The 140,964-nt window shown below is 35.8% G+C and overlaps 16 protein-coding genes, 1 non-coding gene and 1 pseudogene across 23 annotated transcripts in view; 10 read left to right on the top strand and 8 right to left on the bottom strand.

Moving 5' to 3' along the window:
- LOC121266502 (ankyrin repeat-containing protein At5g02620-like) overlaps positions 1-2,242 on the bottom strand; it is a 4,605-nt gene extending 2,363 nt beyond the window's left edge. The window contains exons 1-2 of the mRNA XM_041170349.1: positions 1,174-2,242; positions 43-452 (exon numbers count right to left, since the gene is read on the bottom strand). Of these exons, the coding sequence (XP_041026283.1) occupies positions 43-452; positions 1,174-1,693 (930 nt within the window). The 5' untranslated portion in view covers positions 1,694-2,242. The remainder of the gene's footprint in view (positions 1-42; positions 453-1,173) is intronic.
- A 3,136-nt stretch (positions 2,243-5,378) lies between these two features.
- On the bottom strand, positions 5,379-6,933 carry LOC121235749 (annotated as a pseudogene).
- Positions 6,934-10,642: 3,709 nt separating this feature from the next.
- Positions 10,643-12,360, bottom strand: LOC121247366 (polygalacturonase-like). The gene is made up of 4 exons (XM_041145731.1): positions 11,974-12,360; positions 11,513-11,802; positions 11,052-11,280; positions 10,643-10,867 (listed from the first exon to the last, which is right to left on the bottom strand). The coding sequence occupies exons 1-4, from the start codon at positions 12,358-12,360 to the stop codon at positions 10,643-10,645; spliced, it is 1,131 nt and encodes a 376-aa protein (XP_041001665.1).
- Positions 12,361-29,031: 16,671 nt separating this feature from the next.
- Positions 29,032-31,169, top strand: LOC121241052 (polygalacturonase-like). Its single transcript, XM_041138659.1, has 4 exons — positions 29,032-29,625; positions 29,877-30,166; positions 30,375-30,603; positions 30,944-31,169. The coding sequence occupies exons 1-4, from the start codon at positions 29,170-29,172 to the stop codon at positions 31,160-31,162; spliced, it is 1,194 nt and encodes a 397-aa protein (XP_040994593.1). The 5' UTR covers positions 29,032-29,169; the 3' UTR covers positions 31,163-31,169.
- A 719-nt stretch (positions 31,170-31,888) lies between these two features.
- On the top strand, positions 31,889-35,145 carry LOC121241062 (2-alkenal reductase (NADP(+)-dependent)-like). Its single transcript, XM_041138665.1, has 6 exons — positions 31,889-32,021; positions 32,058-32,326; positions 32,556-32,733; positions 33,324-33,490; positions 34,077-34,159; positions 34,571-35,145. Exons 2-6 carry the CDS (start codon positions 32,078-32,080, stop codon positions 34,950-34,952), a joined length of 1,059 nt encoding a protein of 352 aa, XP_040994599.1. The 5' UTR covers positions 31,889-32,021; positions 32,058-32,077; the 3' UTR covers positions 34,953-35,145.
- Positions 35,146-43,737: 8,592 nt separating this feature from the next.
- Positions 43,738-47,069, top strand: LOC121267687 (2-alkenal reductase (NADP(+)-dependent)-like). Its single transcript, XM_041171686.1, has 5 exons — positions 43,738-44,072; positions 44,583-44,760; positions 44,991-45,157; positions 45,775-45,857; positions 46,650-47,069. Exons 1-5 carry the CDS (start codon positions 43,833-43,835, stop codon positions 47,026-47,028), a joined length of 1,047 nt encoding a protein of 348 aa, XP_041027620.1. The 5' UTR covers positions 43,738-43,832; the 3' UTR covers positions 47,029-47,069.
- Positions 47,070-49,377: 2,308 nt separating this feature from the next.
- On the top strand, positions 49,378-52,017 carry LOC121267705 (2-alkenal reductase (NADP(+)-dependent)-like). The gene is made up of 5 exons (XM_041171719.1): positions 49,378-49,730; positions 49,963-50,161; positions 50,369-50,535; positions 51,263-51,345; positions 51,527-52,017. Exons 1-5 carry the CDS (start codon positions 49,668-49,670, stop codon positions 51,906-51,908), a joined length of 894 nt encoding a protein of 297 aa, XP_041027653.1. The 5' UTR covers positions 49,378-49,667; the 3' UTR covers positions 51,909-52,017.
- Positions 52,018-61,339: 9,322 nt separating this feature from the next.
- On the top strand, positions 61,340-66,521 carry LOC121267673 (2-alkenal reductase (NADP(+)-dependent)-like). Its single transcript, XM_041171664.1, has 5 exons — positions 61,340-61,758; positions 61,905-62,088; positions 62,358-62,524; positions 65,543-65,625; positions 65,865-66,521. Exons 1-5 carry the CDS (start codon positions 61,522-61,524, stop codon positions 66,241-66,243), a joined length of 1,050 nt encoding a protein of 349 aa, XP_041027598.1. The 5' UTR covers positions 61,340-61,521; the 3' UTR covers positions 66,244-66,521.
- A 706-nt stretch (positions 66,522-67,227) lies between these two features.
- LOC121267693 (chitinase-like protein 1) lies at positions 67,228-69,685 on the top strand. 2 transcript variants are annotated; one of them, XM_041171704.1, is made up of 4 exons: positions 67,228-67,890; positions 68,438-68,597; positions 68,977-69,414; positions 69,546-69,685. In XM_041171704.1, the coding sequence occupies exons 1-3, from the start codon at positions 67,509-67,511 to the stop codon at positions 69,392-69,394; spliced, it is 960 nt and encodes a 319-aa protein (XP_041027638.1). In that variant the 5' UTR covers positions 67,228-67,508; the 3' UTR covers positions 69,395-69,414; positions 69,546-69,685. The 2 variants fall into 2 exon arrangements, with proteins under 2 accessions (XP_041027638.1, XP_041027629.1); XM_041171695.1 differs by having other exon boundaries at positions 68,977-69,685.
- Positions 69,686-73,317: 3,632 nt separating this feature from the next.
- On the top strand, positions 73,318-77,241 carry LOC121267681 (2-alkenal reductase (NADP(+)-dependent)-like). The gene is made up of 5 exons (XM_041171674.1): positions 73,318-73,574; positions 74,150-74,327; positions 75,220-75,386; positions 76,023-76,105; positions 76,492-77,241. Exons 1-5 carry the CDS (start codon positions 73,332-73,334, stop codon positions 76,868-76,870), a joined length of 1,050 nt encoding a protein of 349 aa, XP_041027608.1. The 5' UTR covers positions 73,318-73,331; the 3' UTR covers positions 76,871-77,241.
- Positions 77,242-78,175: 934 nt separating this feature from the next.
- LOC121267663 (acetolactate synthase small subunit 2, chloroplastic) lies at positions 78,176-86,186 on the bottom strand. Of its 2 annotated transcripts, XM_041171644.1 has the most exons (12): positions 85,854-86,186; positions 84,784-84,997; positions 84,104-84,187; positions 83,825-83,893; positions 83,030-83,113; positions 82,705-82,851; positions 82,391-82,477; positions 81,175-81,279; positions 80,921-81,043; positions 80,119-80,271; positions 78,957-79,022; positions 78,176-78,646 (listed from the first exon to the last, which is right to left on the bottom strand). In XM_041171644.1, exons 1-12 carry the CDS (start codon positions 86,093-86,095, stop codon positions 78,563-78,565), a joined length of 1,458 nt encoding a protein of 485 aa, XP_041027578.1. In that variant the 5' UTR covers positions 86,096-86,186; the 3' UTR covers positions 78,176-78,562. The 2 variants fall into 2 exon arrangements, with proteins under 2 accessions (XP_041027578.1, XP_041027588.1); XM_041171654.1 differs by lacking the exon at positions 84,104-84,187 and having other exon boundaries at positions 85,854-86,148.
- Positions 86,187-92,837: 6,651 nt separating this feature from the next.
- LOC121266728 (integrin-linked protein kinase 1-like) lies at positions 92,838-101,200 on the top strand. 3 transcript variants are annotated; one of them, XM_041170548.1, is made up of 12 exons: positions 92,838-93,617; positions 94,296-94,370; positions 94,446-94,550; positions 95,578-95,663; positions 97,295-97,415; positions 97,715-97,794; positions 98,045-98,107; positions 98,220-98,335; positions 98,838-98,923; positions 99,170-99,294; positions 99,899-100,030; positions 100,340-100,562. In XM_041170548.1, the coding sequence occupies exons 1-12, from the start codon at positions 93,189-93,191 to the stop codon at positions 100,341-100,343; spliced, it is 1,422 nt and encodes a 473-aa protein (XP_041026482.1). In that variant the 5' UTR covers positions 92,838-93,188; the 3' UTR covers positions 100,344-100,562. The 3 variants fall into 3 exon arrangements, with proteins under 3 accessions (XP_041026482.1, XP_041026475.1, XP_041026468.1); XM_041170541.1 differs by having other exon boundaries at positions 100,334-100,562; XM_041170534.1 differs by lacking the exon at positions 100,340-100,562 and adding an exon at positions 100,867-101,200 and having other exon boundaries at positions 92,839-93,617.
- A 5,186-nt stretch (positions 101,201-106,386) lies between these two features.
- On the top strand, positions 106,387-117,512 carry LOC121254146 (mitochondrial proton/calcium exchanger protein). Of its 2 annotated transcripts, XM_041154193.1 has the most exons (16): positions 106,387-106,707; positions 107,988-108,649; positions 108,745-109,057; positions 109,958-110,104; positions 110,188-110,276; positions 110,409-110,516; positions 111,338-111,464; positions 111,897-111,961; positions 112,047-112,221; positions 112,656-112,850; positions 112,965-113,012; positions 113,619-113,765; positions 113,881-113,963; positions 115,005-115,120; positions 117,117-117,200; positions 117,297-117,512. In XM_041154193.1, the coding sequence occupies exons 2-15, from the start codon at positions 108,057-108,059 to the stop codon at positions 117,197-117,199; spliced, it is 2,289 nt and encodes a 762-aa protein (XP_041010127.1). In that variant the 5' UTR covers positions 106,387-106,707; positions 107,988-108,056; the 3' UTR covers position 117,200; positions 117,297-117,512. The 2 variants fall into 2 exon arrangements, with proteins under 2 accessions (XP_041010127.1, XP_041010062.1); XM_041154128.1 differs by having other exon boundaries at positions 106,387-107,471; positions 117,117-117,512.
- LOC121243542 lies at positions 107,420-107,552 on the top strand. Its single transcript, XR_005936175.1, has one exon. It is a non-coding gene; the product is annotated as a small nucleolar RNA snoR111 (small nucleolar RNA).
- A 251-nt stretch (positions 117,513-117,763) lies between the features above and the next one.
- Positions 117,764-119,836, bottom strand: LOC121254282 (mogroside IE synthase-like). Its single transcript, XM_041154300.1, has 2 exons — positions 118,796-119,836; positions 117,764-118,615 (listed from the first exon to the last, which is right to left on the bottom strand). Exons 1-2 carry the CDS (start codon positions 119,423-119,425, stop codon positions 117,893-117,895), a joined length of 1,353 nt encoding a protein of 450 aa, XP_041010234.1. The 5' UTR covers positions 119,426-119,836; the 3' UTR covers positions 117,764-117,892.
- Positions 119,837-122,167: 2,331 nt separating this feature from the next.
- Positions 122,168-123,337, bottom strand: LOC121254487. The gene is made up of 2 exons (XM_041154582.1): positions 123,198-123,337; positions 122,168-123,105 (listed from the first exon to the last, which is right to left on the bottom strand). The coding sequence occupies exons 1-2, from the start codon at positions 123,258-123,260 to the stop codon at positions 122,536-122,538; spliced, it is 633 nt and encodes a 210-aa protein (XP_041010516.1). The 5' UTR covers positions 123,261-123,337; the 3' UTR covers positions 122,168-122,535.
- LOC121254359 (mogroside IE synthase-like) lies at positions 123,176-126,787 on the bottom strand. Of its 2 annotated transcripts, none has more exons than XM_041154476.1 (2): positions 126,094-126,786; positions 123,176-123,501 (listed from the first exon to the last, which is right to left on the bottom strand). In XM_041154476.1, the coding sequence occupies exons 1-2, from the start codon at positions 126,739-126,741 to the stop codon at positions 123,466-123,468; spliced, it is 684 nt and encodes a 227-aa protein (XP_041010410.1). In that variant the 5' UTR covers positions 126,742-126,786; the 3' UTR covers positions 123,176-123,465. The 2 variants fall into 2 exon arrangements, with proteins under 2 accessions (XP_041010410.1, XP_041010330.1); XM_041154396.1 differs by lacking the exon at positions 123,176-123,501 and adding an exon at positions 123,917-124,475 and having other exon boundaries at positions 126,094-126,787.
- Positions 126,788-128,495: 1,708 nt separating this feature from the next.
- On the bottom strand, positions 128,496-131,114 carry LOC121255027 (UDP-glycosyltransferase 74F2-like). The gene is made up of 2 exons (XM_041155327.1): positions 130,338-131,114; positions 128,496-129,444 (listed from the first exon to the last, which is right to left on the bottom strand). Exons 1-2 carry the CDS (start codon positions 130,989-130,991, stop codon positions 128,680-128,682), a joined length of 1,419 nt encoding a protein of 472 aa, XP_041011261.1. The 5' UTR covers positions 130,992-131,114; the 3' UTR covers positions 128,496-128,679.
- Between the last annotated feature and the right edge of the window lie 9,850 nt (positions 131,115-140,964).

Below are 140,964 nucleotides of genomic sequence, written 5' to 3'. Positions count from 1 at the left end.
TATCAAAGAGAAACGACAAAAACAAAAAGAAATAGGAATCACCTGAATACGGCCCTTACTTATGGCAATATGCAATGCTGTGTTTCCCTTATTATCCTCCAGACTCAAAACTGATGAATCAGGTTTTATCAATTCCAGCACAATCTCTTTGTTTTGCCCTTTCACAGCCATGTGCAATGCAGTTTGGCCTTTTTTATCAGTCCTAAAACCAGTGCTTGGGTCTTTGTTTAGCAGGGACTTCACAACCTCCAAGTGTCCCATCCTTGCTGCCGAATGAAGAACAGTCTTGCCGTTGTTCCTGGCAATCTTAATGAGGTTGGAGTCTGTTTCCAAAAGAAGGTTGACTACATCAATGTGCCCCTGAATAGCAGCTGTGTGTAAGGCAGTTGAATTGGAGAGATCTGTAGTCATGGCCAAGTTGGGGAACACATGCAAAAGTTCCTTCAACACCTCTGAAAATTTTATTTTTTTCTCTTGGTCAGAATAAAGAGAGAAGAAAATCTTCAAAGAAGTAATAACATAACACGTATTTCTCTAAATCAATTCATCTATTTATCTAGTTAATTGCCAATACTATGGGGTCTTATTGGCAGCTGAAGTAATAAATAAGGAAAGACGGTAAGCAGCACGCAAACTTGCACGTGCATACCCACCCCATAGAAGTAGTACAATTTCATGCATTCCATGAAATCTTCTACACATGGAGGGAAAACAGAAAACAAGTAAATTTCTGACGTCATATGCACTGAACTCAGAAAATAGCAATTGCAGTCAATCGAAGTTCTACGAGAAACAAAAGTCACTACTTTTTAAAGGGCATCTATATGCCATTATGCAAATAATGAAAACTGAGGAATGAAGAGGGAAATACAAAGACTCTTCACGTTGGTTGAAAATGGAAGTTCTCATACTTTTGGATCGGGCTATGAAGAATTTGAATAACATTGTTATACTAAAATAAGAAGTGCTGACCTTTCCAAGAAAATAGCGCGAAAAGGAAGCCAACTTATTGAACGCATGAATGTAGAATTAGACAACAGTGTGCATGATTGAAACCTATTTTCTTTAAACGATTAAGTTATTATGCAACGGCCAGACTTCTATCTAACTCAACAGAGTTGTAATCGCAAGATTACTTAGAACATTATGCATAAAAAAAGATAATTGGATTACCAAGATGGCCCTGCTTCGTGGCAACATGGAATGGATCATAGCCGTTCCTTGCAGCAATAGATGCAGTTTGCAGGTCCAAATGTTTCAACATCTCGCCAGCAACCAAAGCATGCCCATTCTCTGCCGCAACATAAAGGGCAGTTTCCCCCTCTTGGTTCTGCTTCGCCAACAATTCCTTTGCCTCATTACCATCACAAGTCTGAAGGATCTCTCTCACTCTACTTAAATTCCCTGCCCGAGCCGCCAAATGGAAGGGCAAGTCGCCCCTTTTTCCCGGTGAGTCCTTGCCTTTCTTCCTCTCACCACCTATGAAACTCAACTGCTTCTCCATCACTATCCGAAAGCTTTTCTGTTTCTCCATAAATCCTCGAAAACTCTTCTGCTTCTCCATAACCCCTCGAAAACTCAGCTGTTTTTCCATTGCCCCACGAGGATGAGCCTTCTTTTCATCTACCTCGCGAAAACTCTGTTGTTTCTCCATCGTAGCACCCTTAAAGCTACTCTGCCTCTCCATGATCATACACAAAAGTTCCCTGAACTTTACGGTAAATCTCAAAAAAAATACAATGCCTTGTATTCTGCAACCTATTTCTCCATGATCAGACGAAAATCTCACAGAAATCTCACTATGTCTTAACACAAGTTTAGCAGATACATCACGAAAGATACTTTTTTATACTTGGGATCCCCATTTTCTCAGAAAAATTATTGCTATCCAAACTGAAAGTCACCCGTGTTAGAAATCAAAACCTCTTATTTTTTTTCTTCACAAGCCGAAATCAAGGAAACATTAAGCGGAAACTAGATTGTAGCTCCACTGGTCACAATAACTATACCTTGATTTTGTTTGAGCTCTACGGCAAGAGTTTTGATTCGGAAAATGAAAACCAGTTGACACTTCCAACGAATCTGAGAACACAGGAACCGATTTCCACAAAGTGACAACAAATCCAGCAGATCAAGAGCTCAAAACCTGAGGTTTTTTTGAGAACCGTGAGTTGGCGAATGGTTGGTTCCTGTTCTTAGATACCTCACCAACTTACAATTTATAATTCATCAAAAAAAACTTCCGACTTTCTATACTAATTTCTAAGACAGCATACGCACGCTCGGCACCATCGTCTCTTTAATATCTGAAAAGAGAGAAGAAAAACGACGTTTTGAAAAAGAAAAATTATATTCGCAATCTTTCCGGATTATAAATATAATATTTTAGGATGAATTTAAAATCTACTAAACTTTTTATTTATTTATATACGAGTTTACAGAGAGAAAAAATTTACTCATTTATGATGTAATATTAAATAATAATTTTATAAATAAAATATAATAAATAATTTCTAATCATTTAATATCACATCATAAAAATAAAAAATAAAAATAGATGATTCGTAAGTTACTTTAAATTAGTTAGATCTGATTCAAAAATTACTCTGACTTCGATCAAAGGTGTTTGGAATTCTAAATTAATAAATTTTAACTCTTTTAAATCCGGACTATGATTGGATATACTTTTAATTAAAAATATAAAAATATCATAATTACAAAAAAATTATATAAAAATACAAATACAAACTCACTCAATATGATACGTTATATTTTAAAGTTATTTTTATTAGAAATAGATTTAATGAATTACACGAAAATAAATTAATATGTAGATTTATTTTTATGTAATCTTTTTGTATCTGTAACACTTCTATTAAAAAAATCTCTACTGAACATATCATGTTTAAAAAAAAAAAATTGAAAATAAAATATAAGTACAAGATATATTTAAAACCAACCACTAATAACCTACATACATTCCTTAGAAAGTAGAACTAATTAAAATTATAGACTAAGAATACAGAAAACTGAATATTTATTAGAAAATTTGAAATTAGAAAAAACTAATACATAATGAAATTTGATGGGGAAAAAAGACTCGAAAATAAAGGGCAGGGCAAGTGCTGGGGCTACAACCCAAAGCAAAACCAACTAATAAACTCAAAATTTATACCATACGAAATCATTAATTAGTTGTCTTAAAAATTTAAGTGGATAGAAAAAGATAAATTTTTATTATTTATTTTATATCTTAACACTTTCTCACGTGTGAATCAGACTCTCATTTCAATCGAAGCATAGTTTTAAATTTCAAAATATTATATTATATATCATTATCGTCAATTTGGTGACATGTCGTCGTACTTCACGAGATCATCGATGTTGCTGGAGGACCCAATTAACCGCACCCAATAACGTTGAAATGATCAATGGTGTTTGTATTTTTGTGGGCAGAAATACAATCTATTAAATAAATAAATATCTCAGGAGGCCATGATCAAAATCATTGACTATACTTTAGTTTTACTGACTCTTAACACTTTCCTTTTGGCTTTGAGTGATATTAATTATAGAAATTAATATAAACAGTACTGTTAGAGCAGCACTTCACACGTTTATCTTATGATCATCTGCAATCAGCTCTAAGTTGACATATACCTAAAGTTTGTTCGGGGACAGTGACCCATGATCATGCATCTATAGTATTTGAACAGGACAGCATTCTTTTTTTTTTCTTTCTTTATTTATTTGGTTTGGTTTTTTAAATCTAGTAAATTGGAAAGTACTGCATCCTTTATTGACCAGCCGGCTGCAATTTAGGCTTCGTTTGAGTACGAAGAGTATCTCAAGTACTTTCATTACTATTATTTATTTTATTATTACTTTTTACCTACTTTTTTTACTATTCATTACTTTTTACCTACTATTCATTATTCTATTATTACTTTTTTATTACTATTCACAAACATTCTCAACACTTCTCAAGTATTCTCACTACCCAAATATAGCCTTAATGCTTTGAAGTCTGAATATATATAGCCTGATTATTATTATTACGTACTACTATGCCAATTTCATCGCTACATCAATCTAATATTCTATATGATTAATTCCCACATAATATCTACATATAATATATTAGTTGTTATTTTGGACTGGTTTTAATTGGTAATTAATATTCTTTTATACAACCATCTGATTAACCACTCCAACTCCTCGAATTTTCGATATTCTTAAATAATGATATATTCTTTTGAAAATTCTAGCACCACACTTTTATTAAACTTGACTTATTTATCTCGTTAGGATTAACTAATTATACAAAGTAATTAACATTAATTAATTAGTTCCACGGGCCAAGAGTCCACAAAAACATGTGGGAAGTAAGAAAAAGAAATTTGACTAAATGGGACACTACACCTTCTTTCCACGAGTAATCGTCAAAGGAAACTGTTATGGTCCATGCATGCATCGGGCATTTGTAGTCAAATGTTGGACAGAAATCAACCAAAAGCAGTAGGGGTCCAGTCCCATTACAATGATCATTTGGCTCGCTGGCATGATATAGATCGATCGAGTGGCGGCTCCAAACAACTCAACTCTCATTTTGCTCTTACGGTCAACTTCTAATTCTTTGGATAGATTTTTAGGGTAAGAAGTCGATCGAGGTGAATTCATCACAGATTCTTAAACATATACGAGACATTTGAGAAGATCGATCATTTAGAAGCTAGCTAGCTAAATGCATGGAAAAACGCAATGAGTAAGAATTTCCCTATGGCAATACTCTCTTTAAAAAAAATAAAGATAAGTTTAGGACCCACGTGACAAAATTATTTTTTTAATGGTAGATCTCATTTTTTTTCATAATAAATGCGTATGGCTTACACATAATTTTAAGACTGTATATAGTATTACTCTTTTTAATAATATTGTACGAAACAAAATAATCATGCAACCCAAACTGATCTTGGGGAATTAAAAGTACAAGATTTTGTTGACAATATATATATATATATATATATATATATATATATATAGTACCAAATGTGAACTCAAGCTAGAGCAAATCAACTACATTAACGTACAAGAACCTCTACTTAGGTAGGATGCATGCATGCATACATCACAACATGATCATATACCTTAATTATATATATATATATATATATATAAATATATATATATATATATTATATTATATGTATAAATGCATGACTGGGATTGAATTCTCCCCAACACTCAACAATGGAAGATGATCTAATTAATGCGTGCCTCCATGCGGTGTGCGTCCCCATTACTGTTAATTCAGTGCTAAACCTTAAAAAATAATTGAGGAAAATAATAATGATCTTTATATATATATATATATATAGCTATATGCAGCTCTGAGGCATGAGTACTCCGCTGCTGGTTCCACCAATGTTCTTACACGAAGATGTTGCTGCCATTTTCATGTAAGTAAGCTTGATGTCTTGCAATCTGATCCCACTGCATGGAGTGCTTGGGCTGCAGTCGAAGGTCACGGCCTCTTCTGTAGCTGATGTTCCTTGTATATTTCTGTACGTCACTTTACTAATCTTCACTCCAGAACTCTATTAACATGATATTTTTTTTTTTAAGAAAAAAAAGAGCATAAAATTAAGCCTCAATAATAATAAAAAAATAAAAGTTATTTTTTAAAAATAAAATGATTTTATTTATTGTTTTACAAATTAATCCTTGTTATAATTTGTTAATACGTACCTGGCGAGGACAATTTTGGTTGTTGGGGCAATAGTTCTGATCAATGATGATGGGGCTCTCAACATTCCTCATCACGATGTTTTGGAAGAGAATGTTCCGAACAAACCCCTTGCTGGGCCTGGCCCATGACTTTATCCGTACTCCATTATCTGATCCAGTGAATACTGCGTTCGTTAGCGTCACGTTTTCGACACCAGCTTCGTTGAATTCCTTGCCCAAGCTACCGATGCTGTCATGTATATATGTATACATATTTATTTAGGCACGATTAATTAAATTAACATGCATCATGACCACTTTTGCAAGATTATATATGTATATACCTTACGCCATGCCCAGGGCCGCACTTGATGTCTCTCATCAACAAGTTCTTGGTGCCAGGACCGATTGAGATGCAATCATCTCCGGTTTGCATGGTGCTTCCGGTGATCGTGACGCCGGTCGAGGTCTGCACATGAATTCCATCGGTGTTTGGGCTCTGGTCGGGAGCAATGAGCTTCACATTTCGGACTGCCACGTTGTTGCAGCTGTTGATTACAAGGTGGCTAAGCTGACTGTTGATCGATGTTAAGCCACTGATCACTACGTTGTCTGCCCAATTGAACGTTATCGACTGCATGCATTAACACACAAGTTATGTCTCGATCGCCTTAAACAAATTAAGAAAAAAGGGAAAGTCCACTAGTTGGATTATTAATTTGGTTTCAAAACTTCAAATCATGGCTATTTATAAATAACGTACTCTAGCACCAACTGGACAATTCTTTCCAGATCTCCTGCAAGCCAGAAGCCAGCACCCTTTGCGTCAAGCTTGCCGCCAAAAACAGAGATCCTGTTCACCTCGATGAACAAAATCCAGTAGCCTGAATTCCCAAGCGCACGATAGTCCAACGGTGCCACAAGGGTTCCATCAATCTGAACCGTGATTCTGTTCTTGCATGGGCCTCTAAAAACAGTGGCTTTTAGCAAGAACCTCCCCTTTGGGATGTATATCGTGGATGCTGTGGCCGAGTTACATGCCGATTCCCATGCCTTGAGGAATGCTTTTGTTGCTTCAGTTTTTCCATCAGGCTTTGCACCAAAGCGAACCACATTATAGTTGGCTGCATTTGAAACTTGGATACAGATAAAGGATATCATGAAGAAGAGGCATAGAAAGGAAGATACAGTAGTAAGCTTAGCCATTTTTCTTGCTTAGACTGCAGAGTGAGAGAGGCCGGAGAGAGAGGAGGTTGGATGAGACAGAATTGGCAGTTATGGGTAGTATTTATAGTGCATGCATGAAGTTGTTTGCTGCTCCTGTCTATGACATATATACAATGTTCGATATATGTTGCTCCTTTTCGTCAACTGTCGTTAAAATATTGGCTTTGAAAATAAAGGCAAAAGAAAAAACTTCTTGGCACGTTATCCAGTACATGAAGGTAAAGATATGTACGGCTACATGCATGTGATAAGGTTTGAATGCAGAACAAGCTGTATGAACTAAGACATGTGATGAGTACTTAATAATTCATGTCAAGGTTTACTATATACCAATTAAGCTGCTATCAATTATTTGCAAATCATGAGTCCGATTGAATATATATAGTCGCCATGCATATAGATCGTGCTGTCATTAGCTTATAATATTTCTTTAAAAATTTTATGTGTAGTCACTTTTGCGTATTCTACTAATGTGATAATTGGTTACGTCACTTTTTTTAATATAAAATAACTTATTTGGCCAATCATATAAGTAGAGTACGCAAAAACTGCACAAAAATGATTGTATGTAGCATAAGTACTCATTGCTGACATGATACAATTATAAGAGATAATCAATTAAGAAATGAACTTTATTTATTGATTCGGAGAATTAATCATAATATGTACTATATATTGCTTGTTAATATCTATATACATATATATATATATATATATATATCTGTGTGTAATTAAAAGCTAAAAGTCAGCTTTGGAGAATTTAAAGATGTAAATGTACGCAAACAAGCTAGCATGCATAATTCAGTGTATGTAACCTAGTTAACCATTAAATATATAATAAAATAATGATCAAGCTTGAGCTTCTCTCAAAGACCGGCATGGTGCAAGTTCTTGCGGCCGCTTTTGGCTGGAAGACGCGCGCGCGATCTATCTTTGATGATGTGGCTTACGTAGTGGATGAGATATACAACACTAACTTAATTGCAAGTGTCACGCTTTCAGATTCCTCCTTTTTAGCCACGTCCCACGTGGAGAAAATGCGGTGGACTAACTGGCAGGCAAGAAGGTCGCCGAAATTCGTGGTCAACTGGCGTTTGTTTGAATCCACTGTGGAATCAAGCTGGGCCCACAATTGCCTAACTAATGCAACCACGGCTGATGTGGCCGGATATTAGTGGTCCCAAATATGTCGTGGGGAGAAGGCAGTTATATGCTTAAACACCAAGTTAACAACTGAACACATAAACTCACATGCAAGCTAAGAAAAAAAGTATAATCGAATTATATATACAAATAAGAAAAAAACTGCAAAGTCATGGGAGATCAATACTCCAGAGACCACTGATCAGTACTCCTGACGATATAAACACGTTAAAATTATAATTAATAATTATAGAGTAATGTTACTTACAAGTTTAAAGTGTATAAATCTTATACATATCAGACCTTTGTAAAAAAGTAGGTTGTTGAAGTTGTGTTTCACAACCCAAGTAACTCCGCGATAAGTCGATCCGTTCCTGCAAATATGGAAAAATGATGGCTCGGGGTGGTGATATTATATACCTAATAGGGGTGGTCTCCTGGCAAGCCGATAGTGGTAATGTCGCTTCATACTTAGGCTGTGCCTTCTTCCAACGTTCTACCAACCAACAGGTCATCCATGTATAGTTGTGACAACTGCTGACAGTCCAGGGTTCACGCCGTGGCATGTCCGTCTCCAACCTTCATTAAATGCAGCGTGGTCTCAGCCTAGCGCACTTATCTTCCAGGTTTGTCCAGCAGCTAGTGTCCAGGGACCAAGGTTGTCCCTGACCCTGTGTGTGTAGATTGTCGGCCAATAGAGATGTCAGACCTTCTGAATCATGGGTCCACGTCCCTAGCGTGCTACTTTGGCGCTTCTTTCTAGACTTCTTGGGCCAAACTCGTTCTTCTTGGCACGACCCATCTTATTCTTTCATACCGATTTTCTTTTACCGAGATACCCTTAGACCCATCGGAGTTTCATGGTCCTGGCCCGTATGGTTTGGCCCGACACTGGGAACGACCTCCCTCACATAGGTCTTACTAAAATTAAAAAGTAGATATATATATAGATATATATATATATTTTTTACACTTTTTCATGGTTAGATCCATTTTTTTACAAAGGAATTGTGAGAAACTTATATATTTAAAACTTGTGCAAGTCATTACTCTAATAATAATGACATTAAGTTATATATTGAATAGGCATCTGATTATATAATCTTTAAAGAGCATATTAATTAATTATAAATTAAACCACTTGTTTTTTTTTTTTTTTTAAAGAAATACAGTTTCATAATTGGACTGAGATTTTCATACGATCTTACTGATCTCCTCCTATATATAATGTTAATGTGATATTATTCACATATGATCACGGAAGTACATGATATTCACCTTGATCACTAGAATTTACTCTTTTTAAAGAAATAATAATAATCAGACAATTGATTAGTATCGACACGTCCATATATATAATAGAGTGAGGATGTAGGGATACAAGTGTGTGTATATATATATATATATATATATATATATATATATAAATATATATATATATATAAATATATATATAAGGCTCATGGGTAATATCGCATTGATTGATTTACATTGAGAAAATCAATTACATGAAATTATGATCATTTTAGGGTTCATGGGGAAGTAATTTGCATGTGTGTGTGTGTGTGAGAGAGAGAGAGGGAGAGATTTTCAAATTTGGAATATCGGAAGAGATTAATATTATCTATCATTTTCAAACGACCCAAAAAGGCGGCTGGGCGGATCCGAAACTGGCTCCGGTGCCCAAAAAATTATTATTATTTTTTAATTAGAGTTTTATGATGCCTTTTTTAATTTATAAGGTATATTCCCTAAAAAATAAAATTTACAGTTTTTATTCACAAATATTATTTTTATAAACTTATCCCCCAAAATTAATTAAGCAGTCTGATTATAGTACCCTTGGTCCTAATTAATAAACGCATATCACCAAATCAGACATTACAGGAAAAACGAACTTTTGTGACGGATTATTTGTAATGAGAATGATTATGTACGATGAAACAGACACATTTTAGCAGGAAATAATCATTTTTGCAAGAAATAATTGGTCACAAATAATCAATTTTCTGATAGTGAGACCCAAAATCCTCAACGATTAGATGGATGTTATATAATTAATTTTATAGGGCCGAAGGAAAAGTGCAGGATGCTACCATGGAAAAGTGTGAAAATTTTACTTTTTTTTATAGATTGAGATTCCACATTTTTACAAAATGCTTGTACAAAATTTGTACATTTTAGACTTGTATATAGCATTACTCAATAAAAATAGTCAAATGGCCGCCGAGATCTCTATCCAATACTAGGGATCATCAGCTTAATTGCATCAAGCTAGCTTGGATATCTAATATTTGGCATCTATTCTTGGATCGAATATCATCATGTAGTTCTTATAAATAACTTAAATTTACACTTATTGGTCATGTGTTACATTAAATCACCAAATCCTCCATGACTTGTACGTAATTAAACCTATTTAGCTAGGAACCAACAGTACTTGATCTTTTAAGTAAAAAATAGCGAGAAAATGATATCCAAACAAAGCCATTAATTTACAGTTTTTAATTGTAAACATAAACAAGATCATCAACTATATCATGATTCATAAACAACTTCTTGGTATGACTACTCCATTACTGATCCCGCCGGCATTGGTGCAAGAAGATGCTGTTGCTGTGCTATTTTTATTATAAGAAAGCTTTATGTCTTGCAATCTGATCCCCTTGCATGGATTGCTTGAACTGCATATAAAATTAATGGCTATTTGCGAGGCCGATGTTCCTTTAATGTTTTTGTATGTCACTTGATTTATCTTCACGCCAGAACTCTAGTGAGGGGAAGGAAGAGAATGATATATATTAATACAACAAAAAAAGAAAATGCATGCAATTTCAAGATTCTGAATTAAATTTAATTTGGAGGTGAACAAATTACGTACTCAGCTGCTATATATAAACTAAAAACTGACATGCCATGCATACATTTATCTAAGTTTTATGCCTGGCGGGTACCTGCTTTGGGCAACCTTTGGCGCTAGGGCAGTATTTCTGATCAATGATTATAGGATTATCGACATTCTTCATGATAATGTTACGAAAAGCGATGTTTTTCACATATCCATTGCTAGGCCTGGCCCATGATTTTATACGTACTCCATTTTGAGTTCTTGAGAAAACCGAGCTCGTTACTGTCACATTCTCTACACCATCTTCGTTTGCATATGCACCCAAACTACCAATGCTGCATCCACGAGGTAAACATGATCCATATGAGAAATAATACCATCATTTTGGCCTTTTTTTTTTTTTTTTTAACATTTTCAAAGGTTCGCACAATTATTTCACAGGCTAGCTAGCTAGCTTGTATAAGGATGCTGAAACTAGGTAGCTGCTGATCATCCTGTCAGCGTACTTATTTCGTTCTCATGTATATGTTAATTACTTGCCTATAAATTTCAATGCACGTACAATACCTTATTCCATGTCCAGGGCCGCAGGCAACACGCTCAATCCACAAGTTTTTAGAGCCCTGGCCGATGGAGATGCAATCATCTCCGGTCATTATTGTGCTCGAACTAATCGTGACCCCAGTTGAGGATTGCACGTGTATGCCGTCGGTGTTGGGGCTCGAGCTGGGGGCTCTAATATTCAAGTTTCGAAGAACAACATAGTTACAATGATAAAGAGAAACATGGATTCTCTGGCTGTTGATTGATGTCAAGCCGCTCACCACGACGTTGCTAGACCACAGGAACGATATTGACTGAAATGCAAACACCATTAAGATATATAGTGATCATTAAGGGTCAGCATTCATATTAAACACTTTGTAACAGGTTGGCAATATATTTGATTAATTCATATTCTTTATAGTACTGCTGGAATTAGCAGTACTTATACTTCGTATTCAAGCAAATAAGCGGCCATAACATACCCTGGATCCAACTGGGCAACTTCTTCCAGCTCTCCGGCAAGCCCAATAGCCAGCTCCCTTTGCATCAAGAATGCCACCAAAGACCGAAACCCTAGTGACCTTAATGAACAAAATCCAATATTGGGAATTCCAGCTCCAATAATCCGACGGGGCAACAAGGGTTCCAGCAAGCTTAACCACGATTCTACTCTTACATGGGCCAGTAAAAACTACTGGTTTTAGCAAGAAAGTACCCAAAGGAACGTAAATCGTGGCCGGTCTAATCGAGTTGCATGCTAACCGCCATGCCTTAAGAAATGCTTGCGCCGAGTCAGTTTTCCCATCTGCTCTAGCACCAGAACTGACCACGTTGTAATATGCTGCATGCGATGAACGACTGAAGGCCATGCAGACGAGGAAGAGAATCCAAGAAAATATCGTGAGATTATAATTAGCCATCTTATGATCTCAGTAATTAGGCAGATCAGAGGACGTTGATGAAAGAAGATGTGAGGTTCTGGCTATAATTTATACTAGTATTGGGTCGATTTTTGAACCGACAAACTGCATGTTCGATCAATCATTAGTTTAGTACGTACAAATCAAGTCAATTAAATGTTACTCAATACACGGAGTCCGGTACCGCTCAAGTTATAGGGGTATGTACGGTGGCATTGCGTTGTATTATATATATATATATATATATATGTATGTATGTCGTTTGTTTTTTCTTAGAAATGGTTTAGAATAATGGCATGATGATATGCACAAGCATTAATCGTCTAAGGTATTCTTTGTGGAGCAGTAGTATTAGTAATCCTGTCATTCCAATGAAGGCATGCATGCCACATCAGTCATGCATACACATGCATCATCGATATTCATGTTATCCAAATTTTCATCAGATGTATAGTGATCTATATATATATATATAGAATGTATGAGGCAGTAGTACCAGTTTATGTGCATGCATGCAATCTTATATATAAATAGGCATATATATTAGGTGCGTTTTGGACAATAAGATAAGATGAGATGAGATGAGATGAGATGAGATGAGATGATTTTAGATGAAAGTTAAAAAATTATTAAAAAATTATTTTTTAATATTATTATTATTTTTAAAATTTAAAAAAGTTAAATTATTTATTATATTTTATATAAAAATTTAAAAAAATTATAATAATAATATAAGATAAAATAAAACACTTTTATTGTCAGAACGTTAATGTTCAACGCAATTCATGACCATTTATAACCGTTTTCAGTTTTTTATTCTTTAATTTGGTACAGTTTGAGTTGGCACTTTTTAATTGGAAGTCTAACTAACGTACGTGCATAAGTGAATCGCAGAGAAATTTCCCCCCATCGGGCAGTACGTACACTTTGTTAGAGCATGGCTCAAATTTATCTTTAAAATTTAATCAATATTATATTTTTTTATATTTATTTATTTTATTTAAATTCAATCTCTATATTAGATTAATCTGTTTAGCTAACATACTATTCACCTATTAATTTAGAAAATCACTATAATAAAAATTTAAAATTTTATAAAAATGTCTAATCTAATATAGTATTTTTTAGCACATATTGATTAAAATTTAATTATCATTAAATTATGATCAAACTAACGAAGATACTCTTGCTCCCAATATCATGACGTCTTTAGAATGGGAATGGTCGGAAAGGACAGCATGTAAATACTTGCTGTACGTTGACAGAGGGATCGATCAATATTGTTGCGAGCCAGGGGTGGGTGACAGTGGGGCGGAATATCTATTGAGTGTACGTAACAGTCGAAGTGGAGTCATGCATGTGAAACGCATGCAGTGCGCGCAGTATTGGCGGAGAACCGGGCGGGAATATAGCGGTTGAGATCAGGCAATCGCTGGGAACATTATAAACAACCTGCGTTAATTAATTTGTTTTTATGTCCTATATATACAGTAAAAGGCTAGTCAATATTGTACGTATTCAGTGACTGATGGCCTCAGTGCATGGCTTTTGTTTTTTGTTTTTTTTTTTTTTTTTTTCTAAGCCATGGCTTTTGTTAATTTGTATGCATATTTTCACTGTTAATTTACTTGGATCTATAACCCTCGCAATATAAGAATTGTTATAAAATAAAAAAGTAATTGTAAAATATATTCAAATATGTAGGTTATAAAATAGAATTTAATATATATCCGAATATAAAATTCTTTCTAATCAAAACATTGCAGAGTCGGTCCACTTTCCATAGCTTTTGTAAAACTTTATAATGGAAAACAGAGGACTGCATGAAAACTTGTATATATTCTCATTGCTTTCGTATCTTAAAAGGGTTGTACAAAGGGTCTATTTATACACTTCATTTACCCAAGCATAGCTATAACAAACTTAACCAACTTAACTGTATAGCTGTAACAGATTTAACTAATTCAACTGATTATTTACAATTTTAAGATAAAACTTTCTGTTTGGCTTCTAGAGATTGTAATTCTAATTTTTCTATGTGATTTTCTATATTCCAACACCCCCCTCAAGATGAGAATGTATATTAATCATTCCCATCTTGCGAATAAGGTGATGAAAATTGAGAGATCCGAGAGGCTTAGTTAATATATCTGCTATTTGGAATCTGGAAGGAATATGAATGATTTTTATAAGACCTTCCTGCAGCTTTTCTCGAACTAAATGGCAGTCCAATTGGATATGCTTTGTCCTCTCGTGGTGTACTGGGTTTGATGCAATCTCAGAGGCAGGTTTACTATCCGTGTATAGAAGTGCAGCTTGAGTATGTTCAATGGTTAAATCAGATAACAGGTAATTTAACCATTGAAGTTCACAAGTAGTTGATGCTAATGCTCGATATTCAGACTCTGCAGAGGACCTACTGATTGTGGGTTGTTTCTTTGATTTCCAAGAGATGAGAGAATCTCCTAGAAATATTGCAAAACCAGTGACACTCCTTCTAGTATCAATGCAGCCGCCCCAATCACTGTTTGAGTAAGCCTTTAGATGTAGTGGAGACTTGGCAGATAAGAAAATCCCTTGGCCTGGTGTTGCCTTGATGTATCTAAGAACTCTCTCTGCTGCCTTGAGATGTGAGGTGCTAGGATTGGCCATAAATTGACTCAATGCCTGTACTGAATAAGCAAGATCAGGTCTAGTAATTGTTAGATACAACAATCGACCCACTAGTCTTCTATAAGATGCTGGATCAGATAGAGGGTTTGATGAGTCATTTGCAGTTAATTTCAAGGTTGATTCCATAGGGAAAGCAGCTGGTTTGCATCCAGAAAAACCACTATCATGTAGAATGTCAAGGGCATACTTTCTTTGACATAGAGCAATACCTTTGGCTGACCTAGCTACCTCAATCCCCAAAAAGTACTTCAATTCACCCAAGTCTTTTATTGTAAAAGATTTATGCAAAAAATCCTTCACAGCAGATATAAGTTCTAAGTTGGTGGAAGCAACAATGACATCATCTACATATATCAATAGAGCAATGAAACTATTTTCAGTTTTCTTGATAAAAAGAGATGAATCTGACTTTCCTTGAGTAAAACCAAATTGTAGTAGTGAAGTGGACAGTTTTGAAAACCACTGCCTTGAGGCCTGCTTTAGGCCATATAAACTCTTTTTGAGTTTGCATACTCGAGGGTCATTAGGGGTAGAAAAACCAGGTGGTAGCTGCATATATACCTCTTCATTTAAATCTCCATGCAAAAAAGCATTATTTACATCAAGTTGATGTAAATACCAATTGTTTGATGCGGCTACAGCTAGTAATATTCTCACTGTTGTCATTCTAGCAACAGGTGAAAAAGTATCAAAGAAGTCAAGTCCCTCTTGTTGAGTGTAGCCCTTGGCTACCAATCTAGCTTTGTGTCTGTCCAATGTGCCATCAGCTTTAAATTTTATGCAATAAACCCATTTGCAACCTATTGCCTTTTTGTTAGGAGGCAAAATTGCAAGTTCCCAAGTTTTATTAGTTTCAAGAGCTTTAATTTCATCTGCCATGGCTTGTTGCCATTGAGGTTGTGAGATGGCTTGTTTAAAAGTTCTTGGTTCAGATATAGAAGAGACAGCATGAGCAAAAGCTTTGTGATTGTTGGAAAGTTTAGAATCAGAAATGAAAGAAAGAATTGAATAAGGTTTACCTGAAGAAGGATAGCAAGGAGGTTCATGGACAGCTGAAGAACTTTTAATCAAATTACCACAATAATAATTCTGCAAGTATTGAGGAGAATGCCTAGTTCTTTCAGATCTTCTCAGATTTGTAATATTATGAGATGGTAATGAAACAGAATTTTCTGGAGAAGGTGAAGCAGAATTTTCTGTAGAAGGTGAAAGAGAATTTTCTGTGGTAGGACAATCATATATTTGAGGAGAATTTGGAAAAACAAATGGGATATGGATAGAGTTAGGAATAGATGGAAAAATAGATTCATGAAATGTGACATTTCTAGATATGAAGGTTTTGAGAGTAAGTATATCAAGCACTTTGTACCCTTTTACATTTGGTGGATAACCAAGAAAGATGCATTTTGAAGCTTTAGGTGAAAACTTCCCTCGATTATTTTTTAGTGTGCTTGCAAAACACAAACATCCAAATACTTTGAGATATTTGTAAGTTGGTTGTTTATGGAATAAGAGGTAATATGGTGACTGATTGTTTAAGATTGAAGAAGGGGTACGATTAATGAGATGGGTAGCTGTCAAAACACAATCTGTCCAGTAAGATAGAGGTAAATTGCTTTGAAATAGAAGGGCTCTAGCAACATTTAGTAGGTGTTGATGTTTTCTTTCAACCCTACCATTTTGCTGTGGAGATTCAACACATGATAATTGATGTATTATTCCATGCTCTTGATAGAAAAGAGGCATGTTAAACTCCTGACCATTATCTGTTCGAAGAGTTTGAATATTTGTGTTGAATTGAGTTTAAGCATATTTGATAAAACTGGTAAGTATAGACCTTGTATCGGATTTTGCTTTCATGAGATATAGCCATGTAAAACGACTATGGTCATCTATGATTGTAAGAAAATAGCTATATCCAGAATAAGAGACTGTAGAAAAGGGACTCCAGATGTCAACATGAACTAACTGAAAATTTTTATTTGATTGACTGTTTGATACAGGATATGGAAGCTTCTTTTGTTTAGCTAAGGGACATATTTCACATACATGATTTTGTGAAACTTTTACAGAAGGGTCAAGATTACTAATTATTTGTAATCTTGTAGATGGAATATGCCCTAATCTAAGATGCCATATATGAGGATTGTTATTACATGAATGAACTAAGGCAGTAAAAGAAGGATCAATCGAATCAGGCATTTTTCTTTTGTTTAAGGCAGGAAAAGATAAGTGGTATAAACCAGATTTGACTTCAGCAAGCCCAATCATCCTCCATTTGCTCAAGTCCTGCAAAATGCATTTGGATTGAATGAAGAACAATCCAATAGAATTATCTTTAGTCAATCTTGAAGCAGAAATCAGATTGATATTGAAAGAAGGAACAAACAGTGCATTTTGGAGGATTATATCAGGAGAAAGTTTAACATTTCCAGAAAAAATGATGGGAACAGATTGTCCATTTGGTAAATGGACTTTAGAAGGTTTGCTAAGTAAGTTTTTGGAATCAAATAGATGAGGAGAACATATCATATGATCTGTTGCTCCTGTGTCAAGAATCCAAGTATAGGAATTCTTTGAAAAGGAAACAATATTAGCTGAAGAATAAGATATACCTGAAGTGGAGACAACATTAGCTGTGGAATCAGTGTTAATATTGGAATTGGATAGACTATTTGCTAGGGTAAGCAGATTTTTGATTTGCTCTTGAGAAAATATCATATTGGGAATACTTGAATATTGTTCTAATGAAGATGCATTGTTTGCAATGGGTTGTGCATATGATGAATTTCCAGATTGCATATTGAGTGATCTTTTCCCTTTAGGACCTTTCCATCCAGGAGGATATCCAATGAGTTGAAAACATTTGTCTGCAAGATGGCCAGAATAGCCACAATGAGAACAAACCAAATCTGTTTTCCCTTTTTGCTTCGTGTATCTAGCACCAGCAGATGATTGTCTTTGAGGTTGAGCAGCAATCATGGCATGAGAATCCAAGGAAATTCCAATGCTGTTAGACAGAGACCTTTGACTTTCTTCTTGTAGTAACAAAGAAAATACTTTACTCATTGATGGTAGGGGGGATTGAAGGAGTAATTGACTTCTGATGGCTGAGTATGAATCATGTAATCCAACCAAGAATTTTATCACATAATCAGACTGTTGTCGATCTGTGAGATTCTTGAGAATACTGCAGGTGCACCTATCAAGATTTCCACATTTACAACTCGGAATAGGTCTATAGCTGATATATTCATCCCACAAGATTTTAAAATCACTGAAATATTCAGTAACAGTTTTAGAACCTTGAGAAATGGAACTGAGGGATTTTTCAAGAGAGAAAACTCTCGGACCATCACTTCTAAGATATCTTGTCTTTAGTTCCTCCCAAATGTCCAAAGCAGTTGTAAAGTAAAGAAGACTGCCACGGATTTCTTTGGAAATTGAGTTCATTAACCATGAGAGCACTAGATTATTTGCTCTTAGCCAAGCAATTCGAAGTCTAGAATCAGTATCAATTCTAGGTTGAAGTAAAGTTCCATCAATAAAGCAGATTTTATTCTTGACAGTGAGTGCAATTGAAATCGATCGACTCCACGCAATATAGTTCTCACCTGTAAAGATTTCAGATACAAGAAGTGCTCCTGGATTGTCAGAAGGATGAAGATAGTATTGGCTCGAGGAATCATCACAAGGATTCGGCATAGGAGGATTAGCCATAGAAGCTCTCTCAGAAGGAGTTTCAGAGTTTTCCATAAAAGCAAGAAACAGAAAAAAAATATCAAGAAGCAAGAAGAATGGAAGATTTCAGCGGAAGACTTTTCTTTATATCTCTGATACCATGTAAAACTTTATAATGGAAAACAGAGGACTGCATGAAAACTTGTATATATTCCCATTGCTTTCGTATCTTAAAAGGGCTGTACAAAGGGTCTATTTATACACTTTATTTACCCAAGCATAGCTATAACAAACTTAACCAACTTAACTGTATAGCTGTAACAGATTTAACTAACTCAACTGATTATTTACAATTTTAAGATAAAACTTTCTGTTTGGCTTCTAGAGATTGTAATTCTAATTTTTCTATGTGATTTTCTATATTCCAACAGCTTTTGTCCTCCACCATCTCCTGCTTGGCTTGAGTTTACTGAAACATACACATCCATCTAATACAAAAACCTTACACAACTCACAAAAGATGGGCATTAAAGCCAGCAAACCTACCAACCAAATCAAGAAGTAAAACAAAACCATCAATCAAATACTTGCGTATTTACTGCTTTCAATTACTCAAATTTAACTATTTTTTTCACTGGGATGTGCGAGGGGTGCACCTTTCAGGTTGCCTAACAATTTATTCAACTACAATGGAGATCATAAAGTCTTAATTAAAATAATAAATTTATTAATAATGGGGTACTTAAAAAAAGTGCCAAACAATTTATTCCAGGTGTCATCTTCTCAATGATGACAATGATCACCTTGAAATATATTCTACCCATCTCTCAAATCGGAAGCGTCAAGAGAAACGAATAAAACTATGAACTATTAACTTGAAATGGATAGTTAAAAGAACTTTCTAAAGTCCGAAGTCTGTAATCCCACACTCAATTCACGAAAAACCCAACTTAGCTCGAGATCCCAAAAAATAAATATTTAAACATGATCTTTATGTCACTAAATTCCTAAAAAGACATGTCACTAACTGATTATATTGTAGAAAATAATTTAAAAAATTTTGAGTTTTTTATATAGAACTAATAATAATATTATTTAAATATTCTTAATATATCTTATTTTCAAATTATAACTTAGTGAATAGTTATATTTTATATAAATCTATTAAAATAAGTAACAAAATGCTTAAATCAAATCCTTTGCAATTTACTACAGTAATCCAAACTAAAACAAATTCAAGTGAAATCAAACTCAAATCTCGTAAGCAATCACTTTTTGTCTTGATTTTGAATTCAAGAGCAATAAATAACAAGGTCTTCAAAAGAATAAAGTATTCATTTTTGAAAAAAACAAATAAAGGATTGGAACGTAATTTAGCCGTAAAGAAGTAAAAGCAAGTCAGATTTGCTTTTATGCTTTACATACGGTTGCTTTTATGCTTTTTAATTTTATATCACGAAGAAAATGGATGCTTATAGCTGCATATCTCACCGAGAAGTAAAAAAAAATTTACTTGGGCGAAAAGCCATGCGACAGACTCACTGTGAGGAAGGAGAGAATGCAATGAAATTGGTGGCTGGACTAAGGCTACCATGGCAAAGGCTTCTGTGTAGCATAAAATAATTTATGATTCATTAGGCTCAAGAATAGTTGAGAAAAGAGAGAGGAATCTACGTGTGGGCGGGCATGAATTTATCACAAACTCATCACAAATGATAGTCTCATCGCAATTCTTCCCTCATTGCAGTGATCAAAGGCTCACGCCACTGCCAAACCTCACCACCACAGGGAAGCCCCACAACCAAGCTAGATTCTACGTCGCAACCCCCACCACAGTGACCATAGTCTCATGCACGACGAAAACCACCCATGACCCAACACTGCCAAGTCTCTCATGCATGACGGAAACCGCAAAGCCTGATCAGCCACCGTGCAACGACAACATACTCCACAAAGCTGCCCATGCCACCATGCCAGCCACTACAAAACTTTGGAAGGGACGCTCTGTTTTGCACCACTGAAAATAAAAAAATTTTCTCCCCACCAAGAGCCACGTCGCCAGCCCCACCTCGACGTCACCACTTGCATAGGCAGCGCCACCAGGCACCCCATGCCACCCCTAAGCCGTTGCTTCTCTCACTCTCTGCCATGAATGACAATTCACTCTCCCTTCTTTTCTTCCCGTGCACTGCCACCACTCCCAGTCGTGCCGCCGTCGATAGTCACCTAGACTATCGCCGCATGTAACGATCTCTCAGTAAGGAACTTTCCTCTCTATGGCACGAGTTTAGTCTGGAAGTGTGCTTGGGAATGGTTTCTCTGATTCATGTTTCTCTACATGGGAGTGCTTGGCCATTTTTTTTTAACTATCTTGACGAACTTTGCAAATAAACTATAGAGCACGTTGACAATTACGTCGTTTGACCCTTTGTAAATATGCTAAATCATTGCACCTCTTGACTCTTTGTAAATAAACGGAATTATGCCGAACTGTAGTCCTAAAAATTAGATTCTTCTAAGTGGTGCTCTTATTTTTTTTACACCGATTGACGTCTAAGCGGTGCTTTAAATCTTTTCCATTGATTGACGTTTGGTTCTTCGAAGTCTGTCGTCGTGGGGTGGCTTGGTTGTGGGGGAAAGGTTACTCTGTTTCAAAGGTGCAAAACATAATGCTTGGCCATTTGTTTTTAACTACCTCAACGAACTTTGCAAATAAACTATAGAGCATGTTGACAATTGCATCGCTTGACCCTTTGTAAATATGCTGAATCATTGCACATCTTGACTCTTTGCAAATAAACAGTTTGTAACTTTGCTAGTTCATTGCACCGCTTGAACCTTTACAAATAGACGATTTGCTGGTTTGTAAGATGTGTTGATAATTTATGGATTGTTAAGCCGATTTTTGCTGACTGAATGACATTTCAAGTTGAAACTTGATTTTTATATAATTAAATAGATATATATATATATATATACACATGTGCACACACACACTTTGAATTGTGGTGATCAAATATATCTATACATGAATTAGCTGCACATGAACATCATTTCATATATAAAATTATTTGTTTTTAATGAAAAACATATTAAGTAAGATTTTCGAGAAACAATTACTGCTATTCTTTATGGATCCTAGAATATTAGCATAATCTAAAATACTGTTAAGTTACTTTATACAAAAATTACTTCAACTAGTACTGTTGGGATTAACTGATTATCAAAGGTTAAGTTAAAGTGAAATAGCATAAGAAAACAAAAGAAAATTCGACAATCACATATAAAACACCAATATTTAAGTAGTTCGGCTCAATATGAGCATACGTTCATTGGCGGGGTTGATCTTAATGAATTTACTATCAACAAAAGTGGAGTATAAGATATCAATCATATAATCCCAAATCCCAAAGCTCCAAATACACCTAATGATCTCTCAAGATTCTTTACAAAAGGATTCTCTCTCTCTCTCTCTCTCTATATATATATATTTATGTGTGTGTGTGTATCATATGGCTACTTAGGAGTGTAAATTGGTCCCCGCGGGGGGGGGGGGGGGGGGGGGGGGGTATGAGGGTGGTAATGGACTAAAATTTTTGGTCCATCATTTTCTCCAGACTGGATCTGACTGAACATCCCTAGGGATCGAACCAAACTGGTAGTTAATAGTCTGATCTAGTCCGTTTGGTCAGCTCCAATTATTTATTTATTTAAAATAAATTATTAAAAAAATTATTAAAAATATTAAATTAAAATTAAGTGAATTATTAATGTAGATTATGTAACTAACTCAATAAAAAATTATTTTATATAGTCAATGATAATAAATCAGATGAAAATTACATGCTTAACTTATATAATTAGTTAATTGATATTATACATTATTTGGTTGATAGAATATTAATTTGTTAATAACATATTTAAAGTTTTATATTTTTAATGGCGATAGGTTAGATGAAAATTACATAATTAATTATATAATTATTATATAAATAATATATATATTTTAAATTCAGTCGGTCCGATCTTGTTCGAGGTGGAAAACTCCTGGACCGGGATCGGACCGAAAAGTCTTGGTCCTCTCTTTCAGGGATCGAGACTGACCGGTTTGGTCCAGGGTCGATCTAGTCTGAACCGAACCAACTAGTTCGGTCAGTTTCTCTTGTTCGGACTGACCAACTTTCACCCCTACAGCTATTTCAAAGTTAATAATACATGAAGAATAATATGTATTTATAGTCCACGGCACGAGAAGCCCTAAACACGTACATTCACTCGAGCGGCGTGTAGATCGGTGCTTGAATGAACATTAGGGATGGTGTTGGGCTCAAGCTGAGTGTCGAGTAACTGATGAGCAAACTCTCGGATTGAAGCTTCGCTCAAGTGGTGGAGATACTGTCTGAGCGAACAATCTAGAGAGGCACTTATTCAACATGATTCAAACCACCTCTTAACAAATATATGTCTAAATTCTAAAATATTCCACGTAACGAATGTATTAAGGATAATATAATTTAGAATGAATAACGAAATTTTTCATCATATATATGCGCTTACATGAAATAAGCTAGATTGCAAACACAAGCTTATTTTGGAAATTTAACCCTTTATATATATATATGTATATATATTATATATATACACACACTATTTAGCATCACAGCCAGCCAAAAAGGGTGAAGATCCAAGGTTACGTAGGAATGCATGTATAGCATGCATGGATGGCAGTTAAACCCCACAATTAGTTAGCATGCATTGGCGGCGGGGGTTCATCTATCTGGTCAAAAACCTGTCTAGAAGCCCAAAGATTTTGCCGCCTAGTTTACAAGCCAGCAAAAATAATAAAAAAATAAAATAAAAATAAAAGTAAGCCTAGAAGTCTTGACCAAGCCCAGCTTGGCTGGGTACAGTAATGGTTCTCCTAATTTATAACATGTCTATTCCAGGCCTGGGTGAAGCCCAACCATTATAGGAGCTTAACCAAACCCCGGCTAAGCGAACATAGACAAGTATGGCCCCGTCGTTGGTTAATTGCCTTTCCAGTTTATAAAAGTTTCGAGAGAAGATTCCGATATGTATTCATGAGCCTTAAAATTATATTATTTTATGTACAAGAAAATTGATTAGAAAGTCAAATAATGAAATCCCGGCCATGCAGCGGTCAATTGCCCCAACTTACCCTAATATTTCAATATTAATCAATTAATTAATAGATTCATGACGAAGAAAATAATACGCATGACCACATGCATGTGGTGAAAGGGTTGGTCCGCAATTAAAGGAAAGCCCTCATCACTACTGTTACTGCTTAATTTTTAATTACTTGGAAATATTACTAGCAAGCTAGGGTCCTATTATATATATATATATATATATATATATATATAGTTTAATCTAATTAGTGTGAAAATTGACTGCAGATCATATTAAAATCAGGTTCATCATGATGATCAGGGTCCTAATTGGCTTGACCCCAAAGTCATCATGTTCTTTCGGCGGTACATAAAATTTCATGCATATGGACCTAACTAATTAACCCGTACTCTCTCTCTCTCTCTCTCTCTATATATATATATATTATATGCTTTAATTGTAGATAAGTTAACTAGCATATATAATGCAGGTCGCTACTCATGTACGTATACGTTTGCTTACAAATTAATCCATTAATCCAATTAGTGATTTATATATGTCCGTTTAGACCTTTAATTAACTGGACATGCATGGATTATATGCTGATGATATATATTATATATGTACCTATGGCTAATTAATTTTTGATACGTACGTAAGTGCCTTACGACAATGAGATTTAAAAAATTAGAATTGAAATTTAAAAAAGTTGAATTGTTTATTATATTTTATATGAATATTTAAAAAAAAATATTAATGAGATGAAATGAGATAAAAATTTTATGTTTTATCACCAAACCAGTCCGAAATTTGAATTTTTTGTCTTGACGTTTGAAAAAAAAAAAAAAAAAAAGCATTTTTTTGGTAGAACATGATGTACAGTTCATTATCAGAAAATATTTGAATTTTGAAGATCGTGCATGTGGCAATCGATGATGTGGGTGAATGTCAACGCACGTCATGTGCATGCATGGCTAACTGATCCACAAATTAATTAATTAATATTGCATGCAACAGGGAAACCTGAAAAAGGCCCAAAACAGTGAGAATTATGGCAGCTTGTTTAATTTGCTGTGGTACTGATCGATCAATTATATATTGAACGATGCGAGACATAATGAGTTAATAAGAAAAAATATATATTCTTTATAAAAGGCCATCCTTGTCTGTTCATTGGGCAAGCCTACAATGCAAGTACAACAGCCAGGAGTTTTGGGTTCATTGTAAATCATGTGTGTCGCGGAAGTGCATGCTGCAGTTTTGTCATTTGGTTGCTCATCATGAACGTGCATGCATGTGATGGATCAAGGCAAAGATATAAAAATAAATAATAAAATTTATTTCTTTTTATTAATTTAAATTTTTAAGATAAGTAATGATTTCACAAGCAACAATAATATATTTAATGCAAAAGCACCACATGAGTTAAAAATAAAAACATAAAAATAAAAATCATTCTCTTATATTCACTCATCTTCAAGGATTTCAATTATATATATATATGCAATCATTGAATAAAGAGTTTTTTAATATATATATATATATATATATATATATATAAATATATATGTACACACACGTACACACACCAAGTTTTTTGGTCAACCTGATCCAAAGTACGTAGCATCTAGTACTGCAGATCAATACCTTATCCAAGAGGCTTCAGGCACCGTGCATGCATATATATATATATATATATATATATATATATATATATATATATATAGATCGTTGAAATAATAAAAAATATGGTTAATAGTTTAATGCAATAATATGATCTCTTGATCATGATCAACATCGTCGTTGAGGGCATCATGCAGGCAGGGTTCTCTCCACAATATGATCATCAATCACACATGGGATTCATGCATGTAGATGAATAATTAGTAGTTTATGACATGATCATTAACATACTAATTATTATTTTTTTTCGTTTTATTTCAATCTAAGCAATTAGTGGTTGACGAAAATACTCATAATTGAGCGTGCATTCGCAGCTAGCTAGCGTGCCACGATTATATATCCCGGCATTATTGATCCATATATATATATATATATAATAGATAGCATGTATATATAGGTGGAATAATAAGTCATGTACGTACATGCATTAAAATATTTATCAAACTTTGCAAGTTAATCATGATCTAATGCATGCACTATGGCTGGAAAAAAGGCTATACGCACATAACATTATATAATAGTACTGGAAGCCTTAAAATAACCTGATCTTGTTCACACAGAGCTAGCTATCTTAATTTTAGAATACATTTATTTTCAATAATCATCTTAATTTAATCATGTTGATTAGTACATACTTCCTGCTCAATTACGTACTATAATAATAAAGAAAAATAAAATTTACCAATATATATATATGTACGTACGGATCGTTTCTTTAATTTTCCTCCATCATGAAGTGGCAATAATTTCCACACAACTAGAAGCTGCTTGTGTTATCCCGTCATCAATGGCAATGAAATAGCTAGGGGCCGGGCATTTTGAGGAGCGTTAATTCACGACTCTGCATCATGTCATGCCTAGCTTATAAGTTCACATGGCATGGCTATATATGAAATTAGGCTATGATCATAAAGAATGTGTTATTCATGACTACGTACGTACATGATGACGCACTTTTGACCATTCAGTCATGACTATATATATATATATATATATATATATATATATATATATATTTCTCCGGTTCACATGCCTGCCTGCCCGCCCTTTATAATTCTCTGATTGCTTAACATTCTAGTTATGCCACCTGGCCGGAAGCCAAAAAAGTCCCCCTAAATCTGCCCGCAAGTCATGGAATTAGAAAGCATGCATGACCAGAAAATTCAGGGGCGCGGGTATATTCAATCCCGTATCCATGGTACTGCTAGAGTAGTACTGCCATCAAATTATAATTAATTAACAATAAGAAATGAAAAGAATAATGACCATCTGAACTTAATTACTATTTAGTTGATCATGGTCTTTTAGACGTGGTATGATCAGTACCATGTGATGCCATGCACGCGGTCTATTAAAAAAATTAAAAACATAAACATAAAAAGGATAAAGGGTAGAGTTGTCTTACTCTTTTCTAATATATATTTTTTTTACGACTTTATTTGTTTTTAATAAACTACTGTCTAAAGTACGGTAAGTTTTATATTACCCAATAATAACAGTACTGATCTATAACTTATTAGACTAAAAACAAGGGGCCGGTTGGCTTGTGTTTTTCTTTGATCTGTATATTCCAAAACATGGCCGGGGTTGTACGTACGTACGTACGTACTTCTAAAACTTAATTATATTGGACATATATATATATATATATATCATGATGAGTACTTCAGGTATTAGAAAATTAATGGATGGTTAAAGTATTAAACCATAACCGCATAACGATATTAATTGCAAACTAGCTAATTATTAAATGATGATCAGGCGGGCAGGCCAGGCTGCAAAGATCATCATCTGGTAATTAATTAATTTAATTTCTTGGTGGCCACGATTTTGGGGCATTAGAAAGGGGGCCGCCGATTTCTTCTCCGTCTTCTCTTCCACATGTCACGTTCATGCCCACGTTGCTGCATGCAAAATGTTCCTTTCTGATCTAAAACTAGCTACTACTTGTACCCTTTCGAGGCCTTCCAATTACAATAACAAGATTTTTCCTAACAAGATTGGGATTTGTTCTAATTAATTCCTATACACACACACACATATATATTGTTTTCTGTGCTTTTCGTTCTGTTTTTCGTTTTTTTTTTTTTTTTTTGGTTTGCGATTTTAACATTCTATTCGCTCATGAATATCAATAAATGTAAATAACTAAAATACCAAGAATAATTACATAGTTATTCAACCTCATCGCCGTCATATAATATCAATTATATGAAAAATACTCGAGGTTTTTCAGGGGAATTAACAAAAAACAGCTCAATGAAAACACGGAAGAGAACCGAAAAAACAAAAAAGAACATGGATATGGGGATAATTTGGAGAGTGATATATAAGAAATATTGGAGGAGGTGTTGATCATCGTGTGCTTAAAGCAAAGAGAGGTGCAGAACACAGCACCCGAAAACAAGAATTGAGAAGGGTGCATGGCTTGGGGGATGTTTTTTGGTAGCTATGTCACGTTGACGGTCATGCACTGCTTTCAATATTCCCTTATTGCCTAATTTAATGTAACAAACCTTTTGAATTCTCACATCTCAAGCAACCTCCACGTTACACGTACGACGTACGTACATGCAGTCTGCAGTACTCCTTAATAATTTCCAACTCTTTGAGCTCCATCAGGGCATGAGAATTCACTGAAAAGCCTAGCTAGCTAGCCAAATGTCCGCTTTTGTCTGTCGGTTTTCTTCATTCAGCTCCCTCGATCGCCAGAAATTGAGTCTTCCCCAAACCACTCTCACTTTTAAGAACATTAACCCATACGATTATAAAAAGAACACATGCATGCAGCCAATTGTGAAGACTTTCATTTCCGTTTTGTTTGATGATTAATTTGCTTCAAACTGCAGTTATAAAGTTGCGTTTGGGTAATGAGTTATTTTTAAGTATTCTGTGAATAATAATAAAAAAATAATAATAGAATATTAAATAATAATGAATAATAATAAAAAGTAGATAAAAATAATAATAAAATAATAACTAGTAATGGGGTATCAGTATCCAAACTAGGCCTAAGACAGTGCTAGATTCTTGCACAATTCAAAGAATAGAGTAAAACAACATAAACTAGAGTTGAAACATGGGGGCTATGTGGCACAACATATACCAATCATAGACAATATGTATAAATAAAGGCATATTTTAGAAGAAAGGTTTGTCCATTTTTTACTCGTTGGATGCTCCGGCCCTGGCCTATTAAACAATTGCAGCATTCAAAATCCATAAATGCAAGCTATATACGTTCCCACGTAATCATGCGTATTTTGGAAAAGAAGGGATTACAAAAAAGTTTTAACGTAAACAGTTTAGTTATATTTTTCCAAAGTTCGGCGCAGCTTTGCGTGTACCGCGGCTTTGATGATCGATGTTGTACATGAAAAATAACATGCATTTCAAATCCTATAAATACATCTCAAACCGTTCAACTCCCCCATCACCACATCCCTCAACTCCTAATCCAACTCCCTAAACCACTATCTTTCTCTCTCTCTCTCTCGCTGTCTTTCTTTCTAGCTCTCTCACACAGACAGACACAAACATTCAAACACCTGGACATATTTTTTTTTTTTTTTTTATATCCAAACGGAAATGGCAAACCACAGAATTAGCTGCCCTCTTGTTCTTGCACTTCTCTCAGTCTTCTTCTACTCCTCGGTGGTCTTGTCCGCTGCTCCCGTGACGTACAATGTGGTAAGTTTGGGAGCCAAAGCAAACGGCAAGACAGACTCAACCAAGGCTTTCGTTACTGCATGGACAAGAGCTTGTGCCTCGGCAAATCCAGCCACCATTTACGTGCCGGTCGGGAGATTCTATCTGCGCGGGGTGATTTTCAACGGGCCATGCAGGAATAATGCCATCAGGGTCCGCATCGATGGCACGCTCGTCGCACCATCCGACTATAGGGTCCTCGGAAATGGCGCTAACTGGATATTGTTCAAGCACGTTAATGGAGTTACCGTATCTGGTGGGATTCTTGATGCCAAAGGCACAAGTTTGTGGGCTTGCAAATCCTCAGGCAAGAGTACTTGCCCCAGCGGAGCAACGGTACGTATGTTTGATGGACAATTTTGCCCGTTTCTTTCTTGTTTTTTAATTTCAGCAAATTAATTAATTGGCATGCTTTAGAACTAATTACGGGAATGCCAAAAGCTAAGCATGTGCTTGTGCATTAACTTAAAGGCATATAAGCAGTCCACAAAACCTGAGCCACAATAATATAATTCCCCTTTTGATCTTTGGTTTTCGTAATTATTTAATAATTGGAATTTCCTTTTTTTGCATGTGTATGCAAGCAGACGCTGCAATTTAGCAACTCGAACAACATCGTGGTCAGCGGATTAACCTCCCTAAACAGCCAGATGTTCCACATCGCCGTCAATGGCTGCCAAAACGTGAAAATGCAAGGAGTCAAGATCATCGCCTCCGGCAACAGTCCAAACACCGACGGCATTCACGTACAATCTTCTTCGGGCGTCACGATCCTCAACACCAAGATCCAGACCGGTGATGATTGCATCTCAATTGGCCCCGGTACCACTAACTTGTGGATTGAGAACGTTGCATGTGGACCTGGCCATGGAATCAGGTACAGATTAATTAAAATAATAATAATAATAATCATTCTAATTCACCAAGTTTAATTAATATATCGCATTCACATTAATGTATAGATAATGAAATCATGCATTATTAATTTATTAATGTACACACATTCACATGATTAATTAAATTGTATATTATATGATTACATGATGCTAAATTGGGCATGGCTTTGGTTGTTTTAATTGGTTCAGCATTGGGAGTCTGGGAAAGGACCTGAAAGAGGACGGTGTGCAGAATGTGACAGTTAAAACAGTTACTTTTACCGGTACTCAAAATGGGGCGAGGATTAAGTCTTGGGGAAGGCCCAGCAATGGATTTGCTAGGAACATTCTTTTCCAACATATTGTTATGGTGAATGTCCAGAATCCCGTCCTGATCGATCAAAATTACTGTCCCGACAACAAAGATTGCCCCGGTCAGGTACGATATATTTATATATAGATATATATGTCGATATATATCAAACTTAAACTGAAGTACCATGCATCTAGCTAGCTGTTTGCTCTAGACATTAAAAATACTAGATTAATTATAAAAAAAATGATAGTTTCAGTCGTGTGAGCACAAGCACTATGCAATTATTTTGAAAAAAGTGAATAAATACGGGACTGGCCATATTATTATTTTTTAATAGTAGACCTCATTCTTTTTCAAAGCGACTGTACAACACTTGCGCACTCCATATCTTCATGTAACATTATTCCTAATTATATGGTTCAAAGTTTGACATTTGGGTTTGTTTGATCATTTTTCTTAACAGGTTTCTGGCGTAAAAATTAGTGATGTAACATACCAAGACATACATGGAACATCGGCCACAGAAGTTGCTGTGAAATTTGATTGCAGTTCCAAGAACCCATGCTCCAGAATAAGATTGGAGAATGTAAAGCTAACCTACAAGAATCAAGTTGCCGAAGCCTCGTGCGTTCATGCTGCTGGAACATCATCTGGTTTAGTCCAGCCCTCGGGCTGCTTGTAGTGGCCGGGGGAAAATGAATTGAGGTGTTTGTCCATTAACTTGCATGATTTCTGGGACAAAAAATTATAATTTGTAGTAGGGATAGATAATATCGTTAGTGTGGCAGGTCATTGGATGTAGTAAACTTTGTTGCTTGAGCCTGCGGCGTTGTTAGCCCATTGGGCTTTCTTGGAGCCTGGCCTTGCAACCATCATATTATATACTATATAGTATAGTCCGAAAAGTTCAAGCCCCCTTTCTCGGGGTGTTTGTAGTTTGTACGATGAATTGTTGTAACAGATGGTGTGATTATGTTATATGGATTGGTTAAAGATTTGTGGGATTTTGAAAGTTGGATTAATTAGAGAATGAAATTATAGTTAACATCGAGTGCTCAATTATCTTATGAAAAAACCAAAAAATAGAAAAAAAGAAAAAGAAAAAACAGTTATGAAGAGTTATTCTATTATCTAGATGCATCGTCTATATTATTTAAAAGATAAGATTTGATTTTTAAGATATTCATATCCAATCACAAGAATATAATTTTTCTGTGTCTGTCTTACTTTAGGTGCAGTCTTTGCTCAAATCAAACGGGGTGTTTCCTAGAATTTAGGCCTCTTCCGTCTTTTTGAAACTCAATTCCAAAAACAGTTGGAAGTTGCAAAAAGGTCCAACATATATATGATAATTGGCAGCACAAGAACAGGTTTCTACTAATTATCTAAGCATGCATAGATATTGTTGTCCAAGCCATGGACGCACACGTTTCTTCTGTACTAAGCCCACAAACTTCCAGAACCTAAACCACAACTTGGTATAAATCGAAACTGATCGAAACATGCAGGCACAAACAGATAGACAGAATCCAGAAAGCTCTAAGAGAGAGAGAGAGACAGAGACAGAGACAGAGAAAGAGAGAGAGAGAGACTAAAAATGGCGAGTGGTGGTGGTGGTGATGGTGAGGAAGTGAGGAACAAGCAGGTGGTACTGAGGGACTACGTATCTGGTGTTCCAAAGGAATCGGACATGCGTGTGAGAACTGTAACTATGGAGCTGAAGGTTCCGGAGGGCTCCAATGGGATATTGGTGAAGAATCTTTACTTGTCCTGTGACCCCTACATGCTTATCAAGATGAAGAAAGTTGAGGGTCCTAATCTTTTTGGTTCCTTTACCCCTGGCTCCGTAAGCATTCCTTTCTCTTCTCTCTCGCTTTTTTCTTCTTTTTTTTTCTTAAATATGACAGGCCAGATTCGATCGAGAGTTTTGTGAAAATCTTCTTTCGATACTAGTTCGGTCAGTTTCTTACTAATTATCAGGGCGTTTCCAGTAGATAATATGCCAATCAGTCTTGTAATACCAAACTTGCAATTACGGATTTTATTTAGTTTCTTGTGTTGATCATAAAGTGCAGCCATTAACTGGGTTTGGGGTAGCCAAAGTATTGGATTCCATGCAACCAGAGTTCAGGAAAGGTGACTTGGTTTCGGGTACAACCAGATGGGAAGAGTACAGTCTCATCACGGAAACGCAAGGCCTCTTCAAAATCGAGCACACCGACGTGCCCCTTTCCTACTATACTGGGATTCTTGGTAAGTTGTGATACGCTCATTCAATCAATCGGGTGCTTAATGACAATGAATGCTGCAGATGTCATGTGTTTATGCTTTGCATACACGAATACTCGACATGAATTGTTGTAGATGTTTATGCAATTTGTCGACTCCTTTCTTATCATTCAGTTGTCATGATCTGATAAAAGTGTAATGACGAGCTAGCTTTCGTCCAATGACCCCCACTTTAGGCGGTACCAACACATAGGTTGATGACCCTTTTATTTTGAACATAATAAGATTGAATCAAAACTTTGATGAATGTTCATTCCACTTGATGCTGACTAATAAAGTGGAAGAACACATACTGTACGTATCAAATAATCCGAGAAAATTCAGCTATCATGTAAATGTTGTATGAATCGATTGCACAAAACAAATCTGATTACATCTCCATATTGATGTATGGCAATTCTTCAGTATGCGTCAATATATATAGCAGCTGCCAATAATTTCGATGAAATAATTAGCAAAATTAGTTGAGATTCCATTGTTGCTTTACCTTGCCAGCACAAACAGGACTCCCTAATATAATTAACAATTGTGTGTGCGTTTGGGTTTTATTGTAGGTATGCCTGGTTTGACTGCTTTTGCCGGTTTTCACGAAGTTTGTTCTCCCAAGAAAGGAGAATATGTCTTCATTTCTGCAGCATCCGGTGCAGTGGGTCAGCTGGTTGGGCAATTTGCAAAGTTGATGGATTGCTACGTTGTTGGAAGTGCTGGAAGTAAAGAAAAGGTGAGTTATATCTATTTGGCAGCTTGCCTAGCTCTTGGTTTAACCCCTATCCGTCCTTTATTAAATGGCTGCTTTCTTCAATTCTTTTCATAAAATAACTCAATTTTACATACTATGGCCGTGATTAAAGATACTAAACCTCATCTTTCCCTGTCTCATGATTTGGTTTCTTTGCAAAATTCAGAGCCAACAAGAGGACTCATAGAACAACAACATTTTTTTTTTTTGCCTGAATCTTACTTCTTCATACTCGATCTGATTTTTTTTTTTTTTTTTTTGTAAGATTCCAGAATTCTTAGCAGTTACAGATAAATTTTAATTTTCTCTTTCCATGGAATGGCCATATGGTTTATGGACCTCAATGCTTACCTAATTTTCTTCATGAAAACTTTGGATGGAAAACATGCGGCACATCAAAGTCCTTGGAATTGGTTTGGGAAGAATATAGTATTATTGGGGGAGTTGTTGTCTCTGCCTTGTCTTCCTTTCTCCTCCGATCCTCTAGACTCCTCTGTTTTAGAAGAAACTGGTCAGGCAAAGTTCAATCTTCTTATTCTCTTTGGATGCTTTGAAATCAATTGTGCAGGTTGATTTACTGAAGAATAAGTTAGGGTTTGCTGAGGCTTTCAATTATAAGGAAGAAAATGATTTGGATGCTGCTTTAAAAAGGTCAGTTCAGTTGTATACCCATTGCATATAACATTTTATTAATCATGTTTGGACGTCATATGGGGATAAGGTTATTCCATTAATCGTGCTTCATGAAAACGTACCTCTGATGGAGAGACCATGCATGACATGGTTTGAAAAAATTATCTCCCCTAGATTCATTCTCGGGTATAAATGCGACCAGAACATATTCGTTGAAATTCCTAATAACAAAAGAAGATTAAGATGATAACGGAAATTCTTGAGATTGTCTTATAATTATTATTTTCTCGGATTATGATTAGTACTAGTAATTGGGGTAAATCCTGATTGCAATAATGATTGCACCCTGAGAGCTATTTGCATCTAATGCTATTTGGATGATCACTTACTAGAGAGGCTTTACTATTTCTGAGTCATGATGATCATCAGGTACTTCCCAGAAGGCATTGACATCTACTTTGAGAATGTTGGGGGCAAAATGCTTGATGCCGTGCTGCTTAACATGAAAACCCACGGCAGGATTGCTGTGTGCGGAATGATCTCACAATACCGCCATCTTGATCAACCTGAAGGTGTTCATAACTTGATATATGTTATCTCTAAGAGGATCCGAATGCAAGGATTTCTTGTCTTGGATTACTTCAATATCTATCCTAAGTTTTTGGACCAAGTGCTGCTTTACATCAGAGAAGGGAAGATTGTTTACGTGGAAGACATAGTTGAAGGGCTTGAGAATGGCCCTGTGGCTCTGGTCGGACTTTTCAGTGGCCGTAATGTCGGAAAACAAGTTGTTGCTGTTGCTCGCGAGTGATCGATCGATATCAATCTAATCTTCTGTTTGTATATCTTTTTAATTACTACTATTGTGTTGGGGTTAATGTCGAATGCTTTGTGAAATAAGGAAGCCTAGCTAGTATGTGTCTATCTGAGGCCAGGGTCTGTTTTTTGGTTTGTTGTTTTGCACAACAGATGAAAGAAAAGACAGTTGGTCTTGTGGCCATGTATGCATCGTTGATTCGTTGTCCCTGTGCATGTAGCTTTTGTGTTTGCCCTCGTAAGAGCATTCCTATTCGATTGCCTACAATTTTTCTTAATTTAAGTAAAAAGTATATTTCTTAAACTTTTTCTCTAAATTTTACTCATCTTTCAAAAACCTTCTATATCTCATTTCCCATCCCTATCTTTATTCTATTAAATAATATTTCTCTATTCTTTCTTTATTATTTCTTTCTCACTTCCATTTACAATCTTAACTACTAACTCTTTTGTCTTATTATCTTCTTTTCAAATGTCACATTCTCCAAAATACTTATATGATTTTGACTACCGGATATAGTATTATTTTTCAAAAGGAATTCCGTGTAGTTGTGTTTCAGTTTCTTCTTCTTTTTGCAACTGGAGATTTCCATAGTAAGCAAACAGCCCATGAAGGAAAATAAGAGCAAAATCAAAACGATCCCACACAAGCACAACATAAAACACAATTTTAATTTAATAAATATAATTTGATTTTCACAGCAACCAAACAACAGTGAGAAAACATCAACAAAATTGGAAATATCAGCTTCCATCACAATACAAAACAAATTTCACAACCACATAAGTCCGAAATTCACATCTCATAGAAACTGAAAGAAAAAAATCAATACAGAGTAATTTTAAAAAAAAAATCTACAAAACATCATCACTTTCTCGGCAGCCAAACACTCAGCACAGCCAACCAAAATACAGACAAATCAATGGCAACAATGGTTAAAATGATAACCGGTTTCTTCAAACAAAGCCCAAAATGAGAATGACTAAACGAGAGTGACAAAAAAAAAAAAAAAAATTTGAATCAATCTACAAGCACTGAAACATTCTCGGCAGCCAAACAACAAAGAGATCACCGACGCAGAGCACCAAATTGTAGGCTCTTCATCGCATACTTACCTTGACCATGGCCTCGAGAGGAAGCAAAAAGGGGAAGAGAGAAACAGAGAAGGAGAGAGGTATGATTTGCAGAAAAAATTTTCGAAAATGAGGGAGAATGGGCGAAATTTGGTGTTGCGAAATCAAACTCACAAATTTTTGGGGAAACCGAAATCAAAACTTACAAAATCTGTCGATAGAGAAGGGCTGCAATCGTTGGTGTTTCGAGGGAAGGGTTGGAGCCGAGAGAGAAGAAGATGCGGGACAGAAGGCCTCTGAATGCGATGAGGATCTACAGTCGTTCCCCATATATGGGAAACGACTGTAGAATCCGTAAATGTAAACCGCAAAATGGGGAATCCATTGGGGATGGATTTTTCTCTAAAACCCTAAATTTATCCCCAAATTATAGGGATTGATCCCATATGGAGATGCTCTAAATGACAGAAAGATAAAAGACAATGGTTTGCCCTTTATTAGTTAATAACTGCTTAGAGCACTTTCAACGGAATAGGCAAATGCGAAAAAAATCCCCATTTACCTATTAAAGACAAAAAACCGACTGGAAAGGATTAGGCAAAGTGACACTGGATCGAGTTTTAGCTACAGTATTTTTAAAGCTAAAGACAGGATCTGAGTAATACTAAGGATCAGCTTACTGTAGCATTGCACTCCCTCCTCAAGCTCTCTCTCTCATCAAGTTTTCTCTCTCTTCGACCTCTCTCACTCCTCAAGCTCTCTCTCTCTCATCATTTCTCTCTCATCAAGCTTTCTCTCTCTTCGACCTCTCCTCTCTCCTCAAGCTCTCTCTCTCATCAACTCCCTCTTCCATCAGTTCTCTCTCATCAAACCCCTCTCATCAGTTCTCTTCAAGTGTTCTCTCTCATCAAGCTCTCACTCTCTGCCTCCTCAACGTCACTCACTTCTCTCTCTTCTCAAATGTTCTCTCTCACATCAAACTGTCGATTACAACGAGAGGAAAAAAATCAAACGGTAAAACCGGTTGACACGTGGGGTGTGTTTTGGCTGACACGTGAGATGTGTTTAGGTTGATGCCAAATAGAGACTGATGCGAATACTTTTTCTTGTTGTAAACTGTAGATAGAGCAAATCTTTAATTTATTATTTTTTGGTAATTCTCTCTCTCTCTCTCCTCTCAACATTTTCTCAAAAAACTGTCATTGGTATGCTAATTACTTCACCTCCTTTATTCAATTAATTCACCCTACTGTTAAAATCAATGCAAAAACACTAGCTATTTGATTCTGGAAACTTCCTTTGTCATATTTACATTAAGTTTTTGATCGGATTCATATGAATAACCAAGAGTAATTGCACTTATAGTTGTAGTTTTGTGCGTTTTGATTAGTCTTCGAGGTTGATCCTTTTGAAATGTAGCGTCCTCTATTGAAATTGAACTGGATGTTGTGGATTCCGCGAAGTAGCCGTTTCTGCCAATGCTTAGAATTTCGTCGTTTCAAGGCGACATTGATTGAAGGAAGAAGCATGACAAAGTGGTTTTGAGGATTTCTACATCTTGTGGTAAGGGTTAGAAGGATCTTAACTAAAGTAAATGGTGTCATCTCCATTCTAGCTAGTTTTGTTCCATTTATCCGTATAGCTGTGTCATTTAATAAAATACTTCAAAACCGCAGGTTAAAAATATATTTGCCATTTATTATATGAAATACATCCTCGAAAAGGATGCTAAAAGTCTTCTAGACAGTAGGGATATACTCCCCTGCTTGTTACTGCTTGTCTGGCATTTAACATCAGTATGCCATTAAAGGAATCATTCACCTTATTAACAGCCTAATCATTTAAGATCTATGAAGCATTAAGATTCCGTAAAGGAAAAAATAACCTGTGTTTCCAGAAGACCCAAGATACTCTTTTGAATCTATACTGGTTTGCTTTCCTAGCAATGGCTTCCACAAAATCTGTATGTTTTTCTGTACATGCTACTATTGTTGTTCATACTCCCTACTTTACTTCTTGTTGAAATCCCTTTCATAGTTTGCAGTATTCTGCAAATGAAATACCATTAGTTCTTCAAGAAATTAACAGCTCCAAATATTAACTTATCTGCCACATTTTGGAATGTTTTGAGTATTAACAGTGCAATGAACTGGTAGTAGACTTGGTAGTCTTTCAACAAATTATTCAGGTATATTGGTTCCTTGAAGCAGATCAGTGATTATAACTATTGCATGGGTTGTCCTTTAGAGCTTATGGATTACTAAACAGCAAACACTGATTTGCTATTGGTGACTTGGCGTCCATATGAGAAAATTACTCAGCAAACGCTAAGGAGTTGTTTGGATTGAGAAACACTCGTAATCTATCTCATCTTATCATTTCAAAATTTTCAAATTATTACACAAAATATAATAAACAATTTGATTTTTTTCAAATCTCAAAATAATAATAATATCAAAAAATAATATTCTAACAATATTTTATTCAACTTTTAAATTTTATCTAAAACCATCTTATCTCATCTCATTTCATCTCACTCTTCAATCAGTTCCTAAATGTATTGAAGGCAAAATCTCTCATCTTTGTTTTAGGGATGACTTACATTTGTTTTGCAGTAGGGAAATTGGACCTTTTTTGCTTGTGAACATAGGCAAGATATTAATGTAGTAATGATTTTTATTTTTTTTTATTTTTTCGGTGTGGAAGGGGGGTTACTTTGGCTTTTATTGCAGCAATCAATGTCAACATACATACGTAGATTGCCTCCTATTTCATTTCAAATTCAATGTATGAAGCGTACACACTACATGAAAAATGGCCATTTCCAGCATTTTTATTATCGCCGCAACTATAATCGCCGGTAAAAAGGAGTATTTGCAGCGATTTCCATGCCGTTGCTGACTTCCAGCCCAAATTCACAATCTGACGTTCACTTTTTTTTGCGGCAATTTTTGTTTATTGTAGCGATATGTTTTCGACGCAATAGGAAATTTTAACTGTAGCAGCATTTAGTTTTCGTCGAAAGTGAATAATCGACGCAATATACCTTTTTTGCGGCGTAGATTGTCGTCGCAATAATCTACGTTGTCAGCGTAAAACAGATGGCCCATTTAATTGCGGCCAATTATTTGTTATTTGCGGCGACATTGAAGCGTCGGAAATACTAATAAAATTAATGCTCCCCCGCGGGCGCCTTATTTCTCCCACCCTACCCAAAATTTTCCCCCCTTCGCGATTTGTCCCAGTTCCCGCCCCCTTTCTCTCACTCTCTCTGTTGTTCTCGACTGCGATTGGCGACTCCGGTGCTATTCTCGCCACCATCTCGCCGCCTTGCCGACGCCGGTGAGCTTGTATTTCAGATTATTGGTCTCCATCCATCTCTCTCGCTCTCTCGTCTTCGCAAAGTGGTTTCCAATTGCCCAGTGCCGCCGTCTTCTGCAGATCCCTAGTGAGTTTCTCTTTCTCTATTTTCGTTTTCCATTACTATGATTTGGGTGCATTAGGTCATGAGAAATGTTTTCCATTCACAGAGCCATTCTGGAATCGAGCCCCTGTGTCCCTAATTTCACCCTAATTTAGACTTTGTTTTCTTTGTAATTTCGTGTTACACATTGTTATATAGTGTCTTTAGTGAGTTTATAATTTTGTGGGAATGAGATTAAAATTTTTTTTTTGGTGTAGAAGTATTACCCAGTTAGATTAGATCTCCAGTTATCTATGTGTTTCTTCAAGTGGTTAGCATAGAGTATAAACCATTTTTTTTAGACTGCATGTAATCTCAAGTTAAAATGATCGAAAATGACACTAGTGCTGTCAAACTGTGAAGATTGAAAATATGCTAATATTTGTGGTACTGCTGATTGTCAGTGTTGTTGTTTGGAGGATTAACGCATATATATGACAGCCACATGGGGTTTGTGAATTTATGTTCTATATATACTTGCAGCTAGCTTAGTGCTTCATGTACTCATCAGAACTAATTAAAGAGTAGTAAAAGGGATGAATATATAGATGAAGAAAGATGGTTTCCACTTGGGAAACCTTCCGCTAATTAAGGCTCTCTAATTTTAAGACGGAATTAATTAATGGGTATGCATGATAATAAACATTTGTATATATCCATCTTGATAAACAATTTGGTATTCTTATATAATGTGACTGACATATATATATATATATGTCAAAGGGTTCCCGGCCAGTAGGAGATAATCCTCAAAATCTGCACGTGTGATTGTTATTTTATTGCTTGGATCAGAATTAATGGTGTATCCAATATTTTATTACATGTGTTTAATATTTATATAATTATCTTACATTAATTCATGCTTTGTATGCAACTGATGATTAACTAAGACACAGGGTGCAGTACTCTCAGCTCTTTACAGACAAACAACGTCTCTTAATGTATGTACTGCTGCTTAAATTAAATAACTACATTTGAGAGCAAGTACGTACATGATATATGTTAGATCTGCCAAGGCAATTTACAGCAGCCATGCCACCACCAAAGTGCATTTAAACTGCAAGGATATATGTTTTTAGAATTGATTGAGCGTGCAGTGTGTTCCTCAAGTAGTGAAAGAATGGTTAAATGCACTTTCTTAAAGTTATGCCTGGCTTTGGTTGATTTGGTGCAATTTCTTAAATGCACTTTCGTTAAATGCACTTTCTTAATTTGTATTTTATAGAGTTATTTATAAAAAAAATAGAATGATATAGAATTATAATATAAAGATTATGATAGACATGTACATGAAGACATAGCATGTTGACTGGAAAATTCAAAACAAATATTCTTTTTTTCTAATTTGTTTGAAAAGTTCCAGGTATGAGGGGAAGTGTATTTCCACATTTTGGGAATCCAATGCTTAATTTTTTGTTTTTTAATAAGAAAAACATGGGATTGTTTGCTACCCTCCCTAGCTAATCCTAAACCATTTCACCTAAATCAGTCATTTCTATCTTTAAAAAGTTCTAGATAAAGTCACTTTTTTTATGGAGTTAAGTGCAGTGGATTAGAATATGAACACTATAGTTGATTGCAAATGCAAAGATAATGGACAAACCACTAGATCAGATTGTCATTTTTGTTTAAATTGGTTTTGTGCATGATGGATATATGTTTGATCAAGAAAGATGGACGCTCTCATTATTCCTAAAAGGGAAATTATATGTCAATATGTAATTGTTCAAATTACACCTGATTGGTTGGGGATTGGTATTCCTTCTCATGAGCTTACAGTCATGTCTTTAATGTTAAATCAAATGTTTTTCACTAGATAAATGATGCTCCCACTGTAACAAGAGGCAGCTACTGTTAAGGCACGTCTTTGTATTGACATTATGCAATCTAAGAATAATCCCAATTGACCATTTGCGGTGATTAATTGAGTATTTGCGACATAAATAGTCGCTGGTATTATTAAATTGCGGCGATTATCTACGAACTTGATACCACCAATTGCGGCGTTTTATTATAACCTTTGTGGCGACAGATTATCGCTGCAAATACTAATAATTCTGGCGAGTTTTTAAAGTCGACGAAATAGTTCTAAATTGGCTTGAGGATATCGTCGAACCTGCGGCGATTTAGAAATCGCCTAAAGAAATCAATCCTAGCGAGAAGTATGTGTATTTCCGGCGATTTTGACCGCCGGAAATGACCCTTTTTCTTGTAGTGACATACTAGCAGGGAAGTATCCGGTCTACATTTTGATTGAAGTAAATTTGGATAGAAGAAAGTATGATTTGTAATATAGTTAGATGAGAATTATAGAAATTTGATTTGTAATTAAGATATTTATATTAAATTTTAGATGATTTTAAGTAGACGTTTGTGGTTATTAACATTAAATGAACATTGAAAATATTATTTTTTAACCAATAATTTAATTAGAATATGATTACTAATTACTATTTAATCAATAGAATGGTAAAATCTGATAAAAATAAATATATTAAAAAATATATTAAATTAATATTATTTTATTATTATATAAATAATAAATAGATAATGTAATATGAGGATTGAATGTGAATGGAATAGATAAAAATATATTCATGTTCTATTAGCTAAAACTTGGGTTTGGCTTTGACTATTCCAACGAGAGTACTCTATAAATAATATGATTTTTTCTAAATGTATAAAAGTGATTTCAACATTACTCAAGTCGTTTAGCATCTCTAATGCAAATTACTCATTTCTTTTTTCTTTTTTCTTTCTTTTTTTTTTTTTTTAAAAAAAAGAGCCAGTAGCCACACACATAGCAACTCCGTCTAAATTTATTCATTAGCTCTCACTTATGACAGATGAATACCGTGATAACATCATTACATTTGGAGGCTTATATGATAAATGCTATAAACTAACCCAAAACCAAGTGACAAAATAAACCAAAAAACCAAAACAAAATCTAACAAGCCTACGCCAAACAACCAACAAAACTCGAAAAAAACTAAACAAGCATGAAGAAAGCAACAACAAAAGCAAGAATAAATGCAAATTACTCATTTCATTTAACATTTTGTACTCAATGAATAATATTACTCATCATCCTAACTTCTATCATTCTTCTATCATTTTATGATGTGGTATTAAATGATTGGAAATTATTTATTATATTTTACTTGTAAATATATCATCTAATGTCACATCATGAGATGATGGGAGGATTATAGGAGTTGGCATGATGAATAAATTTTTTCTATAAAAAAATTGTAAAACCATGGGATTGTGAATTTGTGATTGTTATCAAGATTTATAAAAATAATTTAGAAATTGACGTAATTTAATGTAACATATCATATTATAAATTTAAAATCAAGTATTATTAATTTGTAAGTTAATATTTATAGGATCTCCAACATGCTACAAATTTGACTAATTTTATCACAGTTTTAAATTTCGTACCGTACCGGTTGGTACGGTCGAAATTTTTCGTTTCGGCCGTCCGGCCGGTACAGGTACTATACCTGTTCCGTACCGGCCAAAATACTGGCCGGTACCGGTCATACCGGCCTAAATTTCGGCCTGTACCGGCCTATATTTCGGCCGGTACCGGCCGATATTTCGGCCTGTGTTTTTTTTTTTTTTTTTCGTTTTTTCAAACTACAAACTTATTTTTTAACCCTCAATTCAGACTAGACTATTTATAATTTATATATATATGTATTTGTATATAATTTATTTATATATAGACTATTATTTTAGAATATAATTTTTATATATATTTATATATATAATTTATTTATAGATCGACTATCCCGAAACGTTATCCCGAAACACTATTCCGAAACGGTATCGGTACCGAAATATTTCGTTCCAATACCTTGACCGGTACGGTATTCAAAACATTGAATTTTACACCTCTTTATCTATTTTTTATGGAGATATTTTTTTCTAATCTAATAAATTAATTAGTACACGGATTTGTACAATTCGGAGCAGGCCGGCTCTTTGTATAAATAATGTACTAATTTTATAACTAGTCATGATAATATTTGAAAGTTGTGTATTAAAACATTAAGAAATTATATTAATTTTATTTATAATTTTTTTTAAAAAAAAAACATTTTAAAAATAAAGTGACAGTAATGATGACGTATATAATGTCATTCGCAAAGTTACATATTGCGACGTAAGCAGTTACGAAATGCTCGAATCCCGTTCGATACAAAATATTTCCACACCGCATCACTGCGCACAGAACTTTTGGCGAGAAAACCGAAACATAGTAATACACACACACAGACACACGCACATAAAACACGCACAGAGAAAGTGCGAGTGGTCTCAGTAGCAATGGCGAATGGTGGCGTAGGTGAGGAAGTAAGGAACAAGCAGGTGATATTCAGGGACTATGTAACTGGTTTTCCAAAGGAATCGGACATGTATGTTACCACCGGTACCATAAATTTGAGGGTCCCCGAAGGTTCCAATTCCGTTCTTGTAAAGAACCTCTACTTGTCCTGCGATCCTGTCATGCGTGTTCGGATGGCACGAGTCACTTTCAGCGGTTTCAGTTCGTACACCCCCGGCTCTGTGAGTATATTAGGTTTCTGCGAAAATTACATGGGAAATGGTTACTGATTGATGAATTATTTCAAGTAGGGTTCTTTATAATTTTGAAGAGCCATAATACTGATAGCATAGCTGGATGACATTGATCTTTTGTGCTATTTCTTTTCGCCTTCTCTTTCTCGGTATTGAAATTAGGAATTTAGATCATAAGATATGGGTTATTTATTTATTTATTTTGGGGTTGTCTAGGAGTTTTTGGAACATCCGTTGCTTTAATTATTTAAAAACTAAAAAAAAAACTTTTAAGATATAATTAACGCTTGGAAATGAAAAGAAAAATATCGGTATTTCTTTTTGGTTTCTGGAGAGGAGCGAATGGCGCCCGCCGGGGGGCGGGGGGTGGTGGGGGAGTGGGGGGGTTGAAATGCCACGAACAATACGTGTGTGAGCCCATGCGTGCTTGCTCGTTGAATTTGATATCGTGTACATTTCTGAGGTTGCAATTGTGATTTTCTCCCGAGAAACTTGCAGCCATTAACTGGGTTGGGAGTGGCTAAGGTTTTGGATTCTGGGCACCCAGACTTCAAGGCAGGTGACTTAGTTTGGGGGGTTACTGGATGGGAAGAGTACAGCCTACTCTCTGGAATTGAAAGTCTGCGTAAGATCCAGCATACTGATGTACCCCTTTCCTACTATACTGGACTTCTTGGTAAGTTGTTTGCTTTTCTTTTCTTTTTTTTATAAGTAAAAGAAATTTTCTATTATATGAAGTTTGGATTGATTTTGAGATGTACAAGATGATTATGCTACATACCCTTTTGAGTTGCATTTTGATAGCTTTTTGAATTCAAGACTTTCTGTGCTTCTGTGGGCGCTGTGGTAAATTCTGTGGTAAATATGTTTGAATATCTTAACCCCTTTTTTTTTTTTGCAAAATAGGTATGCCTGGTATGACTGCTTATGCTGGTTTCTATGAAGTTTGTACTCCCAAGTCTGGAGAATATGTCTTCATTTCAGCAGCATCTGGCGCAGTTGGTCAGCTTGTTGGGCAATTTGCAAAATTGCTGGGCTGTTATGTTGTTGGAAGTGCTGGAAGTAAAGAAAAGGTACCTTACTATTTTTACGAGTAATTTTCTGTTCTCTAGTCCTTTATTTGGTGGCTGCCATCTAGATTTATTCCAAATCGTTGATGTAGATATGTGACAATGGTATTACTTAGGCAGGATGATAATTTCATTAAAATTGCTTCCTTTTATGGCAAAGTTATAATGAAGGATTGTGAAGTATCTTGAACAAGTATAAGGAAACTCATATGTTCGCTTATGGATAGATTTTTAATGGTGAAAGTGCTCTTGATTTTACCTTCTTTAACTACCTGAACTATCAAAAGAAATTTTTTTTGTACTATCATTTGCCTCTGTTTTTTAGAATTTTAAAATATTTGCCAAGTAAATTCTAATCAAACATGGAATTTTAGCACTCCCTAGTTTTCGTAGTTGTCGCCTGCTGCATGGCTTTGCTTGTGTGGACACAAGATTGCTGCCACGTGTCCCTCAATTCTCTTTGTAAAAGCAGGAAGATGAAACATAAGGGCATGTCAGCAGATATTTATCTTTATTCCCATAACATGAAAAGATCTCTTTTTTCTTTTACTTTTCAAGTTGTTCATGAATAAAAACCAGTTAATTAAAAAAAATCTCATTTTTCTTCTGTTATAAATTAGGTTGACCTATTGAAGAATAAGTTGGGTTTTGATGATGCATTCAATTATAAGGAAGAGCATGACTTGGATGCAGCTTTGAAAAGGTTAGTATGGCATTTACATAACTGGAACTTAAAATTTTTCTCTAGAGTTTTAAGCATTTCCTAGTGTGTTGTTAGATTTAGTTGTTTGGTTTGAGTTGTATAACAAACTGGATGGGGTCATTACTTGACACCGCACCTATTATAATAAATGGCATTTGCTTGAAGAAAATCTTTGGCCTTCTAGTACCGTTAAGGTGGGTTTATTTCAGGATTATGTACTAAGGCTCAGGTATAGATAAATTAATAAGTGGAAACAAAAAAGATGATAGAGTTTCAAGTTCTCCATTTGATCAGTTCCGTCAATTGATTTGATGATGTTAGTTGCAGTAGTCGGTCCTTAATCTTTAATAGCCCTATTCATAACAATGGAATCAAAAAATTTCAATTTGTTGCCATATAAATGACTTATTTTTGGACATGATTGATTCAGAAAACTTTGCTCATTTCACATGGATCTCATCTTTGTTGCGTGTAAATTCGTATTCGGTATGTGGATGTGATTATTGTAACGAACATTTAGACAATTGTTTAACAAAAGAGGACAGAATCAACGATCTCGAGATTAGATGATGACTACTCCCCTTTAAATTATGGGTGGAGTGTGAGGCCAGAGATTTAATTTTATATGGCTGCAATGAGTTGTTTTACTTTCATGTTCCAATAATAAGAAATTTTACTATTCTTAATTAGTGCCCCAGCCACCAGAGCCTGTAGAATTTATAATCTTATCTGTGCGAGATACTAGTATTTTGATCTGCAAAACACATATTAATGGGTACTGTTCATCATCAGATATTTCCCAGAAGGCATTGACATATACTTTGAGAATGTTGGGGGTAAAACACTTGATGCAGTACTCTTAAACATGAGAGTCCATGGCCGCATTGCTGTATGTGGAATGATCTCACAGTACAATCTTGATGAGACCGAAGGCGTGAAAAATTTGACGTGTCTCATATACAAGCGAATCCATATGCGAGGATTTACAGTTCGTGATTACTATCACCTCTATCCAAAGTTCTTAGAGACTGTGATGCCTTACATCAGAGAGGGGAAGGTGGTGTATCTGGAAGACAAAGCTGAAGGCCTTGAGAGTGCTCCAGCAGCCCTGGTTGGACTATTCAGTGGCCGCAATGTTGGAAAACAAGTTGTTGTAGTTGCTCGCGAATAATCTGGCCATTATTTCTGTAGTACTACTGCGTGCAGTGTGTTCCCTTTTTTTTTTTTTTTTTCCTATCAAGCTTGCATATTTATAAATGAAAAGTTTCAAATTACAATACTATCATCAGGAGAGTCCTTTCTACTATTAATAAAAACAATACTAAAAGGTAAGATAGCTACGGGTATGCAACCGATCATTCTATTGGTTGCGGCCTACTATGTCACAGAATATGCAAATCGATTTTGAGATCGATCTATTTTTTTTAAAAGACCATCATTTATGAGAAGACATGATAAGAGTTATGCCTTCAGAGATGGGAGATATTTGCCAGATTGAAGATGATCCTTGAATAGCTTAGATTACAAGAAGGGAATCTTCCTCAATTGTGACATCTGGAAATTGTAAGTGTTTAGCCATATTGACTGCAAGTCTAGCCGCATTGGTTAAAGAATACGTATTTAAGGGTAGGGGCCAAAATTGACAACGCCATAGTCATGTTCTGCATTCAATTCCTGCAATTCAAACTTGTAACTACAGCCCTTCACCTATTAATAAAGAACTCAAAGCAAGTTCCATCCAAGAGAAAAGTTCAGAATTGAAACCTCAAAACACATATCCCTGTCTTAGTTAAGTTGTCAATTTCACAATTTGGAGCACCTCAAGTAGTACTCTTTTTACCACTCTCACAACAAAAATATTGCAGCCACATGGAAAGTAAAAAAAAAAGCTCCAAGAACAAATTAGATCGAGTACGCAAGAGTACTTAAGGGGTGAATTAACCAAGCTTGCCATCAACGATTATCGGCATTGTTCTTGGGACTAATGAAATCTAATGATTCGGTCATATTTCTGACTTGTCGATCGAGAAAACATTTGTGAAGACGATTTTATCGGTTGAGATCGAAGCATCGAGCTAGTGTCACTCAAAATGAGATTTTGAGCTCGGATGGCGCTGCAAGTTCTGGTGCTTAATTGGGGAGTTGGAAAATGAAGGATTCCTGGAGGAATGTTGTTTTTTCCTTCTAAAGGTGGGTGGGGGAATCGCCCCAGAGAGAGAGAGAGCTAGCAAAATGAGGACTGTTAGGTATAAGCGGTTTGACGCACTAAATCGTGTATCAATACTCACATACTTTTTTTCATTGACAAAAGAAATAAAAAAAAAAAAAATTGAGAGACAAATGTCTTACATTTAATATCAATGCACAGTTTGGTGTGTGAAATCGTTTGTAAAAAGACTTTTTCAAAATGAAAAATGATAAACACAATACTTTTCACAATATATTTTACAATCATATTTTAAAATGAGAGGTATTATTGTAAAATACCATATAAAAGTAATACCACTTTACAAAAATACATTTATTTTATATTATGTATTTTGAAAAGTATTGTGTGTATCATTGCTCGAGATAATTGCACCAATCGCAGTTTTCTATATATCTAGGTTTCACTGGTAGTCACTAGTCCCTCTTCATCATGACCTGTTTATTGCTGATCATCACTGTTACATCTGCGTTTTCCCTGTCCACTACCAAAACATGCACGCACGTATATAGGGTCCGAGAGAGGAAATTTTATGAAACAATAGTAAGATAATTTTAGTTTTATTTATTTTTATAGATGAGATGAATTAAGATTAAAGTTAAAAATTGAATAAAATATTGTTAGAATATATTTTTGTAATATTATTTTTATTTTGATATTTGAAAAAGTTGAACTATTTATTTTATTTTTTGTAGAAATTTAAAAAAATTGTAATAATTAAATGAGATGAGATGAGTTGAGAGAAATTGTGAAAATAACCGAGGCTTTAATGTTTTATGGAGTTTTGGAAAAGGAAAGAGAAAAAGTTAAATAAAAAATATTATAAAAGTTATAATATTGTTATAATATAATTTTTTAATTTTATATATATTTTAGGATTTGAAAAAATTGAATTATTTTTTGTTTGAAAAAATTGTAATGATTAGTTTAAAAATATTTGTATTTAATTAATGTTTAAAAATGAGATGAGATGAGATTAGACAGAAGGTGAACGAAATGATTTACAGACATCCCCTAAATTCAAAACTGAGAAAATTGTTCTGAATAGGGTCAGAGCAGCCATACCAGAACCTTGGCGTGCGACTACTACAGGAAAGCATTTTAATTTTTAACAGCTGTGGCAAAAGTTAGAGCTTCCAGACTTCTCCAGCAGGATCGTCACTGCTGACTGATCCTCCTAGCTAGCCAACTTTCATCACTGACGTTATACTGTGATGCAAAGTTCATGTTGCTACGTAAGCACTTATTTCATGATCACATTGGTTTACCCTTTTTCTTTATTTGATCGTTCAAAGGACGTACGGTGCAGTCGCTCCTCCAACAAGAAAACGTATAAATATATAATCTTCTTTTGCCATTTGCATCGGAAAAGCCTAGCCCACGAACACGCATAAAGACAGAGAGAGACTCTGGGAGAGTGTAGCGAAACAATGCCGAAGGTTGGAGACGAAGCGAGCAACAAACAGCTAATATTCAGGGACTATGTCACCGGCCTTCCCAAGGAATCGGACATGTACGTGACGACTAGTACCATAAAGTTGAAGGTTCCCTAAGGTTTCCATGGTGTCCTTGTCAAGAACCTCTACTTGTCCTGCGACCCCTTAATGCGACTTCGAATGCCACAAGTCACTCTTAATGGATACAGTAGTTCTTATACTCCTGGCGATGTGCGTATCTAACCATTATTTTAAGAATTCAAATTTTCATATAAAATAGTTATAAGATATAATTGATATTTGCAAAGGCCTAACATGACTAAAATAATGGACAAATGTTTTGTAAGAAAGGAAAAGATAACGGAGAAAACATTTTTTTATGCATGTGTGCTTGCTCGTTGAATTTTATATATAGTTGACATTTTTGAGCTTGCAATTGTGATCTCCCGGTGGACACTTGCAGCCATTAACTGGGTTTGGGGTGGCTAAAGTTTTGGATTCTGGGCACCCAGACTACAAGGCAGGTGACTTAGTTTGGGGGATCACTGGATGGGAAGAGTACAGCCTAATCACCCCAACCGAAGGCCTGACAAGTCTCGAGCAAGGCCTGAAAAAGATTCAGCACACTGATGTACCCCTTTCCTACCATACTGGACTTCTTGGTAAGTTGGTTACTCATTTTATGAAGTTTGAACTGTTTTGAGATTTAGAAGCAGATGATTATGCTACAAAGCCTTCTGAGCTGCGCGCAGGTATCAAGAGTAGTTTCTTGAAAATATATATACTTTGCGTGCTTGTTTGAGCACCATGTTGAATTCACCCTCATGTACATGTGTGTAAATCTTTAAAAAGTTCATTTTCACAAACAGGGATGCCTGGTATGACTGCTTATGCTGGTTTCTATGAGCTCTGTTCTCCTAAGAAAGGAGAATATGTCTTCGTTTCAGCAGCATCTGGTGCAGTTGGTCAGCTTGTTGGACAATTTGCAAAATTGTTGGGCTGTTATGTTGTTGGAAGTGCTGGGAGTAAAGAAAAGGTAATATATGTATTTAAGTATATACTTGTCTGTGTGTCCCACAATCGTTTAGGTAGGAATCTGTGGCAACGGTCAAGCTTAGCAAGTGCGATTGGTATTTTCATTATTTTTGGGGCAAAGTTACAAGGAGAACTTCAAAGTCTTATTTGTTTTCAAATGAACGTAGAGATTGTTAGAATATCCATTAAATGATTAATTTGATCTTTTCCTATCAGCTTAACAAGTGGTAATTTAAGAGAGATTTCTTTGTATTTGTTTACAAGGAAGGAAAGCTTTGAGATGTTCTTGTAGAGTACCCTTTTTAACTACCTAAATCAAAGTTCATGGTATTATCATTTGCCTCTGTTTTCTAGATACTCACACTAAATTTCTGGTAAATTCTAGCATAGAACCAATCCCTAATTCCCATACTTGTCACCTGCTGGTTTTGCTTTTGTGGAATTTGGCTGCCAGTGCCCCTGACTCTCTGTAAAAGCAGAAAAGATGAAACATATATAGGGGCGGGCCAAGATAATTGAGACGTGGGCCTCCCCCTCTTCCTAGTTCCTCCTGCCCTGCAAACCCCCCCCCCCCCCCCCCCCCCCCCAAAAAAAAAAAAAGAAAAAAACTCTTTCGTTTTTTTCATTTTTTACTGTAGCGAGAGCCTAGTGGGATGTAGTTACCATTACCTGAAAACTCTTTTTGCTTGTAGTAAGAAAAAAACTCGTTTTCTTCTGTTGTAAATTAGGTTGATCTGTTGAAGAACAAGTTGGGTAATGATGATGCTTTCAATTATAAGGAAGAGCATGACTTGGATGCAGCTTTGAAAAGGTCAGTGTGGTATTTACATAACATGTCATGAATGACAGCAAACACAACATTTCTTTGTAATGCAGATGACTTATTTTTAGGCATAATGGATACAGATAACCATGCTCGCATGATATTTTATGTTATTTTAATGAAATATATCAATATCACACACTGTTGGTTTATGTTAATTTATAACCAGGTACTTCCCAGAAGGCATCGACATTTACTTCGACAATGTTGGAGGCAAAACACTCGATGCAGTGCTCTTAAACATGAGAGTCCATGGTCGAATTGCTGTATGTGGAATGATATCGCAGTACAATGTTCATCAGCAGCCTGAAGGTGTGCAAAATTTGACGTGTCTCCTATTCAAGCGAATCCACATGGTAGGATTCTCAGTTTTGGATCATCATCAACTCTATCCCAAGTTCATAGAAACTGTGCTGCCTTACATCAAAGAAGGGAAGATAGTGTATGTGGAAGACATGGCTGAAGGCCTTGAGAGTGGTCCAGCTGCTCTTGTTGGCCTTTTTAGTGGTCGCAATGTTGGAAAGAAAGTAGTTGTCGTTGCTCGCGAATGATTTTTAGCCCCGTCTGTTGTTACCTGGTTGGGTTGTTTCTTGGATGATCTATCATATTCACTCTATTACTTATATTGTGTGCGTCGCAGTGCATGTCTTGTGGCAAATTCAATAAGAGAAAAACTTAAAACAGATCGGGTGTTCATTTCTCTTTTACACCAAACAATAAAATTGCAACACATGATAGACTTATTGAAGTTACAGTAGGTGCACATCCATTATCCTCTCTCCTTTTTTCCTTTTTCCTTCTCCCTTCTCTCTTTCTTCTTCCCGCCCCCAAAGCCCTCCCTTGAACCCAGTTTCTCATCAGCATCTCTTGACAGTTGATAAATTAGAGTGACAATTGTCGAATCTAAGGGCTGGTGGAAATAAGAAAACAAAAAGCAAACTTAAGATCTTTCTTAACTGCCAAACAGAAATAGATCCCACATTTTCTCACCATCCAAACAACAATACATTTTCTTATCATCCAACCAAAAATATAATCTAAAGATGATTATTCCTAAGGCTGTACAAGAAACCGAGGAACCGATCGGGACCAACTCAGACCGGCCGGCCAAAGTTGGCATAGAACCGGTCGGCGGGCGGGAAATTTTTTTATCAAAACCGACATCGACCGGTTCGGTATCGGTTCGAACCAGAAGAAAACTGCTGAACCGGCCGACGTCTTAAACCCATTTTTTTATATATATAATTCATTCTAAAACGACGCCGTTTCACTTAAATAGGTGAAAAGGCGTCGTTTTTCTTATGCAATTTAGAACAAGAGAGAGAGAGAACGGCGTCGTTTGGCACCGTTTGTGCCTAGGGTTTAAACAACCCACCTCTCAGTCTCTTCTCATTTCGACCGACCCCTCACTCCCTCAGCACTCCTCCCATCCCCTCCAGCGTCCGCAACAGCACAACCCTCCTCTTAGTCTCCACTCTCCAGCGATAGTGGCATCAGCGACAGCGACCCAACTTCCACTTCAGTCTCCACTCTCCAGCGGTAGAGGCAGTGGCATCGGCATCGCAGCGGTAGCGGCCCAGCCTCCACGACGTCCACGTCCCTTCGGCAAACGGCGCATCCCACGCCATAGAGTTTTGCAATCCGATTTTTTTTTTGTCTATTTTCAATCTGAAATTTTTTTTGTTTATTTTCTTGATCCTATTTTTTTGGTCTATGCCGATCTAGTTCTATAATTCTAGTAATCTAGCTCCTTGGATGTTGCTGGATTCTTAGATGATTATACTTTTCTAATTTTAAAATTGTTGTATATTTTGAATTTGATGGTGGGATTGAATGGCTATTTTGGGCAATTGAATTATTGAACTACAAGACACGCCATCAAGATTTGATTTTCGACAAACCGACAAACAGATCACGAACTGGCAAGCAATCAAGAAGGTCGATTTTATCTCTTACACGGCCGGTTTTCGACCAATTTTCTTACCAAAATAGCAGTTTTCGGTCGAGTTCGGTTTTGTTCGGGGTCGGTTTTTCACCCCTAATTATTCCTCCATAGGCACATAAAAAGTATAGCTACTCCTTTTAGAGGGTGAGAGAGAGAATTCAAAAAGAAATAGAAAAAGTGGTCTTAAAGAGCATAAATATCTGCCTGTAGTTGATGGTGGCGTCTTTCTCACTTTTTCCTCTCAACTTTCTTGGCAATATCTTATACATCAAGACTATCCTTAATCGTATTCTATTTTTTAGTGAGAGAGAGTATTTTAGTGAAAGAGAGAGCAGGGAGAGAAAGGAAAATCAACTAGTGATGGGGGAGGAGGGGAGAGAGAGAGAGAGAGAGAGAGGGCAGATTAAAGAATGAGTTCGAGGTGAGGGGAAAAGATCAAGTCCGCCATCGTTTCCTAGTCTTTCATTCTTTGGTGTTTTGCAAGTACGTTTGCAGTTTGAGGAAATAATATTTAGTCTTAAGATGTTAAAATATTACCCACTTATTTTAAAAAAAAGTGAATAAATTTTAGATTTATATAAAAAAAATTATTTTTTTAATAATAGATTCTAAATTTTTGTTAAAATAAACACGCGAAACTTACAAGACTGTAACTAATATTAATCTTTGCAATTAAACACGTAATCAGTATAAAACTTTCATACAGGTAGCCTAGACTGGTTCATAATCAGTTTTTTTTTTTTTTTTTTGTGCGTGGCCTATTCCATGATTGACGAGAATTTCAAACCCATGGTGCGACTGCGGAAGTCGGGGCCGAAAGGTCGATGAATTTTTGTTGTACAATGACCACTGCGATACGAACTTTGATTTAATACGCACGCAAGCACTAAACAAGGAAAATGATAAAGTTACTGTTAAATAACAATTTGTATACAACAATGTAATAAAATAATATTATTTTAAATTTAATTTTAACTTTTACTTTTGATTTGATGTGTTTAAATCAAGGCCAGCTCCCCCACTCTATGTAAGGCCCCAAAATAAAAAATAAGGTGTTTTTTTAAAAAAAAATAAAAAATAAAAACTATTTCATTAAATAAAATTTTAAATAATTTTTATAGTTTTCAATGTGTGCAAGGCTCCATAATACTAAATTTAATATTTAATACAATGAATTTTTTTAATAAGTAATACAATGAATTATTTATATTTTAAATAATTTTTTTAAGATCTTGCTAAATTGAAGTACAAAATATGTATTGAGACCTCATTTTAAGTTATTGTTGTAAATATATATTCACAAAAATTATATTTAATAATTTTAAATAAAATCTCATTTTATTAAATATTTTGAAAATATTTTATATAATGATTATATTTTTTACGAAAGTTGTCACATGGATCAAATTCTAACATTGTTTGGAATTGATCAATATCTCACACTACTCAGCACCTTCGGGTGTGTTGGTGCCTTATGGCACATTTGATAGCGGAAATCTCTCATGGCAGATATAATGAGTATTTCAATGAAGTGGTGAAATCATTTGAAGAAAGCAACAGTTTGCAGCAGCTTAATATGACACACATGGGTGGAGGAATGATTGTTAAATATAAATCTAAGTGTGAACAGTAGCCCCTCAAAAGTCTTGGATAGTTACTCCAAACATCAAGGTTATCTCCAAAATACCAAGTTTGTCTCCTACAGTCCCTTTAATTGGTTGTTTGTCTTCTGAGCTTTCTCTTACAAAATGAGATCATTTGTAAACGAAATAGTATAGGAAATACATAAGAAGAGGCCATTTGTAAAGATAGAGATAATCTTGTAGAAGTTTGTATATTTTGTACAAACACTTTGAAATCTACTATTTCTGCTCCAATAGACGTAGGCAAATTGTCGAATCACTTACATATTGTCTCTATCTTGTGTTTGGGTGTATTTTTGGGTGGTTTTGGTACAAAAATGCTTGGCCTGTTCCATGATTGATGAGAGTTTCAAATCCATGGTGCAACTGGTCATTGTTGTACAATGACCACCACGATACGAACTTTGATTTAATACACATGCAAGCACTAACACAAGGAAAATGATAAAGTTACTATTAAATAACAATTTGCATACAACAATATAATAAAATAAGGTGTTTTTTAAAAGCCATTTCATTAAATAAAATTTTAAATAATTTTTATAGTTTTCAATGTGTGCATGGGCTCATAATACTAAATTTAATATTTAATACAATAAATTTTTTTTTATAAGTAATACAATAGATTATTTTTATTTTAAATAGTTTTTTTAAGATATTACTAAATTGAAGTACAAAATATGTATTGAGACCTTATTTTAAATTGTTGTTATAAATATATATTCACAAAAATTGTATTTAATGATTTAAATAAAATCTCACTTTACTAAATATTTTATATAATAATTTATATTTTATTATATTATAATTACGAATGATTGATTTAAATTTTATAATTCTATTGCACCGTTCATGATTTAAATATAATAAAAAAATATTATTATATTTAAAATTATCTATAAATGAATTGTTTCCCGACACAAATCCTCGAATGTGTGCAACCAACGTAGACAGACAGACGTGTACGTACGTGAAAATGGATCGTCAACGTACGACAAAACGTACAATGCTGCGGCGGCACGTAATTTTTCATGAAAATGAACTCGAACAAGTAAAGGCAATATTAATTTTTTAATATAATATATTATAATAATGAAATGAAAGTGAAGGTTTAGGCTTCGTTTGGTTATCAAACTCTTCTCAACTCATCTCAACTTATCATTACAACTTTTTTAAATTTCAATACAAAATATAATAAACAATTCAACTTTTTCAAATCTCAAAATAATAATAATATTAAAAAATAATATTCTAATAATATTTTATCATCTCAACTTAACTCAACTCAACTCACTTCAACATCCAAACACAACCTTAGACTTCATTTGAAACATGAACTATTCTCAACTCATCTTAATTCATCATTATAATTTTTTTAAATTTTAACATAAAATATAATAAACAATTCAATTTTTTCAAATTCTAAAATAATAATAATATTAAAAAATAATATTCTAACAATATTTTATTATCTCAACTCAACTCACTTCAACATCTAAACTCATCCTTAATGTTGGAAGAGGGAGAAGAAAAAAGATTTGCACAGTATAAATTAATTATAATTAATGACCCGTTTATGGATTAAATGGGTCATTAATTAGACAGAGGTAAAGGCAGTATTAATGTTGTTTAACGAAAACTATAAATTAATTACATCCGTCATCACTATCATCTTATATTAAATGCTCTCCAATTAATTTTATTAGAATTTTTCTATTTACAGATCGAATATATAATTTACACACTTCTTGTGAAATCATTACTATAATAATAAGCAAATTAAAATGTTAATACTTTTTAATATTGTGTATTGAATGCAATTTTACAGAATTGACGCGTAGCTTAAAATCTTTTTCTCTCTCCTCCCGAGACCTCTCTCCCAAACCTCCGCTCATCTCTTAAACATCCTCCTATCTCTGTCCAGAGGGGGTTACAGTATTCCCTCTTACTCTCTGGGCTTTTTTTCGAGCCGTTAGCAGATTATTTTTTTAAGAAATTTTATTTGCAATTTTAAATGAGAGACTGTATGTACAATTTTATTGATTAATATAAATAAAAATAAAAATTATTTTAAAAATGATATTATTGTAATTTTAATTTTTTTTTAACCATAACTATATAGCTTACATGAGCAGTCTCCATTTGGAGACTGTATATAGATTAACTCTAAATTTTTTGACTATTTTTCTTGTTTTCCAATTATAGCACGGAAATGGGCGAAATGGGCCAATCTATTGCTTTCTGGCCACATACGATTGCGCTCCACAAGACTTTTCAGCTGCCGATCTTTTGATTTCGAAAAGAATATTGTCCAAACGAGTGGTGTGTAAGATCTATGCATTGCCGCACTACAGAGTCTTCTCCCACCACGCACGATAGTAGTGGGTTTAGTGGTATTGAATCTTACAAATCCGACTAAACTTCTCTCTGCAATATTAGTGGCTTTAGTGGTATTGAATTGAACTAAAATAAAATCGCTTTAGGCGGCTTCTCTTCGTGAGAAAATGGGGGAACCAAGTCAATATTGGCTGCAGATCTTTTTTTTTTCTTGTGTTGTATTAGTTGGTTTGGGTTGATTGTTAGGGTCTTCCATCCTTTTGACTCTTGCATTTTATAAGTGTTTAATATATATAACAGAATAATTTTACTCATCATCTATATACAATACACTTACTTTTATTTTTTTATCGTTTTATTTTTATCTCTTAGCAAGTATATAGAAATGAGGAGTAAAAAAACGTAATTAATTTAATAAAATAGTTATGCGATGGAAGCTGCATGCTGCAGCGGGATAGAAGGACTATATAACATGCTGGAAAAAAAATGCAATTTTACACGTTGGGCATTTATCTGACATTCATGCGTTATCTAATTTACCTTGTCAATTAAATTTGAATCGCGTTATATGCACGAGGTAACATTGACAATTAAGTTCGCATCAACGTAATTTTGACTGAATTGTTATATTTTTAAATTTGTTTACTGAAGATTTCATTCCCATTACAATTTATCTTATAAATTAAATTATATTATCTAAGTAGTAAAATGGGATCTCTGAAAGAAAGTATAGGCATATCATTGAGACTAGTTTGTTTCTTCTTGCACAATCCAAACTTCTATCCAAGTATTGGGTTGATACTTTCTTAACTGCCACTTATCTTATCAATCGGCTTCTTACTCCAGTTCTTGCCAACACCTCTCCATATTTCAAATTGTTCAATACACAACCAGATTACTCTATTCTTAAAACGTTTGGTTGCACTTGTTATCCCCTTCTTCGCCTATATAACACTAAACTACATTACCGTAGTAAAAAGTGTATCTTCCTAGGATATAGTGCTAACCAAAAGGGCTATCGTTGCTTGGATCCTTATTCTGTTTGTATCTATATCTCAAGACATGTGGTGTTTGATGAATTGAATTTTGCTGCACAAGACATGCTTACTCGCCCTGCAGAGGTTGCTACTCCTGGTTCCACACTTCCCACTGCTACAGGTTTGCCTCTTCCCATCTTTGGTTCTTCTATTGATCTTTCTCTTCCTTCCAATATTCTTAATCCTACTTCTTCCATTCAATCTCCTGCAGTCACAACAGAATGATTCTCCTTTTGAGTCCTCATTAAATCACTCACCTGTGTCTTTGACTCCATCCAATTCTCCCACCAGTTCTCCTACTTCTCTACCTTCACCTACAGAATCTAATCCCTCCCTACCTTCTCGTATGGTTACCAGGTCACAAACAAACTCCTTAAAGCCAAAACAGTTTCCTGACTACAAAGCTTTTTACTCCACTAAACATCCTCTTCAAGCTTTGTCAACAGTTACTCTTTCTCTAGAACCAAAAACTTACTCTCAAGCAGTCAAGGATAAGAATTGGTGTGATGCTATGCATGCTGAATTCACAGCTCTTTTAACAAATAACACATGGACCTTATGTCCACGCCCTGCAGCTAAAAAAGTAGTGAGAAATAAATGGGTCTTTAAACTTAAACAAAAATCTGATGGCTCCATTAACAGGTACAAAGCACTACTTGTGGCAAAAGGATTTGATCAAGAAAATGGCATTGATTTCAACGAGACCTTTAGTCCAGTTATTAAACCAGCAACTATTCGACTGGTTCTAGCTCTTGCTGTACACTACAATTGGACCATTCGACAACTGGACATTTCTAATGCCTTCCTTCATGGGTTTCTTGAAGATGAGGTTTTTATGGAACAGCCTAAAGGCTTTGAAGACCCTCAGCATCTAGAATATGTCTGCAAACTTCAGAAATCATTATATGGGTTAAAACAAGCCCCTAGGGCCTGGTTCATGCGTCTCTCACAAGCATTATTGGAACTTGGCTTTATTGGTTCCAATGTTGACACTTCTTTGTTCACTTTTCATCATCACAATATATGCATTCATGTCCTCATTTACGTGGATGATATAATAGTTACAAGTAACTCTTCTGCTGTTGTTTCTCAACTTGTTTCCACCTTGAGCTATGAATTTGCAGTCAAAGATCTCGGTTCACTCTCCTTTTTCTTGGGCATTCAAGTCACACATACCATTGATGGTCTTCATCTTCATCAGGTAAAATATGTGACAGATTTACTTCATCGAACTAAGATGGTTGGTGCCAAACCTGCATCAACTCCTTGCTGTTCAGGTAGTAAACTCTCCAAGTTTTCTAGTGAACCTTTGTCTGACCCTATAGAATATAGAACCATGGTAGGTGCTTTGCAATACCTTACATTGACTCGACCAGATATCTCGTATAGTGTCAACCAGCTCTGCCAATTTTTGCATTGTCCAACATCAGTCCATCTCACTGCTGCAAAAAGGGTCTTAAGGTATCTTACGGGGACACTTCAGTTTGGTCTTCATTTCACAAAGGGCTCTCTGCAACTCCATGGCTTCTGTGACTCTGATTGGGCTGGTAGTCCCGATGATCGTAAATCAGTCACAGGTTATGCTATATATCTTGGTCCATGCTTGATTTCGTGGGCTGCAAAGAAACAACCTGTCGTAGCTAGATCTAGTACTGAAGCTGAGTACAGATCCATGTCTATCACAGTGGCTGAATTATAGTGCTGTGAATGCTATTCTGTGAGCTGCAAATTCCATTAACTTCTGCTCCATGCTTATGGGTTGACAACATTGGAGCTCTAGCTCTATCTTCTAACCTTGTGTTTCATGCTAGGACGAAACACATTGAAGTGAATTATCACTTCATCTGTGAGAAGATTTTAAACAAAGATTTACAAGCTCATTATATCTCTACTTTTGATCAACCATCGGACATATTCACCAAGGGTCTCTCATCTTCACGTTTCTTACTACTACGAGACAATTTGATGTTGTGTTCTCTCCCATCAACTTGCGGGGGAATGTTAGACAAAATAAACAATGCATAACAGAATCTGATTCTAGAGATCAACTTCAATCAGTTCCGAAAGCTATGCAGAAAGTCTAGGAATAACAGCTTGCATTTTATCTAGTTGTTGAAATATTTAAACTTTGTATTTCAAATATTTTATCTTATCTCTGTATTCAAATATGTAAATATCATTATAAATACATCAATACATATCAAGCTGGTATCACTTGAACCAGCCTCCTCAACTCTTCTAGCTGTATATGTTGTAGAACTTCTAGAATAACTGTACACATTTTGACTGAGAGTGGTGCTACTCGCTAATTGATTTTGTAGCTTTTTTTTTATATTTTTTTAATATATTAAAATATTTTTTTAAAAAAAATATACCAATACATCAATACATACAAAATCACTTCTTTAACCACTAAATAAAAAAAAAAAAAAAAAATTGTCAAATAATACATTTTGGCGTGCGGTCAACTTGAGAGGCAAAAATAACTTTTTCCTTTGACTAAATAATGACGTGGTACAGTGGTATAGCATGCAGTACATATCGTGTATCGCTGATCAATTCGACGGTGCTAGGTCAAATATATCATCACGCATTTATAGTTTTCCATTAAAATTACACGTACGATGAAGTAAGCTGTTACGTCTGTCACAACTACTCTCTCCAACTCAATTTGTCATAATATAAATATAATTTGGGATAAAACCCCACTTTATCTAGTCATAGCATTTCACCAAATCGAATTGGAATACTTCCGTTTGTTTACAAACCATTTCATTTTATTTTATTATTATAATTTTTTTAGATTCTTATATAAGTTATAATAAATAATTTAATTTATTAAATCTTAAAATAAAAATTATATTTTAATAATATTTTATTTAATTTTTAATTTTCATCTCATGTTAAACAAAGCCTAATCAAAACACCTTACTGAATTATATGATTAATAATTGAGCAATCCCATTTATCTTAAATGTCCTATAAATATATCGTTATTCTTCTGCACAGGAGGACACTCATCCACCTCTGAATGAGACACCTAGTTAAATCAATTGGTCATACACAAAAAAATTACGTAATTTCTCTGTTTATGAACCTGGACATGATAGCTTTCTTGCCTATAAAAGGAGAACCTCTTGCACATCACTACCACACGAGTTTGTAGAGATAAGATCGAGCAAGAGATCAGACGTAAGTAACCATGGCGGATTATCATGGTGAAGAAGTGAAGAACAAACAGGTGCTGGCTAGAGACTACATAGATGGCAATCCTAAAGAATCGGACATGTACTTCAGCACTAATACCATACGCTTGAAGGTCCCAGATGGTTCGAACGCAGTTCTGGTGAAGAACCTTTACCTCTCCTGCGATCCCTACATGCGAGGCACAAAGGAAAAAAACCCAGTTCGCCTCTTTAATTCCTTCGCCCCTGATTCAGTAAGCCCCGCCCTTATGTTGGTCTCTCTTTTTTCTCTTGCACGTATACACATAATTTTCAAACAGATTTATTCGTATTTACTGCATGCTCTGATCTTTTGGTTGGAACTTGGTTTAACATGTTTTCTTATTGTTGAAACCTGCAGCCAATAGTTGGGTATGGAGTGGCTAAAGTTGTGGATTCCGGGCACCCAGACTTCAAGAAAGGAGACTTGGTTTGGGGAGTAACCAAATGGGAAGAATACAGTCTGATCACAAATAAACTGATCGAAAGCCTCTTTAAAATCGAGCACACTGATCTTCCCCTTTCCTACCATACTGGACTTCTTGGTAAGTCATTTGCTCACTGGATGATGAAATTTCGATGAATTTGGGCTCAGTTTCAAAAGAAACCGTTTTTTTTTTTTTTAATTTTTTTATGTTACTTTTTTCATCATATAAATATTGTATATAGACTTGGAAATTCCATTGAAAATAAATAAATAGCCAAAGATAAATTAGTAATGCTAATAGTGGCAGCTATAGATACTTCCATTGAATGCATGTGGCTTCCTTGTATGTTCAATGAGCCATTTAATTGCATTTGCTTTTGCGCATAGGTATGCCTGGTATGACTGCTTATGCTGGTTTCTATGAGGTCTGTTCACCCAAGAGAGGAGAATATGTCTTTATCTCATCAGCATATGGCGCAGTTGGTCAGCTCGTTGGACAGTTTGCTAAACTGATGGGTTGTTATGTTGTTGGAAGTGCTGGAAGCCAGGAAAAGGTGCAACACCCCCTTCCCGAGAACTAGAAGTGTCACGTATTTTTTATAAAAATAAATCCGGCAAGAGATCTCAAATTTTATAAATGAAATCAGAAATTTATTTTGTAGAAAAGGTCTAATAAAAAATCTTTCAAAAATATTAAATGAATAAACTGAACAAAATTCATGTCATAAAAGCATGTTTTATTTTAGAAAGTCTGAAAAAAAAATAATGCTCCTTCTACTCTTGGCCTGTCTGCTCGTATTCATCATCCTCACATGAGTAGTTAAAAACATGAAAATAAATAAAAATGAGTCGAAAACTCAACAAGAAATCCATTATAACGTAAACATACTAAACATAAAGTTATCATAAAAACTTTCATGCTGAGAGTTTAAATTCATGACTATTCATACTGATGCTTATGCTATGCATGACTGTTTTAACTGAATTATCTGACTGATCTGACTGATCTGATTTATTCTGACTAGCCAGCACACTTAACCCTGTGTGCGAGGTTGTGCACCGGCCCCACATCCCGCGGCCGCAAGGGGAGCCGCTGATAGTATTCTAGCATACTATGATGGACCACGACTGAGTTCATGGCTTGCACATCCATCCTGAAACTGAACTATATTGGTACCATGCATCTGAATGGTCATCTTATTAACTGATCTTATCTTATCTTTCACTTGAAATTAAGATGGCTTACGTGTCTTATACACATGAGATGCATGACATATTATATACATAATCATAATTTCTGAATTTAAACATGATGCGGAATGACAAAATAGTACGCTATGCTGAATGACATGTTTGCATATGACATGAGTGGTGCATAACTAATTGGCTGGAAATGAACTGGCTTGAATACTAATTATCTATAAACTGAACTGTGATGATCCTAAACTTGTGATCAAATTACTTACCTCGCTGCGTTTCTTCTTGAATAACACTTCGTAACTTGAGACTTGTATGAAATAATAACTATCACTAAATTTGTTTGGAAACACATAAGTACTAATATCTTACTTAATTTAATTCAAAATCTAAAAAATAGTATTAAACAATTCAATAAATCCTAGTATCTAAATTACTTAAAATACTTATTTATAATTTAGATGAATACTCAAACTATTTTAAAATAATTCATAAACTTAAATTCTTAAAACTAAGTTTTATTTCTTAACAAAATTATTAAATCTTATAAGAAACCTAGTAAATTCTATTAAATATTCTTAACATCAAAATTTTATTAAATTCTTAACATAATAATTTTATTAAATTCTACTAAATAGACAAATGAATATTAACAAAATATTTGCAAACATCCTTATAAAAATAGTCTTTAACTAATATATTTATTTAAGAAAACTGACTTTTAAAATGTTAAGCCCAATAAAATTAGTAAACTGTTGTTGAAATAAAAAAAAATCAAATCAAATACAAATTAAAATACAAGTCCATTTAGAATAATTAGAAATAGTGTAAGAGTTGAAATCTGGCCCATATAATATTACTACATGAGCCAACGAAGGGATAGTCCCTCCCACGCACACAAGGGCCTAAGGCCCAAGGGCCCATCAAAAGAAACCATGGGTTCTTCAAGAACCGAAACACACGGCTTAAACACAAGGAAAACAAAGAGTTTGAGGGAGAGGGGTCCTGCGATAGGAAGACTCACCGAGAGTGACTGAGTACGACGGCGGCTCCGGGGGTCTGGGAGTGACCGGCGACGCGTCTAGGGGTTTTCTTATGGTGGTGTGACACCGAGTGAGGAAGAGAGAGAGTTTAGAGAGAGAATTATGCTAACCAAAAACTACCGAAACTAAAACAGAGGCTGGCGGCAGTTGAGGTCTTACCGGAAGGGAGTGGGTGCACTGGACTTGGCTGGTTGGCACTTTCTGTGGTAGCTGGGTGGAGTTGCTGCGGAAGGAAGTGGGTGGCTCACGGTGTAGAGAAGTTCTAGTGGGATGGCTTGCGGTTTCAGAGTTTTCTCCTCTCGTATACGAGGTAAGCCAGCTTTATAGTGGTAGATGATAGAGAAAAAATACAAGGAAAAAATCTAGAAGGGTAGAGATGTGCGGAGTGGAAAACGTTACTCATTAACAGAGTCAGTTTTCCACTAGAACATTATCAACAAAGAGAAATGTACGGATTTGAGATTTAAAGTGTTTAACTAAAAGGCTAAACGTAGAGATGAGGTCCGGTGGAGATAGATAAAAAAAAATATTTTAAATTTCGAACCAAACTCCAGTGAACGTAAATCTGATACAATTTAATAATAATTATTAAAACAAAACTCTAATAAATTCAAATAAAATTATAATAGTAATTGTTAAAAATAAAGTAAATATAAATTCTAATAAAACTATAATAAAATAAAAAAATTTCTAGGAAATTTATTGACGTACCCTAAAACCAAAACTAATATGTTACAAAAGGTATCACCTCTATTGGTGTCATGTCATCTATTAAATTAGAAAGAAAAGGATAAAAGATTAACGATGCCCGCTTCCAATACTATTCTGCCGATCTTTCTGATTTAAGCTGCTGATCGTTTCGTGTACATAATCTTAAAAGGGCTCTGACGAACAGCATATATTTTCTGTCTGACCATGAACTGATTTTTCCAGTTCTACTCATTGTACATTGTTTTCTTGACCCTGAATGAAGTGTAGTTTCTATCTCCAGTTAACGTTTCAGAAATTTACACAATTCATAAAACATGAAGCTTCAAACTCTACTAGTCCCAAGACTCCTAACTTGGTCATATGGCTTCACATTGCTGGGATCCAATCTTTTTGTTGCAAACGAGCCTGGACCTCTGTTTTAAAGAACAGGGGATGTAAAAGTTGAGACATGTTAGTAAAGATTGACCAATGATTCTAGAAACTATTTGCAGACGAACCCTACCGGATGGTCCTTGTTGCTGAAGTGTTTGCCTTCATATTTTCTAGTGTTTTTTGCTGCTTGAATGAGTCTCTTGTTAACATGAAACATCAAATTGTGCTTCATTTTTGTTTTTGAACAAGGTTGATATACTAAAGAACAAGCTTGGATTCGATGAGGCTTTCAATTATAAAGAAGAGCATGACTTGGATGGAGCTCTGAAAAGGTTAGTATACAATTTGCATCTAACCAGCAGTCAAAAGCAAATCAATGGCACAGAATACCAGTTTTTCCATTTTAAAAGATTAATTATTGCAACCAGCTGCATATTTGTCTCAGTTGTCAAGTGGAGAAGCACCCGAAACTACAATTTTCTCCACTCAATAAAGGGACCTGACCAAGAAGTTTGCACAGCTATCAACTTTATATATGTCAATAACGATGATTTTTTCCTGAATGCTGTAGATACTTCCCTGAAGGCATTGACATTTATTTCGATAATGTTGGGGGCAAAATACTTGATGCAGTTCTTCTCAACATGAGACCCCACGGCCGCATTTCTGTTGCTGGAATGATCTCGCAGTACAATCTTGAGGAGCCTGATGGCATAAAGCATTTGTTGAAAGTTGTGTATAAGCAGATCCGAATAGAAGGATTCACAGTGTACGATTACTATCACCTGTTTCCCAAGTTCTTAGAACTTGTGCTGCCTTACATTAGAGAAGGAAAGATAGTGTATGTGGAAGACACAGCTGAAGGCCTCGAGAGTGGCCCTGCAGCTCTGGTTGGAATGTTCAGTGGCCGCAGTGCTGGAAAACAAGTAGTTTTGGTTGCCCGCGAGTGACCGACCTCCATTCAGCCTCCTCCTATCTTTGTGTTTTGCGGGTTAATTTTCTAATGCCAGTATGCCACTGTTTTTACATGCATGAGAGAGGGAGAGAGAGAGAGATGATATGTAATAAGGAATAAGTACGTTAATGCTTTGTGGCTAGATGCGTACATAACAATCTCCATACCTGTTCAAGTCAAGAGACTTGCTTTTAACTTGAGCCATGTTTTCATCTATATGAACTCTGTATCATACTTTCTTTTCTAATATGGACAAAGATCGAGTGTAGTATCTTTCTTATGTTTATACCGATTACATCTAAAACTGTGTAGCATCAAAGTATATATGCTCGACAAAAACTGCATGGAAAATGTTGCATTGATCTGAAGCATCTCATCAAGATAGCAAAGCGTTGGGGCCAGTATTAAAACTTGAATTCAGAAAATTGCTTGGCATACCAACATTAAGCAAAGCTACTTCAATCATTAGAAGAAACTGTTGATCCCTATGTTGAGGAATCAAGATTTAAAAGTCTCTGATAGACGCTTGAAGATGACATGTTAGAACTCCATTTAACATAAAAAAAAAAAAAAAAACTTAATTCTATGAGTTTGAAATCGATGATTTCTTTTTGTGTGTATCGAATAACTATTATCTGAAGACTTAACTATTCACATTCGCATGTGTATATTTCACACTTATATGTATATATTTTAGCGATTTTTAGTTCTTAAACAAGTCCGCAACATTCTACTCTTTAAAGGACTTTTTATCAACCTTACAGGCTTTTTTACAAGGATGATTTATGTGAATTAGAACCCTCCCAATTTTGAAATTCAATTATCCTATTGTTTCTTTTTTAAGGAAAAAAAGAAACTTTCATTGTTGATGGGCCTAACAGGTTTCGCCAAAAGGCCCAAGTAGAAACTCAATCAGTTGCTTTTTGTCGGTGGAGCAGTTTGGTTGGAGGCTGGGAGCAGCTTCTAGCCGTCCCAACAAATACAGCCTGTTGCTTTCTACTTAAACTACGAGCATCTTCTTCCAGGATCCACCGTCCAACCCTCAAAGTTGCATGCTCTTTAAGTAATCCTCGGGTCCACCCTTCTTCTCCACACAGAATCTGCTGGCAGAGGAAGAGAAAGGGACCGCCAAGCCGACCCACACCCTTTCCTTCTTCTGCTTCCTTCCTTTGGTCTTTATCTTCCTTGCATTGCACCCGAAGAATACAATACGATACGACCCGACGTAACACAGCACGACTCAAGAGTTTCGCAGCGAAGATGAAGGGAAGGGACATTGTCGTGGTTCTGGGATTGATGTTGGTGGTGGTAGTGAATGTGGCAGAATGCGATGCGGACACGGTGACGAAGGTGAAGACTGTGAATGGGAAGAAGATGTGCGACAAAGGGTGGGAGTGCAAGGGGTGGTCCATTTACTGTTGTAACGAAACCATCACCGACTACTTCCAGACCTACCAGTTTGAGAATCTATTCTCCAAGAGGAACTCTCCCTTAGCTCACGCCGTCGGCTTCTGGGACTACCAGTCCTTCATCACAGCCGCTGCAATTTATGAGCCCATCGGCTTCGGCACCACTGGCCTCAAGGTTTTGAAGATGAAGGAAATCGCCGCCTTCCTCGCCCATGTAGGCAGCAAGACTTCTTGTACGTACTGTTACACTCTTTTTTCCACTTTCTCTGCTTATAGATAATGGTTTTTTATGGGATTCAGTTATCTGGGTTGCTGATTTCTAAGCTTCCTCACTACGGTTGTGTCCTGACAATTATTTCTATGAAATGGCTCAGAACTTACCGCTCGGCATAGAACTGAATGAGATACAATGATTTATAGAAAATAAAAGATTGAAGAAAATAATGGTTAGACGAATTTTGCTTTTCCTAACTATTGTTTTCCTATAAAAAAAAATGGTTATAAGAAATTTAGGATCTTTATCCTTAAATGCCTATGTGTTTCCTTATATCGAGTGCTGGGGTACGTACAACCTATTGGCAATTAGATTAAACAACGGAATTCACTTAATAAATTGAAAATTGCAGAGTGGGTTTTGATTACCTGGATGCTTGATTCGATTTATTGGATTGGAGGAACTGGTATTAATTTACTAGGACTTCTTTGGTTGTTCCTATAATTTCATTGACGACTAATCACCTTGTTGAGATGTGAATATACTTAATTGGGTTCTATATCCAGGTGGTTATGGAGTGGCGACAGGAGGACCCTTCGCTTGGGGGCTTTGTTTCAACAAGGAAATGAGTCCCAGCCAGTCATACTGCGACGACTCCTACAAATTCACCTACCCTTGTGCTCCTGGAGCTGAATACTACGGCCGTGGTGCCTTGCCTATCTACTGGTCGGTATATATGTTTATAATCAAACCTAACGTTTCCTTTTCCTTTTTCTTTTCTGTCTATTATTTCCTGTTGTTCGCCTCAATCTTTCAGTTTATCACACTGTTTTTTCCTGTTACTAAAGGATCTGTGTCATGGATCAAAATTACCAAATATGCAACAGAACTTGATGAAAAATAACCTACTTGTCTCTTACATAATTTTTCAGATCGTAACACTAAGCATCTTCAAGGAACAACTGACTCATACACCAGTTGGAATCATTTTATATTTGCCCCTTTCACATAGATTTATGGACTAATTCATAGAAAAACCAATAGTAATTGGTCGTATTTTTAACATTCTGTTGCTAAATGATGCTTTAAATATTTTTGGTTGCAGGAACTACAACTATGGTGCAGCTGGGGAGGCTTTGAAAGCAGACCTGTTGAATCATCCAGAATACATTGAGCAGAATGCTACCCTTGCTTTCCAGGCTGCAATTTGGAGGTGGATGACCCCAATCAAGAAGTCGCAGCCTTCAGCCCACGATGCCTTTATTGGCAACTGGAAGCCGACCAAGAATGACACTTTGGCTAAACGTGTTCCTGGTTTTGGCACCACAATGAACATTCTCTATGGGGACTTTGTTTGCGGCAAGGGTGATATTGATTCCATGAACAACATCATTTCCCATTACCTGTATTACCTTGACCTTATGGGTGTTGGCCGTGAGGAGGCAGGGCCTCATGAGGTTCTGTCTTGTGCCGAGCAGGTTGCATTTAATCCATCTTCCTCTGCCACCACCGCATCTTCTTGAGCTCTACATGATGTTACCAGGTAGCCTATTCTGTTATTGATCCTCTCCAAAGGGGAACCGTTGAATAAGAGTTTTGCAAAGATGATGTTATACCCAGGTCAGATGTATTGTGTGGATTGATTTGTCACTGCACTCTGTTATTGCCGGGTAGGGTTGAGACCCGTCGTCTTTGTGGAGCATGATGGTGTGCAATATATGTATATGAACAATCTTCTCTTTATGTGTTCAATTACAAATGTGTAAAGTGAAGAAATGTTTTGTTTTTATGAAAGATCTCTTCTCTTGTCCCAATTCAGTCTTCCTTTGGCAAATTTACTTTGTTTTGATTAATCAGAGCATGTACCTTGATTTTGAATTACCAGTGATGGTAACTAGTTGTAAACACCTTACTTGCAATCCCTTTCTCTTTCTTCTTTTCATTCCTTCATTTGTTGCTTGCTCCTTGACCAACCCTAGGAACATGAATATCACAACCATACAAGCCCTACTTGAGCCTATACGAGAATCATCATACCTATCCCTTTCCCCTTTTCTAAAACGCATAGCCATTACTCTGTTTCAGCCATAGACCACAACCCTACTTTAATTCCCACCAACCCACTAACTTCAACACGATGGTTCACATGTTAACCAACCATCTTCTACCGTTCTCGACGAGGACATTAACCTAGTCAAAGAGAGGAGAGGAGACAGAAAGGAGTAAGATAGTCATCGGGTTAAACTCAATTAAACGGGAAATTCATGGCAAAAATCATGGTTTTTAGATTGGCACCAATTGTTGGAGGAATTGTTTTGTCGGAGTAGGCCGCATTTATTCGGGGTCGTAGTATTTTTGAAAATATAGCTATTGCTCAAAAAAGGTTTTTCTCGGAGGGGCTACGGTGCTTGGGCTTTTCAAAAAAATAGAGGTCTCTAATTTTTAACTCCATTTTTTCTCCAGTTTTTTCTGTCATGTTGAATGGTTGTATTAAGGGCTTCTTCAAGCCATCTCGTGGGCTACGTCAAGGGAATCCTCTTTTCCCATATTTATTTATTTTGTTGGAAGAATTGCTCTCTCATATACTTCGACATGAATTTCAGGTGGGGAAAGTAAAGGTGTTTAATTCGAATGGGGGAGTTCGGGTATCTCATTTGCTTTACGCAGATGATCTTCTGATTTTTGCAAATGGTAGTAAGGATTCTATTCGGAATTTGATGGGAGTCACTCAAAAATATGAGAGTGTACCGGGCCAGCTTCTAAACCCGAGTAAGTCTTCTATTTTTTTCTCAAAGAATTTTACCTATGGTAGGAAGAGACAATTGATGCAACTTTTGAGATTTATAGAAGGGACTTGGTCTTGTGTGTATTTAGGGATGCCACTTTACGTTGGGAGAATGATTTTGAATATGTTTGATCCTTTATTTGCAAAAGCTCAAAAGCAATTGGCAGGTTGGAAGAGTAAATTACTTTCTTTTGGAGGAAAATTATTACTTATTAAGCATGTTCTCAATTGTATGCTCATACATTTGTTGTCGGTGATGAATTTGCCTAAAGGGATTTTTGCTAAGTTGAAGAATATTTTTTCGAATTTTCTTTGGGGGTCAAGTGCGGAAACAAAGAAAAGGAAATGGGTCTCATGGCGTTGTGTTTGTTTTCCGGTAGATGAAGAAGGGCTGGGTATTGGGATCTTGCGGAGGTCCGGAAGTCTCTATTTTTTAAATTTGCTTGGAAACTAATTTTGGGAGGTTCCTTATGGGTTGATTTTTTCAGGAAAAAGCACATTGGGGATGGTCATATTGCTGCGCTTGGATTGTCAGTACAAGGTTCTGGTTTTTGGAAAAATGTTATGAAAGTATTGTCGTTGATGCTTAGGTGCTTGAAGTGGATGGTTCGAGAGGGAGTTATAAAATTCTGGTTTGATAATTGGCTTGGTGAAGGGCCGATTGCAGCTTGCTTACCTGTTGTGGGGGATCCAAATTTGCTTGTACATAATTTATGTGAGGGTTTGGGATGGAACCTAGAGGTGGCTCGGCAGTTGGTGGATGAAGAAATGGTGCAGAAAATTCTACATTCAAACGTGCGGGTTAGGGAGGTGAGGGATGTACTGGTTTGGCAACATACGGTGGATGGAATTTTTACTACAAAGTCGGCTTGACAACTTATTCAATCTCATGTTTCGAAGAAGATGTTGTTTTTTGTTGGCGGGCACATCAAAATGCAGTTTTGGTTGATGATGTTATTCAACAACTTGGTATCCCAGTTGTTTCTAATGCCAATGATGCCTGGCTAATAAGGTTGAGACCTTAGATCCTATTCTTTGTGATGGAGAGGGACTAAGAAAAGTTTGGGATTTTTTTGCGGCTTTGTTTACTGTCCATTTACCAAATACTCGAGTGTGGACGGATGTTGTGAATGTGTGGTGGTGTCGGGCTTCTTTATCCTCGCAAGTACATTGGCTCTGTGGTATTATTCCCATTCTCATTTCATGGGCTCTTTGGAGAGCTAGATGTCAGGCGCATATGGAAGATGTAATGTATGATTGGAAGAGTATCATTCAGATGGTTAAATGCTTTATTTTGGAGATTTCAGGAGGCTTGAGATATTTTAAATCAGTGGGTGAAAATGATTTGAGAATTTTGAGAGCTTTAAATTGTCCAATGGTACCCATTGTAGTAAGGCCACCAACGTTAGTTGCTTGGAATCCTCCTTCAAGAGGGTTTGCCAAACTCAATGTGGATGGTTGTTCACTTAGCAATTCCGGGATGGCTGGTTGGGGGGAGGGGGGGGGGCGTGATTCGGAATATGCAAGGGAGGGTGCTTGGGGGTTTTGCCCATTGCTATGGCCAAGCGATAAATACCATTGCTAAATGTAGAGCTTTTGTAGATGGTCTTCATCTTTGTCAACAGTTGGGACTGAGAGATGTGTTGGTTGAGTCAGACTCTAGTGTTGTGGTGAGTTGGTTTAGCATAGGGACGTATAAATATTGGTATATATGAAATTTTTGAGAAGAAGCACAATCTATTATTTATTCTCTAATTGTTCGTTTTAAACATGTGTTTAGAACTAATATAGTTGTTGATTTTTTATCAATACATAAGGCGAGTGGCATCATATTTTGATAAAATTGGGAGAAGTTAGAAAAATTGGGAGGTTTGTTAAGAATTTATTTTTTTGGGATATTTTTATTGATATAATTATGGCGATTCATTTGCCTTAGTAAGGTTTTTTTAATAAAATGTAAAGGTAATGTCCTCTTTCAATAAAAATAAATAAAACAAAACGAGGAAATTCATGATAATATATATATATAAGATTGAATGACATGACTCTACATAATAAGATACTTTTCTCAACTCCATTGGAACCCACAGTAGACTACAATCTTGTTCCCAATCAGAATAGTCTGAAACCATTATTGCTCTTTAATGAGGCGATTTTGACAGTGAATTAAATTAAGATGTGATGAAATTTAAAAATAAAATAAAATATTATTAGAATATAAGTTTTTAATATTATTTTTATTTAAAAATTTAAAAATATTAAATTATTTATTTTATTTTATTTAAAAATTTAAAAAAATTATAGTAATTAGATAAAATAATATTAGATAAATTGAGACGCAAGTCTCATCACTTATTCTGTCAAATGTGCACAAATCATTTTGATACTATTTCACAGTAATTGATTACTTTTTTTATTTATTATTGCCATATCTTAAAAAACTGATGAAAGATTACATCTCAAAACTCTTTGATAAGACTTTGTTTTCGCGAACCAAACATAGTATATAGAATTAAATTATCATTTAATTTGCCAGAAAATTTAATCACCACTGCCTGTACATACCTCCTTCATATCAGGTAGCCGAAACTCTCGGGAAGTGCCACTTTCAAAAATCTATTAAGCAAGTTAGGCCTTTTTTTTTTTTTTTTAATTTATCCATTATCCAAAAAGCAATGGCGAGTGATGGCGTTGGTGAGGAAGTGAGAAACAAGCAGGTGATATTCAGGGACTATGTCAAGGGTTTTCCCAAGGAGTCGGACATGTACGTGACCGCTAGTACCATAAAGTTGCAGGTCCCCGAAGGTTCTAATGGTGTTCTCGTGAAGAACCTCTACCTTTCTTGCGATCCCTACATGCGTAACCGTATGAACCCGTCCATTTATGCCAGTTACATCGACTCCTTCAACCCCGGTTCGGTCAGTTTCTACGACCATTTTATCATTTAATTTCTGATTTATCTCTCTCTCTCTCTCTCTCTCTCTCTCTGGATGTTGCACGGACTGGGGTTCGATCAAGTCCAAATTTCTTTCACATAATTTTAGTCTTGTCTTGTTCATCGAAGTTGCAATTTATATTGGGGTGTGTGTTCGTACGTACACCGAAATAGCCATATGTTGTGAATCTTTATGGCCTTAATTTTTCACCATGCACTTGAATATTACTTTACCTGGAATTTTGGAACCCAGTAAGAAGATCCAATTTTCGCAATGGTTATTTACAAAGTGATGTCGAATTCTAAAACCATGGAAGAAATGAATTAAATATAAATAAGGAGTTTGCCTACCGATAAAAAAAAAATATATATAAATAAGGAGTTTGTTAAGTATTGGAGATCTGTAGTTTCTTCATATACTTATATAAAAAAGTATTGGAGATCTTTAGTCAAAAAAAAAAAAACTGGAAGCTTAAATTAAATTATTACTTTTCTAATAAAGTCACAAGTGATGTGACCGTCTGATTGGTTTGCGACCTCCGTATTGAAACTATGCAGCCCATTAGCGGATATGGAGTGGCTAAAGTTTTGGATTCTGGGCATCCAAACTTCAAGAAAGGCGATTTGGTTTGGGGGATAACTGGGTGGGAAGAATATAGTCTCCTCTCGGCAACTAAGGCCCTTTTTAAGATTCAACACACTGATGTTCCTCTCTCCCACTATACTGGAATTCTTGGTAAGTTCAATGTTTTTGAGGTTCCATTTCTAATTTTAAGACAATTATGTTCATATTTCCTACTATACTGGAATTCTTGGTATGCTTAATGTTTTTGGGTTTCCACGTTTAATTTTGTTTTGTATATGTTTGGATAATTTTTTTTGTATAGATGTTACATTGACATGTAGGAATCGCTAGCATTTTGTTAATTGGTTTCATTTACCACTACAACGGGTAGGGCCCCTAACCCATGGGAGCTGTTATAAGAGAAGAAGTTTAAAAACTCAAATAGTAATATCAGCATCCTGATCGTGAATGTTAATTTTGTGGCCATACTGATCTGAAAATGGGTAAATAGGTGCAATATTTAGCTGTTTATATGAACTAGTTCTCTCTTGAATTGTGATCTTAACCAGACAATCAAATGCACCTCAATTGCTCCCCGATGGTGGTCACATTCTTAGTTAAGCCGCCTTTCTCCCTCTTGCTCAGGAACAAAGTAAAGACATCTCTCTCTCTCTCTCTCTCTCTCTCTCTCTCTCTCTCTCTCTCTCTCTATATATATATATATATATATATATTATATATATATATATATAGATTATAGATTATTATGCTCTTGTGAAATATAAGATGAATTTATCCATTTCTATGGCCCTCTTTTTTTATGAGCCTGTTATTAAATGGTTAGATGTTTCTCTAAAAGATTACCTATTTAATATAGAATATTTGACTTATCAAAAAAAATATATAGAATATTTGGCGATATGGTAATAACTGTCTGGACACTTACAATTACCTTGCAGGATCTCTGGCATTACTGGCTGACTAAGCTGACTTTATTTTGGTGAGCATTTGTTATGCTGCATCTTGCTTGATAAAGGTCATCTAATGTACTTATTATATGCAGGAATGCCTGGTATGACTGCTTATGCTGGATTTTATGAGGTTTGCTCTCCTAAAAAAGGTGAGTATGTCTTCATTTCAGCGGCTTCTGGGGCAGTTGGTCAGCTTGTTGGGCAGTTTGCGAAGCTTTTGGGCTGCTATGTTGTTGGAAGTGCTGGAAGCAAAGATAAGGCAAGTCTGCTGATTATAGGTGTTCGACGTGTCAATCTAATGTAGCTTATTATGGTTGTGCTTGATCTAGCTATTAGTATCATTTAAATTATCTGTTATGAATACATAGTCATTCTAATCTATCATTATCTGTATCTTGAACTCCTAAATTAAAGAACTCCCATCCTCTTAATGGCTAGAGCAAATGATTTTTGTCATATCGGACACAAGTGGATACAGATCTCTTGTCCACTTATTCCCACGACTCATTTCAAGACTTGAAATTTTTTCCTTTATTTACCCAACAATCAGTTCAGAGCTATCAAGGTGTTGTGCCATTCTTTTATTTTTTTTTTTTGTTAATTAAAGAAAAAAATATATATTGCGGGCACATATATATATATATGCATATATATAATTAATTCCTGTCATATTTAAATAGAAGGGAGCAGTCATTCTGATGCATAATATTCATGTCAAAATTGACTTTGTATCCCCTTTCCACTATTCATAGCAGATAATAAACCTATTGTTCAATCTGTCATACTCCAAAAATTATAATATTTGGGATCAGTATACTTGACCAGAGTGGTCAAACTCATTAACAAGGATCTTTCTGTCTTTTGTTGCTTTCCTTTGCCCTTCCTGCAATATAAGGTTGATATGCTGAAGAACAAGTTTGGGTTCGACGAGGCTTTCAACTACAAAGAAGAGACTGACCTGGATGCAGCTCTGAAAAGGTAAGTGGTAGTGTGTTCTAAAATGAGTGTAAAATATCCTTTAGGCTTTGACTGAAGGCCTCTGGTTTGATAATGGAGCAAGCATTGGATGACATCATCCTTTTCAACAAGGAGGATATCCCTTTACCTTTATACTTTAGAAATAATTATAGTAAAGAAAAAAGGTTTAAATTCCTGATTATTTGTCCCAAACTTGGGAGTTTGAGTATCCTTATTGGCGATACACCATCTAAGTACCATCTGTGTGATTGGGAAAACGATGGAAAATGGTATAACAATATTTAAGTTTTACTCTTATGTGATTATGTAATCCAATATAAGGTGTGATCTTGTAATCTGCGATTTGCTGCTACTTAAATAAATAGCGCCTTGTGTTCTCCTTGCAGATATTTTCCAGAAGGTATTGATATTTATTTTGAGAATGTTGGTGGAAAGATGCTAGATGCAGTGCTACTCAACATGAGGAACCATTGCCGCATTGCTGCCTGTGGGATGATCTCACAGTACAACCTTGAAGAGCACGAAGGTGTCCACAATTTAATGAATGTGATTACAAAACAGGCTAGAATTGGAGGATTTCTGGTTCCCGATTACTATCACAAGTACCCACAGTTTCTGGAGTTGGTGCTGCCTTACATCAAACAAGGGAAGATAACATACGTGGAAGACATAGTTGAAGGCCTCGAGAGTGGTCCGGCAGCTCTGGTAGGGCTCTTCACTGGCCGCAATGTTGGAAAACAGCTGGTGGTAGTTGCTCGTGAATGAATGACTTTGAATTCAACTTCATAACCCAGAAACTTTTGGTCCTGTTGTGTTTGGATGTTGGTGTTCGTTCGTTCACAGGAGTTGTGTTTCCTTAATCAATGTTTATGTTATTGAAGTGAGGAAAGAACGTCTGCGCGCTGTGACGTGGAAACACCTATTGTTTCTCGGTCATCATCTCCACCATTGGTGACGTTTTGGAGAAAATCATGTTAGCGAAACACTACTGCTGTGGCGCGATGATACATCTAGTACTGACTCTAATAAACTGGCACCACTGAGAGCATGAATAATTGTGGAATTAATATGTAGTTAAAAAAGAGCATTGCTCAAGAGATTTTCTTTGCGAATCATTGCTGCCTTAAACATGGGAATGGGCTTCCGCTCTAACCCTCTTTTATCTTCTTCTTCTTCTTCTTCTTCTTTTTTCAGGTCATCGTCGCAGTACAGCTTCGGAAAATGTACATAAACAGTGACAATTTTTGGTCGTTATAACTTGATATGGGATGTCTATCTCATGCAATGTGCAAAACAATTTATGCATGAAAAAATGTCGTTCGCCTTTACAGGGGATGATCTATCTCACGTTACAACATCCGATTGGTAAAAGGAGAAGGCATGCTTCACCTTTATCCCAAGTTTCTGGAGTTGGGTTCTGCCATAACATCAAAGAGGGGAGGGAGGGAGGGAGGACTGTAGTGTACATGTGAAGACATAGCGGAAGGCGTTGAGATGGATCAGCAGCTGTTGTTGGACTCTTATACAGACCTCAAAATTGAAAAACATGTTTAGTTTGTTTTCATAATGAGAAAGTCTACTATACCGTCCCATTACGACCGCTCAATTTGACCGCTGGTGAAAATATATATATATATATATATATATATATTTTTAACTTAGTAGTTAAGGAAGTGATTTTAAATGTATTGGTATTTTTTTTATTTTTTAAAAATATTTAAATATATTAAAAAAATATGAAAAAAAAAAAGAAAAAAAACAAAACCACTGGACAACACACCTAGCAGTAAGAGTGAGGCGGCATAGTAACTTCACTCTTTCATTATATATCTCAACTCATATCATCTAATAATTACAATTTTAAATTCTCATTTAAAATAAAATAAACAATTCAACTTTTTCAAATTTCAAAACAAAATAATATTAAAAAAAAAATATTTTAATAATATTTTATTTAAATTTCAACTTTTATCTCATCTCATCTGTAAAAACAAATGATGCCTAAATTCCCAACTACAACCTTCATCATACCCGAGTACTAATCTGACCGCTAAATATTGCTTAGTAACAGTATGCATTTTCTGATCAAATACTTTAAACGAAATTTTGCAAATGGTTCTATTGCTGTTCCATTTCTCATTTCCAACGCCTGTCCTAACCAAATATTCTTTTGAAAAGCCAGGGCAATGAACGCTCTTAACATGACCAAAAATGAACCTACCCATAGAAAGTCACATATCTCCCCCCACCCCCAACCAAAAAAAGAAAAGAAAAAAAGGAACATAAGCTTGATACCAGTGTCTCATGGATGAAATTCCTTTGGCCCAAACGTTCATTCCATTTTGCCCTCCTTTATTCGGGCAACCATATTTTGGTACTTACTGCATATGCACAACACTCTTATAACTCCCCCAATTTTCTCCAACAAAGCAAGATAAGCTTCCCCAAGTTGTAAAATTATAAAGGAAATGAATATCCACGAAGATACTTGGAATCCACACCCAACTCACGCACCAATGCTACTCGCCCAGTTCGTGCCACCTACATAAAAGGCGAATAAACATAAAAATTGTCATCAAAATGTTGCAATGACTGACAGCACACTATAAAAATAAAACAAGAAAGGCAACGAGACTGAAATAGCGCAATGCTTTTGAAGCTACGAAAAAAAATTATTTCAAATTGATAACCCATGTGAAATTGAACTTTTTCATAGTAGTCATAGTAGAATCCATCTTGGGGCTTAAACAGAAAAAATGGTTCAGAAAAAATTAAAAATTGAGGCTCCTAAAATACTAGCATCTGAGCTACATTTAAAAAATACAACTGAAAGTTAAATAGCAAGACAAACCTCACAAATGCCATAGGGCTCTAACAATCTCTGCAGTGCAACCATCTTGTGCAAATCCCCTGTAAGCTGATATTCAAACACCAGCATTTTTATTGATATCAACAGTTAAAAAGGCATGAAAATACTAGAAGAAAGCAAGAAAGTTCGTTTTGCAGTAACAGCAGGAAAATAATAACCCTAAATACCTTTTTTAAGAAACATGCATCAATCACTTTTACCACGTAGTAATGCTTAAAAATATCCATTAGAGTTATTTAACACTCTGCAAAAAATATAGAAAGAAAAAGAAAAGCATGGAAAGGCATTTGATGCACTAGAAATAATAATGTCTTGTGCTTCTCCTCGTATTTTGAGTTATATAGATCAGGCCATGGATGAACAAACTGCAGAGTGCTCTAAATGAGTGCTTCTTTGGTGAAATGATATTGTTGCAAGGTGGAATAGGTAGAACTTGAGTAGAGGCCATGACATGAACAAGTAAACTGCTCTATTTCTGGTAGAGGTGGACTATGAGGGTATTTTTAAATGAAAAAAAAAAAAAAAAAAGGAAGAAGAAGACGGTTCATCATTATAGCTCTAGAAAAGCTGCAACTTTGCCTTACCAAAGAAGCCAGACAGAAAAAAGAGTTTGACGAACAATTTCTAAGTACAAGCAACCAAAGGCACATGACAGTATCGTTTTCCAAGGATTATCACAGGACTTTCATATAACAATTAGAAGACCAAGTTTTGACTGGAATAAAAGACAACTTCCTTTTTCTACGACACACTCTGAAATAAAGTGCATATAATTTCTAACTGGGCAGATAAAGAGCGCACAAATATTACCATAATTATGCCTTCTAGCAAAGACGTGTTTTTTTTTTTTTTTTTTTTTTGGGGGGGGGGGGAGGTGGGGGAATAAGACCATATGACATTGCATTTGTAACTTCTAATATATATCTTGGCGGCCTTGTCGATCCATAACATCATGATGATATTTACGGACTTATAAAAAATGATGATATTTACGGACTCTTTGTAGGCTGATCAGTGTAACTCAAGCTAAACAAAGAAAACCCACATTTCCATCAGATAATGACATAAAAATTAGTGCACAGTAGGTGCAATATATAACACTCGAATAGAGAATTCTAGTGAAATCTTGGAAAATAAAAAGTACCTCAAGGGTGATTGTGTAATCAGACACGTCAACTGCTTTAGCCCTAAAAATGTGGGCAATGTCAAGGACATCCCTTCGAGCAGAAGCATTCGCCGCAATCTTTATCAACATCAATTCTCGCTCAGCAAATGGCAAGTGAGTGATATCACGAACCTGAATGAATCATGACATAAGAGTTCAAAAACTCAGACATAAGAGCTCTATAAGGAGATTTCCTTGCAGCCAACAAATTATCAACAGAACTTGACTCGTAAATACTGAAGAAAGCATCAGCATGAAGGTTCCAAAGGAATTTATAAGATGTAGAGTGATCCACCATGATTGCCATCGAACAGGAAGCTACGGATAATTAACATATATATATACACTATTGAGTGAGGATCTATAATTATCAAATGTTTATGCACCAACTCATTAACACTACCATCTACATAATGGTGAAAATCCAAAGACTAGAGAGATTTTTTTAAGTAGAAAAACAAAATCAAGGTAATGGGAGGGTGGCACAGCATCCAATTCTTCTATCTATGTTAAAGAGGTTGTGTTATATACTACTCATCCCACTCTCATCCCATTGTGTTGACTTTGCACTGCCCATCAATCCTTAGATCAGATCTTATTTTTTAAAACAATAAATTCAAGAGTTAGGAGAATGCCACATGCCACATCAACAGAGTAGGATAAGAATGAGATGGAAGTATAGTCTACCTAGCATTTTCCCTATGTTAAAAATATGGGGTTTTAAAAATGCTATTTATTTATTTGATGTAATACATCCTTCCTCCTAATTGAACTTTCTTACCTCATGAAGATCTACTAGCTTATGAAGTTGCTGCACCAACTTGTTAATTGATTCATCTGTTCCAGGAACAACAGTTGTAATGCGGGAGAGCCCCTCAACTTCGGCATTTCCAACAGCTAAACTCTAATAAAATGAAATAAAGAAAGTAGGTTAGCAGATGAAGAAACCTTATAAACAAAAGCTTCATTAATTGTAGAAGACAAAGCAAAAGGAAAGAGGAAAAAATGACAATGACAAAAAAAAAAGGAAAGTACCTGAATGTTATAACCCCTTCGAGAAAAAACCCCTGTAACAATATTGAGAACTCCGGGAGAGTCATTTACAAGCATGGATAAAGTGTGAGATTGAAGTCCACTTGTCTGAAAATAACCCGGCATTAATTTGCATCACAAAACAACTAACTTTATTTAACCATTTTGTTTCACAGTCACCATCTGACCAATTGCCACATGGCTATAATTCAGTCATAATGCATAAAGGCAAAAACTGTAATTAGATATAGGCCCTTGACATCAACTATATTTACAAATCACCATTCAAAGCTAAATTTATTTAACTTGTAAAACACGGCCCACTCCACTGAGATTTCTGAAAAGGCTATGTACCTTTGAAAGTAAAATTACAATCCCTCAAGGCTAAAACCCAAGATGGAAAACATTACTCTTTTCTTCACACAACCAAGGATGTTGAGTAAGATGCCAAATATTATCTCTTATGAGTGTCTGACTAGAACTTAGTCCCCTTTCTTCATGTTAGATTGTACATGAATCGAATTACCCATGGCAGTCAAGGTTCCTTAGAAATGAATAGGTAAAAGAAACTAAAGAAACAATTAGATTTTAGCCATCAAAATAGATGAATAGAAAGCAATTTGATAGTTGACATCACCTCTGCAAGAACATACAACAAGCATCAGCAGCAAGATGTCAGAATCCCCCAGGAGATTTCTTGTCCGTCCCAAGAATGAAATGGTATACAACGCAATAGCATGAAAATTTTATACTAAGGTGAGCCATAATTATCTTTTCTTAGAAATTTTATGGGAAGCACAAGACCCCGTTTGGCTAGATCTACAACTATTTCCACATTCATGGAATGTCGTGCAGCAGTTAAAATGAGATGATCTGTAGTGGCTTCCACATGAGTTCAAATACACTTCTTACTTTATGTCAGACAAAACCAAAGGTGGTTTGAACACTAAAAAAATCAATAGCTTTTATCAAAAAATTCAACAATTAGGTGTTTTTTTTATAATGAAGTAGGATTTTATTCAAACTCAAAAAAGGTGTGAACCGAGATATCAGTAGGAACTGCAACAATTAAAAAGGATTTTATTTCATCCCATTTTCCTCCAAATAAAACAATAGGAATTGATTACTCAACCAAGATATCAGTCATGGTGGACCGTGATCTGAGCAATAAGAAGAGGAAGAAGATTGAAGGATAATAAGAAATGATAAGTAATCTTACATCTTCATCATTGAGCACACCCCAGTGAGCATCAAGAACTTGACTGGTTGCAAATCCATCAAATGGCTCTACAGGATAAACATCTCCCTTCATGAAAATTATAAAGAAGAAATCAATTCTCAATATGTTACTTTATATGTGCTCTCCCTATCCATGATTAGAAGCCGATTTGCATTTTTTCACTACATACGTCCAAATCCAAAAGTTAAACATTAACTATCTCTACTTTCCCACAATACCCATTACTTTTCCCTGAAATTTGAGTATTTATCAATAGACCCGGCCAACAAGAAATCAAAGGTTGAAGTTCATACCCCTGCAGACATATCAGTTCTGTCATTGAGTTTTGTATCCTGTGGAGGAGCACCAACAGCTATTTTTCCTTCAAGATCTGGATATGAAGCTGCTGAGAATCGCTGAAATGGAGCAGATGCACCCTTTCTTTCCCTTCTCAATGCAATCTACCAGGTATACCCACTTTCAGACATTAACATGCGGAATACACATTCAAATAACAAAATACCTTTCTTGTGACGTACCAATGTATCATGAGGAAGGAGAGAACACCAATAAGCAAAGAGAAGAGAAGCGAACAATAACTATAAAAATCTATCAAGCAGTTCGAGGGAAGTTGTCAACCTTTCCTGTTCTGGCAATTTCTTTGATCCCAAACTTGCTTAAATTTCTTTGCATGGCAACCATCTTCCCTGGATCTCCAGTTACCTATATCAATTTCAGAAGAATCTAACTTGTATTTTAGGACTTCTTTTTGGATAAGTTAGATAAGTTTTTTTAATGACCATACAAGGAAGGTGGGGTGGGGGAGGGAGGGGGGGGGGGGGGTGTATTTAAAATTAAACGAATTTTAAAACCAAACAATTCACTTCAGTAACACATTGAACTGTGAATTCCATTTGGAATTCATGATGTGAACTGATCTGATAAATTAAAAGTGTAATTTTAGAAGAAAGGTGAGATTGGAGATAACAAGGATTTGACATTTCTAATTCTGAAGAAAAATTGCAACCTAGTGTCTAGTAGGCATTCTTACAATTATTATATAGGCATACATTTAGGTGGCTAGCGTTTACAGATGTAATAGAAGTCCAAGCTATTCTTGTTATGCTTAGTTGATGTGCACTACAAAACATAAAAGTTGTCTCACAAGGTGATTTGATGAACTTTTTCGAAACCATAAATCATAACCTCTCAGATTTTTGGGGAAGTTCAATTTAAGAACTCCCCATGCATCTTCAAATTATATTAGTAATAATTTTCCACCTAAGTTCTACACGCACATACCCAACTTCCTGAAAATATACAAAAAATTAGGAATTCCTAACTAATTTTGCAAGAGTTCAACTTTCAACTGCTCATACAATGGATAAATGATACATGTAAAAAGAGAATCGGTAAAATATTTCCAATAATCACCTCAATGGTAAACATATATTCTGAGATATCCACGATTCTTGCTCGGAAGGTGTTCACTAGCCACATGATCTGAAGATCAGCCAAGAAAAAAGGCTTGGTAATGAAGAAAAATAGTAAATAGTAACACAAATATTTCAATAGATACAAGAAAAATCAACATTTAAAGATCAGCCGAGAAATAAGGTTCAGTAATGAAGAACGTGGAAAAAAGTAAAGAAATGAATCTTTAAATAGATTCAAGAACAATGTTGAACATGTAAAGATTTACTAAGCAATTACCTCGGGACGGTACTCTGGACCTGCATTGATTTTTATAAGCATTAGTTCACGTTCTACCTGTGGCTCATTCGATATATCTTCAACCTAGTTATTAGATCAAAAGTGATAAGTTAAAAGATTTTGGAACTTATTCAAGAAATAATCTTGAAAGACCAAAAAAAGGAAAAAATAAAGAAAAAGGAAAACGTAAGATGACATGCAAAACAAAAAATTTTATGACAAGTCAATTGTATTAATATCGTCGAGGCGCAGGCAAACCCAAGTATATGGGGTGTATACAAGAGAAGGCACCCAATTGTGGAGTGAAAAACACAAATGAGGCAAGGGATGATGGAGTAAGAATAAATGGAAAAGCAGATACAGGTACCTGCAGAAAATATTGAAAATATCAGGGCTTGATCATGCTAGTCATATTTTACACCTCATTAAGCCAGTTTTTAAGCATAAAGCCGATGGAGAATTTCAAATATCATGTATATGAGTGCATATCTAGAATTTCCAATATATTTAAAAAAACTTATGTAGGGAAGAAGTCATACATACACACATAGACATACATGCAATGAAGATTATATGTGTCTATGTGTGTATATACCATATGGACTGCTATGAATGTCCCATTACAAATATGAACATATAAATATAACCTGCTAAACAAAATACAAGAGCTATGTTATAACCTTTAAAACATTCACAAGCTTCTCGAGCTGCTCCACAACTTGTTGTATAACTGTTTCAGTCCCAGAGACAACAATTGTAAAGAGTGCTTTGTCCTTGTTTAGACCAACAGCAAGGGACTCAATGTTATATCCCCTCCTGGCAAAGACCCCTGCAATCCGATTTATCATTCCACTTTCATCCCCAACAAACACTGAAATCGTGTGCCGTCTCACCCTGGATATATAACAGAAGGACGTAGCATAACCAAGAAAGGATATCAGGTCCAGCACACTACGACAAAGTCAGAACCAGATTTTTCAATTACTTCATTTCACCCAAAACGTGACATTATAATTAATCTGATTATATAGGGACAAAAGTTCAAAGACGTGCAAAAAGGCATGTATTCGAAGGCATTAATGTGTTTCATCTATCAAACAATAAACTAAACCAGAATAAATGCAAGATAAACCCATTATCTTACAAGGTAAAAGGCAATGTACATTTGTGCTACCGTAACTCAGATATACTAAAATTATTCAATCAATGTAGTAAATGAATCATATCTTCCTACTTCCTAGTCCCTTTCATTTCATATATGAGATGGTGCACTCATGAAATATAAACGATATATAGTTGGACAGTAAAATTCGAAGAAACAATGTGTAACAACACAGAAACAATTAAGTACGATCCACCAGCTGAATTACAATTCCAAACATGTTTGTAAAACCAAAACACCAAAGTTGTGTGCGTGTGTTCTATGTTTTCCTAAAATTTAAACATTAATAGATAATTCACAACCAATCACTACACTCGTGTGAATTTATTGATAATAATAGCAAATATATCACAATTCAACAGAATTTAGCTCGACCAGGCCGAGCAATCACATCAGTATGGTCACAACCGTATGACCAAATCACAGCACTGATACAAGAAACGAGCAAAGTTTAACAATAACAAAAAAGGAAAGAACAACCCAGGCGAGAAAAAAAAAAAAAAAAAACAAGATGAACAATCACGCATACGATCACGACCATGAAACCGAAAGAAATAACCGAAAATTTGAATGTGTCCATTCACTAACTTTGATCTCGTTGAGGAAGAGGATGAGCCACTGGAGGAAAACGCTGTGCCGGAGATCTTCTCGTCCACGTGTCTTTCAGAGAGCACCAGCCTCCTCCCGGACTTATAATTAAGGGCTTTCGAAGTAAACCCAGCAAGCTTCGAAGGAAAATTTAGGGTTCTAGAAAACCTCAAAGTGATAGAAGAGGCTGAGCGTGGCTTGAGAGCGAGAATCGGTGGGGTGCGAGTTGAAATGGCCGCCATGGCTGATCGGAGAAAGAGAGGCAAAAACGACAAATGATGAGACTGTTAGAGCTCCCTGCAAGAATATATAGATATCTCGTATGGGTGGGTCAGGTGAACTTTGGATTCGGGTAAACGTAAAGGTCCCTTTTTTTAGGAGTACTTGAATATAATGTGACGCCCCCCGCTTGCATGTAACGGAGATTTGAACTCTCAATACATGCCTACATATTTCGTTCATCATAGTTAATATATAATGCATTATAGTATGTAATTAATAGTATATAATAATTATAGCAGAATAAAGATGATTAAAATAAAACTCATATCAGAATGAACTAAACATCTCAATTACATTAATAAACATCATAAGTTCAAACTTAAAGATAGCACATCATTAACACAAGTACTTGAAATCAAGTTTTAATAGTTAGATCAACTCTTTTATACGCACTAAGGTATGAAGAGTTAGTGCTATGAATGCCATAATCAAATATAATCTCCGCTCCGGATCCGGCTCCTCCTCGACCAATTGTATCCATTAGTCCATCCTGATCGGTCTCTTCCTGTCTTGATATAACTTCTACCATTCTGGGAGGAATGGTAGTGGGACCACAGTGAGATTCCTTGAAATCTCATCAAGTTAACAACCAACATGTACAAAGATAAATTATACATGACAAATGATAAATATGACATGTATACATGCAGAAAAATCTATATTATTCTCTCATCCAGCTTTTCTCAAAAATTCTTTCAAGCCATACAAAAAATATTTTGATGCACATTTTCTTACAGATAGCATTTTAAAAAATATAACATGTCATCATCATTAACATTAACATTAACATCATAACATATGGTATCATCACAGCTCCTCATATATACTGTGAGTACCTGCTAATGATCGTAGTACAACTCATGTTGAAACTACAATGTCTGTAGACTCGTTCTCAATATATTAGTAACATAACATTTCATTATAACATCATTATCGTAACATCCTAATATCATACATATGCACCCACCAGCCTTAGGTGCCATAAATTTGACTTTGTTCTGGTATTATTTTAAAAGAATCTATTCAAAATCTGTTGATTGTTTTTCATCAATCTAGAGGTTGCCACTTCATTTTTACTTACTCTAGAGTGGTTAGAGAAGACTCACTAGGATAATTACACATCCTAGCCTTTAGGATCGTGACAAAAATTTATATTTTCATGCTATACTTGAAAATGTGTTTCATGACACATGTTTGTGAAGTATGAAATTGGCAATTCATATAATATGCTCAAATGCAAAAATTACATATGTTATGTAAACAAATAATCAAATGCACAATGCTATGTTTCATACTCAAAATGACATTTATATCATAATGTGGCATTTATTAATAAATCATAAAAAATTATCAAAGTGTAAGTTAGAGACTAACTTAAATAGCAGTGGACAATTTCGGTCAAGTAGCAGACAAACAGTAAAAAAAAAAAGAGAGAGAGATGAAGAAATGAAAATGAAAATAAAAATGAGAAGTGAGGAAGAGAAGAAATGACAAAACAATTACGGGCAATTTTAGTCAAGCAGCGGGCAAACAACAATGGACAAAAATCAGTCATGGCAACTAAACACTATGGTTTGTCTTTCTTGAAACTTTTGTGAATTATGTTTTACTAACATGATTATTTCCTATGGTGCGAAACACCAATCGTACGACCTGGCATGACATCTCTAATTAGCATAACCTACAACTACAAAATCAACTAAGTTCTATTAGGAAAGTCAACTAAACTAAACAGGAACTCCATCAACAACTTACCTCCCTGCGAGGTAAAAAGTGAAAGGTAGACCTAAAATGTTGTCTTATCCCTCTCTTGGAGGAGTGCGGGTCAGTCCTTGGCCACCCGAAGACAGAAATTTACCTTCCTCGCAAGAGTCAACAGGCAGGAGCCAGTCGAGTAACAGACTGCTTGAACGACTTACCTCCCTGCGGGATACCATAGGGAAAGGTAGGCCTAAAGGTTGCCTTGTCCCTCCCACAATGGAGAGCAGGATCAGCCCTACCGCTCCTCGAATGAATTACCCCGACCTCCGCTACGATAAAGTGTGGGATCGATGCCAGTCTGACCCAAATTTACCATTTTTTATGATGTCAACGAGCATGAGCGAGTCCAAAACAAAATACCCGAACAACTTATCTCCCCACAAAAGATGATAGGTGAGCAGGTGGCTCAATTTCCTCGTCCTGGAGAATGGGACTAGCCGTGAGGTGGCCCGAATAACTTATCCCGACCTCCATCATAGTGAAAGAGTGAATCAGCCACATCACTGTCAGAATTACCTTCCCGCGGGGCAACATATGGAAATGTATGCTTTAAAGGTTGCTTTATCCTTCCTGCGGCGGAGTGCAAGTTAGTCCTTAGCTACCCAAAGGAAAATGTTTTTACCTTTCTCGTGAGCTCAATGAGCGAGAGCGGTTTCAGTAACAAAATTGCCAGAACAATTTACCTACATGCAGGACACCATAGGGAGATGTAAGTTTTAAGGTTGCCTTATCCCTCCCACAGTGGAGAGTGAGATCAGAATCACGACTACCCGAATAACTTATCCCGGCCCCTACTACGACGAAATGTGGGATCAACATCAGTCTGACCCAAACTTACCATTTCCTACATTGTCAACGGACGAGAGCTGGTCTAGAACAGACTGCTCAAACAACTTAGCTCCCACAAGGAACGAAAGGATGAGATGACCTAGAGGCCGTCTTGTTCCTCCAGTGAAGGAGAGCGAGTTTAGCCTTGAGGCTGCCCGAATACTTACGCCGACCCCCACTGTGGCGAATGAGCGGACCAGCCACATCACTGTCCGAATTACCTCTTCGGGGGTGAAAGAGATGATTTAACATGAGGCATTTTGACCACTCCCCGACGGAGAGCGAGCTGAGCCTATGGACCGTCTGAATAATGAAAAGAAAGATATGGACATCATCAACGAGATCTCCACCAACGGACTCTACATCAAAGAAATCGTCATCAGCAACTTACCTCACCGTGAGGCAAAATGGATGAGTGTAATGCCTAAAGCTGCTCTATCTCTCTCGCGAATGAGTGTGGGTCGGCCCTTGGCCATCCGAAGACAGAATCTCCACCAACGGACTCAACATCAATGAAATCGCTATCAACAACTTACCTCCCCGAGAGATACAAAGGGAAATATAGGCCTAAAATGTTACCTTATCCCTCTCGTAGATGAGTGCAGGTCGGTCATTGGCCACCCAAAGACAGAATCTCCATCAACATAATTTTCATCAGCGGAATCTACACTAACATAATCTTCATCAACATAATCTACATCAGCGAAATCTCCACCAGCGAAATCTCCATCAGCGAAATCTCCATCAACAGAATCTTCAACAATGAAATCTTCACGTACAAAAACTAACACTTTAACAATGTAGAAATGAGCAAATGGAAAGAAAAGACGACTAAGGAAATAGGAGCAAAAAGATCAGAGCTAAAGGAAATAGGAGCGAAAAGAAAAGACGGCTAAAGGAAATAGGAAAGGAAAAAAAAAAGGTCAAAGGAAATCGGCAGGATAAAGCGACGGCATGAAGGCTCGAGGGGGTAGAACCCCACCTGAAGACCGACAAGTGAAAAAACTGAAGGCCCAGCAGAACGAGGCGAGGCAAATGGAAGACAGACTGAAAAATTCCCTTCAGACAAGTCCGACAGGAATTTGAAGGGTAATTGTGAGGGAATTTTTCCCCATCCAAAAGGAATTTCCTAGGCCCAGCCAATCAGCCAATAGGGGACTCACTAGAAGACAAAATATTAGAGAAGAATGAGAGACAGTAGGGAAATGACTTAAAGCCAAGAGGGGGTAGGAGATAAAAGGGACAGGGACTTCGACTTTTCGAGGACTAGATTTTCTTTCGACTTTTGGGTTCTACTTTGACTTCTTCTTCAACCTGAAAGCTCTAGAGAGAACTTCTTATCCAATGAATAGATCTATAGCTTCCACTATATAGTGAGACATGAGAGGCTATGAGAGACTGTAAACAAGCTTATTATTGTGAAATCTCCCCTCCTCAAACCCCATGGATGTAGACCTAGTGATGAATCACGTAAATCTGTGTGTTCATCTCTTCTTATTTCATCTGCTTTTAAAAATTGTTCACCGTCATGGATGTATGGGGGCTCCAAACAATACCGATCCATGCCCAACCCATCTTAGCGCGTCTCGGGAATAGATCTCTCTTTCATTTCGGACTGTGCATTTGTTGACGTTAACATTACTTATTATATTTTACTTGTAGGCTTATTATTTAATACCACATTAAAAAATATTGAGAATATAGTGATAAAAAAAAAAAAAAACGAGAAATACGTTTTTCCTCTACTAATTACGAAGTGATAAAGATTTGAATAAGGATTAGAAGAAGTCAAGAGGAATATAATGCTTTGGATGCATGAGAATTGTCGAGGCAGAAAGTAAAGAGAAGGGTTGCAACTCTTGTAACATGCAGAAGGACCACTTCGTACATTACAGGTGGCAATTACTCATACTAATTTGTCCCCATGAAAAAAAGTAGCAATTAATCAGTTGACAAAGAAAAAATGCTAGCTGAGTTGAAAGCATTTAGCAACGACAGAAGAAGCTAGGTTTTTTTCCCGAAATTATCAAGAAATTATCATACTCGTGAAAATCAGTTACCGACATAAGAATACATAGACTCAAACTTCGTAAACCGACGAGTATAGACACAAGAATTTGATAAAAATAAATTTATAAATTGATATGATTTCATATGATCTGTTAGATTTATTTTATAATAAAAATAATTTTACAATTTAACGTATCACATCAAAATATATTAATTTATGAATTTATTTTTATGTCTTCACTTTATGACTAGGTCTGATTATATTTCACAAAATTTTGAAACCATCTTATCTAATCTTAACATTAAAACATCATTTAAATACAAACATTTTTCAATTTTAAATTTTTAAATTTTTAACTTTTTCATCTAATCGTTACAATTTTCTCAAACTTCTAAACAAAATATAAACAATAATTCAATTTATTAAAATTAAAAAACAAAAATTCTATCTTAACCTTTTTTAACTTTTTTTTTATTTAATTTTTTCTATTTCCTTTTTCAAAATTCTATAAAAAATGTAATTCAAATTATTTTACTACTATTTATAGATTTTTCATCTTATTTTATTTTATCTATATAACTTAACGAGGCTTAGGCCAACTCGTTTGGATGTTGAACTAAATTGAGATGAATTGAATTCTTTATAAATAATAGTGAGTTGAAATAGTAAAGTGAGTCTTATCTAAGATGAATTTAGATGTATTTAGATGTTAAGATGAATTTAAATATATTTATGAGAAATAAAAAAAGATTATAGATTCTGCGTGTAAAGATGTGTTAAGTTTAAAAAAATTATAAATTTTACTTGTAAAATAATTTTTAGTTGAGATAAATTTAATAATTAAAGAATTAAAGAATTAAATATTAAATTAAATTTAAAATTAAATTAAACTAAATTGATATCAATTTAATTCCAGATTCAAACGAAAACTTTAAAGTATTTCTCTTGCGTAAAATAATGGTTTGATGGATTGTTGCCGATCATGGAATTCCACGCGTTGGTACGCGGTTAGGCGGGTCGCCTCCTCCATGAAATTTCCTTCTCCCGCATTTGAATTTTTGGGATTTTTTTTTTTTCAAAGTTAAAATCAATAATTGGTGGGGGTCTCCCGACTTTTACACATGGGCCCCACTCTACCCCTTTACTTTCGTTTTTTAGGCTTTGGATTGTCTACTTTTCGATGCGTAGGGACAAGTCTACCTTGTCTTCACCCAACAACCCTCCTAACATCACGGTTCTAACTTTTGTAGCCTTGTTTGTTTTTATAAATTATTTTATTTTATATAATTATTATATATATTTTTAAATTTTTATATAAAATATAATAAATAAATAATTTTTTAAATTTTAAAATAAAAATAATATTAAATAATATATCTAAATAATATTTTATTTTATTTTTAATTTTCTTCTCATTTAATTTCATCTTCTAAATAAACAAAAATTTAAGTGTCGGCAATTTTACGAGAAATTTATGAAGAAAGAAGAGACAAATAGAGATAAGATCCTATGGATTTCCACCCATGCGCGGGGGACTTACATCCAACTAAATATTTCCTCTTTATCTAAACAATACCAACATCTCATACTTTTCTTTAAAGTCACCATGTTCTTATCTCAAACAATCAGACAAGGCTCTCTTCCAACGTATATCATAATTCAATATTTTTTTTCTAAGAAGTGAAAATCACCAAAAAAATTATCTTTTTGGTGGTAGGACATATTTAAAATTATGATTATTTACATGAATTTTTGTTCAAAAGAGAAGGGCTACAATTATAAAAAGATTTTATAAAAGTAAAATTATAAAAATATATTTATAAATTACAATCTAAGTATTTAAGATATCACGTAAAATTATTTTAATTTATAAATTTATTTTCATAAAAATTTTTTGTGATTAAAGTATTTCTCATTAATAATATATACTCGTGGGGTTTAATATTATTAAAAAATTATATTTTCGGATGCTTAAAAGGCGCATGATAAAAATTATATTTTATTTTATTTATAAAAAAGGATAGATGGGCTTATTTTGTACGCTCGATTGATTTTGATTATTATATAGATCAAACACAAATATCACGACAAAATATAATCAAAATATGTTGAAAGATAATGCAGAGGTGGAATTGTAACGTGGAAGACCGGAGGGGATTGTTGCCGGGTTCTACACGACGGGTTCAGGCGTACAAAAATTATTAACGGCTTTTTTTCCGCTACATCGAGTGGAAAACGAGAACTCTCTCTCTCACTCGCGCTTCCCTCGGTTCTTTAAATTGACATTCGTATTGTACAACTGTCCCGGTATCGAGAGCTTCCGAGCCCGTCCCTCAAGCTCTCGATCCGATCCAACCCAACTCAATCACAACTGCATGCAGTCCTCGTGGTATTCTTCTTCTTCCATCTAGTATTCGAAAGAACAAAACTCTGCTAATTGATCAAGGAAGAAAATGCAGAAAATAGCGGCGCAACTGAGGCGGGGGATATCCCGGCAGCTCTCAACAGGGACGCTGGGGCGGACGCTGAGCAGGCAATTCACGCGGCAGTCGTCGCTGGACCCAAGGAGGAACAAACAGAGATTCAGCTTCGGGAGGCAGTCGTCTCTGGACCCGATACACCGGAGCCCCGAACAAGACGACGCCGTCGATCTCACGGTGCCGGAGAATCTCGACGCCACGATGCACCTCCTGTTCATGGCGTGCAGAGGGGACGTCAAGGGAGTGGAGGATCTCCTCAACGAGGGGATCGACGTCAACAGCATCGACTTGGATGGGAGGACCGCGCTGCACATCGCCGCGTGCGAAGGCAATGTCGAGGTCGTCGAACTCTTGCTCAGCAGGAAGGCCAACCTCGATGCTCGTGATCGCTGGGGGAGCACGGTACGGCACTACCGGTTTGTTTGTTAGATTTGTTTCAAAATAAATTTTCTACATCTTCTTTGAGCCGATAAATCTTCTTATAGTTCTGTGTAGGTTCGCTTGATTTGTTCGAAGATGGAATCTGTGGCTTGTTATTAAAGAGGAAAAAACTGAATCGGAAATTTCGTCAGGGAGATTTCAAATGTTGCTAGCTTTTACAGTTAGGCTACGTTTGGATGCTGTGATGAATTAGATGAATTGTGAATAGATTTATTTCGTAGGTTTTATTAAGTCGGATTTAACACCCCCCTCCCCTTTTTTTTGGTAAGGTTAGGATGAGTTTTTTAAAATTTATAAAGTAGGTGAAAATGAATTTATTTATTTTTTTTAATTTTATAAGAAATTAAAGAGTTATTTAGATTCAAAAATAAGTTGAAATAATTTATAAATAATAGAATAAAAATTGAATTATTTATTATATTTTATATAAAAATTAAAAAAAATTATAATCACGAAACTAAAAGAATTGAAATAAGTTAAAAAGATAGATTTTGAACGCAGACAATCCCTTAAGCAGAAAAAACAGTGATACCATAATTGATTGGAGAGAAGTTAAATTTGGTTAAACCAAACACAATTATCTGCGGTCTTCACCTTCGATATGACCTTTACATGTATTACTTCTCTCTATCTGGACAGGCAGCTGCTGACGCCAAATATTACGGACACACTGAAGTTTACAATATTCTAAAGACCCGCGGAGCCAAAGTTCCGGTTCGATATGAACGTTTCCTCGTTTTTTGAAAAAATCTGTAAACAGACTTAGCTGATTATTCTGTATTCTTACAGAAAACCAGGAAGACGCCAATGGTTGTTGCAAATCCTCGAGAAGTACCAGAGTACGAGCTTAATCCACTGGAGCTCCAGATTCGGAAGGGTTCTCAAATCTCTAAGGCATGATCCTGTTCCCTTGACTAGCAGCTCTGTAGATTCGTACTGCTTAAAAACGCGCGTATAGATTCCCCTCACTCAGAAATAGTAAAGAAACCAACGATGCATCCTGGCAGCTCAAATATTGAATCGCGCTTTTGTTTTGTTCTTGTTTTTCAGTTTTCAACTGTGATGGCAGTACTAAAGAGCCTTGTATGTGCTTTTAACTTTCTTTGCAATGATTTGCCTTTATAGGTTGAAAAGAATAAGCTTTTATATGTCATGCATTTGACTCTTTGCATATGTATTCTTGTACGTTTGTCAAGTGATTAACAAGTTGCATGGTATGTTATATGTTGAGAAATCATCTATTAATTGGAAGCTTGAGATATGGTATTGTTTTAAACCTATGCATTATTTTTCATATGCCAATAATGATCTGTCTTTTTAGACATAGAAAGTGATAGTTATTGTTTGCTTTAATCATGCAGGAAATAATTTGTGCACGATAACCTGCAATCGTGTTTTTATTTTATTTTATTTGAATAAACGTTAAGAAGTATATGCCTATTTGACTTGGTGTGTCTTTTGTTGTTTCTTTAGAGACCACTATACCAGTGATGATGTTTGAGCTTTTTTAGTTCTATATATGAAGCACTGCAAAGTTGTCAGAGAAATCTCCTATGTATAGGCAACGTAGTTCTTCATTTTCCAGTCATCTATTGTATTCTGTCGTGATGTACTTGCTAGTTCAGATTAATATTATCTATTTTTTCTGAGGTTTATTATTATTATCATCATCTTTATTACCATAAATTGAGAATGCCTTTTCATCCTGATGAAACTCCGGACATAATTGCGCATTTGCAATTATGGTTGGTTTGAGTTCTTTGATTCCTCACCTCCTTCTCTCTCTGCGCCTTTTATTTGTTGTTGTAATTTTATTTTTCATTTTTTTTTTGCCGGCATTGAGCAAACTGTTGAATCATTGATGCTTTCTCAAATATATTTTGTTATTTGATAGATGTCTTTGTTCGTCTACCTATTACAGGGATCATATCAAGTGGCTAAATGGAACGGTACAAAGGTTTCCTTAAAGATACTTGACAAGGACAGTTATTCAGACCCTGATAGCATGTATCTGCTCATCTCATTTTGACATTTTTTTTTTCTTTATGTATGTTAGAACAGTTTTTATGGTAACTCATCCAAAAATATATTCTGACTTCCTTGTATCCCTAGTCTAACAACTATACGTGTTGCTCTTGTATATGCCCTGTATACTTGACCATGCCTACTTTCTATCATCAATAAAATCATTATTTACCGACAAATAAAAGAAAACCTAATGAGGAATGAATAGTCATTAGAGATGTAACCTAGAGTACTGACATTATATAGAGTTGAGTGGTGAAAAAGAATTCAATTACTGAAACGTAGTTAGTTGAAAAAGGTCTCACATGGCTTAAACATGATCGTCTAAAAGAAAGTTTTAGTTGAATTGAATCTCAGGTTTTTTTCATAAGTTAATGATATTATTAACTTTATTTTTATAAAGTTAATAATATCATTAAATACAAACTATGAAGTTGCTACCAAATACACAAGGTGTATACTGGAGATTCACCTAATCAACAAAATGAAGTTGAGTTGAATTGTAGTTTGCATTTTTGAGATCCTCATATCTTGGAAGCTACTTGACCTAACCTTTACTTTTTTTCGCCTGTCTCATATGCATGGACTACTGCTGCTTTTTTGCATGTCCTCCTGATTCTTGATTCCACTGGGTGCCTTGTTTATGTTCATACCTAGATAACTGCTCATGATATGCATGGTGATTACATACTCCACGAGTGCAGATAAACTCAGTTTTCCATTTTTTCTTTTTTCAATTTACACCAATCAAATACTGGTTATTTCAAGTCATGGTTTTCCCTTATTTGTATGAATTTCCAAGAGGCAGTAGAAGAAAGCAATTTAGGCCTCGTTTGGATGTTGAGATGAGATGAGATGATAAATTTGTGAATAGTAATGAAATAATTTGTGAATAGTAGTGAAATGGTTTGATTTAAGATGTTTTTTGGGTTTTGGGAAATGAGAGAGACAAAGTTGAATAAAAATATTATAAAGTTAAAATATTGTTAAAATATAATTTTTTAATATAATTTTTGTTTTGGGATTTGAAAAGGTTGAATTGTTTTTTGTGTTTTGTTTAGAAGTTTAGGAAAGTTGTAATGATTAGATAAAAAGGTTGAATATTTGAAATTGAAAAGTGTTTGTGTTTGTAGTGTTTGGATGTTGAGATGAGATTAGATGGGATGAGATGAGATGAGACCATCTTGCAATTCAAACGGGGCCTTAATCTTTCTTCCTCTTCCTTCTCTCCTCCAAATGAATATGAAAAATCCTATGGGGCAATAATCTGAAGAAGGGAAGTTTATAGTACTTTAGTCTCCTCTAGGCATCTAAGAATGTGCGATAATGGCACCGAATGTCCTTTTAGGAGTCAATTTCAGACTCGAGTTGATGTTTATTTTCCCTTATTTTATTGTTTGGATTGTTGGAGCCTTCACTTTTGGGACATTTCTAAGATTATAATGCCTAGATTCTGTGACCAAAATACCATTGCTGTTAAAACTTGCTCAGTGGTCATTTCTTTGTTTTTTGGTTCAGGATGGTTGTTGAGTCTGTTGGTTCATAGAGTTTAGCAGATAGCTATAAAACCCACTCCTGTTTTCATAATTATTTAGTTTCCTTTATTTTAACAGAAACGCTTTCAAACACGAGCTAACGTTGCTAGAAAAGGTCCGGCATCCTAATGTGCTTCAGTTTGTTGGAGCAGTTACCCAAAATATACCCATGATGATTGTTTCAGAGTATCATCCAAAAGTAAGCATGCATCTCTCCCGCTCCCCCTCCTTCCTTCCCCTTCTCCTTGCCCCTGTGTGTACAAGCACTATACATATCTGTGTGAGTATTCATAAAGACTCTTCTAGTTCTAGTAGAAGATGAACATGCTGATTGGCATGGGGATGCTAATAAGGACGGTTTTCTGGGGTTAATTAAATTTTCTCTACCCAGGAACTCCTTTAGCTTTCTTTGAAAACATTAAGGAATGCCGCTTTGGTTTTTCATCATTGAAATGTTTTAATCCCAACTTGACATTGCCTATACTGGTGATTTTTCAGGGTGACTTGGGAAATTATATTCAAAAGAAAGGACGCCTGTCTCCATCCAAAGCTCTAAAATTTGCTCTTGATATTGCTAGGCATGTCTATCTTGCTGGAATCCTATCTGAAAGACTGTGGACGCTATTTTTTAATAGAATAGTGAACCCTGCTTCTTGCACACACTGTCCATACACTCCTATTAATTTTCTAAGCATGCTTTTGGCCTTTGTAATTGGCATATGTATTATATCAATGAAATGACTCGAAGTGCTTATAATTTCTCGTATTCCTGCCATATGTATCCAGAGTTTCTATGTTCTAATCTCTTGATCAATTTCATCTTATCAGGGGCATGAATTATCTTCATGAATGTAAACCAGACCCAATTATCCACTGCGACTTAAAGCCAAAGTAAGACAACCAAATGCAAAAGTTGATCTGATGTGTACAGCAATTTCAAACTGAATATAATTTCTTCTTGTTGGGATGTATGCTAATATTTACAATCTTGGTAAGGTGCCAGAAATATTTTTCTGGACAGTGGAGGTCATTTGAAAGTGGCTGGATTTGGTTTGACAAGATTGTCTAAGCTTTCACCAGGCAAAGCAAAACTAGCACAGCCAGGGGCTGACCGTTCAAGTACGTTATTGTGTACACCATATATCTTAACTCTTGCATTGGATCTATGATAGATTTTAGTGGACACAGCATGCACCTCGACAGAAAATTATATTTGCTTTTGACAGTATAAACATATATATAATGTACCAACTCCAAAACGGCAAACATTCTTTTAATTCTCACTTCAGTTTGACAGTATGAGTTTTTAGTGTGCAGAAAGAAGTGATAATTGCTAGGTACTGTTGGCTTTTAGTTTTCTAATGGGAATTTATAACTAAAAATATATTTCTGATTGTTAAAAATCTGGGTGGTCTCTTGGAGTTTGATATTCCTTGTTCATCCGGCTATAGCTCAAGAGTGGAGGCTCTAAACTTTTGACCTTTATTCAGCTGCAGTCTGGTAGATTGAAGCAGTTTATATACAGGATAATGATTATAAAGATTAACTACTTGTGATTAGTTGCTACACAGAATATACCATTGCTGTGGGTTCAATTAGTTGTTTTCTCTAATGATTGTAGACTTATATATGGCACCCGAGGTTTACAGAGATGAGATATTTGACAGAAGTGTGGATTCCTATTCTTTTGGTCTCATTTTATATGAGGTATATCTTTTCACAAATTCTTGTATTCTACATTATTAATGTTTTATCATGTTTAATTACTTATAATTCCTTAATATCTTGAGATAACCTCCACTTTCGTGGGTTTAATATTACCATATTGGGGACTATGGTTGATTCTTGTTCTTTTCTATGGTTGAACATACAGTAAGAAATTTAACTCACAGTTATTAATTGGCAAGTAATCTGTCTTAAACACTATTTCTTTGATTTGTTTTGTATGCCTAGATGATTGAGGGTGCACAACCTTTCCATCCCAAGTCTCCTGAGGAAGCTGCACAAATTATGTGTTTAGAAGGAAAGAGACCGCCATTCAAGATCAAAGCAAAAAGTTATCCTCCAGATCTAAAAGAGTAAGTTTGATTTTTGAGAAAACTCGTCAAACTTATTATAGCTTGAAGATTTTTAACTTTCAAAGTTGGGATGCTGACTTGAAACCAGTAAGGGTAATTTTTTAGATAACCCTTTGTCATTAGGATAAATTTTCAAATCGTGTGCATAGTTGCTTAAAAATCCAGGTTTGGTGTGGGTTTATTTTATCATGGATGAAAAATATGTAGTTAGTATGATCACTCTGCTTGGCAAATATTCAAGTTTTCTTTTAATTTGACTTCCTGAATATAACAAGTGTACATGTGTTTCTAGTGCTAGTCATATTTAAATTTAAAATATCTGGGTATCCGGGTTCCAGACCGGGCCGGTTTTTTCCCGGGCCGGATGAACAGTCTTAAGCTCAAGTAGCCTTCCTCTAGGATCAGAATGGGAAAGAGAGTGAAACGCACATGGTATGAGTGTAACTTCCCAATAGAAAAAGTTCATAAAAACTCACTGTAAAACTGCTTTTTTCTATGCATGTATTTTTTCAAGAAAGTAATGAACAATCTCTGACGACATTCCATGCTAAATATTTTCTTGTTAGATTTGAAAAGGAAATCTGCTTTTTGAACCTATATGCAGGTTGGTTGACGAATGTTGGGATGAAGAAGCAGTTGTGAGGCCAACCTTTTCTGAAATAATTGTCCGGCTAGACAGAATAGAATCAACTTGTTCAAAACAAGGATGGTGGAAAGACACTTTTAAGCTTCCTTGGTATGTTTCTCTTACCAATTATCTCTATGTTATTTGTTGTACTTGATTGACATGAAGAAATCCATATAAGAAACTTGGAATATACCTTGATAACCATTCTTGAGCTCATAGCCTGATAAGTAAAATTATCATTGCATACCTGCGATTAGGGAAGCAATCTTGCACATCCTCAATGTGTGGGTTTAGCTTATAATCGATAGACTAGACTTAACTGTCCTAAGTAAAACCAAGTTGAGGATGTTTCTTCATTTAAGTGATAAATTGGAACACTGGTACCAATTCCTCATGAAAAACTTTTACTAGGTAAAGTTGAAACATGCTCCCAAAGATATGTTGACAAGTTTTCAGGTGACAATGTGAAAGCACAAGAAAAGCAACGAATACAGTTGAATCTGAGTTCACCTGATGCACCTAGATGATTGTGCAATAGAGTACAGTCGGTAAGATGGATATCTGCGACATATTCCGAAACTTACCACGCCCGGAAATCTCAAACTACAACAAATTCTAGCTGAAAAGAATCTGTCTCATTCCACCAAACCAGTGCTGCTGGGGATATAAAATTTCTAATAGAGAGAGATTACTTGAATTTTGATATTGATATATATATATATATATATATTCAGGTATGGATAATGTTTTCCAATGAAGCCTATGGTGCCATAATAGCTTATTCATAGCGTGGGGAATATGCATTGTGCACTAAATTCATGTAGAATGTCAATTATAGTAGATTCCTCAATGCACTCTGGGTTACTAATAATTCTGATACTAAATGTAATGTTCTTCTCTTTTGATCTCTTCGCCTAATGGGGGAATGATGCAATTATGTTCAGGATTTAAGAGGAGGTCTCGGCAAATCATGATAATGATAATAACAAAGAGGAACGAGACAAGCACTCAGTTCCACTGGAAAAAGGAAAAGAGAGAGATCAAGGGATTTTCTTCGAATCCAGGTTTTGGAGTTTCATATTGTGTATAATTAATATGGTGAAACAATGCAGAGTGAACAAAGTAAATGTATATCTCTGTCCTCTTTTGGAGCGGGCACAGTCCCTTTCCATGTATAATGTGAGGAGAGGAAGAGCTTTGGTTTAGCATATCAACTTGTGGATAATTAACATTATAACAAGAGTTGGTCGAAGAAGATTAATACCCAGATTTTAGGAAGTGAGAAACTCGTTTATTTCCACATCACTTCTCAACTCATTTCATCTCATTTAATCATTACAACTTTTTCAAATTTCAATATAAAATAAAATAAACAATTCAATTTTTTCAAATTTCAAAACAAAAATAATATTAAAAAAATATATCATAACAATAGTTTATTCAATTTTTAATTTTCATCTCAATTCGTCTCATATGCGAAAACTAGGGGTGGGCAGCGGGGCCCCGCACCCCACTGTCCGCCCCGCCCCGCCCATGCGGGGCGGATGTTTCAGCTCGCTCAAGCGGGGTGCGAGGGCCCCCACCCGCACCCCAGGACAGTTGCGGAGGCGGGGGACGAAGGGGGTGAAGCCCCGCTTCGCTTTTCCCCCGCCCCGCTATATATATATCTATATATAATTAAAATTATATATATATAATCCATAAATAATTTAGAACGACGCCGTTTTGTCTATGACAAAACAGTGCCGTTTCACTTTTAGAATTTAGGTAGGCTTGCACTAAAAGTGAAACGGCGCCGTTTTAGTTTTAGTTAAGGTTCCCCCCCTCCCCGCGACTTTCTCCTTCAGCCCTTCTCGAACTCTCATCTCTCACTCTGCACTCTCCTCTCTCACTCTCTCTGTCTCGATCTCTCTGCGTCTCTCGCGCTCTCTCAGTCTCTCTCATTCAAACTATTCTCTCTCTCCGTCCCGCACAACTGCACGAGCAGCACAAGTACGAGATTTTCACTATCCAGTCACTCCACCGTCGGTCCGTCGTTTACTCGTGCGAACTTAAAGTTATTTTTCACTTCGAATTCGCCGCCACTCAAAGGTAAGAAATCCGAAACCCTAGATTTTTTATTTTTTTTAGTTTTGGATTGGAGATTGGAGGAAGGTTGGGTTGAATCGGAGATAGAGGATGAGAATAATTGTGAATTTGTGTGCTATGGAGAAATTTGTGCATGTGTTTGATTCGTGTGTTTGTTTGTTTGTTTTTGTTTGTTTGTTTTTTTTTTTTTTTTTTTGTATAATCCGAAACCCATTCTTTCAATTGAAACCCCTGAATTTTAGGGTTTCGGATTGAACCCCTAAATCAATTTAGGGGTTCAATCCAAAACTCAATTTGATTTAGGGGTTCAATCCAAAACCCTAAATTGAGTTAGGGGTTTCAATTGAAACCCCTTAATTTTCAATTTATTCAATTTATGGGTTTCAATTGAAACCCCTAACTCAACATTTATTAATGACATTAAATGATAGGCTTATAAGTGAAATATTATAAATAGTTTCCAATTATTTAATACAACATGATGGATGATGAGAGAATGATATTAAAATGGATGATGAGTAGTATTACTTTATTATTAAATAAATAATCCCACTTATCATCCATTCATCCTCACACACTACACCTATTTTAATTTTTTTTTCACTTTTCTTATAACAAGTAATCAAGTATGAGAACAACTCAATTAGTTTTAAAATAATAAAATTAAGAAAACCTACAACTAGTTTACAACTATTTTGTAATTCTATTTAAAATAAAGAGTAATTATGTAAGATTGAAAATACTTTTTAATGAAGTGCTACAATCATTAAAAGAAAAAACTGCATCCTATTTAAAATGTTTGATAACATGCAAATCTCGTACATCCTATTTAAAAACGAGATTTATTATTAAAAAATATTTTTTTAATGTGAATTTCAAATTTATCTATTTCTTTTTTTAAAAAAATAAGGGTTTCGGATTGAACCTCTAAATTAAGTTAGGGGTTTCGGATTGAACCTCTAAATTAGGGGTTTCGGATCAGAAACCCCTAAATTGTGTTAGCTTTGCACTATGCCTTGTTTTTTCATGTGGTGTATTAATATGATTTTCTTATGTCTTGTGTTGATTGATTGTATAATTTTTTATTGTGTTGTGGAATCAGGAATGTCTTCTCAAAGGGATTTCACTGATAGCTCTCCTACCCCTACCAGTACCCCTGCCTTAGAACCTAAACCTACTCCAACCCCTGGGAGTGGAAATACACCTTGCCCCGCCCCCAAGCCCACACAAAGCAAGAAAATTGTTTCCTTAGTTTGGTCTCATTTTACCAAACTAGAGGGTGGTGGCCCCAATAACCCCCAAGCTAAATGTAATTATTGTGGGAAAATATATGGATGTCACTATAGGAAACATGGTACATCCCAGTTAAAGGTCCATTTAGAGAAACAATGCAAGAAGAGTCTAATATTAAGATCCTTACTGGAAAAGAGTCAATCTAGACTAGAAATTGGACTGAAAAAAATAGCGGATGGGAGTAGTGGGGGTCTAACGTTGAAGGGGTTTACAAAGTATAATGCTGATGAGTGTAGAAGGAAGTTAGCTCGTATGGTTATCATAGACGAGCTACATTTTCAGTTTGTGGATGAGAGAGGGTTATAAGAATTTGTCCAAGAATGGAACCTAGATTTACGCTTCCTTCTCGCCACACTATGACAAAGGATATTAAAAAGATGTACTGGAAAGATAAAGATGTTTTGAGGGGCCAATTGGCGGGATTGGTAGTTTGCCTCACTATCGATACTTGGACTTCTATCCAAAATTTTAATTATATGTCTTTGACTGTCTATTTCATTGATTCTGATTGGATTCTTCATAAAAAGATTATTAAGTTTTGTCAAATAACTGATCACAAGGGTGAGACGATTGGGATGGCCTTAGAGGCCTCAATAAAGGAGTGAGGGTTGACACGAGTTTTGACAGTTTCGGTTGACAATGCCTCGTCTAATGATGTCGCCTTGAGGTATCTGAAGACTTATCTTAGAAAGGCAAATAAGACATTCTTGGATGGTGAAAATTTGCATGTTAGATATTATGCACATATATTGAATCTAATTGTGACTGTGGGGGTTAAAAGATGTTGATAACTCGGTTGCACGAGTTAGACTGACTGTGAAATTTGCGAGGTATTCTCCTTCTAGATTTGAGAAATTCAAGATTGCCTCGAAGACTGTGGGCATAACATCAAAGAATGGTCTTTGTACTGATGTTCCTACCAGATGGAACTCAACCTTCTTGATGTTGGAGGCGGCCCAAGAATATAAGGCAGCTTTTCAATTATTGGGTGATGAAGACATTCAATATGTCAAATACTTTGATGAGCACGGGGGTTTAAGAATGCCTAATGATGATGATTGGGAGGTAGTTGCTATATTTGTTGATTTTCTCGGGTTTTTTTTTACGATGTCACGTTGAAGTTATTTGCTTCTTTGCACCCTACATCTCATGAATTTTGTCAACAAATATATAGGGTGAAAGAAGAATTAGACGACATGTGTAGGGGTTCCAATCTAAGGATGAGGGGGATGACATTGACTATGAGGGTCAAATATGACAAGTATTAGGGAGATTTGACTAAACTAAATATTTTGTTATATGTGGCTACTATTCTTGATCCCCGTCTAAAAATTTCAGGCATGTTATATGGTTTGGGACTTGCGTATGATCAGGCATGGATTGATCTTATTAGTGAGATGGCCCGAGATTCCCTTTATAGATTTTATGATGAGTTTAATGCAATTAAGAATGGTACTACATCTACTACACCTGCACCTACCCTAACACCTTCTCCAGACACCGGGGCAACAAAGAAGTGTAGTTGGCATGGACTAAGATCCTCGCACATAATCTCACACTAGTCCATCAATCTACGGAGGTGGTTTCAGAGTTAGACAATTATTTGTCAACGGATCTTATTCAAGAAGATGATGATTTTGACATATTAGGATGGTGGAAGGCAGCATCAAAGAAATATCTCATCATTTCTGAGATTACCCGTTGTATGTTGGCCATCCCTATTAGCATCGTTGCCTCAGAGTCTGCCTTTAGTACCGGAGGGCGCATATTATATCCTTTCCGTAGTTCATTGTCTCCTACAACTGTGGAGGCATTGATATGCACACAAAGTTGGACAATGGGAAATGATATGTATGTTCTGGATGTTTTCGATTTTAAAGAGACCGACGAAGAGGGTGGTGATCAGTCTGGATCTGGACCATCTAGTAATTATTGTTTTTATTTTATTATTTTGATTTATTTATATTCATTTCAATTTCATCAGTATTAATTTTAGTATTGATTGTTGTAGCAACACATGAGACGACTCAGACGATGTCTACCTCCACTACAATATGAATATGTGTTCAAGCATCAAAAGAGTCAAAAGCTACCCATCCGGCCGCCCCAAATGTCACAGTCAAAGACCCAAACAGCTCGCCTCTTTTTTTGTATTATTAATTTCTTAAAATATTGAAATTTGAATCAGATGTATATATTATGTATTTACTTTGTAATTTTGTAATGTTGATACAATGTCCATTGGACACTTTTTTCTTTGTAATTTTGTAATTGTTAGACTTTCCATTTTATTTTTATAATAATTTAGTTATTATTATTATTTATTAGTTTATTAGGTAGTAGACTTATAGTCTATAGTAATAGTAATACTTCATTAGAGTCTTAATTATATAAAATTGTGTATATATATTATTTTTATTCATGTAATTTTTTTTTCTTTTTTAAACTTTTTTTTTTAAAAAAAATAAAATGTCTATTTTTATGGACCTAAAATGGCCCAGAAGCTGTTTCTTGGCCATTTTAGGCATGGCCCAGAAACCGCTACTAGGCCGGTGCGGGGGGGGCGGACGGAGGACCCCCTCCACCCGCCCCCTACGGGGCGGGTATCACCCCTAGCGAAAACAAATGAGTCAGGCCTAGTTTGGATACAAGAAGTGTTTTATCTCATCTTATCATTATAACTTTCTCAAATTTCTACATAAAATATAATAAACAATTCAATTTTTTCAAATCACAAAATAATAATAGTATTAAAAAATAATATTTTAATAATATTTTATTCGAGTTTTATTTTAACACATCTTATCTCAATTTTATTATCTAAATGACACCTAAATATTTTAGACTTTAGAATCGACTCCAAATAATTTTGGATCAAAATTTAATAAAATAACTCTAATATTTGGTTCAGATTTTGTGAACTCTCGTGATATAACTGAGTGATGCACAGTTAATTTAAGAAGATAACTGAGCACAGTTAGACATGCGAACGAAACAATGAATTAAATAATATAGACAGAGTTTAATTTATTGTTTTTTAATGGACACACAATTCAGGCCTATAAGAGGAAAGAAGAAAGTCCATCTTTCTTGCAGATCAAGAATTTACGTTCATGAAGGACAGGTGGCAGAATCTGAGAAGCGAGTTCTCCTGGAGCGAATATTTCCCAAACATTCCCGTTAAGGGGGCCTACTATAAATAAGATCACCCATACGACGTCGTGTAAGCTATCCTCCGAAGAAGCGAATGGAACTTCTCTGACTACCTACTACTAGCTTCATAACCCTCTCTAAAACCTTCCTCATTTCCTGCCTGCTTAGACCTTCTCTCTGTCGCCCCCCGCCCTCCCTCTCTAAGAGCCGTTCATTTCTTCGACCTCCGGTTTTGATTTTTCTCAAACAATGTAAGTGTATGCGCCGTCATTTTCGTCACAATTCTGAACCGAACTCTCCGTTTGAAGATTGCAAGATTTTTTTTTTTTTTTCCTGAAAAGTGATTTACGATTCGATTTCTCTAGTTATAGGTTCATAGACCTTTTGAGTTTTATGAGAACCAATTTTATTCAACTTAATGCGAGTCTTGTTCTTGTGACTCTTGTCGATGTGTTTTACGTAACAAGTTTCTTGCATATGATAAAGATTTTGATCTTCGATTTCGGGAGCTGATGTTGTTGTATTGAATTTCTTTTTATTATTAAGTGTCTAATACTTATGTTTTCGTCGCCTAATTCTGAAAATTTGAGGTTGATAATTAGATATCTGGAGTTCCTTTTAGTTTTTTCCCCGATCAAATTCCCTCTAAAATTATATTATTAGTTTTATCATCGCTTGGAAGTATTTATTTGAGTTTCGCTCTTTTTGTTGTATTTCAATCCAAGGAAAAAACGATTACAAGTTTTAACAATTTTATTAATATCGTGTAGACTGGTTACCGTTTCATATTTTAATATTTAATTTTCATAATGAATTGCATTTTCGCGCTTCCTATCTTCTCTACAGCCGATTGAAATGTAAGGGCTAGGTTTTCCTCTGGGCGTTTGGTATTACTTAAACTCGTCTGATAATCGCTCATATTTGGGATTTTGTTGTTTTCAAATCAAAGCCTCTGTTCGGGGTAAGAGAAAAAGGGAGACAGTTCTGTGTCTCCTGGGTTGAGAAGAACATTGAGGTAAAGCAAAAAATCAATGGCCAAGATATCCTTTCAGTCATATCTCTTTATATTCGTGATTCGATTGTTGTTCGTCCACATTTGTAACTTTCATTGTTTCTTACCTATCAAAATAAATACTAGACGTAATCTTTCTTTTACTTCTCCTCCTTGTGTCAATACAGTTTTATCAATATACATATATATATATATATATATATATTCTCGTTCTGTTTGTAACTACAAAAATTTTAGAATGCATAAAGTGTACAAATGAACCCGTAATAATTCGCATAACAAATGTCACTTTCTATGTGTCATAGCAAACAGATTGATGATCTTAAACCTGGTATTCTTGTCAGTGATCTTATATAGGTTTTTTTACATGATTCAATCTGATGAAGAAATATGTTATATTAGGTTTTATTGCAGCGCATTGATTTTTTCTTATGAAGATGCTGTGTTAATGTCATTCTGTTTGCCTTTTGTTTTTACATCGTGGTCTTGATTTGTAATTTTGTGAACGTGACTATATAGCTGCTTACCTTGGTGGTTTATTGAGAAGTGTGAATGAGTTTCTGTTGGTGAAGATAGAGGAGTTGGATAATGGCTTCCAGAGCAATATTGAGAAGGAAGAGGTTCATTTCTGATTATGTGAATGCCTCCACTTGCTCAATTCAAAGTTTCCCATGTATCAGTCACAGGCATACTATGCATAATTTCGATTCACGGAGTTCTTGGTCTGGTGACCCTGCTACTTATTTTAGTTGTGTGAAGGATAGGGATAAAGTTTCGGTGGCAAGAGAGGGATTATTAAGCTTGTCGGTTCTTGGAAAACTTAGGCATAGCTGTTATAGAAATACAATTTCAGGTTTTGGGAATGGAAGGTCTGAATACGTTTCTCTAATGGACATGGGATTGATGCCACAGTCAATTCGAAATGCTTCAACAGCTGCAGCCAAACAGCCCGAAAGGGGCAGTGATGATGAGGAAAATGAAGAAATGGTTGCTAAAAACAGAAAGGAAGCATCTCCAGAGGAATGTGATCAAGCTGTCGAAGGTTTGAGTAGTGCAAAAGCCAAAGCGAAGGCCAAACAGTTGCAAGAGCCTCAGAGGGTCGCTAAATCAGGTTTGCATAGAGTCTGGGCCACATTTTTGGGGATTGGTCCTGCTTTGCAAGCTGTAGCTTCTATGAGCAGGTTAGACTCCTCCAAATGACGGATTTATATTCCGAGGAAAAACATAACAGAATCTTACATGTGATGCTTGTTTGGTTTGCTAATACTTCCTGCAGGGCAGACTGGGCCAAGAAACTTGTTTTCTGGAAAGATGAATTTATATCAACATTGCAACATTATTGGTTGGGTACTAAGCTACTCTGGGTTGACATGAGGATCAGTTCAAGATTGCTGTTAAAACTTGCTGGTGGAAAGAATCTCTCTAGAAGGGAGAGACAACAACTAACACGAACCACAGCAGATATTTTTAGGCTAGTTCCTTTTGCAGTTTTTATCATTGTTCCATTCATGGAACTTCTATTGCCAGTATTTCTGAAATTATTTCCCAACATGTTGCCATCAACTTTTCAAGATAAGATGAAGGAGCAGGTACTGGTTGCAATGGGTGTTGCTAGAATTCTATCTTCTTTTTCACTTAATAATTTGAATGATGTTATAAATTTCACCTCTATTTTTTTTCTTGCTGTTGTCATGATGTTCCTGTCTGGAATGTCTCTCCTGGAACTAAAGTAATGGTTGGGTTTGGTTATGAAGTAGAACATTTTCATTCCCAGGTCATCAACACCTTAGTACCTGGAGGATGTACCCTTCTAGATTAAACCTTTCGCTCGGGGAGATGTTGCTTTTAGACAGGAGCCTTCGCTAACTCTGGTAAAGGTCTTGTGGTGATTTTTAGTGGAAAGATGGATATGCTATAATTTTTTTTATGACTATGACCCCATTGCAGCAGAATTGAGCAACTAATCATGGAATAAAGCTAGAAAGTCAGTCTTTAAATGATGAGTATAACAGTCCTGACCATGATTGCTGCATAATATAAAGCCTCTAGATGAATGATGGGTATTACATTGCTGACCATAATTTTGAGCCATTTCTTGTGGGAAGGAAGAAAAAAATGTATTTCCCATAACCGTGGGACTTGGTGTTGTTTGGATCATTTTCCTACCTGGGCTTAATGGTTCCTTGTGTCTATTTCTGCTTCCTAGCTAGGTGTTTTCTCTTGTATACACCCAGTGTACTTGGTTACGCCTATTAATAAGTTTTTACTCATAAAAAAGAAGTGACAATCTCTCTCTCTCTCTCTCTCTCTCTCTCTCATGCAGTCTGTTTTTTTTTTTTTTTTGTAAAGTAGTCTGTTTCTCAGTTTTTGCAGTCAGTTTCTTGCAATATATCCTCTCTTAAGTTCTTCTTTTACTCATAAAAAAAAGGTTCTTGCGATATATCCTCAAAGCTGAACTCTTGGCTTAACCTCAATGGCTCAATATGTAGGAAGCATTGAAAAGGAGGCTAAATGCAAGAATGGAATACGCCAAGTTCCTTCAGGACACTGCGAAAGAAATGGCAAAGGAAGTTCAGAACTCACGGAGTGGAGAAATTAGAAAAACAGCAGAAGATCTTGATGAGTTTCTGAACAGGGTTAGGATTTCAGTTTCATGGTCCTCCATGGTTTTCCTCTTTTCTTTCTTTGTTTAACATGTATGCCTTTTATTCATATGCAGGTTAGAAGGGGCACCCTTGTTTCTAATGAAGAAATTTTGGGCTTCGCTAAGTTGTTTAATGATGAACTTACTCTAGATAATATCAGCAGGTTGTCATCATGATTGCTGGGATACATGAAGAATTTTTCTTCTGCACTTTTTCAGTGATATCAAATACCATTAGGCTGCCACCTGGATTGCAATCATAATTTCTCTGCTTATGCCTCTTTTGCTGCTATCAGGCCTCGGTTACTTAGTATGTGCAAATACATGGGAATCGACACAAAATTATTCAAATTTAGTTTTACGGATGCACACTTACGTTACATGCTCCGGAAAAGACTCCAGCGGTGAGATACATGCTTTGACATCATTAGCAATTTTTTATTTTTTACTTTCGCAATGATTTCATCATTTCTTTATGAAACACGAGTGTAGGAGTATTGTGCTGCCTATCTGAAAGTTATATAGTAGGTTCTCAGTTGTTTCGTGGTCAGCTTTTAAGTGGTTTGGAATTTTACATGGCAACTTTTGATGCAAGTCAATGGAATAAACGGTTCTGAGCATGTGAGATACAATTTTGTTTGGTTGATTTTGACGTCAGATTACTTAGAGAGTGGCTAATGTCATTGATCGGGAGTTCACAAACTCACCCTTTACCTCTGGTAAATTATAGAGATACTTGAAGTCGGTCACTTTCCACTGGCAACGAAGACTCTTTTCTACTCTAAATTTTTTACTTTCTAAAGTTTTTGCAATGTGAAGTTGTCACTTTGTGTGCTAAAGGTATCTCATATATGTATAATGTGTGTTGATAATGTTTTCGAGATGGTCATCATTTTTTTCTTTGGCATTATTGTTAAGTATTTTTCATGATTTCCCTACCCCCCAGGGGAAAGGCCTTCAAAATCCTTTTCCAGAGTATATTCATAGTTGTTACCTCGTTTTCATTCTGTCTTCGCACGATTTATATCTGAATCATCGGTAAAACTGTAAAAATTTATATTCTGATCTCTTAATATTAATATTCTGATTGGTACTGATACTTATCACAAGAATCTTCAACCTTATGTGCCAAATATTGTACTTAAAATACTAAATACAAGAGTGAATTGGTTACTTATATATATATATATATATATAAAAAAATATAACAGTGAAATGATTATAGGATTAAGGCTGATGATAGATTGATTCAAGCGGAGGGTGTGGAGTCCCTTTCAGAAGCTGAACTTCGTGAGGATTGTAGGGAGCGAGGCATGCTTGGAGATCTTTCTGTGGAAGAAATGCGTCAACAGGTTTTTCCCCTTTAAAACATGCGTAATTATTTCATCCCTGTCTCAACGTAAGTGGCTGAAGCATTGTATGGGGTTTGCAAACTTGAGTGTGAATTATGTTTGCACCATTGGGCATCAGCTATAAGTTGTTGTGCCAAATGGAACCGACTCACTGAAAAAATTCAAGCTGCATCCACCCTCCCACCATCTAATTTTTGCACTGAAAGAAAAGAAGGTTTTTGGAAAAGAAGGGGGAGTTGGTATGTTAAAAAATGGCTAAGTTGCTTAAAGCAAACTAATGTGATAGCTATACGTGATCCCTCAGATTTATTGTCAATCATCCAAAGAAGATAGTACCTCTTACTTTTTTTTCATTAAATCAAAATAAAAAAGAAAAAAAATAAAATGTCATTTCATTAATTATGTAGTTTGAACTGCGAACTTCTCATGCAGCTTCGTGATTGGTTGGATTTGTCCCTCAATCATTCTCTGCCATCGTCTCTTTTGATCCTTTCCAGGTACTTAAATGCCCCATGAGTCTTCCCACTCAACTTTTTGCATGTTTGACTCTATGGCCTCTTTATCCAGTTGATGTATATGTAGGGCTTTTGTTGTGTCCGGGAAATTGAGACTAGAGGAAGCTCTCCAAGCTACAATTTCTTCTCTGCCAGATGAGGTTACAGATACTGTTGGTGTTACAGCTTTGCCATATGAAGATTCTGTGTCAGGATGGAGAAGGAAACTGGAATACCTTGAGATGCAGGAAGAACTAATCAAGGTTGTTATTCGCTAATGTTTTTCAACACATTCTTGCCTAATTCACAGGCCAATTTGCTACTCTGGGAACTTGACTATTGAAATGCTTATTACTACTAGTTCTATCACGAGGAGAATGCTGTAATGATTAAAATGTCTCTTTTTATTTGATTTTTTTAAATTAGTTAGTTTTTTTTTTTTTTTTTTTTTTTTTGTTGGCTGGTTTTAAAGGTTATAATAAGTAAATGGATACTTAAGAATGAATGAGAAAATGGTAATTTAAGTGTCAGTACTGTGCGTGGGATCTGAATCTTGTAGCAAATGAAGTTTAAGCTTTAAATCTAAAGGCTGCCCTGTACATTGCAAGACTTTATTCTCTTGGCTGCCTAAGCAATTTGTTGAGCTTCAAGTACTTATATTTAATTACTCAATTTTTTTTTTCAAATTAAATTGTAGGAGGAGGAAGAGAAAGAGGAAGAAGAGCAAGCCAGAATGAAGGAATCTAAAGCCAGTCAAGGGGATCTGGCGCTGAAAGAGATGCTCAATCCTATAGCTAGAGAAGCACAAGAACAAGCCAGAGAAAGAGCACTTGAAAAACAAGAATACCTTTGTGAACTTAGTCGTGCATTGGCTGTTTTAGCTTCTGCATCTGTAAGGACCAGATATTTCATTAAAAGCTTTGAATTATTAAGATAGTTTTGGTTAGTTTTATCTTCTTAACAACTTCTTGTACTCTTGTCTAAAGTGTAAATTCTTTTTCTGCAGTCAGTTAGTAGAGAACGTGAAGAGTTTCTGAGACTTGTAAATAAGGAGGTAGTCCTTTGTTCCCCTTTATGTACTTTGATTGTGAATCTTGATCAAGATTTGGTAAACACTTTTCAGCACTTGTATTGTATGCTGGCTTCGAAGCTTGATTCCTGGTCATTATTAAGGATTTTTCTGAGTAGCATAAGACTGCAAGTAAAATCATCAGATGAATTGCATAGGGGAGAATAAACCAGTATGAGAAAAGCTTATTTCATCCACAGGAAACACCCATACTTTCATATCTCTTGATTTTAGTCTTTTTGTTTAATGCTGTTCAATCCTTTCTTTATACTGTATACTATGTTTTCTTGTAAGATTTGTAACTATCTTCCTAATTGATTTATATGCTCATAAAAAAGAGCCACTTTATATTTGCTTCTAAGTAATATTATGTTCTTCTTTGGTTTGTTCCAAGGGTGCATAAGAAGCTGTTACTGATGGGATTATTTGGTCTTTTCTGTTACTGACAACCAGAATGATTCATCAGCTGATGTTCCTAATTAGGCAATCCTATTATGTATTTTTGGCTTTATATCAGTGTTTGCCGATGATCATGTATGAGGGAATAGTTATTTATGTTTTTGCTCACTGCGATTGCCTTGATGCTTCCAGATAGAACTTTATAATAGCATGGTAGAAAAAGAGGGTACCGGTGGTGAAAAAGGTGCTTTGAATGCATATAGAGCTGCCCGAGAGGAAAGCGAAAATGCTGCTGAAGTGACTGAAGGTAATGAGGTTTCATCAGCACTCATTGACAGGGTAAGAATTTGCAATCCTGAGTTTGATTTTTTATCTTGTTTGTCTGTACCTAGCATGAGCATTATTGGTAGGTGCAACATGATACCAACTCGTGTCTCTTGTTTGAATACTTCAGGTTGATGCCATGCTCCAAAATCTTGAAAAGGAAATTGATGATGTGGATGCCAAGATCGGTGATCGTTGGCGAGTACTTGACAGGTTTGTAATTGTTTATGGGTCTTGCTTTCTCTTATCATTCTTTTCGATGAGCAAGATCATGATGAATCTTATGTGGTACTTGGCAAATTTGTTCTTTTATATAGTTTCAGCAGTAAGGTCGATTAACTCCTAATGGTTTATAGTTAGAGGTTGAAATAACATTTTTGATTTTTTGGATGGTCTAGTTACTGATGACCACAATTTGTGTTCCAGAGGTAAGTTACTTATTATGGATTGGAGAGTAACTGAATGCTTCAGTCTCAGAGAATATATAAATTAAAATAAATACAGGAGAATGAGGTGATGTTTTGCTTAGAATCAGCGGCATTTCATGATTCTGCAAAGAGCTTTTACAATGAACTAATATTCCGACATCCCAAAAGCAAAACTTGATCGCAAACTTTTGGATACAGCCTCGTGAAAATCTAGGGACCAGCATGTGGGTCCTATCAATGCAAAAGCTATGACATTGTTCTTGCTACCTTTGTAACTTTGACCTCCTGTCTATGGTTGTTCACCTACATGCATATACTTGGTACTGGTGAAAAGCTGAAGCAACTCAAAGCATGCGTTGTTATATTTTTAACTAATGATTTGGCAGCCGGAAGTATATATGCTTAATTTTCTTTATCGGTGACATATATGTTCAATTTTTTTTTGTTAGTGTTGTCATGATTGTGCACTCTTTAAGTATTTTATTTATTGATAACCATATTTAGAAATGTATCTATTTTTAGTAGAGAGAGAATATTTAGCAATGCATGAAGACCTCCTTTAATTGGGAAGCAAGATACTCTATGTAGCTATTGAAATTTGACTTGATTGGATTGAAGCATCAGTTAGTCATGGTAGCTTTTCATTATTTTGTACAACAAATCATGGCATTTCCTTTTTGTTTATTAGTTATAATTGGATTCTAAACACTTGGAAAGACTCACTCCACAGTATAGTAACATCGTAATATGTCAAATCAAGAACTCTTTTGTAATGTTTAATGCTAACTATATGTGGTAAAATATCACTGTTGCTGTATGTGTGCAGAGATTATGATGGAAAAGTTACTCCGGAGGAGGTTGCATCTGCTGCTATGTACTTGAAGGATACACTGGGAAAGGATGGTGTCCAAGAACTCATCAGCAATCTCTCCAAAGACATTGGTCAGTTTCTTTTATTCTTTCTCTTGATAGTTATGTTATAATGATGTGTGTACTTTATTTTTGAAGAATATCAAATGTTTTCTGTGCGCTTTCATTGGTGATAACTTCTTCTCTTTTTTAATCTCATTTTTCATTTTTTGCTGGAAGCATCTTCGAAGGACCCAAATACGCTTACTTCATTGTAGCAATAGAGTTGCGAGAAGCATGAGTCCTTTTCTCCATCATGATATTGTGTACAATTTTTGACATTTGTGTTCTTTTCTCTTTTACTGGCCAACAGTTTCGAAGGCCACTCACGGATGCATTTCCAAATAATAAAGTTTTGGTCTTACAATGCTTTTTTTTTTTTTTTTTTGTAAGTAATAATTTTATTCAAGGAAATAGGCATAAGCCCAAGTATACAGGACGTATACAAAGGAAACACCTACAACTTCCAAAAACAAAAAGAAACTGACACCAGAAAATTAAAACAGATGCAGAAAATTATCCGCCATTACAAAAGCTTTAGCCCAAGAACTCAATGTACTCAAGAAAAAATCCCTAAGATCTCCCAAAGAGCGTTCTTGATCTTTGAAGCATCTCCCATTTCTTCAAGCTAAATGCACCACATAAGACAAGGAGGAATCATCTTCCAGACTCTCGCCGCCTTCTTGTAGCCCTTCAAACCCTTCCACCCTACCAATAAATCCACCACTTCTCTAGGCATTACCCAATGTAATCCTGTCCAACTCAAAACCTCATTCCACAAGAATCTTGTCACTTCACAGTGAAGAAAAAGGTGATTTACAAATTCTCCATCCCTTTTACACATGACACACCCATCAACAATAAACATACCTCTCCTTCTAAGATTATCAGTAGTCAATACTTTGCCCAAAGAAGCCACCCAACAGAAAAAAGCAACCTTAGAGGGAACTTTCACTTGCCATATACTTTTCCAAGGAAAAACACAACTACTTTGGCTTGACAAAATTCTGCAATAAGTAGAAACTGAAAGCTTAGCATTTCCAGCAGGAATCCACACCATGCTCTCTTTCTAGCACCAACTTTGAGCTGTAGAGTTTAACCCGCAGAGCCTTAACTTCATCCACTTCCCAATCATTAACGCCCTTTTAAAAATGATATTCCATTCAACCTTGTTGTTACTACTACAGTAAGAATCATAAATAGTTGCATTATGATCCCTAGCAATTCTGAAAAAGGTAGGAAATTCCAGCTTAAGAGCAGTATCCCCACATCACAAATCATGCCAAAAGAGAATCCTCTTTCCATCTCCCACCGTCAATCTGAAATTATTGGATAAGGAATCCCATCCTTTTCTAATAAATTTCTACAAACTAACCCCGTAAGCTCCACTAGCTGCTTTAGTACACCAACCTCCCCTCAAACTTCCATATTTCACTTCTATCACATTTTTCCAAAGGGCTTTACTCTCCAATTGAAATCTCCAAAGCCATTTCCCAAGTAAAGCTCTATTAAAAACCCTTAAATCTTTAATCCCCAAACCACCACGATCCAATGGTTGACAAACCTTCTTCCAACTAATCAAATGAAACTTTTTTTCCTCACCTTTGCCTCCCCGTAAGAAGTTTCGAAATAAACTCCCAATTCTCTTTTCAACCCTTGCCGGAAGAGGAAAAAGAGAAAGGAAATAGGTGGGCAGGTTGGACAAAGTACTCTTTATAAGAGTTAGTCTTCTCCCCTTAGACAAGTAGATCCTCTTCCAACAAGCTAACCTCCTTTCAATTTTTTCAATCACCTCATCCCATATGCTAACAGTTTTAAAAGAGGCTCCCAAAGGAAGCCCAAGATACCTCAAAGGCAAAGAAGAAATTCTGCACCCCAATAAGTTAGCCAAGTCTGAATACTTATCAAAAAAGAAAAAAAAGTTAGCCGAGTCTAATAATGCTGTCATTATTTATTAAAGCTTATATAGTCAATTAAGGGGGCATTAATTAATGAAGTAACTGGATCATTGTCGACTTCAATTCAACAGATGGAAAGATTCTTGTAGAAGACATCGTCAAGCTGGGTAGCAGGGCAGAGGATGCAAATACAGGTGAAGATGGCCGTGTGTAGAGGGTAATATTCCAGCTGTGCCCTTCCTATTCGTAGTTCTTTATAGATGCTGTCCAGTAAGCTCTAAAATGGTTGTTGAGCAATTTCGTCTTGCATCTGGTTTCGATGGTTAATCTTCCTGAAGGAACATACATGCTTGCTAGTGCAGTAAAATTAAAAGCTAACAAAAAATAAAATAAAAAATACGATGCATGTATTGCAGGGCACCGTAACACCATTTTTGTACCAGGCAATTGCATGAGATGAGAGCAATATTTGCCCGTCTACTAAATCTATGTGTTATGTTGAAATAATGTTTATGATGTTGAACTGAGGAAGCTTCAGAAGTTTAAAAACAATGAGAACTGTTACATATATAAAGAGATTACATAAAAGTAAATTCACAAACTGACATAGTTTCATGTGATGCGTTAGATCTACTTTACATTAAAAGTAACTTTACAATCTGACGTACTGCATCAAGTCATGTCAGTTTGTAGATTTAATTTTGTATAATCATTTTGTGGCTAAAGTATTTCTCTAAAAATATTGTCTGAATCAAATTTGGAATTGACACCGAATGAGTTTGAATATAGAAGTTTAGAAGTGGCCTTTATTGCTTGTCGGAACATTTCTCGATCACTATTCTTAAGATTGGCCATACACTTCTTTTTTATTTATTTTTTCACCAATAAGCTACCACTTGCATAAACATTAGGAGTGTGCAAGTTTTGCTACAAACTCCACAATGTTTTTATCTGAACTTCCACCTTCATCTACTGCCTCTTTAGCCAATTCCTTCCATCTCATTGAGTTCTTTTTCATCTCCTTTCCTCTCTCTCCCTCCATAACTTCGTTTATACGCATCTCTATTTCTTCTTTGGTAGCAATGCCTTTTTCATCCAGTTTAATCCTCACCCCTACCTTCCAGACATCCACAATGAACTTGGCATTAGTTGTTTGATCCGTCCATTGTGGCATCGCAACCAGCGGCACTCCCAAGCTCAATGCCTCGAGTGTCGAGTTCCACCCGCAGTGAGTCATGAAGCAACCAGCTGCCCTGTGAGCCAGCACATCTAATTGCGGGCTCCAACTCACAACCAGCCCCTTCTCGGCTGTTTCCTGTAGAAAATTACTGGGAAGCTTTTTCTCTTCTGATTCTCTGACTACCCACAAGAAGTAGCAATTGCTATTCTTTAGGCCCCATGCTAGCTCCTCCATTTGCTCTTCTCCCAGGGCGGCCAAGCTTCCGAATGATGCATAAATGACCGAGCCAGTTTCCTTGGTATCTAGCCACTTCATGCAAGCGTCCACATCAGGCTTAAATAGGTTGAGGCCGTACTCTCTGTCATCTTCCAACCTCTTGTCCAAGTACATTGATGGAATAGCTGGTCCAATTGTTTTAATAGGCCATCGGCTTGCCATCCAAGTCAGTACCTAATGAAATTTAAAAGCATGTTTTAAACAGATTCGGGGAGGGGGGGGGGGGGGGGAATGATTATGAAAAACAGATGAATCGATTTATGTATTGCCAAATGTATGCACTTATGCCTCTACAAACAGTATTAAATATCGAACATATGCATATATGAGGGAAATATTGGTGAAGCTAGCTACCTCATCTTCCAACATATCAAAAGTGTTGCACAATATCCAATTTGCTTCCTGGATATTGGAGAATTGGTTCAATACGAGGGTGAGAAAAGCTGGGTAGGAGCCTGCGTCACAAAGGAAGGAAGGTAGATCATTGATCCCTAGCAATGGCAACGAGGGCAGAGATACTGTAGGAGGCCCCTCTAAGGGCATCCTTAAAATTGATCCTACATGGGCATGATAATAGATGGCCTTCACCGCACATGACTGGGTGAAAAATGCAGCTCCGGCCAGGCCATATTGTCGGGCCACGTCTATTGCCCAAGGCATAACCGAGTCATACACCAGGCATTTTGGTGGGTATTGGGAGCTCTTTCCCAGCTTCTGAATGAGCTTCGCCAAACTCTCTGAAACCATCGCTTTGAAACGATCGTGATCCCAATTCCCCAAGCTAGCTTCGTCGGAGCCATCGGAGATGGGCTCGATGGCTACGGATCTGGCATGGGCTTGCATGGATTTATAGCTAGTAGACATGGTGGTGACCAAAGTAACCTTGGGACCCTTTGAGGCTAGGCGCTTGGAGAATTGAAGCATAGGGTTTATGTGACCTACCACGGGGTAAGGCAGTACTAGGATATGAATCTCCTTCTCCATCGACCTCTCTCTCTCTCTCAGGAGATGCAGCAGGAAAAAGATGATGAAGTATTCGAAGTCAAAAGAGATAATTGTCAGATATTTGAAGAAGATAATTCATGGGTGAGGTTGGAGATTGTCTGATTACGTATCATGACATATATACAAATTAGCATCGTTTTTCCACGCATTAGATGCATGCATTTGGTTCCCACTTCCCAAACCAATAAATAGGAGGAAGTGAAAGCGGATTTGGACTCGTTTTGTTGGGTGGCTTTGCAGAAGAAAGAAAATTGGTCTTAAGGATTAGGATATATATGCACAAAAAGATCAGCAAGATCTTGATTTGAATATAGCAACACCTCTTTAATATTGAATCAGTCTTTCTTCTAATTAATTGAAAAATGATTTATCCAAGTCTAGAGTGTATAAGTTTCATACAAATTCTTTAAAAAAAATCAACTATATTAAAAAAATCCCGAGATTTAATTTTTTTCAAAGAACTTGCATATCCAGTATAAATTTTTAATTTTCCTTTCATGTACTATAGTATCAATACCACCTCCTAATTGTTATGATCCCACTTGAGGAGTAGATGAAGACCATAGAAATGGAAAAATACGAACTAGTAGAAACAACAACGAAGATAAATTGTAGAAAATGGACTTCAAATAAGTTGGTTACGCCTTGGAAAGTTCGAGGCTCCCAATTCCTCCAGATAGTTCCAGCTTCAAGTAAAATGTTCAGTGCCTTACAATGAATTCCTCTTCCCCTCATATCCTTGCAGAGATAACTACCAAACAAATAACCAATTGACTCGTAGCAAGTGAAATAACAAACTTTAGAATTAAAATGACTACAAGGAAATGAAATGCAAATGTCCCAAGTCATAAAACAGTGCATTACAGCATAGGTTCATATCGTTCATCCACAAAGGACACTGTTATAGTCAGGTTCATAACAAATTTCTTCCCTTTAAATAACCTTGTCCTCAATGTTCAGAGTAGTGATTATTCTCCTAACTCACTAGAGAGCATGAAAGCATTAAGGGAAGAGTTGGGCCTTGGGAAAGAAGGCACGAGAGGGTTAGTACGAGACAACACATCCTTTTTGTAAAAATATGGCCTGGCACGATGGATCCTTCTGGCATGTCGAGAACATCATTGATGTATTCATCATATATGGACAAGGATGCAACAACGTAGCAAAGCCCAAACTAAATGGAGGAATCTTGACGAACAACCACCCTTGCATAAGAATCACGAAAGATAGTGGCTGCCATATAGTTTAACACCGCCCCAACAACAGTCAGTGGGCAGAGTAGGATATCAAAACTAGCAAAAGGTACACATATTGTCTCTGAGAAAGGGCCTTCACGACCAATAAGGTCTAGAAACAAACGGTGCCATCCCTTTAAGAGCATGTAAGGGCCTTTGTAAATAACAATGAGTGAGATAAAGGGCAAATCAATGATGAAACCAATAACTCCAGCCATAACTGTAACAGGAAGATAAAGCAATCTAATATCATAATAGTTCATGTCTGGAGGCTCATTTCTTCGAAGGTCATTCATATACGAGAAGTAGAAATGGTAACAAACGTGTCCAAAATCTATGACAGTAGTGAGGCTCCCTTCAATAGTTCCCCAAGTCCCATTATAAAAACAATGGAATAGTTTATTAGTCTTTCCTTCTGCCATAGCATCGAAGGTAGCAAATATTGGTGAAAGAAAGCCATAGACTACTCCACCTATGATACTTGCAATAATGCCAACCACTGGCCACAAAATTAAGAGCAAAGGTCGAACGCCTATGCAAATAACTATATTGCAATGAAGTTTTCTTCTTCTGTCAAAAGGCTAAAAATTCCTTGAAATTCACTTTCAGATTCCCTGTAAGATTCATAAGCATGCAAAACCATTCCTCGGTCTTTTCTCGTAAGAACGAGATTCCCCTCAATCTGTGAAAGCAAATATACCCACTGATTCCCACTCTCTTCAGCTGCTTCCCAACCGTTTTCACTACAATCGATTGTGACCTACCTGTGACCACCACCAAATGCAATAAGTGCATCACCCGGATCCCATACTCTTGTCAATTCACTCCATGATGATGTTATAGTTGCCAAGCTAATTTTTAGCAAGCATGCAATAGCAACTAATATATTTCCAAGAAATATTGTCTTAGAAATTGTAGTTGAAATCCATTGTTGTTCAAAGCCCCTCTTTGGAAGTGCAATCTTGACCCCAATAGCATATGCCACTTCAGCTAGACAATCTCTTCCTCTATCAAAGGGTTCAAAAACACCCTTAAGTGGCCATTCATCAAACAACTTAAACACCATTCCTTGTACATACACTAAAACCATAGCATTCCCAGACCCCACACCTTTCTGAGGCTTTTTCTCAAACAACTCTCTCGCATCAACTAAACAACTAATTACTCTTCTGCACTCGAAATTCATCCATGTGAACCACTCAAAGAGAAGAGAACCACTTCCCAAAACACATACTACTAACAACAAAAAAGTCAAAGGGGCATAGATGGGTGCAACATAAGCACCAAAATGACTCACCAGTTTCCTAAGCTCTTCTCCCTGAGGCGTAGCAATGGGCACTGCACCAGGATGGTCTATAAAGAACCACTTATCATCTCGAAGATCAAGTTTGTTTCCAACAAGAATTATTGGAACACCAATAAAGTGACAAATATGCACAACATTAACACTTGCTCTACATATTAAAGCAGCAGTCGTCACCTCCTTATAGCACCCAATGTTGAGAGCCTTTAGGTCTACAAATTGATTGAGGATGCACCTCGATGCAGAGTTGGAGATATTTGTACCCCAATCCATCTGTAAATCCTTCAGAATATTTTTACAACAATCATCAAAAAATTTTAAAGACTCATCTGAGATGTCCCAACAACCACCTACAATAAGACTTTTGAGATTTTTGCGAAATCTGACCAAGGAAAATATAGAGGCGTCCCCAATTTTGTAGCACCATTTCCCATCCGTCGAAGCATCATTGAGGATACTGTCGAGTTTCTCATTTTTTCCCTTCTTCATAAGCCTGACAGTGAGGTGAACAGATGAAACATCCACAATGGGTACCTAGATGGCCATTCCTGTCACTTTGCCATGAAGTGATGAAAGAACTTCCCCCACGGCCTTAGCAGTTCCAATGCTGCTGGGAATAATGTTGAAAGAAACATCTCTTCGACCACTGCAGTCCTTGCTTGGAGGGCCATCAGCAGCCTCGAGGTGGGGTTAATGGAGTAGACGATGGTCACTTTGACACCACTTCTAATGGACATTTTCACAAACAGTTGAGACCTTTTTAACCGTGTGAAAGCAAATCCAAAAGAAAAGAAAATGGCAGATTCCTTCAGACTACCTCCATTTTCACCTTCACAATCTGAGTGGATGACCAACTTGGGTGCAGTAGCAGAGTCACCCATGAGGTCAGAGACGAGAACACCATGCATTGGCTGAGCAGAAAGAATGGAAGCCTCCACCACTAGCAGCTGCGACCCTTCCACTATAAGGATCACAATGTCGAGAAAATTTGGTGAGCCACCGGGCTTTTGCTGGGTCAAGAAAATGAGAGGAAGCTCCCCTACATCGTTTGATTGTTTCACGGGTTTGAGAGCGAGTGATATAGTTTGGGTAGGGGTTCCCACTTGGGACAGTGGATGAATCTTATTTGTGGAAAAATAGCAAGTGTGAATACCCGAATAAAAAATCCACAATCTCGCACGAGAAACGTGAGTACTTCAGCAAAAATCCCTACAGGAAGAGCTCGATGGTAATCTCCATGTCGATGAAGCTTACCCCGTCCCCCATGAAGGATCATTGGGCTCTAGATACCACTTGTTATGATCACACTTGAGGAGTAAATGAAGAACACATAAATGGAAAATTACGAACAAGTAGAAACATCAATGGAGATAAATTGTAGAAAATGGACTTCAAATAAGTTGGCTATGTCTTGAGAAGTTCGAGGCTTCCAATTCCTCCAGATAGTTCCAAATTCAAGCAAAATGTTTAGTGCCTTACAATTAATTCCTCTTCCCCTCATATCCTCGCAGGGATAACTACTAAACAAATAACCAATTGACACGTAGCAAGTGAAATAACAAATTTCATAATTAAAATGACTACAAGGAAATGAAATGCAAATGTCCTAGGTCAAAAAACGTTGTGTTGCAACATATGTTCATATCGTTCATCCACAAACGACACCGTTATAGTCTGGTTCATAACACTAATCCACTGACCATTTTCATTCATCTCCCATAAAATCTTCTCCCGCATCAAACGTCCCTCCAACTTTCTCCCTAGCTATAGTTAGTTTCTCCCGGATTTGCACACATGGGTGGGATGATGGTATCGATTAGCTCCATCTACCGCACACGACGGATGAGTGAAGAAATGAGGATGCTCCATCTACCTGGCCCAAATATATACGTTCTCTGGCAACGTTTTGAGTGAGCAGCTAGCCAGCCACATGGCATAGCTGAGGGCCCTGAGTCTTCAATTCTTCATAATTCATATATACACGAGAAATTTCCGGAGCGTGTTTGGAGCTTATTAGTTTTGCGAGAATGCTATATAGCTACATACTTGATTTGAAACGCTCGAAGTAGCTAGTTGTGCATCCATGCTTTCCGAATTGTCAGAATTTCTCAAAGCTAGCCGGCCTTGAAAGTTATATTCATTGAGAGCTGGGGAAATAGAGATGGGTTTGGAATCTGGCAAATTTTAATTAGTTCAACTTGGTAATTAACTTTCTTCATCCTAGCCAGCTAGATATCTGTCTTCGCTAGAGAGAGATTTAGAGGCCGGATGGCATAGGAAGAACATGCAGAGGGAAATTAACACATATCCTAGTTATAAATTTCTTGACCCACATCACATGCATGCACAAGCTGGTGATCATCGGTGATCACATAAACCCATATACGTGTGTGTGTGTTATGCAATGCTAGCTGATCCAACTCCGCATGCAAGGGCACTCTTTCTCTGCCTGCCGGCCAGCTCCATTAGCAAGTCCGTGCAAGCTGTAGTACTAGAATGTCATGTCATGGGCTCGTTTAGTCGTTTATCTTCACCGTGAGGCGAGCGCGCGCGCAGCTTTGTCTCCCATTGAATGATATATCGTTATCTTTATTATAATTATATAGATCAATTAATGCATGCTTTTACACTCTAGCTAGCTAGCTATATATACCTTAGTAGCTAGTTTGGATCACTACTACTCTAAAGGCCGGTACTGCTAGCTAGATCTTTGGATTTTACCCGCCCCATATATGCATCCAGCAATATATTATGTGCTAATTACCATTACTAGGATGGAACCAAACAAGAGTACTCCAAAATATTATAATACAACGCTTTAAGACAGTACCACTCATGCACTCTTAAAACGGTTGTGTTTGGATATTGAGATGATTTGTGTTGATCTGTGAATAATATTATGTAAATCTTATTGAGATGTGTTTGAATATAAATAAGTTGAGTTATGTATTTAAATGTATGAAGTAGATTGAGTTAAGTTTAAATTTTTATGAGAAATTAAAAAAGTAATGAGATCTCATCAATAATTAGTTTAATTAGATGAGTTACGCCCATTCCAACAACCAAAGACGGCCTAATCTAAATGTTATATATATTAACTGCTCACATGAGTACTTTTGTTACATCTCTAATATGGAACTGGAACTTCGTATTTTTCACTTGGTACACATCATGTGTAGTACTCGAGAATATTAGTAATAGTTTGGATAGTGAGTTGAAATGAGATGATCTTTGAATAATAGTGAAATGATTTGAATTAAGATGTTTATATAGTTTTGAAAAATGAGAGAGAAAAAGTTGAATAAAAATATTATAAAATTAAAATATTGTTAGAATATAATTTTTTAATATAATTTTTATTTTGGTACTTGAAAAAATTAAATTATTTTTTGTATTTTGTTTATAAATTTAGAAAAATTGTAATGATTAGATAATGATTAAATAAAAAAATAAAAAATATTTATAGTATTTAAATACGATAGAATGGGACGAAAGAATCTTGTTATATATCCAAACCAGATCTAATCTCCATGTGCAGTACTCACTCTCTTACAGAAATCTAGCTCTTATCATCAAGTGCTACGTGTCATCACCAAGAGCACAACAAATTAAGAAACCTCACGCCCCTGCTCCTTCAGCTAAGTTAATTATATGACAGAGCAGCAGCCATAAGTACTCCTATAGATGCATGCATATATATGCCATATCAACGGATCAGAGTGGCCTGAGAGGCCCATGCATAGTACGTACTGATCTTTTCCAAAACACAATTCGTCAAAGGGTTGCTAGCTGCAAGTAGTACTTGGAACACACTTGCATCATGTCACTATGTTTGTAAATTTTGCTCGCTCAAACTTACGAAAAGGTGACCGACTCTCCGAGTACTCCACGGATCATGCATGGATCGACGATATATATGAAATTTGAAGTAGTACTGGAGGAAAGTCATTTTTCAATGAATAAATGCATGTAGAGTTTCATACCATGAAGTTAATTTTTAAAGAAATCAGTGTGTGAGAGAGAGAGAGAGAGATGTATGGATGTATGTATGTATGGCTGAATATTCATGGCATGCATGTATGGATTGCCGAGACTATATATGGTAGTACCTCATGTTCCAACTTGTCGAAAGTGTTGCAGAAGAGCCAATTAGCTTCCTGGAAGTTTGAGAATTGATTCAGTACGAGTTTTAGCAGAGCTGGGTAGGAGTGCGTGTCGCAAAGAAACGAAGGCATATCACTGATACCTAGTGATGGCATCGAGGGCAGTGATATCAAAGGCCCTTCTACAGGAATCCGGCCAAGTGCTCCTCGAAGCACATGATGATAATATATTGCATTAACCGCACACGACTGCGTGAAAAAAGGAGCTCCATCTATGCCAAGTTTCCTGGCTACATTTAGAGCCCATGGCAGCACTGAGTCATACACTAGAATTTTCGGAGGGTGTTTGGAGCTTTTTTGACTCTCGATGAACTTTGCCAAGTTTTGCGAGACTACCAATTCGAAACGCTCGAGCTGCGCATCGATGATTTCCGTCTTATGATCGACATCCTCGGAGCCATCAGAAATTGTCTCAAAGTTGAGACTGCTGCCCGCGGTTTGCACGGTCTGCAATATGGACTTGCTCATGATGCTGGTCGAGATAAAGGTGACTCTAGGACCCTTTGAGGCCAGGCGCTTGGAGAATTGGAGCATTGGGTTTATGTGGCCTTGTACTGGATAGGCAATAACCAGGATATGCGTTCCCCTCTCCATTTTCTTCTAGCTGCTCTCTCCCTGGCTAGCTAGTTAGCACTCACTTATATGGATATTGACGGAGAGGAAACATTTTATAACAAGCGAATCATTTGATGTGATATATTATATTAAAAATTTATTTTTATTACCCGCAGCATGAGAACGTTATATATAGGGTACTGACAGAATTATTATCTATTTATTATTTATAATTTATTTCAAATTTTTTATTTTTTTATTATTTTTTAAAATATTTTTTTAACATCCTTAACTATTAAGAAAAAATTAAAAAAATATATAATTTTATTAATAGTCACTTCTTTAACTATTCAATAAAATTAAAAATTAAAAATTAAAAATAAATCAAATATAAAATAAATAATAAAAAAATAAAAAAAAATAATAACTCTATCATTTTTTCCATATATATCAACTTCTACAAATATATTAATATTCATTTTGTAAATTAAGTTGGATGCGCATCTTTCTTTTCCAATATTTCAAGGGATAAAATCAATCACCGGAAGAGATAAAGAGGAAACGACAGAAGTGGGCCCATTTTGACAGGTACGATACTCGTGAGTGAGTGGGTGGCCTTGTCTTCATTCTCCTTTTTAAGGCAGTTTTATCTCCCCATTGAATGATGGGTGATCGCAGGAAAATTATGAGGTCGCAACTTGCAAGCAGTACTTGAACCACACGAAAGTAGAACACGGTCGAATAGGAACCACGTGGTCCAGCAATGCATTTCCTTAAACTAATTCTCCTGCTTATCATTTATATATTACATATTTAAAATAAATAAAAAAAATAAAAAACTATGTATAGTCATATGTAATATAAAAGAATGATGAATAAAATTATATATATATTTATATCTTTTTTGTTTTTAAAAAAATTTTCAACTCATCTCATATCTTATCATCTAATCATTACAAATTTTTTAAAAATAAAATAAACAATTCAACTTTTTCAAATGTCAAAATAAAAATAATATTATAAAAATATAGTCTAACAATATTTTATTTAACTTTTAATTTTTATCTCAATTCATCACATCTCATCTCATTATAAAAACAAACCATGATCCATTTTGTGAATTTAATTAATGATATTTGGCCATACAGATATAGATCATCAGAATCACACATGCATGCATGATATGTATATACATATATATGCATGTGGCAGCTGCGTGCTATCTAGCTAGTTCATGTTTATCAATCATGGTTGCAAAGAGCTAGCTAGCACTAATTAATTAATGGCCGTTCATTTCATTTATATATATATGTATATATATATATGTGTGTGTTGTTTTTTATGGCTCTATTAATCTTCCCCTTCCCTCTAATGCTCTCGTTGAGATACAACTTTGCTTATGTTAAATTGACGTAATATGCATAATACATTTTGTGATATTCTAATATTCTATACTGATTAGAATTATATGTGATTTCATATTATTTAAAAATAAAAAATTTTTGTTCCTTATAATACGATTTTAATTATATCATTAACTATTCATTTTAAAATATAAATCTAAAGGTAGTTTGAACCTCCATTAGAGCATTACACATAATTTACATATATGCATACATTTATCGTTACTTGAAATGACACGTTAATTGAAAAACAAACATATAATATATATATATATATATATATATATATATACATCTAAACATGATTAGATTGAAAAACTAACATGATATATATAATCTAAATATTAGAGGGACACCTTAATTAAGTACTGCAAGGACAATGATCGAGTTCTCCAAACTGTCAAAAGTAATATTCCTCCAAAAAAACAAATAGCATGATTTTATTATGGAAAATGATCAAAATATCACGTTTATTAAGGGTAACAGATCATCGAGGAAATTTCACAATGTTGCATGGCCGGTTAATTAACACCTTGATATGAATCTATGAGAATGAAATCTCTTAAATTCACAATCAATTTTTAAAAGTAAGTCCATCTTGATGACCATCACGCCTCGTGACTTCAGTTATGAATTCATCAATATTCTTGTCCGAAGTGCCACCCTCACTGACTGCTGCTAAAGCCAATGCTCTCCATTTCTTGGCATTCTCCTTCATTTCTTTCCCTCTCTCCCCCTCCATTACTTCCCTAATGCAAGACTCAATCTCTTCTCTCCTCGCAATATTGCCACTCTCACGTTTATCAACCTTAACCCTAAGTCCCACCTTCCACACATCCTCAATATATTTGGCATTTGGATTTTGGTCAGTCCACTGTGGCATCCCCACCATCGGTACTCCCAAGCCCAATGCCTCTACGGTCGAATTCCACCCACAGTGCGTGAGAAAGCACCCAACTGCCTTATTCGATAGCACTTCCAGTTGAGGGCTCCAACGCACAAACAAGCCCTTATCGCCTGCCTCTTTCACAAAGTTTTCTGGGAGGTTTGCTTCCTCTGAAGCCTTGACTACCCACAAAAAATAGAAACCGGTTCCTTTCAATCCAAACGCCACTTCCTCCAGTTGCTGTTTGCTTAAACCGGCCATGCTACCGAATGCCGCGTAAACAACAGATCCTGCTGGTTTCTCGTTCAGCCAATTGATGCAAAGAGAAGAATCTGATGCGAAAACATGAAGCCCATAATCTGTATCGTTTACGATACGGTTGTCTAGGTAGAAAGATGGAACTGTTGGCCCAATCGTCAGCAATCTGCAAACTTTTGACATGGCATCCGCCACCTTGTGATCATAAAGCACAAAATGATCAACAAAACTACAAACTGATTTCAAATTATCAGATCAAAATCATCAGATCAAACTACAAACCTACAAATTAATGGTCTAATTAACACAATACTTTCCAAATAATATTACAATATTGGAAAAAAATATTGTATATTTATTATTTTTAATTCTTTCTTTAAAAGTAATCATATGTCTACAGAAGATTCTAATTTTTAATTCTAATTATCCCATGCATGTGATCAGCAGTGTCTATTGCGTGCGTGCTGCATGCTTGGACACGCGCATATTGAATGGGTACAACTTGTGAAAGTTTGTGTGGGCAAGGGGTCTCAATATAGTAAAAGTAATTTTTAAGATCACATGTGAATACTAATAAAAAATAACGAAGAATAATAAAAAAAACATTGAATAATTTATTAATAGTAGTGAGATAATTATGAGATAAGTTGAGTTGTGATTAAAGTTAAAAAAATAATAAAATATTATCAGAATATATTTTTTAATATTATTTTTATTTTATAATTTAAAAAAATTAAATTATTTATTTTATTTTATATGAAAATTTAAAAAAATTATAATAATTAAATGAAATGAGTTGAAAAATTTTTAAAAACAAACGAGACTGTTCTCAAATTTTATCGTATTACTCAATTACTGTTCATTATTATTTATAAATTATTTAATTATTATTCATAAATTATTTTATTACTACTATTAAATTATTTAAAATATTCAAATCATCCGAAACCGTAAGTTTGATCAGATAATTACTGAAAGGAAAATAAGATAAAAATAGTTCAACATAAATGATTGTAGTTGATTTTTTTCATGTACAACCTTATGATCTATACAACAGTTGTATGTATATATATAGCATAAGTACTGACCTCACGCTCTAGCTCGTAGAAAGTGTTGACAAGAACCCAGTCGGCTTTCTCTGTGTTAATAAATTGATTTAGCACCATCGCGAAGTAAGCGGGATAGGACCCGGACACAGAGATGAAAGATGGCATGTCGTCAAGCTCAAGCAACGGGAAACCAGGAATGGAGATGGGTGTGGAAGTTATCGGGAGCTTCAAGTGCCCGTGATGCACTAGATAGTATATGTAATTAACAGCACAAGTTTGAGTAAAGAAAGCTGCTCCAATCAAGCCAAACTTTTTGGATATTTCCAAAGCCCAAGGCATAAAAGGGTCATATATTACGCAATCAATAGGGGTTGCTGTGTCTTTGTGCTTGAGGATGAGGTCGGATAGGGTTTTTGTGCCGGCGGCTTCCATGCGGGTGAGATACTCATGGATGCTTTCGGCTTGAGCGAACCCACCTTCATCATAGCCGTCCGATATCGTTTCAAATTGGACGGGGCCGCCCGATGCTTTATGGAGCTCCATGGCGTTGTAGATGAAAACAGAGGTGGCTATGGTTGCCTTAAGCCCTTTGGAGGCTAATCTCTTTGAGAATTGGAGCAGAGGGTTTATGTGACCTTGGCTTGGATAAGTCACCGCTAAGACATGGCCTCTGTATGCTTTGTTTTCCGCCATCTCTCCCTCGATAGATCCCTCTCTCTCTCTCGCAATATATGTCACTCTTTCTGATCTCTCTCTATCACTCCACTTGATCAGGCAAAAACTATTATTAATTTATAGGAAGATATCATGAGGAAAGGAGTGCTCTCCATGTGGGGTTTGGGTGCATGCAAGAGGAACAGAGCTCTGCAGATCCCACTAAGAGCAGACTGGTAGCTAGGTTTCTACCGGTGCGTCCATGCTCTGTAGATCCCAGTAGGAGTAGACTGGTAGTTAGCTAGGGTTCAACTGGAGGGTCCACACTCCGCAGATCCCGCTCGGAGTAGACTGGTAGCTAGGTTTCTAGTACCGGAGTGTCAACTTGCTGTGGTTCTACCGTTCTAACTACCATCCATTCATTATAATTACGGCATCTTTTGTTTTTTGTGTGTCTGGAATGCTTTGGATTTCGGGTCTTCAGTTTTAAAATTTTTTGTATGCAACTTTTTTCCATTCGATTAGGATATTTTTTTATGAATATAAAAGGAATTTAATTTTTGATTATTTTATTTATATAAATATTCATATTAAAATAGTTATTTTTTTATTATATAATAATAAAATAATATAAAATAAATTTAATTTTAATTATTTATATCAAATCTCTACATTAAATTATTTATTTATTTATTATATAATAATGAGTAACTAATAATTTTAAAAATATTTATTTAGAATTTAATTAATCTATTATGAATATATTTTATTTTCAAACAGATAAATATTCAATAAGTTTAACTTTTAATTAATCCATTAAGAATATTCTTACAAATTTTTGAACTGGTGATTTGTACACTCAAGAATAGGAGAAGAGATATTTTAGAGATGATTTTAGATGAATTGAATAAAATATTATTTTTAATAATATTATTATTTTAAATTTTAAAAAAAGAAATTATTTATTAAATTTTATGTAAAAATTTAAAAAAATTATAATGATGAGATGAGATAAAATCATTTTTAAATCTAAACAAACTCTTAAAGTTTCAATTTAAAATTATAGTTTATTTGAAATGTAATTATAATTTTAAATTTATTGTTTTTTTACAAAAGAGAATAATATCTCGTAAGTTTCTGTTTGTCAGTAACCCTCACTTAAAATATCCTGATTATAATATTTACATAAAAAATCACGTGAAGAAATTCCAAATTTAAGGTCATATATGCTTCGCCATTTCGAAAAGGTATTTTCTCTTCGGGACCGTTATCAATAAAATTAAAAGTTTTGTTTATTTTTTGAGATGAGGCGAGAAAATTTTTTTTGAGATATATATGAATAATAATAAGATATATTAAATATAAATAAGATAAAATTATATTTATTTATAAGGATAAGATGAGATTAGTTTGATTTTTCTGTGAAGTATTTATGATTGTGGGACCCATACTTTTATTTTCTCTTTTTCCGGCTTTGTTGCGTTTTGTTTTTTTATTTTTTTTTCCCTAACATTTCGGCATTTTCCTGCCATTGGAACCCACTAATATTTATCACTTGCGTTTTGCTTCACTAATGTTTATCACTGGACCCACTCATAAAAACTATTTACTGTTGAAAGATGAATACAAGAGAAAGAAATGATAGGTTCAACTGGCATTATTTTTTATTTTTTTATGTATAGTACAGTTGATGAATAGTGATAAAATAATAGAAGACAAAATAAAATGAGATAAAAAATAAGTATTTATTTTCAGAGAGTGTTTAAACGTACAAAATTTAAAAAAAAAATTCAAAATTTTATGTTTTATCTCTCAGGCAAACAAGGCCTATCTATTATATTAAAAAATAAAAGTCATATTTTAGAATATTTGATAATTTTGTGAATAGTTATAATAAAATAATTTGAACGAATATATTCTTAAAAAATGAGACAAAAAGATATTAAATAGAAATATATTTTAAAATAGATATTGTATTAAAGATTATGGAAGTGAATAAATAAAATTTTAAATATTTTTTAAATTTTTATTTTGAGATTTATAAAAAGATGTATTAATTTTTGTGTTTAAATAATAATTATATAATAAGTTAAATTAAAAAATTAAAAATTAAAAAATATTTTATATTTTAGTAATATTAGAAAATAAAATTATAAAAAATTTAAAAGATTTTGAGATCTTTTCACATTTATATTTGCCAAACATGTCAAAAGTTTTTTTAATATAAAAATACTTTCAATTTATTTAATTTTATTATTATAATTTTTTTAAATTTAATAAAATATATAATAAATAATCTAACTTTATCAAAAACTTAAAATAATAATAATATTTGAAAAAGTTCAACGCATCGCAAGTGATTCGCAAACGACTCTATTTACATATGATTATTTTATGTTATAAAGATTAGTGAGTCGATTGATTGATTGCGCGATGTTGTCGACCCAGCCAGCTGGCCACCAGTACATAGGTCACTGATGAGGTCATCAGGAAAGAGTACAACTCAAAAGGCTGCTGACGAGATTATTGATATCTACGTCGCCAAATTATTGAATGGCGCCAACTTGTTGCTGAAAATGAATCTCTTCTATATCCCGTTCGGATAAATTGAAATTGAATTTGACTCATAAAAAAAAAATGTTGGTTTATAAACGTAGACATCTGTTAGAATAGTAAAAGAAATATATCCGATAAAATTTGATTGTTAAACATCGTTAAGATTATCTAAATTGACTTATTAACTCGATTCGATTAAAACAAATTTAGATATTGATAAATATATATACACAGGAGCTATTTGAATCCCCTGGATGACAAGACACAATGCTAAGAAATTGGCCCAAAGCCTTAGCTTAGGATTGAAAGGATCAAGACTAGAGAGCCCATGACCACAATCACGTGGTAGATAATTCCCATAAAATTAGAGATCATAGTTGGACACTATCATCTTAGGCATGATAACTCTTATAAAACAGGAGATATCTTCTCCATTTAATAAGAGATCATAAATGATAAGCACACGAGAATGATGATTATAATTAGTCGCCATCAAGTTCATGTCCGTCTATAAATAATTCATGAGAGGTAACAAACATTTCACTTCATCTTTACATACACTTATTTTCATATTATGTTACTGATTTAAGCATTGGAGTCTCCCTAAGGCAACTAGTGTCGCCTCTTTATTGTCACAAGTCATCTGTGAGGTTGGTAGTGTGAAACACGTCTTTTACAGTAGCGTCGTCTGTGGGATCTTTGAGACAGACATCAACGTGATTTTCACATGGCAACCGTTATGCGATTACACATGCATCGAGACTCAGAAACAAGCATGACAAAAGTGGAGACGAGGTTAGCAGAAACATAAGAGAGGCTAAAGCAGTTCATGGCAGTTGTCAAGCAACTACAAAAGGATTGACAACTGCAAAAAGAGAACGAGGAATTGAAATGGCAAAAGGATAACCTCCAGCCTAGAATGGGCAAGCTGAAGGAGATGCACACAGTGTGGATGGGATAAATAGCAAAGAGATGGAAAAGAAAAAAATGCATAATGAGTTGCGCAGTCTGGTTGACAAGTACGAGGAGATGGTGAAGAGGATTGGTGGTTCCTCTTTCGTGGAGTAGCTTCTTACGCGGACGGATCTCCTTTACAGCGAGGAGGTCATGGTGGTTCCACTACCTTCCAAATTTAAGGTACCACAAATCGACATATACGATGGATCCAAGGATCCTGTTGATCACCTCGAAAATTTTAAAACACATATGACCCTCCACGGCTACCTAGGGAGGTGGCCTGTCGCGCATTCTCGTTAACATTAAAGGGGATAGCAAGAGGTTGGTTTGGAGCCTTATGCCTCGGATCCATTGGCAGATTTGAGGAGCTAGCAAAACAGTTTCTTATGCAACTCATGGCAAGTAGAAGGCGTCGTAAGCCAGCTTCCTATTAACCATAAAACAAAAGGAGGGTGAGAACTTGAAAACCTACCTAGCGCGCTTCAACAAAGAGAGGCTCACCACGAACGACAAAGATGAAAAGATCACATTGGCCGCCCTATTGGGAAGAATCTGGCCCCGAAGCCCGTTCATGGCTGAACTGGCCAGAAGGACTCTATCTACATTAAAGGAGTTCATCGACCAAGCAGATGCATTTATTAATGCAGAGAATACATTACAGGCTCTCTTGGAACCATGGATGTAGGAATCCAAACCGGAGAACAGGAACCAAAATAATTCCAAAGATAAAGACAATAGGGCCAACAGCTAATGGCACCAGGATGATAAACACGATCGGCACACCAGGACCAAAGGCGCCACCTAATCCACAACAATCACAATGTTCAGGAGAATAGCATGGCAGCAAAGAAGGGAGCTACAACACCCATAAATTGTCAAACACTTAAAGAGATTTTACCCTTAAAAATTTATTTTCTTATGCATTTATTTTAGAGACAATTTTGGTTTTCGAAATGTATATTTTGACGGGACTCAATGCAATCAAAAGCTAGTAAGCATTCAACCTACTGCAACCAAGAAGGGCATGGAGGTTAGAAGACCCCACGACCCTTTCAACAGTTAGCCACCAAAGAATGAGTATACACTTGCGGGGCAACCAACAAGAGCGTGAAGGTCACAAGAACCCACAACCCCCTCAACGATTAGCCACCAAAGGTCGAGTACATACTCGCAATACACTCAACAGTTAGCTATCTAAGGATGAGTATACACTCATGGGGTAACCAACACGGGCGTAGAGATCACAAGACCCCACGACCCCCTCAACAGTTAGCCATCAAAGATCGAGTACATACTCGCTGTGCACCCAATAGTTAGCCACCAAAGGACGAGTATACACTCGTGGGGCAACCAATAATGGTGTAGAGGTCACAAGACCCCACGACCCCCTCAACGGTTAGCCACCAAAGGTTACACTCGCAGTGCACCTAACAGTTAGCCACCAAAGGATGAGTATACACACGTGGGGCAACCAACAAGGGTGCAGAGGTCACAAGATCCCACGACCCCCTCAACGGTTAGCCACCAAAGGTCGAGTACACTCTCATGGTGCATCCAACAGATAGTCACCAAAGGACGAGTATACACTCGCAAGGCAACCAACAAGGGCATAGAGGTCACATGACCCCCCGACCCCCTCAACAGTTAGCCATCAAAGGTCGAGTATACATTCGCGGTGCACCTAACAGTTAGCCACCAAAGGACGAGTATACACTCGCAGGGCAACCAATAAGGGTGCCGAGGTCACAAGACCCCACGATCCCCTCAACAGTTAGCCACCAAAGGTCGAATACACACTCATGATGCACCCAACAGTTAGCCACCAAAGGACGGGTATATACTCGCAGGGAAACCAACAATGGTGTGGAGGTCACAAGACCCCACGTCCCCCTCAACGGTTAGCCGCCAAAAGTCGAGTACACACTCACAATGCACCTAGCAAGTTAGCCACTAAAGAACAAGTATACACTAGTGGGGCAACCAGCAAGGGCGTGGAGGTCACAAGACCCCACAAGCCTCTCAATGGTTAGCTGCCAAAAGTCGAGTACAAACTCGCGATGCACCTAGCAAGTTAGCCAGGGCTACAACCGTCTCCTTCTGTTGGCGTTCCTGCCAGAACGCCTATTTCTTTTAAGACAACTCCTTGGCCACCTTCTCAGGCTTCTCTTTAGAAGAAGCCAAGGCTACAACCACCTCTTGGCATTTTCTTTCAGCATCGGTTGGGGCCCTCTATGGGGATCCCAACGCCTCCCTCAGGCGTAAGACTTCTGCCCTGATGGCAGCTTTTTCCATCTCCACCATATGCAAGGCAACGCTATCACGAGCATGGAGAGTTTGGACACGAAGGAGCTCAGAGCGCAGGTCACACGACTCCTCGTGAAGAGAGTCGAGGTCTGCCTCCATGGGGTTAACGTAGCCATCCGACTACTCCAGGCATCATTATAGACAGTCTCTCTCAGCCTTTAGGCGGTCATTCTCTTTCTTGGCGAAATAAGAGAACTTCTGTCGTTCACAAACTTTCTCATCCAAGTGGGCCCTATCATCCATTATCCAAGGCGCCACACAAATAAAAAGATATAGGGAAAAGAGTCGTACCGAAGACAATATTCTCCTTAGGCGCTTGGTCGTCTCCACAGCTGACCCCAAAGGAGGCAGAGGTTAGCGAGGACCAGCATCTTTTACCCAACTAGCATCCCTCATTACATTAGCTTCAACTCACATTGTTCGCCCCAAGCTCAGGTTCGGGGCCATGGCAGCCCCAAGCTCGGGTGCAGACACTTCCCCATAGGGACTACTTCATGCTGGACGCCAACTTACTTATCCGACTGCTCATCATGCTGGGCGCCGACTTCCTCATCCACTCATTCTTCAAAGGCTCCATCACAAACAGTATCCTGGCCGCCCACCAGAATCTTGCCCTCTTTTGGGTTCTTGGATATCTGAAAGGTTGGCTGCGCCGACAGTTACCATTTCTTTTAAAAATCATTTAATTAACAAGAACAGTTATCATCGACGTAAGTCACATCCTTTTGAAAAAGAAAGGATACGGGCTCGAACACACCAATTAACGTAAACCCCAGCTAGGTAAGGGTAAAGTACATATGCACACCCACAGACTATCGGGGTAAGCAATGGTTATGAAGAATTCAAAAGTTTAATTTCCTATGTGTCAGTACAAAGAAAATTAGCAGAGTAACTGGAGGGGATATTTGGATGCCCCTGGGTAACTAGGCTCATTGCTAGGAAGCCGACCCAAAGCCTTAGCTTAAGATTAAGAGGGTGACCAAAGAGCCCATAACCATAACCACATAGTAGATAACTCCTAGAGAAAGTTGGAGATCATAGTTGGATACGATCATTTTAGGCAAGATAACTCCTACGAAACATGAGATATCCTCTCTCCTACGAAACAAGAGATATCCTCTCCATTTAATAAGGGATCATGAAGGATGCGCACACAGGAATGCTGATTAAAGTTAGTCGTCGTCAAGTCCATGCCTGTCTATAAATAATCCACGAGAGGTAAGAAACATTTCACTTCATCTTTACATACACTTATTCTCATATTGTGTTGCTGACTTAAGCATCGGAGTCTCCCCAGGGCAACCAGTGCCACCTCTTTATTGTCGAAGATCATCTATGCGGTTGGTAGTGTGAAACACGTCCTTTACACTATGTATATATCTCATACTATAAAAGTGGCTATCCGTAAATGAATACGAATCAACAGTAACTCTTGTTTGATACTTTATTTCCCATTTATACCCCTTCGTAACTGGTTATTATTACAATTTTCTCCCTGGCTCTTATATTTTACTTTTCGCTTGTGCCTTCTGTCAGTGATCTTTATTATGGTTTTGGCCCTGGTTCCTGAGTTATTTAATTTTTTTGTTCCACTCATGCCCCTGTTTGACTGAGTATTATTAAGTTTTTTCCCTTAACTAATGAACAATATTTTTTCCCAATTTTGCATCGTGTTTTCTCAATAAATTCCCTTGCCTTTTGTGTTTTTTCTTCATTTTACTGACTTATCTCTTTGTTTTTTAATTTTGTCCCTCATGCGGTGTGACTTCTTTCACGGATTAGTCTGAAAATTCTATCTCTCTCCTGCAAAAAAAATTTATTTGCAATTTTTGGCTTTGGTTTGCTTTACATTAACCTGCATTTTTTTTATAAGAACTTTCTTAGTAGAAATCTAGGCAACGCCAACTTACACAGATCGTATACAAGAGAATCAACTCCCAAACTAGTGAAACGACACTTAAATTGGATAGACAATCAACCTAAAATTCTATCTCACTAAAAAGTTGTTGAACAAACAAGAGCGTGAGGAGATTTGAGGGATCAACAGCATAAACCATGTCCATGAGCTATAACCGTGGGCATCTTGCGTCATTTCTGTTGATAGTACACACTGTTTTGTGTGATTTTCAGATGTGGTAGAAGAAGATGCCATTCTTTTGATTTTAAGATGAACTAGAAAACTATTAAAGACTAATAGACAAATAGAAAAAAGTAAACTTTCTCATAAATGGTAGAAAAATGCAAACTTTCCAAACTTCTCATTTTTGTGTTCAGTTCAAAATGCCTCCTCCCAAACTCCAACCCAAGATGAACAATTTTCCTGGAGACTTCCTCACATAGCTTAGATCTGAAAACATAAAGAGAAAGAGAAGAAAATAGATGAAATTTTTGGAGAAAAAAATGGGAGAGCAGATAAAGGAAAATGCTTACTCTCAGTTCTTGTGAAGTTGTCGGTAGCTGTCATGATGGGGAAGAAGGGGAAGGTGAGAGAGAGAGAGAGAGAGAGAGAGAGAGAGAGAGAGAGAGAGAGAGGGAGGGAGGGAGGGAGGGGGAGAGGGGGAGGGAGAGGGAAATAAGGAAAAAAGAACTTGAGCTTGAAGACATAGACGGCGGCGACTCACAAAGGGAAGAGAGAGTTTCAGCGTGGGAGGAGAAGAAGGGGAAGGAGAGAGAGAGAGAGAGAGAGAGAGAGAGTATAAAAGAAGAAAAAAATTGGTTTGCAATTGTCCACGTGTCCTCTCTTCGAGCTATGAAGTAAGAGAAATGCTTCGACGTACCCATTTTGGATCCGAGCATTTCTATTGATTAATTTTTTTTGTTTATTGTTTTTTCAATAATGGTTAAGTAAGTTATTTTTTAATGATGTTGTAAATTTTTTTAAAAAAATGTTTAAGAGTATAAAAAAATATGGAAAAGAAAAGTTCATTTGGCCTTATTGGTTAGATGTCTTGTGCTACACAACTCATGAAATAATGATCAAAGTTTCGAAGGATATAGCAGTGAAAGTTAACAATTTTATAATATTAATTTAAAAAAAAATTATCATACCTTACACCACAAACTACATCTCTTTTATTTTTATTTCTTCAATAAAACAATTCAATTAATTTAATAAGAATAAATTAAAATAAAATCATTTAAAAAAATAAAATTTTAAAATTATATTATTTTCGAGTTCTAAAATTTAAAGAGTCATTCTTGAAAAATATGCTTGGTTCATTAACACTACAAATATCCCATTTAGTCTGGACTTTTAAAATATTTGAAAGATTTTCAAACACTTGGCTTGATTTAAAAATCATCCACTAGATTTAAAATGAATACTTGAGATAACAATATTTTTCTCTAAGATTTTGTAAAATTCTAAATTTATTTCTTGTAAGAACATTTACTATACTTGAAAAAAATATTGAGACGCATACTATATATAATTTCGTGTAGGAACAACGACATAAGAGATTTAATGTCCTATCCATTCATTCAGTAACTTAATCAACAACATAAGTTTCAGGTATATATTTCCCTCAAATTACAACAAAACCGTTTTGTTAATTTAAAAAAACTTTTACCTTATTTACGTTGTTCACAACCTATCTTTGAAGAGTTTTTTTTTACACTTTTTAATACGTGTTGTTATGAGATGATGATGTTTTGTTATTTTAAAAAAAATCTTAATTTTTACACATTTTTTAGATGAATTATTACCGTAACCAGCTTATGTGAAAAATATTTTACTTTTTGATGTTTTTTTCTTTTCACCAACCAGGCTCTGCGTGCATTATCGAGTCAAACTTGAATAAAGAATAAATAAAAATCTATAGCTCAAGTATTTTGAGTTGTGCAGAGCTCGACAAGCTAAAAATCAGCTCGGCTTGATTACAGCCCTATGACAATCTTAATTTAGGAGTCGCATTCGCGCCAATTGATACTACCATTATGCGCTTTAAAAATAAATAATATTTACTGTTATAAAGTGTGTAAAAATTGTTTTTTTTTTTAAAAATAAATAAATATAAGGTATGCATGAAAAAAAATAATTTTTTAATAGTATGTCATACTCTTTTTTAAAAGGAATGTGCGACGCTTACAAAACTCATGATTGTATTTATCATTACTCTTAAAAATATTATAGCCTATCGAGATAAGAAATATATAAATAAAAATGAAATTATTAATGAATAATAATAAAATTGTT

The sequence above is a fragment of the Juglans microcarpa x Juglans regia genome, chromosome 1D, assembly GCF_004785595.1.
Source record: "Juglans microcarpa x Juglans regia isolate MS1-56 chromosome 1D, Jm3101_v1.0, whole genome shotgun sequence".
NCBI lineage: Eukaryota > Viridiplantae > Streptophyta > Magnoliopsida > Fagales > Juglandaceae > Juglans > Juglans microcarpa x Juglans regia.
The sequence above is the reverse complement of the archived record's forward strand: the minus strand, read 5'-3'. Positions and strand labels throughout refer to the sequence as shown.

Bases quoted from the DNA above. Each gene is read 5' to 3' on its own strand.
- LOC121267705 (XM_041171719.1), top strand. From the start codon at position 49,668: ATGCGACTTCGAATGCCACAAGTCACTCTTAATGGATACAGTAGTTCT. The intron at 50,536-51,262 runs GTAATATATGTA...GTTGTAAATTAG, and splicing joins GTGCTGGGAGTAAAGAAAAG to GTTGATCTGTTGAAGAACAA. The intron at 51,346-51,526 runs GTCAGTGTGGTA...ATTTATAACCAG, and splicing joins TTGGATGCAGCTTTGAAAAG to GTACTTCCCAGAAGGCATCG.
- LOC121266728 (XM_041170534.1), top strand. From the start codon at position 93,189: ATGCAGAAAATAGCGGCGCAACTGAGGCGGGGGATATCCCGGCAGCTC. The intron at 94,551-95,577 runs GCATGATCCTGT...TACCTATTACAG, and splicing joins AGGGTTCTCAAATCTCTAAG to GGATCATATCAAGTGGCTAA. The intron at 99,295-99,898 runs GTAAGTTTGATT...ACCTATATGCAG, and splicing joins TATCCTCCAGATCTAAAAGA to GTTGGTTGACGAATGTTGGG.
- LOC121241052 (XM_041138659.1), top strand. From the start codon at position 29,170: ATGGCAAACCACAGAATTAGCTGCCCTCTTGTTCTTGCACTTCTCTCA. The intron at 29,626-29,876 runs GTACGTATGTTT...GTATGCAAGCAG, and splicing joins CTTGCCCCAGCGGAGCAACG to ACGCTGCAATTTAGCAACTC. The intron at 30,604-30,943 runs GTACGATATATT...TTTTCTTAACAG, and splicing joins ACAAAGATTGCCCCGGTCAG to GTTTCTGGCGTAAAAATTAG.
- LOC121255027 (XM_041155327.1), bottom strand. From the start codon at position 130,991: ATGGCGGAAAACAAAGCATACAGAGGCCATGTCTTAGCGGTGACTTAT. The intron at 129,445-130,337 runs GTCAGTACTTAT...TATGATCACAAG, and splicing joins TCTACGAGCTAGAGCGTGAG to GTGGCGGATGCCATGTCAAA.
- LOC121254146 (XM_041154193.1), top strand. From the start codon at position 108,057: ATGGCTTCCAGAGCAATATTGAGAAGGAAGAGGTTCATTTCTGATTAT. The intron at 111,465-111,896 runs GTTTTTCCCCTT...CTTCTCATGCAG, and splicing joins TGGAAGAAATGCGTCAACAG to CTTCGTGATTGGTTGGATTT. The intron at 113,964-115,004 runs GTTTGTAATTGT...GTATGTGTGCAG, and splicing joins CGTTGGCGAGTACTTGACAG to AGATTATGATGGAAAAGTTA.
- LOC121267687 (XM_041171686.1), top strand. From the start codon at position 43,833: ATGGCGAATGGTGGCGTAGGTGAGGAAGTAAGGAACAAGCAGGTGATA. The intron at 44,073-44,582 runs GTGAGTATATTA...AGAAACTTGCAG, and splicing joins GTTCGTACACCCCCGGCTCT to CCATTAACTGGGTTGGGAGT. The intron at 45,858-46,649 runs GTTAGTATGGCA...GTTCATCATCAG, and splicing joins TTGGATGCAGCTTTGAAAAG to ATATTTCCCAGAAGGCATTG.
- LOC121241062 (XM_041138665.1), top strand. From the start codon at position 32,078: ATGGCGAGTGGTGGTGGTGGTGATGGTGAGGAAGTGAGGAACAAGCAG. The intron at 32,734-33,323 runs GTAAGTTGTGAT...GTTTTATTGTAG, and splicing joins CTACTATACTGGGATTCTTG to GTATGCCTGGTTTGACTGCT. The intron at 34,160-34,570 runs GTCAGTTCAGTT...GATGATCATCAG, and splicing joins TTGGATGCTGCTTTAAAAAG to GTACTTCCCAGAAGGCATTG.
- LOC121254282 (XM_041154300.1), bottom strand. From the start codon at position 119,425: ATGGAGAAGGAGATTCATATCCTAGTACTGCCTTACCCCGTGGTAGGT. The intron at 118,616-118,795 runs GTAGCTAGCTTC...AAATTTCATTAG, and splicing joins TTGATATGTTGGAAGATGAG to GTACTGACTTGGATGGCAAG.
- LOC121267673 (XM_041171664.1), top strand. From the start codon at position 61,522: ATGGCGGATTATCATGGTGAAGAAGTGAAGAACAAACAGGTGCTGGCT. The intron at 62,089-62,357 runs GTAAGTCATTTG...TTTTGCGCATAG, and splicing joins CTACCATACTGGACTTCTTG to GTATGCCTGGTATGACTGCT. The intron at 65,626-65,864 runs GTTAGTATACAA...TGAATGCTGTAG, and splicing joins TTGGATGGAGCTCTGAAAAG to ATACTTCCCTGAAGGCATTG.
- LOC121267681 (XM_041171674.1), top strand. From the start codon at position 73,332: ATGGCGAGTGATGGCGTTGGTGAGGAAGTGAGAAACAAGCAGGTGATA. The intron at 73,575-74,149 runs GTCAGTTTCTAC...GAAACTATGCAG, and splicing joins ACTCCTTCAACCCCGGTTCG to CCCATTAGCGGATATGGAGT. The intron at 76,106-76,491 runs GTAAGTGGTAGT...TTCTCCTTGCAG, and splicing joins CTGGATGCAGCTCTGAAAAG to ATATTTTCCAGAAGGTATTG.
- LOC121267663 (XM_041171644.1), bottom strand. From the start codon at position 86,095: ATGGCGGCCATTTCAACTCGCACCCCACCGATTCTCGCTCTCAAGCCA. The intron at 81,280-82,390 runs GTAAGATTACTT...GGTTATTTTCAG, and splicing joins GTGTGCTCAATGATGAAGAT to ACAAGTGGACTTCAATCTCA. The intron at 81,044-81,174 runs GTACTTTCCTTT...TCATTTTATTAG, and splicing joins GAAGGGGTTATAACATTCAG to AGTTTAGCTGTTGGAAATGC.
- LOC121247366 (XM_041145731.1), bottom strand. From the start codon at position 12,360: ATGGCCTTCAGTCGTTCATCGCATGCAGCATATTACAACGTGGTCAGT. The intron at 11,803-11,973 runs GTATGTTATGGC...TTTGCATTTCAG, and splicing joins GTTGCCCAGTTGGATCCAGG to TCAATATCGTTCCTGTGGTC. The intron at 10,868-11,051 runs GTACCCGCCAGG...TCCCCTCACTAG, and splicing joins CCAAAGGTTGCCCAAAGCAG to AGTTCTGGCGTGAAGATAAA.
- LOC121267693 (XM_041171704.1), top strand. From the start codon at position 67,509: ATGAAGGGAAGGGACATTGTCGTGGTTCTGGGATTGATGTTGGTGGTG. The intron at 67,891-68,437 runs GTACGTACTGTT...TTCTATATCCAG, and splicing joins TGTAGGCAGCAAGACTTCTT to GTGGTTATGGAGTGGCGACA. The intron at 68,598-68,976 runs GTCGGTATATAT...TTTTGGTTGCAG, and splicing joins GGTGCCTTGCCTATCTACTG to GAACTACAACTATGGTGCAG.
- LOC121254487 (XM_041154582.1), bottom strand. From the start codon at position 123,260: ATGATCCTTCATGGGGGACGGGGTAAGCTTCATCGACATGGAGATTAC. The intron at 123,106-123,197 runs GTAGGGATTTTT...TCCACAAATAAG, and splicing joins ATTACCATCGAGCTCTTCCT to ATTCATCCACTGTCCCAAGT.
- LOC121254359 (XM_041154396.1), bottom strand. From the start codon at position 126,741: ATGGAGAGGGGAACGCATATCCTGGTTATTGCCTATCCAGTACAAGGC. The intron at 124,476-126,093 runs GTACTACCATAT...ATGACATTCTAG, and splicing joins TCGACAAGTTGGAACATGAG to TACTACAGCTTGCACGGACT.